Below are 113,561 nucleotides of genomic sequence, written 5' to 3'. Positions count from 1 at the left end.
CCCCTCGGGATGGGGGCGGGGCTGGGGCCGCTTGGCCCTTCCCTTCCTCTTCGCCTGTCTGGAACCCCAGCGGTTCGCGACTTCCCGCCCGTCAGAAGGCTGCGGGGGGGAGGGTATTGGGAGGACTTCTAAGAGGAAAGCATGATGGGGGGGTCGGCGGGCAGCGGGAGGGGCGCTCGGATGGAGACACACACGACACGGGAAATCTGAGCGCACAACCACACAGCACAGATCCCAAGGGGCCAGCAATCCACCCACTCGCGGAGGCACACACACTAGTGCACAAAGCCTGACGCGGCGTCACTTGGCCCACCACAGCCGCCGCGGACGCACCACCACGGCTGCAGAGCCAGGGGCGGTTGCCCGGACAGCGACGCGGTTCCTGCCAATTCCCCACGCACAACGACGCACACGTGCACTCAGACAGGAACCGCGTGTTTACACACACACACACACACACACACACACACACACACACCCGCGGTCGTATACGGCAAACAGAATACCTATGGCAAACAATCATAAAAGCATCCAGACCTAGAGTCACAACTGGACCGCCTCCCCTACTCGGCCCACACACAGCCAGCGCACACGGCACACGGGTGGCCAGGCACACAGGACTCCATCCCTCCCAGGTGCCCCTGCCCTGCGGGAGTCCTTGCCTCAGTGTTGGCCCCCACCTCCTCTGCACACCCCTTAGGGGGAGAAGAAGGGCTCCAGGTGGGAGAAGGAGGCACTCCCTGCACCCGACTCCTGTAGGGGGGTAATTAAAGGTGGAATGCATCCCTTTTACAGCTGGCAACTGTAGGCTGAGAGGCGGAGCCAGCGGGAGTGACCCAGTCAGTAAACAATAGTCACCTAGCACTTACTATTGACACGAGGTGTGACTGTGGGGCAGTGCAGAGTGGCTCCCAGGGTGTGGTCTGGGTACCCCAGGAGCTTTTGGTCTGTGCAGTCTTTGTGTTGCATGTGACTCTGTGACACTGAGTCATCTGTGGTTCGGTGAGACCCCAGGTCCCTGTGAGGAGCCCTCCGGAGTTTGCGACCGTGTGCCCAGGGTGACCGCTAGCAGCTTCGTGGGCTCTTCCCACAGCTGTTGGAAGCTGTGGCACAGCCGTGCCGATGCATGTCTTTTGCGGCTGTGTGCCTACATGAATGTAGTCTGTTTTCAATATTCTGTAACAACCATTATTTGAGCTCTGTTTATCTACGTGTATGACAGTGTGTCCCTGGGCGGGTGTGTGTGTGTGTGTGTGTGTGCGTGTGTGTGCTGGGTGTAGGTAGCTCTGCGGGGTGATACACCAAGTGTGACTGCCTGTAGCTTTATGGGGCTATCAGTAGTTGTTCCAGTAACTGTGAGGATTTATGTGTGTAAAGTCATGTGTCGGAGTGTGTAGCCGCAACTAAGTGTGGCTGCGTTCTTGGGTGTACAATGTGGGTGGCTTCTTCTGTCTGGATAGAGTGTGTGTCTAGCCGTGATCAGCTGAGCCCTGCTGTGTACCCCCGGGTGGCTGTCCCCACTAGTGCCCCACGCCTCCTCCCTCCGCGGCGGGCACTGCGCGTGCGCGCCCGGCCCACGGTCCCGGCGGCGGGACCCACCCGCGCTCCAGCCATCGCCCCTTTAAGAGCGGCGCCCGCGGGCGACGGGGAGGCGGCGGGCGGGGGCGCGCGCGGCGGGAGGAGGGGGCGCGCGCTTCCCGGAACAGCTCGCGCTGAACGAAGAGAGGAAGAAAATAAAACCCGCAGCCAGAGCCAAAGCTGGAGCTGCCGCCGCCGCCGTCTCGGCCGTCTGGAGCTCCCCCGCGCGGACGAAGCCCGCGATGCCCGTGCGGGGCTCGGGGCCGTGAGGCCCCGGGCGCCGGGTAGCTATGGCGACCGGGAGCGCAGCCCGCGGTGCCGCCTGACAGGTGTGGGCCCCGGCGGCGGCGGCGGCTTGGAGCAGCATGTACGCCAAGGGGGGCAAGGGCTCGGCTGTGCCCTCCGATAGCCAGGCACGCGAGAAGTGAGTCGGCGGACCGGGACCGCGGGAGCCGGGGGCGGGGCTGGGGGATCGCGCCGCTTCCGTGGGCCCCGGCACCGCTCGGGGCACGTGGGTACGGGGTGCAGGGCTTTCGGGGCCGGAGCGCGTTCAGGGGGTCGCGAGGTTTGAGGGGGCGCGCGGGACCCAAGGGGCGCGAGGGGTCTCGAGATACGTAGGGGTGCGTACGACCCAAGAGGTGTGAGGGGCTTAAAAGGGACGCGAGATTTGAGGGGACGCGCGAGATTCAAGAGGTCGTGAGAGTTGAAAGGACACAGGAGACCCGACGGGCGCGAGATTCGCGGGCGCGCGCGAGATCCGATCGGGACTAGAGGGTAGTGAGACCTCCTCGAGGGTGGAGAATTGGATCCCTGTGCGCGCGGGGTCTGGATTCCTACTGCTTTCCCCCATTCTCCAGGGAAGTTTCCGGGGCAGTCGAGACTGGTCGCTCTGAGACCCCCACTCTTCGGGAAGAGCTTGAGAGACTAGGGTAGGGCTTGAGGGGCGCCCCCACCCAACAAGGCCACCTGTCCAGCCTGGGCTGGGACAGGTGGGTGAAGCCCCTGGGAAAGCTGCAAGGCTTACAAACCCGAAGCCCCCATTTGTTCTTGGCGTGACCCTGGGCCGTGGGTGGCAGGTGCTCTCAGGCTGGTAGAGGGACAGGTACCTCCCAGACTCTGCGCTGAGGGGCTGAGGGGGATCAGAGCTTTTGGAGGTGGGGAGGCGGCCTTAAGCTGGGCTGCTGTGCTTGCCTTTGATACTGCCAGTTACCTGCTCTGTGGCTTTGGTGAGGGAGCGTCCCCTCCCCCAAGCTCACTTTCCTTTCCTGAGAAGTGCAGACATAATATAATAGTGCTATCTCTTAGGTTTGGGGGGGCATTTGAAAGGTGCTAGGAGCTGTGACTGTCTCACAGCAAGGGCACTCAAAGGTTTGCAGTATTGTTACAGTGCCAGAGAGAACGGAAGGCTTGCCATGGCTGATGGCCAATGGCTGAGTCGCAAGATCCTAGTAGTCGCGTCACCTAGGGTGGCCTAGGGTGGGAACCCAGCTTCTGGAGCAGCGAGGAGGCTGGGTCATAAAGGAGAGGTCCCATGATGAGTCTCCTTGAGGACCAGAGCAGGAGGAAGGAGCTGAACATCTGGGCAGTGAAGAGGATCTCTGGACATGGGCGTCAGCCCCCTTCTCCTGTCCTGCCTTTTCTGCCTGGGCTGATATTGGGAGCCCCCTCTACACAAGGATAAGTGTCCATCTTCTACTCAGCCTTGGGGTAATTTTGGCGAAGAAGTTCTTGTGGCCGGAAGACGCTAGACAGATGACTGCGCCTCCAGGCCTCTCTTGTCTGTCTGCACAGTTATGAGGTTGGACTCCATTTCCAAGCACCATGAAGCAGGAAGACTTTTTGAAGCTGACACTTGCCTCCTGCCAGGTTGGAAGCAGGGGGTGTCTGGCATGGCCACCCCACTCCTGGGGATCCTTGCCTGTCCCCGACCATCCTTGTACTCTGGCTGCTGGGGTTTTGGGTCTACCACTCCCCCAGTGGGAATTGTTCACTTGGTCAGATATATGCTGGGCTGTGTTCTGGGTTGGGAAGCCAGGCCCTGGCCCTCAAGAAGCCCACATCCTAGCAGGGAGGCAAGGGAGTTATGCAGCAAGCCAATGGAAAGATCTTGAGATGTGCTATGAAGAAGGGAAAGGGTGTCAGTGAGGTGTGAGGAAGATGTCAGTTGTGCAGAGACCTGGAGGAAAAGCAGGTGGCTGAGGGCACAGCAAGTGCAAAGGCCCTGGGGTAAGGCCAGGCCAAAGAGCTGGGGCTGGTTCCCCAGGTCAGGGCACGACCTGTGGGCTAGAGAAGCTTGTGTTCAAAAGTGTCCTCCACCTCCTTTGTGGAGTGGGGCTTACTGGGGGTCGGGCGGGGGTAGAGGGCCAGGGGACCTGGGTAGGGGGTGTGCAGGCACAGCTATCTGGGAGAGAGCTAAAGATGGCAGCTTAAGTGGTGGCTGTGAAGATAAGGGAGGGACTAACAGGTTTGAGCTGGGATGGTGGGGTTTGGAGTTGGGTTTCAATCCCACTGGACAATCCAGGAGAGATTTTGATCTTTTGAACCTGGCCTCGTCTCTCAGCCAGGGCTATAAGAGGGGGTTATTTGAATTCCTGGCCCCCTTACGCCATCATACCCTTACTCCCTAGCCTGCCCAGCAGAGATTCTTGGAGGTCGCTGGGATCTACAGAAGTACCGCACATGGAGGCTTAAGGTCCCATTATATCACCTGTTCTCCAGTCCCATCTTTGGTCAGAGCCATCATACACTTATCCATTTCTTATAGAGGGTCCCATTTAAGCACTGATTTGGAGGTGAAGTTCTGCTGCTAAAGAAAGTTGGGAAACACCAGATGGTAACATCCATTTCCCTGATGGGGATGCTGGGCCCCAGGAGAAGGGGCCTGCTGAAGTCTCAGGCTCTAGGGCACAGGAAAGCTCTCAGAAGCTTGGGGCTGATCCACGGGAGAGGTGGGCTGCTTGCTTTGCGCCTCAGCTTCCTCATCTGAAGTGTGGACAACTGGCATGGCAGGATTCTCACAAGGACTGGCTGAGAGGACTGCAGGTAGCACACCCCTCACAGGCAGCCACCAACGGAGCCACTTTCTGTCTCTGGGCCTTGGTTTCCTCCTCTGTGAAACGGGGTGAAGGGGGTTCCACTACTTGGGTCCTCGACTCTTGAACTGCTTGTCCTCCCCAATCTCACCCTGCTGCCTTCTGCCCTTCCCCTCCTTCCTTCTTGGGCCCCTGTCCTGTGCCCCGTCGTGGGGGTTCCCCATCTCAACACTAGTCTGTTCCAGAAATGGACTGAGTGCCTGCTGGGTGCACGGATAATGGGTCCCTTCCCTCGGGGGGGCTCACAGCAAGCAGTGGTGAGTGCAGAGTCCAGGGAGCACAATGCAGGTGTGACAGAGTGGTTGAGGGGGATGCTGGGGTCTGAGGGGGCTGCCTGCAGGATGATACAGCTTCTCCCCCTGTAAATAATGCAACACTCCAACCTACGGGGAAGCCGTGAGAGCACTTCCCACTCAGAACTAACTAGCACGTGCATTTGGTCATTGGTTTCAGGTCTTTTTAAATAAGGGGATGAAAGTGACAGGGACAGTTGAAGGCCCTTTTTTCCCCTTTGCATCTCTTCCCCCTTCAGCCCCAGAGGCTCCGAAATCGGGGGGGGGGGGGGATCTAAACATTTGCTTTGTGTGTGTGTATATCCTTGAACACTTTAAGTGGTGCCATTTGGGTTTAGAATAGTTCTAGAAATGACAATCATGGTCAGTGTCACTGGGCACCTTGTGTTTATCCCCCCGAGATTAGTTCTGATTTGGGTACATCACCTCAGGGGTTTATTCATTAGCCTGGCAGGCAAGGGAATCACCCTGTGTCGGTCCCATCCCTGTCTGGGCTTTCAGATGTGGCCATGGGCATCCTTGTTGCGGGAGTTGGTGTGGGTAAGAGGTTCTTAAGGGGTCCCTGAACTGAGTCCTGGAGGCTGAGCAGAGCCAGCAGACATAGGGGAGCCTCCTGGCAAGGTCTCCAGGAAGCTTCTGGGGAGGGAGCGGGAGGAGCAGGAAGGCTGGGGTGGAATTTGTGAGTAGGGGTCGTTACTTTGGCTGCTGGGTGGGAGAAGGGCTGTAAGGAGACTGCCAGGAAGCCAGTGATGAGGGTGGCCACCACCCTGTCTCTTAAGAGCTGAAGGCCTGGCCATGAGGGTGGCAGAGGGGAGGGAGGACATGTGTGGGCTGGGGAGTCCCTTTGGGGGCATCGGTGTGACCTGGTGATGGATTAAGACGGGGTGGAGGGGGTGAGGGGGTGACACAAGGCCTTGAATAGAGGGCATCTCCCAGCCCCTAGCAGCATGTGCCTCCAGGGGCTTTAAGAGGGAGGGGGGAGCTGGGAGGGGAGCACCTGATACTGTAATTCTTGATAATGATTTTTGATACGATAGTGCTGCATTTTAGCCCAGGAGACTTCAGCACCCCATTAAGTCGCTGCTTCCCTGTGCAGCTGCAGCCCCGTCTGCACCTCTTCCCCTTGAGCACTCCAGGTCTGGGCACAGCCCTATCCTCCAGGTCACCTTCTGGAGGGAGGGCCTCCCAGGGCCGCCCTATGCCCCCTTCCGTCTCCTGCCTTCTTGAAGCAGAAGCCTGCCCCTCTGATGGGTGGGCTCTTCATTCTGCAGGCCATTTGCTGACCAGGGCCCGGGGTGGGGCTAGGATTTGGATCCAGGGCCCAGGCCCTTCCCCATAACCCAGCTCAGGGTCTGGACAATGACCTCCAATCTAGATGCCCTCCCTCAGTGGGGGGCCCTGGAGGTCCCAAAACAACCTGATCAAATGTCCAGGCTTAGAAACTTTTCACCGAAAACAAACTGCTCACAATTCTCTGACACTCGATCCTAATAAAAATTTAAGTACCAAAATGTAAGAGAAAACAAGCAAAACTGAAAACCTACTCTGGCTTTTCTTTGCTTTTGGGTTACAACCCCAATCTTTAACATCAGGATAGTAAGTGCTGACTTCCCTCTGTGCTTCCTGGACATCCCAGGAGGGGGTCCAGGGTTGGTTGGTTCATCCTTCAGTGTGGCTGGGGGCCCAGGATGCCCAGCTCTGTGTAAGCTCAGGAGTTTGACGAAGTCCCCACCCTCCCAAAGCTACATCCAGAGGGCTGCAGGTGATAAGCAGAGACTTGTGTCAGATGGAGATAAATACGATGATGGGGGAGAATGGACTAGGGCTGGGGTTAGAAATGATAGGGACGCCTCTGACAGGTGACACTGGAGCCACGAGGGTCTCTAGCAGAAATGCCCTAGGTGGGGGAACCGCCTATGCAAAGGCCCTGGGGTGAAGGGGTAGAGAGTGGCTAAAGTGTGTGGAGGGGCACTGGAGGGTCTTGAGTGAGGAGTGCACGGTGGGGGTAGGGAGCCCAAGGGAGTATAGACTCCAGGGGTGGGAGAGGAAGCAGCTCCTGGAGGGGCCCTGTGGGAATCCAGGTAAGTGACGGTGGTGGCCTGGAACAGGGGTGTGGTGAGGAAGGCAGGGAGAAGGCTCAGAATCAGAGAGAGTGCTTTTTCCTTATGTTCCCCCCCCCCCCTAAATTCAGTAAATGCAGTGATCTCAGGGGAACAGCTGGGTGGATCTTCACACATGCCCTGCACCTGTGTGAGTCCAGACCACCCAGGCTGGGGCGCAGGACGGGCAGGACAGGAAGAAGCTGGGGTGGGGCTGGGCCTTTAAGATATCAAGTGGACGGTGGATCCTAAGATCCTGGGTCCAGGAGCACCCTGTGGGCAGCTGTACAGTGTCAGTCATCAAAGTGGGAGGGGAGGCCACCCAGGGAGAGGGGAGGAGAGGGAGCAGGGCTAGAGGCGGTGGAGGGAAGAGAACGGGCAGGGGTGGGCTCCTGGACCTGCCTGTGGGTCTGAAGCCCGACAGTGGGACAGTCAAGGGTGAGAGGTGATGATGGAGAAGGACACGACGGCCTGGCAGCATAGAGCCTTTGGTGGACATAGTGGGATTCAATGTGTTCTTCAGGAGGCTCCCTGAGCCTTGAGAGCTTTCTGCCTGCCTTTGGAGTGGGAGCTGTCCAGAGTGCAGCCCCCTCATCCTCCCCCCACCCCATGCTCCTGCCCTTCCCTCTTGGGGCAGCATACCTGGATCCCCCCAGCTCAGTCTCCCTCCCTCTCTCCAGGCATCTCATCCCCTCAGCCTTTCCTGCTCCCTGCACTGTCCCCCCAGGTGGGCAGAGGCCAGCTGGACCTCTCTTAGCCTCTCTCTTTGCCTGAGGATAAGGTGGTGAGCAGGCTGGGCTGGTCAGGTAATTTTTGATAATGATCCTCTGGCCCTATTGGCTTTTCATGTTCATTGCTTCATACTTGCAAGGCACTTGTGAAGCCTCCAGAAAGGGAGGATTGGTTGCAGGAGTAAGCTGGACAGATGATTGTGGATGCTGGAGGTCAAGGAAGGCAACTGGGCTGGAAAGGGGAATGCTGGAGACCTCTGGGGTGCACTGTTGGGATCTGGGGGGGCCTGGGTTGGAGGCGCTGCTGAGAGGTGTGATGATGAGGTGGGAACCTTGGCCAGTCTTGGGGGGGGAACACTCAAAACTACGTGATCCCATGTATCCTACTCCTCTGCCCCATTTCTGTCCCTCCAGTGGCTGTCACAGCCCATGTGGTACAGTGTGAGCCATGGACGTACCTTGCCCTGGGATGGCTGTCCATGCTGACCCCCAGCCTCCCCCCTTGTCCTTCTGTAACAGCCACCACCTTCCAACCCACCACCACGCAACTTACCTTCTCCTTTGTATTGTTGCTTCTGTCTCTCCCTGTGAGAGGACCTCCAGGACAGGGTCTGTTATGCTCACTATTCAAGGAGGTGCTGGGTGAATGTTTGTTGAATGAATGAATGACTGGAGAGACAGATGAATGAAGGGAGGAAGAGGATCCAGGGCAAGGGCAGAACCCGTGGAAGGGGAGTGGCGGGGTTGGGGGAAGCGGGAGAAAAGGACTGGAACAGCCTGGGTGAGGTCTGACCTGGGGGTGGGGGTGGTCTGCTGAGGGGGGGCTGGGATGTGAGGGTTGAGCAGCTGAGCTGGGAAGGGCGGGGTGGGAAGGGCGGGAGAAAAGCAGGAGCGTGAGTCAAAGCAAGGTTATTTTAGGATGGAACCAGAGGCCAGCTGAGTGGGAAGGCATCTGGAAGGGCCTCCAGCTTTCACCAGAGTAGCCTCAGGCCAGACCTTGGGGGACCCCCAGTCTTGGATCCAGAACCCTCCAGCCCACCTGAGGCCTGGCTGGACAGTAGAAGGACCCTGGGATGCCTGGAGGGGCTGGTGGAGTGGGTGGATGGGGAATGGATGACCCCCCAGGGGCGGGAGTTGTCCCTTTGCTGGCTGGTATAGAAGACAGATGGGGAGGGGGTGGAGTGGAGTCTAAGGATGAAAAGGCCTGGAAAGCTGTGTGGATGGTCTAGCCTCCTTGTGTGGCCTGAGGATGGTGCTGCTGGTTGGAGGGTGGCTTGTGTTCTTCGGGTGGGCAGCAGCCAAGTTGGTGTGTCCGGTGGTACCAAGCACTGTGGGCATTTGGTCCACGGGGTGCCATAGCAGCTGAGTGGCACTGCTGGCCCTACCTCCACTTCCCCCAACTTCTCCTGGGGACCTGGTATGAGTAAGTCATAGCCTCACTGGTGGATGGGAACTGATCCTAAGGAAGAGGATGAGGTCTGGGGACACCTGGAGGACGAAGACCTTGGGTCAGAGGGACCCTTTCCTTTCTCGGCAGGGAGGCTGACAGTGTGCTGGGCCTGGCCACATGGCCCAGGGTGCCTGCTGGGAGACCCCACCCAGAGCACAATCTAGAGTGACACTCAGGGGCCCTTTCTCTAAGCAGAGGACCTCCCTGGGATCAAGGCTGCTCTGGGGTCTCAGCATTGGCAGGATGAAGTCAGGACTTGGTCCTTTGGGGGATGTTGAACTGAGCAGAATTTGGCCTGGAAATGGGGGATTGGGCACTGCTAGGAGTGCTGTCTAGAGCAGGGGCCTGCAGGCTGGGCGTTGATGGATGTGTAGGTGTTGACTGGGCTGAGCAACTGGTGAGGAGGCCATCTTTTCTGAGGGGCAAATGGGGGAAACTGGGGAATCAGGAGACCAATAGGGGGAAGCATGTGAGGCTGGAGGTAGGTCTGGAGAGCAGGTGCCTCCCTGGAAAGCCCCTCCCAAGGACCCTCAGAGAGGGGCTCTGGGGCTGCCCCAGGCCTCCTGAGAGCCTGAGCCAGCCCCCCTCCCCTGCCTGCAGGTTGGCGCTGTACGTATATGAGTACCTGCTGCACGTCGGTGCCCAGAAGTCAGCCCAGACTTTTCTGTCCGAGGTAAGCTGGCCTGGCCAGGAAGGTCCCCCTCCCCACCAGCCAGCCTCTCCTCACCACCCACACCCTGGGATCCTCCCTACTCCATTTTTGTCAGGTCTCCAATGGTGGGGTCGGATTGTGCCCTGGAAACTGAGGGCTGGGGCGGGTCAGGGCCCGCAGGCTGGTGTTCTGGCATCTGTTCATCCATCCGAGGATCTGCCAGCCGCTTCTCTGCCCCTGGACTCCCCAAGTTGCTCCTGTCCTGGCTCCCTTGCTCTGACCTGCTGGTTTCCTGCCCCATTATTCCCTGGGCACCGAGCTGGGCTGAGGCTGCCTCTTGGGAGGGGAAGGGGTCAGACAGGGCCAGGCAGCGAGCCCCTCACCTTCCTTCCCTCTCCCCTGCAGATCCGATGGGAGAAGAACATTACGCTGGGGGAGCCTCCGGGCTTCCTGCATTCCTGGTGGTGGTGCGTGTGAGGCTGGTGCGGGCGGGCCACGGAGTGGGGCTGGGTGGGGGCGAGTGGGGAAACCATCGTCCCCCCCTGCCGCCCACAGCGTGTTCTGGGACTTGTACTGTGCAGCGCCCGACCGCAGAGAGGCATGCGAGCACTCGAGTGAAGCCAAGGCCTTCCAGGACTATGTGAGTCCCCACCCCAGGGACTGGGACCAGGGCTCCTAGGCCTGGGTGGGGGGCCTGTGGCCTTGGGAGGCTGCCTGGCCTGAAGCTGGCTTGGGCGGGCAGGTCAGCCTGGCTGTGGGGTCCCTCTGCTCCTCATTTGGTCCAGGGTTACTCACAGAGTGGGGGCATCTCCTTCTAGTGCATCCAGCTCCTGAGGGTCCCCAGAAACCTCAAGCCCTCCTGAGGTCAGCCCCTCCTTTGCTCCTCCTCACTGAACCCCATGTGGAACCGGGAAGACAGAACCCCAGCTCCTGCCTCCCTGTCTGCCCAGCTGTGTGTATGTGGGACCCAGCTGGGTGGCCACTACTGCTTGTCCCCTCCCACCCCAGCCTTTCTGAGCCTTCTGAGGTGGGAGCCTAGGCAGGGCTGGTGGGGGTTAGCTAACTGCCCATGCACCCGGGAGCACTTGGCAAACCTCCCAACCTTGCTTGGTGACTGGGGCTGCCGGCTTCACCTCTTTCCCTGCAGGCTGAGAGGGAGTCAGAGGCCTGTCTGGAGAGGAGGGTGGGTAACATGAGGGGGCAGGCAGCACCTAGTTGTCACGGGGGAGCAGATGGCAGGCCCCTGCCTTTATCCTCTTCGCCCTGGCCTGGGGGTTTTGGCCACCTGGCCCCAGAGAGGTCTCCAGCAGATGAGGGAGGGCTCGGGAGCCCTGGGCTGTGGGCCTGAGGGGGAAGCAGTGGCTCAGCTGGCTTCCGGGGGAGACCCCTCTGCCCTGCCCCCTCCTCCCTGTGCACCCACTCTCCTGCAGCTGGCGCCTTCACATCCTGAGTCATCCGCCCTGCTGTGCCCCTCTGGGCCTCCCAGGTCTCCGCTGTCCCCACCTCTCTCTCTCTGCAGTTGGCCAGGGTCCCACACCACTCACTGCCTCCCAGCAGAGAGGTCCCCCTGTGCAGGGGTGCACACCTCTACAGGGCCAGGGTGCAGCCGGATAAGTCTGGGGGTTCACCATGTCCCTGAAGACGCCCCATGCATGCTGTATGCTCGTTTATGGGAGCCGCCGAGGTCACTGCTGTTCGTCCCCATCGGGTCCCATTCTTCACGTTGCAGTCCCGCCAGAACTGGGGCCATAGATATGTCCGGAGCTGTGTCCGTGCGTGACTCCGCGTGGGCCCGGCTCTCCCCAGTCTAGCCCCAGCTCCTCGCTGCCCGTCTCCAGGGTCCCCTGGGCTCTGTTCCCTCTTCCGGGCTGCTGCAGTCCCCCCTTCCATCTCCGCCGCTGGCTTCGCCCCTCCCCTGCCCCAGCCAACTCCTCCAGGGAGCACAAACCGCGTCGTCTCCTTTGCTTTGCGGTCTCGCGCCGGAGTGAGCGCGCTTCCCGGGGGCGCGCGCTGGTTACCAGGGCTGCGGCGCAGCGTTAGGGGAAGGGGAGTGGCGCCCAGGCCCTGGGGTGGCAGGGTCTCTGTGTCCTCAGGCTGCAGCCGCTGCACGTTCTGCCCCGCCTCTGTGCTAACTGGGACTGGCAGGCGGGGTGAGGGGCGTCCTCCTCCCGCCCATGGTGGCGGGCTCCATCAGCGCCTCTGGGCTGGGGGCCGACCTCGGCGTCTCCAGGAAACTAAAGCGCACCCAGCCCGTTGTCTTGGCAACGCGGGGCCGGGCTGGCGCCTCTGGGTAGATGATTGACTTGGGGGGTCCAGCTTGGGCCACTTGCCCGGGAGGGTGGGCTGGCCTGCCCTGGATTAACCCTTCAAGGGTTGGGGAGCCGCAGGGGTGAGGGGTGCCTTATCTTCTCCCCGCCTCCACACCTCATGGTCGGGAGCCGGGCGCAGCTGCCCCCACCTCCGCCCTCCCTGACCAGGAAATGCTCTGGCGCCTGCTGTGGCTCAAAAAGGGGGGCTGCCCTCCTGCCCCCACCATGAGGCATGAGGTGGAGGAGGCTGGACAGGCCCAGAGCTCAGAGCTGATCCCCCTCCAGTCACTGAGGCAGACGCAGAACTGCTCTAGGCCGTCGGGCTGTGTTTGTGGGACAAGGTGAGGTGGAGGCCCGGCTCGGGTAACCCAGCAGTTTGGAGAGGGGCTGAGAGCTTTGTCCCTCCACACACAGGGTCACTTGGGCTTTCAAATGATTTGTGCTGGGCCCTGGGAGTGCTCCCACTGATACCCTCCCAGCTTGGGGCCAGGGCAGAAATCCTTTAGAGGCTGACCTTTGAGAAGGAGCAGGAAGGAAGGAGGGCAGGCTACGGCCCCCAAAGGGAGGGGTGTGTCTCCAGGGGCCCTGCTCTGACCCAGCCAAGGGGCCCCTTTCCTGTTCCTGTAGGGCAAGATGTGCTGTGTAACCATGGGAAAAGTGCCTAACCCCTCTGAGCCCAAGTGCCTGCAGTCCCACAAATTCCTGAGTGTCCCTGTGTGACACAGACAGGGGCAGTGACCCAGACAGACCATCCCCTTCCTCTTGGGGTCTGGCCTCGGAGGGGAAGGGGGGATGATGCACAGACAAGAGTCAAGGGACCCCAAGAAAAGTGCTCTCTCCACAGTGCCTGCAGTGTCTTCCCCTTCCCTATCCTTGGATGTGTCCCCTCTGCCCTGCAGACTAGATTCCCACCCACCCCCTTCCCCCTGCTCTGTGGGCCCCACAGGCAGATAAGCCTGGGACTTGGAACTGACCAGAGGAAGTGGCCTGTCAGCTGTCCCCATGCCAACTCTGGGCCTGCCACCAGCATCTCTGCCCTGGCAGATACAGGAACTCCCCTCTCAAGCACCCAGTTCTCCACTTTCATCTGAAAAGAGGTTGGGGGCTTGGAGACCCCACTCCAGAATTCTGTTTCCTTCCCTTCCCTACTGGAGGAGGAGGGGGAAGTGGTCTGCACAGTAGCTCCAAGGAAGAGCCCTCTGAGAGGGAGGTTCATCTTGAAGCTGCCTGTTGATTTTTTTTTTTTTTTGTCGGTTTATTTGAGGTGTCTTGGGGGCCCAGCTAAGCTGCCTCGCTAGCCAGGAGGACTTGGCTGGTTGGGATGGGCAGGGAATGGGGGACTGTGCCTCCACCCATCTGCAGTTAGATTCAGACCAAAAGAACAAGCCTGTGTTAGAAGGATGAGGCACACGCTGGAGTCCTGGGTGGATGGCATTTTCAGACCCCCAGAGTCCTCCGGCTGGGGACTTACTGGGGGCTGGTATCCCTGGCCTCCTCCCCGGGCTGTGGGCTCAGCAGTTCTGGGCTCTGACCACCTCCAGGGTCTCAGGTGCCACAGGAGGCAGAGCCCTTGCTGAAGGCCACCCAGCACATCTGGTTGCTAAACCTGGGTGGGGACAGGGGCAGAGGCTCTTCCCTCACCTAGAGCTCCTGCCACCCACCGCGCCCCTGGGACCCAGACATCCTCCCATAAGTAGAGATGGCTCGGGTTCCTCATTCCTTGGGGCCAGACTGCTTGGGGAGAGGAGACACAGGCAGGGAGTGACCTGACTTGGCTCTTGCCATCTCCCCAACCCCTGCAGAGTGCTGCAGCGGCTCCCAGCCCAGTGATGGGGAGCATGGCCCCCAATGATGCAATGGCATCAGGCCCCATGGCACCCGGCTTCTTCCAGGTACAACCAGAGCTGGGGTCCCTGTCCCCGACCTGGGTGGGCTTGTGTCCGTAGGGTGACAGGTGGGGGCTCTGCCAGGGTGAGTGGGTGTGCACATGCCAGCCTTGGTAGAACCAGCAAGGGAGGGGCTGCATGGCTGGGCCCTAGCGCAGGAGAGGGCAGGGTCTTTGTGCACTTGACCTGTGTGTGTCAGGGTGCCAGCAGCCGCAGAACGTGGCTCTCTGAGCCATGGGTCCTGCCCATGACCCTTCCCGACTCTGCCCTTAGGGCTGACCACACTTCCCACTCCAGCAGGGCTAGTTGGCCTACTCTCCTGCCTCCACGGTCTCCTGACCCCTCAGGCTCAGCAGAGCCACAGCAAACTGTGGAGCTTCGGGTGACCTCACTCTTCCCAACCCACGTGGTTCTGTCCTCCTAGGGCCCCCTGGGCTCCCAGCCTTCCCCCCACAACCCCAACACCCCTATGATAGGGCCTCACATTCAGGTAAGGACCTGTGATGTCCCTCCCCCTTGAACAGTCACTGCCCCACCCAGTCCCATTGCTGTCCCATGCTCCCACACACCCAGGTGCCAGCTGGCTGAGGTTTGCTGGCTGGCCCTGGAGCAAGGGGTATCCAGGCTAAGGGACTGGGCATAGCAGGAACTGGGTAGCTTTGGAGGGTGAGCAGGTGGGGGGAGGCGCTGATCCCTGGCCCACCTCTTCCAGCCCTTCATGTCGCCGCGGTTCCCAGGGGGCCCCCGGCCCACCCTGCGGATGCCAAGTCAGGTGAGAGAGGGATGAGGGGAGGGTGGGCAGGAGTTGGGCCGGAGTAGGGGCACCCACACTTAATGCTGCCACGTCCCCTCTGCAGCCTCCCGTGGGCCTCCCTGGCTCCCAGCCCCTCCTCCCTGGCGCCATGGACCCCTCCCCGCGTGCTCAGGGTGAGTAGGGAAGCTCTAGATGCTGTCCCCCCAAACCCATCAGGACCCCAGTTCCAGTTTCCTGCTGCCTCACTGCACAGGAACACCCCCCACCACCACAGTGCACGTTCACATGGGAATGGGCCCAGCCTGAGCCCTCCTTCTGTCCTCAGGGCACTCAAGCATGGGCCCACTGCAGAGGGTGACACCTCCACGGGGCATGACCAGCGTTGGGCCCCAGGTAAGAGCAGGGTCCAGGGGGAAGGGGAGCTTGAGGGGCTGCCCTCTCTTGGCCGTCACTCACGGCCCTTGTGCCTTCACAGAGCTACGGAGGTGGCATGCGGCCCCCACCCAACTCTCTTGCTGGCCCGGGTTTGCCCACCATGAGCATGTAAGGCCCTCAGGGACCCTTGGGGGTGTACCTACGTGAGCCATCACTCAGCTTCCTGGGCTGGGTATGCTGGGGCAGACCCAAAAGCCACCAACAGCCCCGGATATTGTTTACTCCACTCTTGGAAGGGGGGACTAAGGCTCAGAGGCCAGTGAGTGATGGGTTGGGATTTGAAGGCTGGCCTGGAATCCCTACGTGGTTACTTCTCAGCCAACATCTGCCCTAGGGGCATGGGGTTGGGGGGTGTACTGCCTGGCTTAAGACCCAGGGTCTACCACTGTCTCTTCCAGGGGACCCGGGGTGCGTGGCCCGTGGGCCAGCCCCAGTGGCAACTCGGTGAGTGTCGGGATGGGGTGGGTGGTTAGGAGAATGTGCTGTGGTATGGGGCAACTGCTCACAGCTGCTCCTCTCCCCAGATCCCCTACTCCTCCTCCTCCCCTGGCAGCTACTCGGTGAGTGAGGCCAACAGTGGGCAACTTGACCTGGGGGCAGGGATTGTGGGGTGGCAGATGGGGAGCCTTTCTCACCTTCTCTGTCTCCTTCTGTGTGCAGGGACCCCCAGGAGGAGGTGGGCCTCCTGGCACACCCATCATGCCCAGCCCTGGAGGTACGATGGTCTGGCCGGGCATAGGGAGGGGTGTTCTCTAATGAGGCCCCTTCACACCCCACCCCCTTCATGTGCCGCCCCAGACTCCACCAACTCCAGTGAGAACATGTACACCATCATGAACCCCATCGGGCCGGGGGCCGGCAGGGCTAATGTAAGTGGGGGCTTTCTGGGTGGGAGGCGATGACCCCTAGGGTGAGGGATGGGAGATGGTGGCCCTAGTCCCACGCTGCCCCTATGCCTACAGTTCCCTCTCGGCCCTGGTCCGGAGGGCCCCATGGCCGCCATGAGTGCGATGGAGCCTCACCATGTCAACGGATCCCTGGGTGAGTGGGTGTCCCTAGACGGACACCCCCCCCACCCCCACCCCCCACCCGCTGCTTCGCGAGCCGCGTGCGCCCCCTGGCGGCTTCCAGCCCCTCCGCCTGTGTGCCGTGCAGGCACTGGGGGCGCACCCTGAGCTCCCTGGGCATCCCAGTGACTTGGGCTGCGCTGGGAGGAGGAGGGTCCAGTAACGAAATAGTGGGGAGGCCAGACTGCCTGCACTGACCACCCCCCACCCTCAATCTGGGCCCTCCGCCCGGAACCCTCAGCGGCGTCCCAGTGGACTGGGCCAAGGGAGGGTGCGCGGCCTCGGGAAGGGGGTTGGTGTAGCCGGCTCCGTGGCGCCGGCGCGTCTGAGCCGCGTGTCCGCTTTCTGTCGGTCCGCAGGCTCGGGCGATCTGGACGGGTTGCCGAAGGTGAGGGGGCCGCCCTCCGGCGCGGGGCGGGGGGCGGGCCCGCGTGGAGAGGTCTAGTCCGGGTTGGGCGGCGGGGCGCTCCGCGCTCACGGCGGCCGCCCCCAGAGCTCCCCCGGCGCCGTGGCCGGCCTGAGCAACACCCCGGGCACCCCGCGGGACGACAGCGAGATGGCGGCCGCCGGGACCTTCCTGCACCCGTTCCCGAGCGAAAGCGTAAGCGACTGCGTCGACTCCCCCCCCGCGGCGGCGTCGGGCCGGAGGGGCCTGGCGGGCAGACCCCGGCGGGGCGGCCGGGGGGCCAGAGCAAGACCGTGACCGCGGCGGGCCAGGTGGGGGGGCGGCCGCGGCATCCTTCCCTTCCCCCTCTCTCCTCCTCGCGCCCACCCTATCTCACCGCCCCGCCCCTATCCCATCCCCAACCCTGGGACCCGCGGCCTCCCCACGCATTGCATTGCCACCCAATGCCACCCGACCCCTTTCCTTTCCATATCCACACTGCCCTGTTCCCCATTCCACCCCGGGGGGGCGGGTCCCAGCCTAGGCCGGAACTGAGCCGGCTCCGGGGCGCCACCCCCTCGTCTTTCCGCAGTACTCCCCCGGGATGACCATGAGCGTGTGATGGGGCCGCAGCCCCTTGCCCACTGCTGCCCTGGCTTCTGCCCAGCGCCTCTGCCCGGGGCTAAGGTCCAGGGGCTCGGGTAGTCCACAGGGTGAGGGTCTGAGGTCGCACCTCGGGCAACTGGACTCCTGGTCAAAGCTTGGATGGCTGGGAGGCCCCGCAAGAAGGACTCATTCATTTTATAAAAAACTCAAGGACCTCAGAGATGTTCTTTCCTGTATGGGCCCTTCCGGTTATTTCTGTTTTGTCCAGGGGGGCTCCTTGGGGACCTCCTTTCCTTTGGACAGCAGGGGTGGGCCCCATCAATAAACGTAACTTGATTTTGGTTTTTGGTATCTGGTCTTGGACTTCTTCACTTTGGCTTGCAGCGACAACCTGCACCTTGGGGTCTCAGCCACACCTTCAAGGGCTGAGGTTAGGCAGAGGCCCCACGGGGTTCTGGAAACTGTTGAGGGTTGGGACGAGTTTTTAGGGTAGGTAGGTGTCTACCTGGTGAAAAACAGATGGGGCTAGAGTTGTGGGGGTAGGGTTAGGTCGCAGGCGCTAAGAATCCACAGGCATGGCTGATAGTGGCACTGACTTTATTGTCTTTGGGAGGCCTGGAAGGGTCGGGTCCTGAGGAGCAAAGGGGGCAGGAGATATGGGGAAGTTGTATGGCCTTGGCCTTAGGTGGTGGGCATCTGGGGTGCCTCAGCCTGCGAGTGCCCATTGGCGTCACCAGTACAGCCGTTGGGGGCGGTTGGTGCTGATCCTTTCTTGCAAGGAACAGGGCAGGCAGTGGCCACAAGCCCAACTCGCTTGAGGCCAGGGCGCTCCATCTTGTGCTCCAGAAGCATGTGGTTCTGTGGCGGGAGCCCCACGCAGGCCCTGGGGGAGGGTCAGGGCTCAGCAGGGCCAGACCCCAAGACTAGTGCCCTGCGCAGCCCTGCCAGTGGACATCTGGGCCATGGATGGGGATCCCCAAGGCCGGGGCACACCTGAGGATGTTCTCAATGCAGCTGCGCTGGCGGAAGAGCGCGTTGACCACAGGGCTGCCCGGCGGCACAAGCGGCGCCTTGAAGAGGAAGCCCAGTAGTGACAGCACCGGGTGGAAGCTCTGCGGCTCTGGGTCGACGTCGGTGCAGAAGGTCACCCGCTGGCATAGTTCAGTCAGCAGAGCCAGGTCCAGCATGATGGGCGCGGCCAGGAGTGAGTCCTGCAGGGCCAACGAGTCAGGAGCTGGGCCAGGCTGGTGGGCAGCCCCACTCCTGTCCCTTCTTGCCCCGCACCTCGCACGTGTTGTGCAGCACCAGTGTGTTGGTACCGCCTAGCATCAGCTCCGATGTGTACTCATCCAGTGCGCGCTTGCTGTCACCCACGTATGGCACGTACTTGATGACCACCTGGGGGACAGCATGAAGTCACACAGGTCCCTGCCTTTCTGTGTTGGGGACGCCTCCCACCCCTCCTGCCGCGCCTGCGCCCCACGCACGCAGTGGTCTGGCTCCTCGCAGGGCGCGTAGAGCACTGGGTTGCTCTGCACCATGTCGTCCACCACACTGCTCTTGGACACCTCCTTAGACCGGAATTGTGGCGGCGCCGACAGGTTCTGCCCGTCGTTGTTGCCCAAATGGTTATAGCTCACGATGGACATGGTCTGGGGGGACAAGAGGACCTGTAGCAGCTGCAGACTCTGCAATGCACAAGCCCAGCCCTCGTGGCCCAGGACCCCCATCCTGAGCTGAGCAGCCCCCCAAGTCCACGCACCTTGAGGCCGGAGCCGATAAGGAAATCAACGAGCACAGACTTGACTTTGGTCTGGCCTGACTTAAAGTCGTCTCCACCCACAAAGACGCGGCGCTGCCACGCCAGCTCGAGAGCACCAGGCACCAGCGTGTTCTGTGGGGACCCATTGAGGAAGGCACAGCCCTCCAAGATGCTGGCCACGGCAAAGAGCGTGGAGGGCGACACCTCCAGACCCAGCTGCAGGAACAGGCGGGCAGTCAGCGCAGCTTGGGGGCTGGCCCTGACCCCACCCAACCCCATCACTGGGCGCACCCACCTGGATAGTGCGCAGCAGGTTCTCAGCAGTGTCATTAAGGCCCGGGACCACTTCACAGAAGCGCTCCGTGTTTGCTGTCCACAGCACGATGACTTTGTCCAGCCCGGCGCTGGACCGGAAGTCACGGATGTCACTACGGATCTGCTCCAGCTGGGGGTTGGGGGAAGAGGACAGAAGAGGGAGGTTGTACAGGCTCCCCCGACCTGTGAAAGCCTGGGCTATTCAGTTGCCTAAGTGCAAAGTAGGGCCTGAACCCACGGGATGGGAGCATGGGGACAAAGACGGGAGAACAGGTGGCCGGGGGGACAAAAATGGCGGGGGAGAACAAGTGGCAGGGGATAAAAGGGGTGTAGGGAGGGGCAGCACCTGCTGTGCGCGCGTGCCCTGAATGAGGTTGTCGGCGCGCGCACTCTGGTTAGCTGCGATGAACTCCGGGATGTAGACAGAAGGCCGTGGGTGCAGGGCCTCCATGTGCGGCCACAGCTGCTCCTGCAGCCCCCAGTCCAGTACCTGCGCGCGCCGCATAGCCTCCGCCAGGTTCAGCGACGATATGTCCCAGCCTAGAGGGGACCCTCAAGCTCGGCCCGGCCCGCTGCCTGGGCCCCTCCATGCCCCGCCTCCCACCCTACCCCCGGCCCAGGGCCCCGCCCACCGTCGAACACCAGGTCGTCGGGCGCCACCATTGGCAGCAGCGCGTTGAAGGGCACGAACACCTCCTGGCCCTCGGCGTCCAGGCCCAAGCTAACGGTGCCCGCCTGCGTCAGCGAGCCGTAGTAGTTGGCTTCCTGGGGAGCGGTGCGGAAGATGGGGCCAAGTGAAGGGTGGGTGTGACATGGGGAGGGCTACGAGCCGGCAAGGGCCCCGGCCCGGCACCCTCAAACTCCGCCTTACTGTTAAAGGCTCTTCAGCAGAGTGCTCCAAGCCAGGACAGGAAGCAGCTCCTCCATAGGTCCCATCTAGAAGTTCCCCCACACCTTAGGCTCCGCCCCCGTAAGACCCCTAAGGAGTCCCCGCCTCCCCATGGAAGCCCCTCCCAGGAGCCCGCCCGCAGACAGGAGCCCCGCCCCCTGCGGACCCTCTCCTCCGTTGAGCCCCTCCCCGCGTGGATTCCTGCGAGGCCCTCTCTTCCACCGAGCCCCGCCGGACCTCCCACCTTGCGGCCGGTGCGCGTGGGCCAGGACAGGCGCAGTCGGTTGGCCAGCACGGCAGCGGTCAGCGTGGAGCCGTTGTTCCCGCCCCAGCCGACGAGCATGACCCCGAGTCGGGGCACTTGCCGGGAGGTCCGGAAGGTGAAGCGCGTGGACGTGGGGTGCACCTGGGGGCAGGCGCCGCGGTGAGCTGGGGACCACAGGCCCCTCCCCCCTCTCTGCAGGGAGGGCGTCGCAGACGTTGGGCAATTGCCGCTCCCTCCCGCCTCCCTGGTTCCCCCAGCCCCACGGTCCACTTGGTCCCTCGCCTACCTTGAGGACGCCGCCCTCGCGGCTGACGCACGTCGTCCTGTACTCGTATTGCGCCTCGATGGCCTCGGGGCTGTAGACTACGTCGGGGCTCTCGACCACGAACTCGGCTGCGGCCTCCATCGCGGCGAGCTGGAGGCACGAGGTTGCCAAGAGGTCAGCGGGGACCTGAGGGCTGGCCGGGCCAAGCCGACTTCGGTCGGTCCCCGGGAAGACTGCACCTCTCCCAGGCGGCACTCACCAGCGCGGAGTCGGCTGAGACAGCGGCGGACGGCTAGGGCTCCGGGCGCGCGAACTCCAGAGAAAAGAGCCGCGGCCCCACCCCCGCCCCGCCCCTCGCCCCGCCCGCGCCCGGGAGGAGGGGCGGTCCCCGGAGCAGGGGGGAGGGCGCTCACCGGTCTTGGGCTTGGGTTCGAGGCCCTGCTGTCCTGAGCCTTCGCGGATATCTGGCCCCCGCCCGGTCTCTTGCGGCCAGGCAATCACGTGGGTTGCAGACCCCCGGCCCGAGCTCGGCGCGCGTGATTCACTTCGCACCACAGGCGGTTAGGGCCCTCGGCAGCGTATCCCCGTTTGCGAAAGAGGACTTGAAGGCTGCAAGTGAGCGCCAGGCCCCAGCCTCAAGGCAGGAAGTGGAGCTAGGAAAGGAGGCTGGGCCTTTGAGGAGTGGGGGGTCTCTGGAGAAACTGAGGCACGGGACGCTGAAGCAGAAGACTAAGCCAGGATTCGTATTTCAACGCTAGACACTCCTCCAGCCCAGGCTGCCTCCCCCTCCCCCTTTCAGTGCAGCAGCGCCCTCCGGGCACACCCCCACTCCCGACAGGGCTCACTCAGGGATTAGGGGGCTGCGAGGCCTAGGTTTCCCCACTTGTAGCAGGAGGGCTTGATAGGGCCAGGCTGGAGTTGGGGTGGAGGAGGCTGTTCGCTGGGGAAGGGAGGGAAGGGGGTGGGCAGGGCAGAGGCAGCCAGCTGGGGAGGAGCTAAGCCTGCACAGCACTGAGCCCCTCTAAGCGCCAGTGATAAAGGAGCGTGGGAACCCGGCAGGCGGGCGGGGGCGGCTCCCCCAGGAACTTTCCAAAACAAGCGGCCTCCTCCGGCTGGAAAGTTTCCACCACTGGAGCTGACCCAAAAGGTGAATAGTTGGGATCATTCGCAGGAAACATGGTCAGGGCCTGGCCTTGGGGGGTGGGGGCTTCTGGTCTAGGCTTTGCCCTCAAGGGGCTCTAGAGTGGGGAAGTCAAAAGTGGACTGGGGACCTAAGAGGCAGGGTTGGGCAGGGCAGACTGCCTGGAGGAGGTGGGTGCTGGAAGGGGTCTTGAGATATGAAGACATCTCTTATCAAAGATATGAAGAGCTGCCTGGGAAAAAACCTAGGGGAGTGGTTTCTAGGGCATATGAAAAGGGGATGGGTGTGAGGGGGAGGGAGGCAGTTTGGGGACCAGGGCAGAACTTCAGGGCTGGGGATGGGGATTATGGTATAATAAATATTTGAGTTTTGTCCCCAGTTCCTGGCTTGAGATTGAGTTTATTCATAGGGGCCAGTGATTTACTCAATCCTGTCTATGTGCTGAAACCTCTGCTAAAAACCCCTAAACAATGGGGTTTGGGTGAACACATGGAGGTGCTGGGAGGGTGGCATACCTGGAGTCGTCCTGGCAGCCTCGTGCCATCCCCTACACCCTGGCCTCTGCATTGCCTCCATTTGGTGATTGAAGTGTTTTCCTAAGCACTGAGGGCCATTCTAGCAAATTACCAAACCTCCAAGGGGGTAAAGGAACTCCCAATTTATAGCTGAATGGTCAGAAGTATGGGTGGCCAGAGACTTTGTGGTTGGTGTCTGAAATGGGGCCCTGAGCCCCATAACATGTGGGGTCTGATGCCAGACCTGGGAAGTGAACTGTTGGATGTCCAATTGGTGTTGGAGAATCTGAGGGAGCTGGCGCCTCCAGGCCACATGTGACATCACAGGAATGTGTACAGAAAAATCTCCAAAGACCCAGCCCTGGGGAACCCCAGCATTCACAGGGCAGCCTGTGAGAGGTACTGGCAGGAAGGTGGTGTGGGGCAGAGACAGAGCGGGCCCAGGCAGGCTCCCTGGAGGGGCAGTGCTGGGGCAGCGGGGAGAGACATGGCTTCTGCTTGCTTCTATGCCAAGCAGTCAGTTGGAGCTGTAAGGGGACAGTAGGGACTGTCTGGGGGTGTGACACAGCGTGAGTGTGCTGCCTGCAGGTGGTCCATGAGTGACCAGGGACCCCCATACCCATGAGACTGCAGGCTCCCAAGGGCAGGGGCAGAGCTTTCTCAGTCACTGCTGAGTGCCAGTGCCCAGACTGAGCCTGGTGCACAGAGGGCTGGTGGGACCCAGGTGGTGGCAGGAGGACATTGTCCAGCAAATGGCAGGGGCTGGTGGGCAACACAGAGCCCCTTGGCCACGGTGCAGGTCATGAGGGCGAGAAGACCCTTCTGGGCCCCCTGGGGGCTAGACTTTTGGTGTCCTCAGCTCAGGAAGGATGGTCAGGGAACGGCCTGTGGCCATGGTGCACTAAGGGCCCAATGACGAGGGTGCTGCGGGCAAGCCTGGCAGGGGGCTGGTGGGCAAGGCAAGGCTGAGGCGTGACGAGGCTGAAGGAGGCAGGTGTCGGCCCTAGGCCCCAGGGTGTAGGGACAGAGATGTTATCCCGTTAGAACGGCGTGGCCAGGCCGCCCAGGGAGCAGGGTACATTCTGGCCCGCAGGGCCTGGCTGACCTCACCTCCCGCGCCCCTCAGATTCCTGGGCCGCCTCAGAACTCAGGCCAAGGCCGCTGGCCAGCAGGGCCACTGGAGAGGCTAAGACCCACTGTCCCTGACCCCTGGACCCCTTTAATCCTGGTCTTATTCTTTGTCTGTTTTTCCTTCCTAAAATAAACATCCCCCTACCATGTCCTTGGAGGGTAGAACCTGCCCCCTGCCTTCGGAACAAGGGGCAAGGACAGGCATCCCAACTGGTGTCCTGGGTCTGTGGGGCTCCACTGGGCCTCAGTGTTCCTGTCCCCACGGGGGCCACAGGGACCCTTACCCCCAGCATTCCAGCCTGGGAGGAATTACCTAATAGTGCCGTTACTCACCATTTTCATCAGTCAGTCACAGCTCAGTTACCCAAAATAAGGGCACTCCCTTGGTCCCATGTGGCCCCACTACTGGGGGCTTTGGTGCTGCCAGGGACCCGGGGATCTCCCTGCCTGGCTCAGCCTACCCTATTCATGAGGTGGGGAGGGCCTACCCTGCTCACACACCAGTCATGGCTCCCCGCTGTCCCCACCATCTCAGACATTTCCTCCCTATGACCTGGCGGTCTGGCCTCCTGCTCTGGCACCTGCAGGGCCCTCGACCTCAGGTTAGCCCTCCACCTGCTGGACTCACTCCTGGGCAGTGGCTCTGGCAGCCTGCCCAGGACGCCTTCTCTGCCCAGTACCAGCCTATGCACCCCCCTCCACTCGTTACTGTGGTCGCCCCAGGGCCAGGTTGCCTCCGGACTCCTGCCCACCCCCACACAGAACCAACCCCCACCTCTGGGGACTGACATACGCACACCCAGCTTGGGCTGATAGGTTCAGTTCAGTGAAATTTATTGTAGGTTGAAAAAAATCAGCATTCACCTGTTAAGTGTACAAAAAGGACACTAGATCTTTTAAGAAAATACTAGGAAACCAAAGATGCAGATGCCTTTCAATTGTAACATTTTGGCAAAAGTGAAAAGTTCTTGTAAACACCAACTCCATGGCTCAAAACAGTTTTTCTCCACAGTACAATATTAAAAGAAAAAAAAAACACAGTATCAATAAGTTAGACCATATTTAATCAGCTAGAACTTTTGTCCATCAACCCCCAAAGCACAAAACATTTCTTAGCTTCAAAATTCCTTAAAAGGAGAAAAACAACAACAAAAAAACAAGAAGAAGAAGGAAATTCAACTGAGAGTCCCTTGAACTGGATCCGGGGGCAGAGGGCAGGCAGGTCGGCCTCCACGGTGTGGCCTCCGACAACCATCCCGTTTCACCAAGTCTGCAGGTCCAGCCGGGTACAAGATGGCTGTCTGCAGAACTCGGCTTCCAGGGTCTGCTCAGCCCTTCCCCAGATGAAAAACAACACAACAGCTATTGAAACATAAAGGATGAGCTTCCTTGGCACTCCAGGCACCCCAGGGGTCCCGTGGAGACTCTGGGGTGGGTGGGCACACTGCAGGCGCGCCTGCTCTTTGGGAAGCAATTAGGAGACACCCCCACAGCTTAGAAAAAGACGTGTCTGAGTGAGCAGTTCTGCTCTCCCTGCCTCACTACAGTTGGTGGAAGCAACCCCCCTCCCCATCTGTGACTCCTGGGCTGTGGGTCGCAACCACCTCTACCACCTTCCCCAGTCGTGGCTTCGCTGAACGTGGCCCTGAATTCACATGAACGCATGCCTCAGACCCCAGTACACCCTGGCGGGGCCCCTCACACACACACACAAACACACGCACCTCCCCCCGACACTTTGGGGGACATCAGACTAGGCACAGTGACTAAGCAGCAATTGGGGTGTCTGCAGGCCTGCGTCCCCAGGGTGGATAGATCAGGCGCCTTTTCTGAGCTCACTCTTGGGGGTCCCCCTGGCTCCACCAACCCCTAGCCCCTCCCTGAGTGCAAACCCTGCAGTGGCTCTGCAAAGACGACCCCAGGACCCATGAGTGGGCTGAGGGGCGGAGCGAGGTCAACAGCATGGAGACCACTGGGTCTCAACAGTGCGAAATGAAGAGCAGCAGCAAAGGGGAAAATTGAGAAGACGATCAAAAAAAAAAAAACATCTGACACTGTTGCTGCAGAGCATGAGCTACAAGCACAGAAAACTCCCCGTGACCCCCGGACAGCTGAGGGCCTGAAATAGCAGGGGGGCCTGGTGGCTCCCAGCAGCTGCTCCCAGGCCAACTGGAGTTTTCGAAATAGAGCTATAGGGGTCGCGTCGCCTTGCCCGCCCCCTTAGAGCAGAGCCTCTGCTTGGGAGGGAGAGGCGGTGTCCGCGGGAGACCAGCCAGGGAGAGGCTCCCCCACCCCACCATGGGTTCTCCTCAGAGCTTGCAGGAACGACGCCGAACTTTCTGAGGGCGTCTGTTAATACTGTAGAAAGGACACAGGGCAGTGTCTAGACCCTGGACATCCAAGGAGGGGAGGCACAGGTTTAGAAAAAAGATGCTTTCTCTTTTGTACAAAAATAGACTCAAGTCTCATAAGCAGTAGCTAAAAGTGGCTGTCTTTGTATAAAACTAGAAAAGGCCAGGCAGGCTGGCCTCGGAGTCTTTCACTGACAGGAAGTTGATGCCCCTTGGGCTGGCGAGGAGGTGGGCTCCTTGGGGAGCCCGTCCTAGGCCGGGGGGCTGCTCAGGAGGTGTGGGGCCTGGGGGAGCCAGATACCCCACCTGGATCTGTGTGACCTGTGGGCACCAGGGCGGCAGGGGCTCCCCGGAAAGCCGGCGCTTCTGGCTCAGATGAATGTGTCTTCCTCATGTTTATTTTTTTAAATAAATCTCTTTTTTCCTCATCTTCAGCTCCCCCTCGCCCCCAGCTCCCCCACCATTCAGAACAGTCAGCCGGGTGAGGCCAGCTGGCCTGGCTGGCCGATGGGACCTCCTGCCCGGTGGCCTCGGGCTAAGGCCAGGCCTGCAGCTGCCGCTGGTCGTACTCGGCGATGAGCCTCTTTATGTGGGCCAGCTTGCTGTGCAGGTACTCACAGCGGTGCTTCTCCTGGCTGTAGTTGGTGTTGGTCTGTAAGAGAGTGGTGGACACGGCTCAGAGCCCAAACTGAACCTCAAGCCCCACTTGGCTGCCCCAGGTTCCCACTCCCCCTGCTTGCAGGCCAGAGCCCTCCATGCCAGGACAGGGACCCCTGCTCTGACCCTGGGCTCCACCCTAGGAAGCAGGTCAGGGCCAGGGTGAGAGCCAGAGGCAAGATAGGTCATGAAGCTTCAGGATGGGCTGGGGCCTGGCTGGCAGGGAACCGCCCCAGTGCACAGGAGCGCACACGTGGCCAACCACATGGCCTTCAGGAACAAGAGCTGATGTCCTGGAACCACATCACAGGAGATGGTAGGGAAGCCTGAGGCTGGGGGCTCGGTGCCCCTAAAGAGACAGCCTGAGCCCAGGAGGCTGGGCATTCCTCCCAGACTAGCAGCTAAAGACTCAGATAGGGCCAGGCTGGGGGTGGGGAATTTTGGTTCCTCCCCTGGAGCCTTTGAGGGAGTTGGAAAGGGCCTGGGCTGCACCCACCAAGCAATGGGAGAGCTGGAGGGGTGCAGGGGTGTCTGGTGAGGGGCTGTGCCAAAGCTCACGGGACAACCCAGCTCCTCAGCTGTAAATACAGGCAGGGGCTACTCTGAGGGCCTGAGACCAGCCGGGTTAGGCCCTTCCTCCCTCTCTCCCTCCTCTCCCAGACTCTGGTGTTACTTACCTTGAAACAGCTTCTTCTGACCACCCCCAACCTACCCCCCACAATGGGATGGAGACTCACCTTTTTGATTTTTCTATATTCCTGCAAAATCTGCCCACGAGTAGTCTGGAGAAAAACAAAAGAGAAAGCGAACAATACTTTACCTGCAAGACACCCCAAATGAGTGGCCCCTTCTCCCTGATAACCTGTGACCTGTGCCTGCTCAGGGACAATGGCCTCAGCATGGCGTGATGGTGCGAGGCAGTACAGGGGAGGGGCAGCTGGGGGATGAACAGGGCAGGGGGAGGAAGCTGGACCCGGGGAGCGAGGGGCAGGGCCCAGCCTCAGGGACAAGCACGAGGCCACACAGTGGGAGGGATAGGCTGGTCAGAGCCACGGAAGGAGGCAAAGAGCAGGCAGGATGGCCTCCTTCCCTCCCACCCAGCTGGCCTGTCCAAAGTTCAAGGGCAAGCACAGAGGCCCCCTGACCACCTCAGGGCACAGGGGAATGCTGGGGAGTGTCTGGGGGCTTGCCTTAGACCCTTCGAAACCCATTACGCCTCCAATCACAAGCCATCTCCTCTGGAAATCAAAGTAGCCTCCATCAGGGGAGACAGACCCTGATACCCTGACTACTCAGGGCTGGCCCTGCAGGCAGATAATCAGCTCTGAAGGGTGGCACAAGGAGGAGGCCGGTGTCCCAGGGATAGTGACTAAACCCCCTGCAGTGAGTTCCCACATGGGATGGCTTGAGGAGCCCATGTGCCCAAGGCCAGAGGAAAGGGTTGGGGGTGGGGGGACCACAGGGACCATCTATTCCCTCCCACATTCCCCTATGGCTGTAACAGCACTGATGGGCCAGGGGACGCGGCCTGGCCCTGTTCTTCCTCCTGGGAGCCAAGGATTCTCCTGTGATGCAGGTTAGCAGGCTGCAGAGAGGACCCCAGGTGCTCTTGGAGGTGGACCCATACACCTCAGCCTACTGTTCCCCGGCCATCTCTGCTGCTTGGAACACCACCCCTGCCCCCACAGGTCATCTCCCCCTGGGGAGTCGGTCATGACCCGCCTCACTGCTGGGGAGGTTGAGTCCAAGGGACAGGCCACAATCACACAGAGTGGGAAACAGGGGCTACAACGTAATGTGTCCAAGGATGCCAGCATCCGGCAGAGCCATCTGATGGCAGGGGCAGAGGGCCATGAGCAGGGGTTCCACCGCTACCTCGTACTCCTCGGAGCCCTGGGAGAGCTGCCGGAGCTGGGCGTCGAGCTGTGTGAAGCGCCGCGTGATCTGCTCGATGCGGGCGTGCAGGTCTCGGTACTCGCTATACTCGGCGTTGAAGTCGTTCTTGTAGCTCTGGCGCTGCTCCGAGGAGGAGATGGTGGCATATTTTCTGGGGGGGGGGGGACAGGAGAGAGGGGCTGGCAGGGCTCAGGGGTACTGCTGCAGAGACCCTGGAAATACCCATGGCCAGGTGGCCGGCCCCACCCAGGAAAACGGCCCTGACCTGGCACAGACCAGGCAGTTGGGAACTCACACAGGGACACAGGTCAGCTGTGCCTCTAACCTGCAGTGCAGGGGTGGGGAGGGGCTGAAGCCTCTGGTGAGAACAGCGGCAAGGGAAGTACTCACAGCAAGTAGTCGGGCGTCTCCGAGGTGGACGTGGGGACACTTGAGCTGCTACAGGTCCCGTTTAAACCTACAAAGAGCAAACACAGCTCTTGAGTCCACGGCGAGATTTGCAGGTTTCCTGCCCTGCTGTCTGCAGGCCATGGAGAGGGATTGCTGAGGCCACACAGCGGAAGCCAGGAGGTGTGAGCGCTGCCAAGGGCCGTCTGGCCACCTCAGGAGGTCCCGCCGGAGCCGGCAGTACCTTCAGCCCAAGGGAGAGGTGGTGAGCCGGCATGGCATGTCTCCAAAGCACAGCCGTGTAGAGCGCAGAGGGCCAGACAGCACCGTGGGCACTTTTTCAGCAAGGACCCAAAAGGATGGGTTAATCTTAGGGCCAAAGCCTTGTCCAGAGCTTGACCCATCCAGAGCCTTGGCTGCCTCCACTAACATCATGGAAAAGGTCACTAAGCTGAAAACCAGTGACCCCTGGCCGAGTCCCTAGGACATCCCAGTCTCCAGCTCTATATGACAAAGACAAGTAGCTGCAGGGAAAGCCCTGGCTCCTGCCCATGCCTCTCTCTGCTGATGGGAGTCGAAGGCCCTGTGGGCTCTGGTCCCGGGTCTGAGCCACACGTGCTCCTGCCCCAGCACTGGCTACAGGAGGCCATCACATCACTCTGTCATCCCTGCAGCAGCTGAGCTGATTCCTGCCCCACTTTGTCCCCTCCACTGGCTTCTCCTGTGCCTCCCCAGGGCAGGGGGCGCAAGAACATGCCTGAGAGTTCACCCTGCAGGGCCCAAGTCTGGGTGCCTGTCTCCACACAGGGGTCAGTGGGCCTGAGCTCGGTCTGGCTGAGCCCAAGTCCCCCACCCAGCATGCCAGCCTGCCCAGGAAGGCACCCTTCGGCCATCAGAGGGGTCCATGGCCTGAGCAAGAGTCGCGGGCAGGTACAAGGGTGGGCATAAAACCCAGGAGTGGGCCTGCAGCACAGAGGGATGAGGATGGCCAGAGGGGGCCCTTGAGAGGCTCGAGTGGGGGCCATGGATAGGCTGAGCAAAGCCACCTGCCCGACAGGTGAAGGCTGCTGCATCTGTCAAGGTCAAGGTGATCACAAGGCAGGGCTGGGACAGCAGGGCCAGACTAGGGGGACAGTGCCATGCAAAAGGGTGGGTTAAACTGATGCCTGTCCCTCTGCCCCACGGGACACAGGGCTAGGAAGCCCCCTCAGGTACTGACCTAGACCCCTCTCCAGGAGTCCGGGGGAGTGCGCAGAGAACACTGTCGCTGTTAAAGGGAGGTGGGTGGCTCCTTCCTGCGCATATCCCCCACCCAGGAAGAGGCCTCAGTGGCAGTGGTGGGGTCAGGTGGGTGCCTGGAGGGGGGAGGGGCTCTACGCCCACCTGTTATCATTGCCAGTCGAGCTGCCCGAGTGACATGGGTTAAGATGGATCACCTGGCACCAGACTCGGCTGCTAGTGCCTCAGTTGTCCTTTTCCTTTTTCTTGGGGCATCTACTTCCTGGTCTGCCTGACCCTAAACCTTACTTTCTCACTTCAGCCTGGGGCCGATGCACACGGGACAGGATCTGAAGCCAACCGAGACCTGTGCGTGGGGCCGGCCAAGGTGGCATCTTCCTGGTTCCATCTGATGCCCAGCCCCACAGGCCTCCTTCTCAGAACCCTGCCTGGAGCACGTGGGATCTTCCGCTGTTTGGGATAGAATGTGCTGCCCGGATGCTCAGGGCCTACCTCCCTGGGCGGGACCTGGAGGACGGGGCATTTGCTCACGGGACCAGGCAGCCTTCTCCTTGTCAGCCCATCCACAGGCACTGGGAAGCCTAGTGCGCAGCAGGGCTGAGGGAACCCAGGGGACTGAAGAAACAGAAATGTCTGTCTCCACCCGAACAACCCCACAGTTCCAGGACCACAAAAGGAGGTGCTGGCATAGCCTTTCTGGAGGACAGCTGAGTGACAAACTAAAAAGCCTTAAGGAGAAAGTGGCTCCACCCTTGATCCAGGAATGCCCCCTGCTGGGGACCCTCCTGAAGAAACCAACTAAAAGCTGTAGCAGGTGACATGGCCCGGGCTGCCCCAGGACTGAAGCTACAGCCGCCACCCCACATAGCTGGTGTGGCTGCATACCTGTTGACAGGTTGATTAGATTAAATCACACGAACAGAAAATCAAAATGGAGTCAGTATTCCTAAGAGGACTCTCTAAAGTGGAGCCAGGAAACCATTAAGGAAATGTGACTTAAGTACGTCTCCGCCTGGATGGAATCTTGACCTTCTGACCTGATGAAGTGATATTCCAGAAACTCGTGACACCCCGCCGACTTCTCAGATCCCTAACCTGAAAGAATATTTTCCGACTTGTGACAGAGTCGATCACCATTCTCACCAGGTGACATTTAACAAACTTGTGGCTTTTTATCTTTATAAGCCTGACTCTCTTCCTTGAAACACTCTTTCAGGGCTACCTGAATGTATGTCGCCCAAATCATAATTCTTAAGACTCCAAATAAACTATTCTCTTATTTGAAGCCTCATAAATTATTTTTTGGGTTGACAGCAGCCACAAAGGGTGCTCAGCTCAGGTGCCTGCGGCTATAAACTCAGCGGCACTGGCTCTGGGGTAATGACCCTGCCTCCACCACCATCCCTGCCCATCCATGTGCCTCCCTAGTGCCCTAGGCCCCCCCGAGATTTCCCTGCTCAGCACACGGCCCCCGCCAGCCTTGCACCCCTCATCTCACTGCTGTGATCCCAGGTCTCTCAACTGCCAGAAGCTTTCCCACAGGCTACAAGACCTTGTTCTGGCTCTTACCGCCTGCTGTTCTATGGACAGTCTCCCCCACTCCTTGTGGTCCCACCTCCCAAACCCTTTCTCCACTGGTTAAAATGTTTGCTTAGCAGGTCCATGGTGATCCAGGGACTGCCCGCCCTCCTCCCTGCCAGGCCCTGTTCCCCACCGCCTTCCCTGAGTCCCAGCCCTGTCTGGCTCCCTCTCAGTGTCTGAGATCTCCCTGCAGCTAGAACTGCGGCCTGGAGCTTGTTCCTCTCCCTGGGTGTTGTCCCCTCGCATGAGCCATCTGTCAGGCTCTGAGCCCCTGGCCCTGAGAACTGGCCTGGCACACAGCAGGACTGCAGGAGGCTCCGGGAACAACAACGCCAGGGCATTCAGACGAGCCAGTGTGAGGACACTGGGTGCAAAGGGGCCTAATGTGCAGGATGAGCCAAAGTGGGGACTCATGGTGTGGCCCCTCAGCACTCTGTGGAGTAAGAGTGGGCATAGGGCCAGCACTTAGGCTCCCAGTGACACCCTTTGGCAGAGCTCCCTGCCCATAGGCCTGCCTCTCAACACCTACCTGGGGCAACTGGTGGGGCTCCAAGGGGACCTGGCATATGGTCTGGGGTCCGGACCCGGTGCCTGTCCTCAGCCGCCCTCTCCTTGTCTTTGTGCTTCTTGCTCTTCTTCTTGGACTTGCCGTGCAAGGAGCTGCCGTGGGGCCTGCTGGGCTGGGCACAGTCCGTCAGCAGGGGCAGGCTGAGGCGTGCAGTATGGGCTGAGGTGGCTGCTTCCCCACGCTCACAGTCCCGGCCACTGTGGCCCAGGTCGTTGCTGACGTCGGCCAGGGGGTCGTGGGCCCGTGGGGGCTCCAGCCGCAGGGGCAGGTGGGCGTCCGTGCCAGCCAGTGGGCCCGGGGTGGGCAGCAGGGCCTCACGGCTGTGGGGTGCACTCAGCTTTCCGTTGACTGCAGGCTGAGGTCTCTGGGTGAAGTGTGATACCCTGGGTTTCTTGTTAGCCAGAGGGTCGATGAAATCAGGAGGCTGCGGACGTTTCTGAAAAAGAAGAGACCATTTCAAAGGAGCGCCTGTGCCCAGAATTTCTGGTGTTTCCAGGGGAGAGGCTGGGCAGCTAGAGGCTAATCCTGAGCCTAGCAAGGCCACAGGCTCCGAGGAAACCCAGGGACCGCATGCAAGGCCCTTGGCGACCACACGGGGGCGCACAAATACCAGCCAGGCCCACCAGGCCCAGGATGCCCAGCACTCGGCAACATGGGCCTGCAGGAGGCTCAGCTGGGCCCAAAGGCCACGAGAACAGAGGAAGGGTGGCCAGGTCATCAGTGGACCTGGTTCCAGCCCATAAGGGCCACCTCTGGGAACTAGTCTAAAACATCACTGTGCTCAGCATCTTCCTCACACGATGGGAAACAGTGACAGAACCAAGTCTGAGTGAAACAGGGCAGCTCCACAGGCCAGGACCATCACCTCCAGGGCCCTGACTACCTGGATCCCCATGGCAACCCTGTTACACGGTGTGGGCCTCATCCCCATTTCACAGATGAGAGGAGTGAAGCCTGTGAAGCAAGGCCAGACCACAGGAACAGAGGCAAGGTTGGAGCAGGTGGCCCAGGCCGAGGGTAGCAGGGGGGACACGAGTGAAATGAGGCCTTCCGTCCTCCATGATGTCCCCACAGCCACAGCATGCACAGGAAGGCTTCAGGGCCATGGACCTGGCCTGGGTGCCTCCAGGGCAGAAGAGAAGAGAAGAGAGGGCAGGCTAAGTAAGGGCCAGAGACGTGGGACTCACAAGTCAGAGCACGCAGGTGAGTGGGGACAGGTTTCACCAAAAAGCTCAAGAAACAGTGAGGGGAGGGTTTGCTGAAGATCAAGCCCCCACCAATGAGAACCCCCTGAATGCCCTTCCCGACTACTGACTAACATGGCAGTGACTACTGCTCACGGGGCTCCACTGGACACCAGCCGGCTACAGCCATACACTTGACTTTACAAGAGCCCTGGGAGGCAGGAGTGCCCACCCTACAGAGAAAGCACAAAGCTCTGTGCTGCAGTGGCAGGCCCTCCCTCGGCCACACTACGCACAGGTATCCCAGCCTAGGGGAAGCCAGCCGCTCACTCATTCAAGAAAACTTGTCAGCTCTGAGCTGAAGCCCAACAGGCTCCCCAAGCATCAAGGTCAGGTCAGGTCTATGGACTCGGGGTGAGACCCGCCGCCCTCCCCACCATTGTGCCGTCACAGCCACGCCTGCCGCTCCTACCTGAGGGGGTGAGGCTGAGCTCCCATGCTCGCCTGGAGGGCTGCTGGCAGCAAGGTCTCCAGGGAGGCTGCCTGTGCTCTGTGGCTGGCACAGCTTCCTGCAAAGGAGAAGGAAGGTAGGTTGGGGGGCTCCATGGGACACACTGAGGCCCACCTGTCTCTGCATCGACACCATGCTGTCCCACTCAGGCCCAGCAATTCGGGGAGAGCCTGCTCCCTGCTGAACCAGGGCAGGGTTGAGTGTGACAGGTACACCAGGGCCTGGCAGGCAGAGAGCAGTCTGAGCACTGGGATCATTCACAGCCACTCTACAGTCAAGGCCTCAGCCTCACTTCCAGACTCTCCCACTGGGTGTCCTATGCCGAGAGAAGGGTCAGATGATCATCCACTCATCTAGACTCTCATTACCATGGAGACCAGGGACCCACGTAGAATTGGGCAGACACTCAAGATCCGTGCTGTGTCCCCAGGGGAACTGGGGGTACTGGGGTGCAGGTCCTGACGCTTAAAAACAACTGTTCATCCAAATAATGCTCACTGCAGAAACAGAGAAGGCGTAAGAGACTAGATGACTTGGCCTGCAGTAGGAGGAACTCCCAGATTCAGCACCCATCTTCCTGGGAGCCCAGGCCATGGCACCTCTTTGAGGATGGCAGGGGTGGCCACCAGCCCACAGGGACCTGAGCACAACAATGTAGCCAGAGACAAGGGAAGAGACACCCCCAATGCTTGACGGGCAAACGGAGGCCCGGACAGTCACCCTGGCTCGGGGGCCCTCTCCGATCCACTTCTTGCACTCCCAGCACCCAGGCTGCGAGTCTTCCAGGAGCCCAGGCAGATGCGCATGGTGCTGAGGGCCCTCCTTGCCCTGTAGGGAAGCTGAGATGAGGTCTGGGGCTATGTCTGCGCTGTTTTAACCAGTGACAAGCAGAGCCCACCTCCCTGATCAACAGCCGCACCCCAGACTACTACTGCTGTCCCCTCCACAGTGGCCTGAAATTTAAGAATAGCCACAGGAAAAGTGCCTGATCCACGAGGCCGAGGGCAGGCAGGGCAAGTCTGCCATCCAGCCACTGGAAACACCCAGAGCTTACGGTTAAAGACAAAAGGCCAAGGACAGTTGTTTAAGGCCACTCTCTTTCAAGCCCCCACTAAAAAGGCATAAAAGACAAAGGGGAAGCAATGACATTCAACAATGAAAGCAGAAGTGCTAGTGGTGACCGGCCTATAGGATCCAAGAAATCCAAGTCCCGAGCAGCAGAGCCCAGGGGCCTGGGGTAGGAGCCTCAGGGCCCTCAGCGAAGGAGTTCCTGCCAGGCCATCTCCGCCCAGCCCTGCTCTGCTGTAGGGCAGCGGGGAAGGGAGCCCACAGTATGTTCAGAAGTGAAGGAGCCCAGGCCTTCTCCAGATGGCCAGGAGGCTGCTCAGGCCACACCTAGACAATGAGATGGACAGAGATGTGGCCTCAGGAGAAGAAGAAACAGAGGGGCCCATGGGAGATTCAGACACCTCAGTGGTCCTCCTGAGCAGGCTGAGCTGCCTACAGCAAAGTCATGAAAAGGCTGCACCTGGGTTTCCAGGCAACAAGTGTCAGACCCCAAAATAGACAGGAAAATGCATTTGAAAGGAAAGAGAGACTCTGTAAGGGGATGAAAACTTCAAATCCACAAGAAAAACACCAGCCTTAATAGTCTCAGAAAGACAAAGAACTTAAATACCCACTTCTTCAATACAGATAAATGAATAGCCAATAAGCGCATAAAAAGATGCTCAATGTCATTATTCATCCAAGGAAACACAAATCAAAACCACAATAAGCTACCAGTTCACACCTGCTGGGATGGACAGAATTTAAAAAAAAAATGGAAAGTAAGTGTTGGCGAGGATGTGGAGACACTGAAACATTTGTGCATTGCTGGTGGGAATGTAAAATGGTGCAGCCACTGAGGGAAAGAGTTTGGCAGCTCCTCAAAAAGTTAAACACAGAATTACCATTTGGCTTAGCAATTCCACTCCTCAGTATATATTTGAGGGAACTGAGAAAACCTGTGTCGGTTATATGTGTGTCCTCGTCCACAAGTGGTCGTGGCAGCACTATTCATAATCACAAAAAGTTTGGGAACAATCCAATTGTCTACTAACAGATAAATGAATGAACAAAACGTGGTACACCCACACACAACAGAACACTACCCGGCCATGAGAAGGAATGAAGCTCTGACAAGTGCTACAACATGGATGAAACTTGGAAGCATAGTATCGAATGAAAAAAGCCAGACACAGAAGGTCACATAGTGCGTGATCCTATTTATATGAAATGTCCAAAACAGGCAAATCCATCGAGACAGGAAGCAGATTAGTCATTGCCAGAGGCTAGGAGAGGGGGATGGGGAGTGATGGCTAATGCGGGGTTTCATTTCTGGGTGAATGCTTTAGAACTAGATAGAGGTGGTGGCTGCACCCTGGGAACTAGAAATAATTGCAAAAGAAGAGATGGATGGGAGAAGCTGAAGAAATCTCCCAAAAGTAGAAGGAAAAAAAAAACAACAATGGGGAAGACAATGGTGAACAGTGTCGGAGCACGGCCCCCAAGGGCAGAACCAGAGGAAGCGGGAGGGAGGACAGTGAGGCCTTTTCATGACCACACCCGAGACGGGAAGATGAGGTGAGTTTCAGACTGCAAGGGCTGCCGCGCCCGCCCAAGAGCACCGGCCAGGCTGTCCTGTGACCACTCAGATGCGCACAGAGCCAAGAAGGGACTTCCCCAGGGCCAGGCCTTCAAAGTGGAGGGAAAGTTCCTTCCGATCTATAAGTCCAGACTTGGCCAACTGCCAATTCAGTGTCACTGCCAGGTGTGAAGATCTGGCAACTGAACCTCCCAAAGCCCTCTCCTCAGAGAGACACTCCAAAGAGCTGTCATCTGTTCAGCACCAGGGCAGAATTACAGACCCAGGAACAAAAGGACCTTTGAGGGAGGGGGGCAGCTCCAGGTGGAACCTGCAGGACTCTTGGACCCTTGAAAGTGACAACAGGCCATGGGACAACCGGGGGGAGCTTGGGGTTGGACATGAAGGACAGAGAATGCTGGGTAGAGAAAGTAATAATGCAGCCAAGCAGGTTATAACTCCAGGGAAAGCAAGACATGTGTGAGATGGACTGAGGCTTGGACTATAGAGGCCATGCCCTAGGGAAGCTGAGGCCGGGACTCGGCCAATCGGGGGCACTGATTACAGGGCTAGGTGGGATGTGAGGCCTCATCCTGTACTGGGACGTCCATGGACTCCGCCTGGGACAACCAGGCTGGAACAGCTACAGACATGGAGACTCGAAGCACAGAGGAAGCATCCAAATAAACAGCCGAGACGCTGAGGTGGGTTTGTGCAGAGCAAAGCCAAGGGGGCTCACGCAGACCCTGGAAGCATGAGTGTGCTTAACTCAGGTATGAGTTCAGATGGAGGAAAAGGACACACTGTAGCCCATGGGGTGACACTGGTCCTCATGCTCTGCCTCTAACAACAGAAACACCCCAAGGTCCTGTTTTTCCTTACTGCCACGTGGCCATGGCTTCAAGAACTGCGATCAATGGGGCTTTCTTCAGAGAGGGAGTAACCTAAACAAGAAAAAAAGCCATACAGTCAGGTGCTTAGGGTAAACCAGGTGGTTGTGGGCATCCGCGGTGTTGACCCTGACCTCTGCCTACCAGTCAGTTCAAGCTACCCAGGGCAACAGGTGCTGTCAGCGTCCTGCGTGGCTTCCGGCAAGGCCGTTCCCCAGCCCACGCAGACAGACAAGAGCGCTTAGATGGCCCAGACCAAAAACTGCAGGAGGAAACACGGGCCTGGAACTGCACTGAGCACCAGAGTACGCATCCCCGGGGACCTCCCATCTGACACCCTGCAAGACTCAGCCCAGGTGCTGTTTCCTACAGGCCACACGCACACAGGCTGCTTGCTCTCGGCCACGCCCCTGCCCAGGAGCTCAGGGAGGCCAAGGCCCTAGGGGGCACCTAGTGGGAGGCTCTGAAAGAAGGAAAGCGGGGAGCAGCCTCACAGTGCCCCACCACATGTCCCTCAGCACCTCAAAAGCACTCATGTAGGCCTAGTCTACTACTTAATACTAGACCCTCTGCCAAAAAAAATGTGACAAATGGAAACACCTGTAGGAGGTGGCCGTGCCTACCCGGAATGTGTTCTGCTGGGGCCACAAAGGACCCCCAGAGAGGGGACTTGGGAGAGAGGGAAGCGTCTCCTGCCGAGGCTATCTCCTCTCAGCCTCCCTGAGCACACAGAGATGTCCAGACAGCCAGAGCAGTGACCCTGAGACAGCAGGTGAGGACCCTGCAGGGCCAAAGAGGAACTCAGGATTCACCTAGGGTGGCCCCAACTCGGCTCTGCTTTCCAGATGCAATTACTGCTTCAAACAGCTAAACTTAAAAACACCACCACCACCACTTCACAAATAGCTCCAAGTCCCTGAGAAATCACTTAAGGGCTAATTAGCGTGTCAAGCTGCTCTGAACGGCGCTTCACAGCCCATGCTCCCAAGCCAGGAATCAACTGAGAAGGAAATCATTAACTGCCTGCCTGAGCCGGGGGCCTACTTAACCACTTCTCCCCAGAGCCACCGTGGCCACTCCTGACCTCGGGCCCCAATTAATCTGAGAGGGGACGTGTTTAATTAATGCTGCTTAATCATGTCTACAGGGAGTTTTGTTTTGCTGTTTCTCCCTGTTTCACGTTCTTGAGAGGTTCTTTTTAAGAAGGGGACCACCTGCAGCAGAGCTTCTGAGGATGCTCAGGTTTTAGAAAGCAGCTTGATAGAAAGGGGGCAGCAGGAATGGTTGCTCCACTGAGGCCTTCTGTCCGGGCATTTTGGTGCTCAAGATGGTGACTCGTGGGGGTCAGAGGTGTAGCTCAGTGGTAGAGTGCACGCTTAGCATGCATGAGGTCATAAGGTCCTGGGTTCAATCCCCAGTACCTCCATTAAACTTTTAAACAAACAAAAAAAAGATGGTGACTCATGCCCTCCAAGCAGGAGGCTGTGGTGGGGCACTCAGGTGGGCTCCACAAAGAGTCTCTACAGACCCCTGCAGGCCCCAAGGACCAGGTGAGGCCACCCCAGCATCCTCAGAACAAGATGTGCCCCAGGCCCAGGGGGTGGGGACCCGCCCAGAAATGGGGAGGCAGCATTACCGGATGAGCAACCGCTTCAGCAACTGCTGGTCCCCCTCTGAGTAGCCAGGCCAGTCCTTCTGCACATCCTTGTACACACAGTCCTTCAGTGTGCACGTGCCATCCTTGGCATTCACATTAGCCACCTGCAAGACAGAGCCAGCATCACCTTGTGTGAAGCCCAAAAGAGATGTTCTTGAAAGCATCTGATGGGGGGCGGGGTGCTGAGACAGACAGATGTGATGGGAAACAGGGCACCTCCCTGCCCAGTTCCCGTGCATGCCGGGTCCAAGTGCAGCAGGTCCAGATGCACATGTCTTACACCTGCTGGAAGCCTGGCTGGCTCCAAACAATGGGGCTGCCACCTACACTCCCAAGACTTCATCGCCGGCCCATCCCTCTGCTGTGGACTAACACACCCACACATCAACACTCCTACCATGAAAGTGGAATGATGCCTTTTTGTCCTCCCAAAATCCATGTTAAATCTTAACCTCCTTAATCTAACGTGATGGTATTAGGAAGTGGGGCCTTTGGGAGGTGATCAGGTCATGAGGGTGGGGCCATCATGATGGGATTAGTGTCTTTATAGAAGAGGCTCCAGAGAGTTCTCTCACCCCTTCTACCCTGTGAGGACACAGTGAGAAGGTCTATGAACCAGGAAGCAGGCTCTCACCAGACACCCAAACTGCCAGCAACTTCATCTTGGACTTTCCAGACTCCAAAGCTGTGACCAGTAAGTGTCTGTGGTGTGTAAGCTACCAGGTCTACAGCAGCCCAAATGGACAACGCCACCCCCTCTTGGACTTGCAGCTCCTGCAGCAGAGCCAGCCAAGACTGGGAGTGCTGGGTGAAGCGTGCTTCCAGGGGCCAGCCTGAGCTCACCCTTCCTGCAACCAGCAAACCCTGCTGCTGGTTAACAAAAGCTTGCCTCCAAGACCCTTTGCAGAGGATTTAAAACATTTGCCTTAAGGTGCTTGATGGAGTTCAGGTTCCTGACCCGAAATGGGCACTTCCCTGAGTGTCTTTCAGGGCACCCTAGTCCCCAGAGCTTGTGGGTGTAGCTGTGCGGCTGGCATGGCAGCTGCGGTTTTCACTATTACTGGGCCTACACGGACTTCACGTCACAGAGGTTTCCACAAGGAGCATTTTTTAATGGTTGAGTAATATTCCACCAAATGGCTGCACTATGATTTACTCGTTTCTCCTTTGCTGGACACTGACGCCCTTTCCCGTTTCTCTGTAGTATAAACAGATGTCACTTGTGCAGGTTTTTCCATGCTGGCGATGGTTTTCTTCGGCCAGCTTCCCAGAAGCGGGATTAATGGGTCAAAGGCTCTGAACATTTTTATGGCTCTTGATACTTTTTGCTAAAATACTCTCCAGAACAGCCACCCACCAGTCAACACTCCCACCATGAAGGTGAAACGCCTTAAATCTTTCCTTTGGATTTTCACAGAAGGAAGAGAGAAGGGGCCTTTGAGCAGCGCGGCTCCATCAGAGTCCCCAGTCACTTGAGGGTGCTGGGAGTGAGCATCCTGGGAGAGGTGCAGCCTGCGGTACCCTGGTACCTTCCCACCCCCAAGCTGGCCGGCCCTGCCATCCCCCACAATCGTTGGGGAGAACGAGTTGGGGAGTAAACACAGAAGCACTAGGCAGATGGAGCCATTTAGGAGAAATCAGAGACTCTGCCCCAAGACACCAGATGGGCTGCCCCCTAGAAGCTGCCAAACCCAAGTCAACCACAGAAGCCAGAGCCCAGCACGGTGCCTCTCTGGTCCCAGGAAAGGGTCAGGAGCAACGAGAATATCCCAGGAGTTAAAAATGAGGCAAGTGCCCCAGGCAGAACCAAGTCAGCACCACCAGACTCCCGTCTCCAGAGAACGGAGCCCAGCATCCCTGCCACATCTGAGGGCTGCTCAGTGGATAAATCTCAGGTATAACCAAGTGCTCAGTCAACTAAGGTTCACACTCCACATCTGAGGGAATCATATGCTTCTTTATCCCAGGCACATGAAGAACAAGAGAGGAGGGCAGGAGCGAGGGCATTTCTAAAAACCCTACACTAGGGGCTGAGGCCCGGCTGGATAGCAATGCAGGTTACACACAGCCAAGGGCAGGCATGGCTCCCACCCTTGTCTTCAGTCCCGGCTCATGTCCAATGACTCTGTCAGGCCCCTCGCAGCCCTGCCTCAGTCATCCTGTGCTGCAGGAGGAGGCTCTAGGTGGCCCCCAGCCCAGGGAAAGGGCCTTCCATGTGCTTCTCCCGAATGCCCAAGGACAAGGACAGCACATGTGACTTTTCCAAGGAAACGAGCACCCTGGGAATGTAGTTTCTGGTTCTGGAGCTGTCTGGATGCTTTGGCAAGCCCCTTTGCCAAAGAAAATTTCTGGGCTACAGAGCCATGTATCTATCTTCTAATAGGCCCTGGGCCAACTCCTAAGCTTGAAGGAGAAACACTGCTGCTCAGTCCTTGCCAGCACGACCTCCACATGAGGGACAGTGGCTTAGGAGGCCAAATCCACACAGAGGCACCCAGGGAGTAGACAATGGAGCCCCCAACGGCAATGTGAGGCTCAGCCCTCAGGACACAGGAGGATTCTCTGTAGGTGGGGGATGAGGAAGGCACCTGCTCTGTGGATAGGGCTGGGGCTGGGCAGCAGTCCAGACCTGCATCAGGCTCAGAGTGCAGCTCTGTCCTTCCTGCAGGGGAGACTCACAGAGGCGGCTTTTCCCTCTTCACCCCTGCCCTGTGCCCCAAACTCTCTAGGGGGGTAGGTAATGGGTAACCTGAGGACCCCAGTCAGAGCACAGGGAAACAAGAGCCACACTGACATCCTAACAGACGTGCTGTGGGGTCACACCAGTCTTGGACTGCACTGGGGGTGGGGAAGAGGAGCACCAAGAGGCCTGCTGAAGAACCTGGTAAGTTGGAAGTTCATCCTCAGACATGGCTACTGATGGTCATGCCATGCACTTTCTGCAACAGGAGGCACCATCTGTGTGCCCAGAGTATCTCAGGTGGGGAGCAGGAGGGCATGGCCTGGGCCACACTGCCTCCTCAGGATGCTGGCGGGACCATCTGCTACCAGCTGTGTGATCCTCACAGCAGCGCTCTAAGGCAGCCCATCCCTACTTCAAGGCCAAGCAGCTTTCACATGGCCCAGGAGATGTGGTAAAGCCAGGGTGAGCCACTCACCTTCCCAGGGGCCCACCTTCCCCGGGGTCCTCAAGCTGTCTCCTCCAGGGTAGGGTATCAAGAAGGCAGCGGGAGCCACCGCTCTTACTCCAAAGCCCTGGCTAACAGCAGGCTCCACCTGTTGGCGTTCCCGCCCACTTAGCCCTTGACCCCAAGAGAGGTGCTGTAGTCACGTTCCAGCTGCATACAGAAGCCTGAGGGTCTGGACTCGAAGCCCCTGGCACGAAGCCACAACTGGTGAGCAACAGGAGGCCCCCTGACTGTGAAGCCCAAGCTCTTGCTAACTCACACTTGTAGGTTCCCCAGGCTTTATTGGATTCTAAAAACTTTGTGCATTGAAGTCTTGGATCCCCACGCTCTGCCTGCTGCCTGTGTGTCAGCAGTTGGTGAGGAGGACCCTAGACAGTGAACGCCATGCTCCCATCCCAGCCTGGCCCGACCCCAGGCAAGCACGCACCTGCTGGAGGAGGCCATCCAACGCGTCCTTGTCCGCCTGCACCAGGCCGTCCTTCTGCAGCCTCAGTAGCAGCTCAGCCTTCCGATAGGGCCTCAGCGCCAGGAGGTGCAGAACCCGGTCACGAAAGGGCCTCTGAGATACCCCACCGCCTCCACTAATGCTGCTGACACCGGTCTTCTTGATGGCACTTGCCAAGTTGATAGGGGTTGCCCGCTTCCGGGAGGGCACAGCATCCACTGCCCCTGGGGCTGGTTTCCGAAATTGAACCTTCTTGCCTGCAATAAAACCAGGGCGTTAGGGATTGGAGGATGTGAAGGGGTGGTCGCCATGTCCCACTCACTGCCTGAGGCTGACGACAAGTTCCCCAGCGAGCATATGGATGCCTGTAGATGGTGGATGGCTGACAGCCTCAAGCTCTCACCAAGTCCAAGGGGAAGGCAATTTGAGCCTCATCCAGCCCGGCCCACATAGTGGGGACCTTGGGCAGCTGAGAGTGCCACCTGCTAACCACACACAGCTCAATGGGCACTTGCAGGGGCCCCAGTCTCAGAAGTGGGAGCTATAGGAAACAAGTGTGTTTAGAGCCTAATGACTTCACCATGGGCAGCTTAAATCCTGGGGACCCAAAACACCTGACCCCTACAGGAAGAGGGGGCTGATGTTAAAAAGGGAGTCCGCAGAACCGCCAGACATAAACACCTTCAGAGTCTGCATTTCACAGCACTACACTGGTCCCATGGGATCGCCAGTTCTCTTTTGTGAAAGAGGAGGGGTGAGTAAAGGTGTCAGAGCCGCCTGGGCATCTGCCCTGGAGACCCCACGATGGCAGCAGCTCCCAGCTGTGGCCCTGCCAAGCACTCTCCGGACAGACGTGGCTCTGCTTGGAGCCTAGGGGGCAGCAGGGTAAAGCGAAGATGTATGAGACACTCCTCCACAGAGCCTCCAGTACGGCTTTCCAGTGAGGGGCGCGTCCATTCGTAAGTCATTAATTCCACCATGGACAGCATCCTTGCCAGCACAGGAACGAGGATGGCTGAGAAAAGTCAGCGCACATCTTGAATCCTTGGGCCAGAAAGCTCTCCAAGATGACTTTCCTTTTGCACTTATCCCTCAAATCTGATTTGTTAAATTAACACAGGAAGAAGTGCTTTTAGAATCCTCAGGGCCAGACTTCGTCCCCAGAGAAGCCAGGTGATGGCCAACGTGGGGTGAGGGAGAGGCCTGACACAGCCGGGATGGGGACATCTGCAGCTCCAGAGGCCAGGACGAGTGTTTCCACTGGAACGTAAACCATTGCAAAAACCTTCATTGTGCCCAAAGTGGCTGGGTACAATTTTTTACCACAGTAAAAAATTCTGGACCAAGCTATTGGCTGAAAGAACCAGAAATTTATTAAAATGTGTACAAATGTCCACATTTCCATCCTGAGGCAAGAGCAGGCAGTTGAAGCCCTTTTAGACCCTGGCTGGCACCTGTTGGGCAGCTTATAGCCCAGGCTCCCCGGGCACTCATGGTCTTGCCCACCAGGGCCCAGTGCTGACAGGCAGGACGGACTCCTGCTCCAGCATCTGGGGTTTAACTCAGAGCCAAACCCACTGCCAAGCAAGGGAAATCGCATGCTCTCTGAAGCAATATGAAATGTTCTTGCCTTTTCTTAAAGAAGAAAAAACCCCCAAAGCCATCAAGGGTCTTTGCTGTAAGCCGTTTCACGCCTCCCTCAGGCCCTTCTTGCCTGGCAATGACTTCCAATGACTCTTTAACTCCGTCTGGGTCCAGGAGGTAGGAAGACTGCAGCAGGATGATGAAATTTTCTAAATAAACAGTACTTTTCTCCCTACTTGGAATGTCGGGGTCTCAACTTCGCCAAAGCTATTTCCAAGCTGATGCTGGGCTGCCAGAGCCTTGCAGGCATCAACACGTTTCCTTCCTGGTGGTGACCCTAGGGTCCTTTGCTGGCCCCAACACAGCAGCAGGCAGCCCACTGTGGACTGCATCTCACCATGTGCACCTTGTCCAGGCCACGTCAGCCTTGGGAAGGAGACGTCTGGGCAGGTGAGGGCAGTGGTGGCAGCCGAAGGACAGACCAAAGCCCTGCCTTTGTGTAGGCTGAGTCTCCATGACAGACAGAAGCCCCTGAGGCTGCGGCCTGGGAGAAGGGCCCTAGGAACTGGAATCCCAGGAGTTCTAGGGCCCCTTAGACCACCTTGGGGTTCTGAAGGCAGCAGACACCACCCAGGAAGGATCTTGCTTCCTGTCCCAACACTGACCCAGCTCATCCTGCCTGCAGCCACACCTCTGTCAACCCATCACTCCAGCTCCTAGTGGGGATGGGCCCTGAGTCTCTCTTGCTCCCCCAACAGCTGCCCAGCAGGCACAAACCCTGCACAGGTGGAGCCCCTGGCCCCTGATCCTCACCCAGGTAACGGCCTCCAGCCTTGATGACGATGGCGCCTCGACTCCGTGTCTCCTCCTCAGCCTGTGCCAGGCTCTGCCGTGCTTTCTGGTAGGAGTCGTCGGTGGCACACACTGTGATTTTGTCCTGGATGCTGCCCAGGCAGTCCAAGTGGACATCCCCATGGCTGCAAGACAAGGGGCCAGAAGCCGAGATTAACACCTGGGACGACTGGGAGAGATGGTCTCAGGGCCTGCACCACCCCCATCCCCAGCCAGGAAATAGTCCCTAGTGCTGACTTGAGTAACAGGGTTTCTTCAGGGCACATCTTGACCCGAAAGGAACAAGGGGGCCAGGGTCCCTGGGCAGGAGGTGGCATGCCAGGATCTGTGCCTATGCCCTGGAAACACTGAAAGGAGCCAAGGCAACTCATCTGATGGGGGGGAAGAGGGGCACTGGGGCTGGAGATGGTGGGTGAACATGTGCACAGCAGGCTAGGGTAGGGGGACACCACGGCAGAAGAAGGGGAAGGCGGGTCTGTCCATCAGGTGACCTGGGGCAGCTAGGGCAAGGCCTCACCTGGAGACGTACTGCTGGATGCAGTCGAAGCTGCCCTGGGGGCTGTCACGGCCGATGTTGGAGAGGTAGAAGGAGAATGTCCGTGCCTCCGTGGGGCAGTCAGGCTGGGGGATGGAGATGTGCTGCATGGAGAGTGTGGGATGTTACCAGTAGGTCCACAGCACAGAGGGGACCAAATGGTGGGCCAGCACAGGACCTGGCCCATCCCTGCAGCATGTTCCTTTGAAACGCACTTTTGTTTCCCTGACAGTGACAAGACTAGCAGCTTGTCCATGTCACCCACCCTCAGGCAACGCTCAGGGTCCTTGGTTCCCATGCAAGCGCAGGGGGAGGGGGTGGTGGGCCTGTGTCTGGTTTCTAAGCAGCGATGGCATCACAGTCTGAGGAGCACAGAGCACTCAGCACACACCCAGAGGCAGGGACCTCATCCCGATCTGGGCAGTGACTCAGTTTCCCCACCAGACAGGGCAGATCTAGTCTGGGACAACTGTGTAGGTGAGATGAGAGAAGACAGGTGTCAGCAGTAGGCAGGCCATGCTGAGCGGTTGAGATACCCTGACCCACACTCCTGCTGAGCAACGCCCTCTCCACCTCCTCCATGCTGGACACAGCCTCCACCTGGGTGTCTGTGAACAAGGCAGGCACAGGCCCTAAGGGGCTCACAGATGGGCAGGACTTGCCTCCAATAAACTGTGACATAGGATGCGTGTATCATGATTTTCGTGACCCTGACTTCAGACAGCGCTGCTCCAGCCTAGCTAGGCAAAGCCACAGCCCCCGTGGGAGAACAGAAAGATGACCTGGCTGGCAGACAGACATACATCACTAGTCCTGGACAAGGTGCAGGGCTCAGTGCAGGCAGGACACCCAGAGGCCACTTTACTCCAGGCCGACCCTCTGCCCCCTGCCCACACTGGGTGAGTGAACCACACGGGGTGAGCAGTTGCTGAAAAACACAAATAGGAAAATGTCACACTCTGGCTGCCAGGCCAAGTGGGCACAGGAAGGGCCTCCAGAACCCCGTCACCAGAGGTGACCCATCATAAAGTAATCCCTGGGCTTGAACACAGGAGTTCATCACAGCTAGACTGACACATAAGGTGGGGGTGGTTAACAAGCAGGGGCAGCACTGGGACAGGGGTGGGCAGCAGGCTTCATTCAGGCCTTGCTCCCAGGCTGCCGCACCACCTCAGCACACTGAGCACATTTCCTCTTTGATGATGTGAGGACACTAACACACCTCATCAGTGGTGGACAGAGTGTGGCTCAGGGCTGAAACCGCCCCAACGCCCCATGCCCAGCTGTCACATGTGAATGCAGGCAGCTCTGCCTATCTGAGCCTCGTCTGTGAGACCAAGGATGCAGCAGCTTGGGTCACAGGGAGGGATGATACTCCCATTCCCCGACCCTCAGGGACCCACGAGAGAAGCTGAGGGAGCACCTCGCCCAGGGTTAGCTCAAAATGCCGCATGACACCCTCAAAGCACAGCCAGTCCCTGCTCCAAGGAGAGGCCCGCGACGTGAACAGTGAGAGCCAAGGCGTTGCCGAGCAGCTCCCAGGCATAGCTGCTTAGGGCAGGAAAAGCCCAGCCTTGGGGAGGCAGACAATCTGCACCAGCTGTCCTGGGACTGCAGATGACCTTGGGCTGATAACCATCCCTGTCCTCCACCTCCCTACCCCAGGCTGAATGCTGCCCATGAGAAAGGTCGCCCCAATGGCCCAGCCCCACTCAGCCACAGGGTCTGTCCAGCACTCCCTCCTGACCCTCAGGCTGTTCCTGCAGGGCAAGTGCCCTCATCCGTGCTGATGCAGCTGGGGGCAGCGCCCGCCCATGACACATGCCCAGTGGCAGGTGAGGCCAGCAGGGTGGCAATGCCAGGCTGGCCCTGGCCAGCAGTGCAGGCTCTAATCTCAACACAAACAGATTTTTTGATTAAGGTCAAAAAGGGATGGAGCAGCTCACACTCAGCATCTAAAAAGTCAAATCCTGACTATCTGCTATGACTTACCTCGGGCAGGAAAACACACACACAAACACAATCCACAGCCTCTGCTGGAGCCCTGTGGCTGGGGATGGCTCTGGACAGTTAAGCTCAGTCCTGCCCACAGGTGGCATCTCCTGGTCCAGCACTAGTAGCCACCCCGTGCTATCTGCACATTTCTTTACAGATGTAACTTTTGTTCTCCATCAGAGAAGTAACTGGAAACCCAGCACTCAGATGCTTCTGAGGGTCACAGTAGGGGATGCATCCACAGTCAGGTGCACACTGACACAGTCGCCTAGAATGCGACAGGAAGCCTGTGCACCACAAAGTCAGCAAAATCAAAAGGCGCTGCCAACGTAGCTAAACCCCAGCATGGGAGGCTTTTCCTCCATCTACCTTAATCCTTTCCCTAATCAAGTCCTGCCTCTGGCGGAGACCCATCCTCCCTAGGTGGCATTTTTTCCATCTCAGTCTGCTCAGAGGGCACTGGCTGCCAAGACTGCCACAGCCCCCACTGGGCTGTTGTCCCCAGGACAAAAGAAGAGGGCATGGCCTGAGTTCTGACACAACGGTGCTCCTCTCTGGGCAAGGGTGCGGCGACCCTTCACTGCGATCCTTTTACCCCGTGAGGACGTTTTCCACATGGGCATGTCTGGCCACTTTCAGAATCTTGGAGGGGTCATGGCACAGAGCCCAGAGGACAGTTTGTGCAGCTACTGGGGCCCCAGGATGGTGCAGGGGATGGGGGGCTTGCTTGGAGCCTGGTATGGCAGGTTCTCGCAGCCCCAGCCCCTCCCCAGGTCCATGGCACCACCACTCACGGAATCCTCTTGTTAACAGGCTGTTTTGCTGCTGGTTAATGACGCTGGTTAATGGCTACCAGTCACTGGAAACCAGCAGGAAAACCAGCCCGCTGGGCATGGACAGCCCAGGAACGCGCTGCTTTCTCTGTGACAGCAGAGGGCTCGGCATATGTTCCAAAACATGGCCTGAAACACAGCCCCTACTCGGCAGTACATGTGCCTTCTGGACCAAGTCTTGGCTGCCCCATGTGCCCTCAGCTGGCCTGAAAGTGGCAGGTTTGGGTGTGCCTGATGTCAGCATCAACTCCTAGTTACAGGAAGGCAGAGGGAGCTGCCATCAACTGAAGCATGTGCCTGTGTGCACAGATGCACAGACGGACCTGGAGCAGCAAACAGGCTTGTCCCATCCGGGATGGTGATGAGCACTGGAGGGGCCGACATCTGCCTCTGAGGCCTGATGCCCAAGAGGGGGTGTTGGTTCTGCTACGAGTGGGTCAGTTCTAGGGCCAGAGCTCTTAAATCAACCCCCTTTGAAATCTGTCCCAAGTTGGCCTGCAGCCCTCCCCCAGATCTGTGCTGCAGGTGGGAGCTTTGATTAGACAAATCAAGTCCCAGATTGGGGTGAAACGGGGGGGAAGCACTAGATATTGCATTCAGATAAAAACAAGACAATACAGGCACACACAGGAACCAAACTCCAAACAGCCAGGCTCTCTGGCCAGAGAGGTTTTCAGAACATTTGTTTCATTTTCTTTGTTATTTCTATTTCCCAGGGAACCCTCAGAATAACATATACTTGAGGTAAAGAGTTACTGCTGAATGGCTGAACATGACTTCCCAGAGCAAAGCAGCCTCTTCTGCCCACTGGGAGGCCCTCACTTACTCAACTCCAAACCCGGGGTGCTTTCTAAGCACCTACTTCCTTTCCAGGAGCTGCTCTGGAAGAGACTGCACAACCCCGGCCTGCCTGCCACATTCCGGGCTTTCCAAATTGCCCCTGTGACACAGCAACAAGCACCCCTGTGGCTCAATCTTATGTGTGCCCCTAATGACTCCTACAGAGGTGGTTCCTAGATCACAGACAGATGCCAGTCAAGGCCTTTGACAAGTGCCACCCAACCTCGTTCTAAAAACTGCAGGTTGGGCTCCTGCTGAAGCAAATGGAAATGCTGAGACCCTGAACAGCCTTGGATGCCAACTCTCTTTTTTTATCAACTAAAGATGCTGGGGTAGGGCCGGCCAGGTGGGGGTTTCTTTTCCCCTCTGAAGGCTGACGCTTCACCAGCTGTCAGGGGTTAACAACTCAGAAGTGACCCCTGATGGCGGAGGGGCCCATGTCAGCCAGCTCAGTATCTATGAGAGGGCAGGGAACACAAACGCACACATGTACACGGCAAACGAAACACAGGTGAGGCTTTGCTCCACAGACGACACCCTTGAGGCTGGACATGCTACAGGTGGGGGCAGGCTCTCCAGGGAACCTGGCAAATGCCATGCAGTCACTCCAGGGCACCAGCCAACACCAGGGCCCAGCTGCACACCACCAAGGCCCAGCCCTCATGGCACTCACAGCACAGGTGGGGAGGTGGCTGGGCCGAATGCGGCGCCCACCCAGGAGCTGAGCGACACGGAGATCCTACGCCAGCTGTACTGAGCTCCCATCAGATGGGGAGGCACGCCCAGGAACTAAGTGAGCACCTTCTGGACTACAGAGAGGGGACTGGTTCTCCTAAGGCCATGCTAACCCACACAACCCTTGAGGGGGACGGCCCATCTCCTGAGCGGGGAGGCCAAAGGACAGAGGGAGATGAACTGGCCAAGGTCCTCGAGCCAAGGAGCATACAAATAGAGTCTCAATCTTCAGTCGGTCAGCTTCAGGAGCCTCTGGGAAGTGGGTCCCTGCCATCCTACATGGAGTCCAGAACATCAAATCAGCCCAAGCACCACGAATGCTAAATGAGCCTTGGCCCAGCCCCACTGCACCAGTCTCCTGCTTCCCTGTCTGCCCTATTTCACTGGCCTCCTGCTCTATTCCCACTTGTAGGCGGAGTGCACAGACCAAAACACCCTTCCTCACTTCTCGGGAACACACAGGCCAAGCTGTGGGCACACAGCAGAGCAACTAGGAGAAGTGGGAGTGGAGAGCAAGGCGCCCTGCCTCCTCCCCAATACGGACCTGAGTGACTGTGCAGACGTGGCCTGGCCAGGACAGCGTCTGTGGTACACCTGGAACCAGGCCAGGCCTCTCATATCTGGCAGGGAGGCAGGGTCACGTTCCATCAATGTCCAGGAGGAGAAGGACAAGGTCCAAAGGTCCTAAGGGGCAAACTTAGCCCATGATCCTTCACAGCAAGCTCGCCACATGGCCCCCTCCAGTCCTCACACAGGTTGATACAGGGAATTGCCTCTTAGTGGAGACTCACAGCCTGGCTTGCCTGGAGCTGCAGCACAGGGCCTCCACACCCTCAGAACTTTTTAGGAACTCCATTACATATGAGAACGCTCTGAAGGAAAAATGTAGGCAAAACTCTAAAACTAAGATGTTGGGACCCCTAACTTCAATGGATGTGGCTCTCAGGTTTTACACAGGAATTTGAGTGACACAGGGTATAGCCCTGGAAAACCTCACGGTGCTTCTGTGACGTCTTGCTGACCAGAAAGCATCGCTCACTGGGTAAATGAACGCACTGGCTTCCCCATCTTCCCATGACTGCTGAGGGCATGGTGTGATCATGGGCCACAAGAGGGCACCACTGGGCCAGCCTGACAGCAAAGCCAGGCCAGCCCCGCCTCCAACACTGACTTCCAAACCGAGGGGGAAATGTGTCAGGGAAGATAAGCTGGAGGCTGCAAAGGGTGACCACAAGAAGACCCTGATGGAGCCAGTGAAAGTGCAGATGCCCTAAAGGAGGCACCAGGGGGTGGGGGTCTGGGGCCTTTAAGGGCATCTCACTGACCTTGACTGGTCGTGGTGTCATGGTCTGCTCATGTGTCCACCTGGCCAGACCACACCCCTTGTGACTCTATGAACTCTATTCTGAGAGGCACTCTGCAGATGCGGTAACATCCACAACCAGCTGATTTTAAGTAAACAAGATAACCCTCGATGGTCTCAGTGGGCCTCGTCCAATCAGCTAAAGGCCTTTAGAAGGAAACAGGCTTCCCTGAGGAGGAAGAAGCTCACCAATGGGCTTGGATGCCGGCTCCTGCCTGCCCTATGGATTTCAGACTCATTAGCCCCACAACTGCATAAGCCAATGTCTTGCAATAAATCTCTTAGTATCAATGTATCTGTGCACACAGACATGTATCTCCTAGAGGCTCTGTGTCTCTGGAGTGTCCTGGCTGGAATGAAACCCACAGATCTCCCTGGTTCTTTAAGGAGCCAGCAGGCTGTCAGGTGGAAACTGACTTAGACATATGAGACAACTCCTTAAAAAAAAAAAAAAAAGACTTGCAATAAAGACTAGAAGGAAAAACTAAAGTGTTCCAAAGCACCTTTGGTGGGTGGAGGACACAGGAGTCCTTAGACTTGGGGGGCAATGACTGTGGACAACCTGCCCTTTTGTTTATTCTCCAATTTTTTTGCAAGATGATCATTTAGAATGAAGTACCTTTCAGGAAAAAAATGAGAGTGCTGAGTTCCTATACCCCTCTGGCCTAGTACCAAAAGCCAAACACCCATGGTCCTGGGTCCACTGATGGAGACAAGTGCCCCACCCTGCGGAGGCCACAGCTCCAGCCCACCTTGGGTTCTGAGGACACCATTTCGAATCAGCACAGAGATCAGGTCAGAACAGGGGTTTGGCGGCTACAGGAAGCAAGTGGGAGACTCAGGGGCTGCTGGAAAGGAAAGCTGCCTTCAGCAACAGATGGCCTGTTTGGTGTGGCCCCGGCCATGGGACCGACCTGGAGACAACTGGAGGCAGACTTTGGCTCAGAACAGGGCCTGGCCTGGCACAGAGGTGGATGGGGCTAATACACTGCTTCCAGCCTGCTGCTGTGCCCAGGGACACAGGGCAGGGAGCACACCAGTTCCAGAATTCTAAACATGATTAAGACAAGAAAGACTTACCCCTTGACTTCCTTGAAATCGGATTGAAGGTCTCAGAGAAACAGAATCCTGCAAAAAAGCAAGATGGGAAATGTCAGTAAAGCTATCTGGAAATGCAAAGACTCACTTCCCAGTCATACAAGGAGCAGGATAAAGACTGTCTTCAGAAGGGGTGAGAAAAAAACACATATATGTTGAAAATTACAGAGAGGTCACTGGACCAGGGTTTTGAAGGATCAACAGGAGTTCCTCAGATGGCACAGGGGCCAGGGCTGGAGGTACACAAGAGGCAAGAATGAAGACACAACAACGGGCAGCTCCTCACCCTTCTCCCCAAACCAACACCAGCCCAGGCTGTCCTGCCTCAGAGACAACCTCTCGGGAACAGAACTGGGATGGATGAGCACCACTGGCTGTGAAACAGGCTGATGGGGTGACACTCCCTCCACCAACACCTTGGCAGGATAGAGCCCAATGCCTGCTCAGCTCTCCCACCACAGCTTCAGAGCAGCTTGCCACTGCACTTGGGGTGGCGGAATTTCCAAATGTCACAAGAAAAAATACATTAAAAAACTCAAAATAAGTTAAGCTTTAGCTATTCGGAGATCAGCCTTCTGGTGGAATTTTAGAAAGAACATGGATCCAGATGGAGGGTTGCACCTCTCTTTCTCATCTATCTTGGGGCCCTGAGTACCCACCTTCTGTGTAGCAGACATCACCCCACAGCGTGGTGCTAGTTTGTCACCACAAACCCCTCCTCCAGCTCCCAAACCCACATGGCTCAAACCCACCTCTGCACCTGTTATCTTCCCCAGTTTCCTTCACCCAGCAGCCGAGGTCTTGGGCTCTCCCACCTCCATCAGAGTCCACCTCTTGGGCCACCGCCCCAGCCCCAGCCTGAGTGAGGGGAGGCTCTCCTACATGGTCCACATATGCCTCTCTCAGTGTCTGGAGTGGGTACCTATCTGTTCCCCACAAAGAACGTCAGGTCCCACCGCAGGCCCTCGCTGGGTGGGGTAGCTTCATACACACGGAGAGAACCAACCAATGGGCAGGCTGGCCTCTCAGTGCCCATGGCTCCATCAGCCACTGGGCCGAGGGATGCAGGCGTGTGAGGGAGACAGGGCTCAGTCAGCTTGGACCATGTGGGTCACATGCTCACCCCACTTCATTTACCAGGAGCCCCCTGCCTTTTACCAAGAATCTCCAAGGACTCTGCCATCTAGAGCAGACCTGAGAGGTCACACTGAGCTCCAGCACTTACCTCCATGGGATCTGACAACCCAGAAACCACCCCACACTTCCAAAGCACATCACCCTTCACGACCAGCTGGGCAGACACGGGATGCCCTCCAATCCCTTGTGCTGCTCCAGGACTTGGAACCAGCCCTTGCAGGCAAGGGCCACTGTGCTGCTGAGACAGGGGCCAGGCTCCCATGAAAGCAGGATCAGGATGACCTGCCCCACCACCACAAGGAGACCACTGCCTGGGCTGCTTTCAGAGAATAACAGGAGCAGCATCCATGGGGGCTCCGCCTAGCTGGGCCTTTGGAGATGCAACATTTAAGTCACCTCTGCTTGGAACTGAGTTAATGACAGAGATTAAAACGAAGACCTGCAGATGGCCAATGAGCATGTGAGAAGCTACCACTCATCAGTGAGGTACAGAACGCGCAGGGTGATACCACAAACCTATCGGAAAAGCTAAAGGAAAAAAGACAACAGCCCAGAGCCGCCGTACCTTGCTGGTGGGAGCATACAAGGTGCAGCCTCTGTAGAAAAGAGTGTGGCAGTTTCTTAAAAGGCTAAACACAGAGTTACCACATGACCCAGCAATTCTACTCTTAGGGATATACCCAAGAGAAATGGAAATACATGTCTGCACAAAAACTTATACATAAATGTGCAGAGAAGAATTATTCTTACTATCCAAAAAGTAGCAACAGCCCAAACGTCCATCAGAAAAAAAGCAACAGAATATTACCCAGAAATAAAAAAGGACAAACTCCTGCTGGACACAACATGCACAAACTTCAAAGCCGTCAGCTCAGTGAAAGTAGCCCAACATATGACACCAAGCGTTGTATGATTCCATCTATATAAATTTCCAGAAAACGCAAAACTAAAGACAGATCAGTGAGTGCCTGGGAATGGGGAGTGGCTGCAAACAGGCTGGAGGAAACTGCTTGGGTGGAATATTAACACAGACTATATACCTAAGACAGGTAAGTTCTATGGGCTGTAAACGTCACCTGCAGAATGCCCTGCCCTCAGGCGCAGAAGGGTCTTTCTCTGAAGCCTCCCGTGGACTTTGAGCACCATCACCTGAACATACGGAGAACTCCGGAACCAGCAGGGGAGAGACTCCCACCTGTTAACTATGTTCAGTGCAAGGTGATGTAAAGTGGCTGGAAGGGAAACCGAAGACAAGTACACAGCAAAGACAATGCTGAGGCAAAGCCACCCTGCCCGGCATCAGCATAGGGCAGCCAGCATCCTACCAGTTCGCAGGTGTTTACTGTGAAGCAGATACATTTCATCTGAATGACCCACAGTGCTTTCAGCCCTGTCACCTCTTAGAACCTACTGGAACAAAGTTGGCTGCAGGATAACTCACCGGCTCTCTCCCTTCCCTGAGTCAGGTTCTGAGTGAGACAGGCAGGCTGAGGGGAACCTTGAGTGCTGTGGGCCCCTCTGGAAACCCTGATGCATGGGTAGGTCACATCGACAGAAGTGGCTCTCAGCACCTGGGGACATGGCCCCACTTCCTTCCTCTGCTGTTGAACAAGGCAGGGCAGGACCACCTGGGCTTCTTTCTGCTCTGACCAGCAAGCTGTGGTGGGCGCCAATGGGGACCCTCACTTGGGGGTTGCCGGGTGTCCACTGGGTGCATTCAGGACACAAGCCCCACCCATCAGAGGCCTGCGCCTGACTCTGGTGGGTGGCCAGTGGGTTGGTGGGAGGAGTGGCTGCGGGGCTGTCTGTAGCAGCAGCACTGCGTGCCGGGCAGCACAGGAAGGCCTGCTTGTCTGATGCTGGCTGTCCACAAAGGCTCTAGGGAAACTTGGGCAGGGCAGCCTCAAGGCCCCAGGCCAGCAACTTCTAAACTCCTGCAGGCAGCGCACATCGAAAGCCAAACATCCAGAATCCCCGGGAAAGAGCACACCTGCATTTCCCTTGATAGCTTCCATGGTTGATGAAGGCTCGGGACCCAGAGCCATCCTGAGGAGGATGGAGGGGACACCACGGGACCAGGGAACACAGCATCTAGGAACACACCATGCAGGCCATGGGCTGAGAGCTTCATCTTAGGCTTATTATCGCTAAACTCCACCACAAGCCTCAAGTATCACAGAGGATCAAGTGACTCACCCAAACCCACAAGGAGCCAGGATTTAACCCCACCTGTCACCTCAAAGGTGCAGGTTCTCTGCTCTGGGTGGTACACACACTGGTAGCCTCCTTTCTCTGAGCCCTTCAGGGACTTGTAGGCTGACCCCAGGAGGACACAGCCAGATCTGCTGCAGTCACCTCCAGCCTTCTGTCTGGAGATTTTGATGTTCAGGCCGGTGATTCATGTCCCCCACTCCACTTAGAAGGGGCTGGCCTTGCCACCACTGGAAGGCCACCCGAGCCAAGGCTAGATGGATGGAAAGGTGAATGGACAGATAGACAGCTGTCCCATAGAATCCTCTTGGTTCCTTCACAAGCAAGTGCCTACATCAGGGCCAGACAGACTACCTGGAACCAGACAAGTGCTCACTGGCGACAACTAGGGTGCTGGACAAAACACTCAACAATGCTTTCAAAGTGAATGCAGGCAGCACTGGTCAGAGATGCCTGAAAGAACGGATAATGGCCAAGGGAGCCTCTGACTGCCTGGATCACTGCCTGGAGGAACCTCTGGACCCTGGGCCGGGGAGGCTGAAGGAACTGGTCATGTGGGCAGAAGCCCATGAAGGTAGGGGCAGTGCAGAGGGACTGCTCCTGGGGCCTGCACAGAACCTCAAGCTGCTGCCCAGGAAGACTCTAGGACTCTCCCCAAGGTGGGGCCCCAAGTCCAGGAACATGGGCTGGAAGATGCCATACGCAGCCAGCCCAGAGGCATCCTTTCTGTACCCCACTCAACAGTGGAGCTAAACTAGTCCTCAGGTAAAGGCTTCTCTTCTATTCCCCTTAATAAGAAATCTCAAAAATAAGCTTCTGATCCACTGTTAACCAAACTGCCTGCCAGCAGCCAGCAGAACTAACATGCTTCAAGAAGAGACAACAAAATCCAGCACACAATCCCATGGAATCTACAACACTCAGCATACAAAACCCCAAACCTCCAGACATGTGAAAGATGCAGGAAAATGTGACCCTTAACCCAGGAGAAAAATCAGTCAATGGAAACAAACTCAGAAAGGACAGACATGATGGAATTACCAGACAAAGGATCCACTTTAGAGCAACTATTCTAAATATTTAAAGCAACTATTTAAAATATTCAAGGGCTTAAAGGGAAACTTGAACTGATGAGAAGAGGAATATGTAGTAACAAAGGAGAGCCACATGGAACTTCTTAAGCTGCGAAATGAAGTATCTGGATGAAAAACTCACTGGGCAGGATTAAAATTAGACACTGTGGAAGAAAAGATCAGTGAATCTGATGACAAGCCTTGGTGAAATGTGGACGAGTACTAAGAAATCCAATACATGTATAATTGGAATCCCAAAGAAATAATGTCCCCAAATTCCTAAATGTGATGAATACTATAAATCCACAGATCTAAGAAGCTCCAGCAGGAAACAAAGAACCACGCTGGAGCACAATGTAAGCAAATCAGTGCAGCTGCTGATTGAGGCACCACAAACCGAGAAGCAAAGATAAGACTCAAGAGGCCAAGTGTTAGAAACAAGATCAGAGATCATGGAAGGACATCTTTAAAATATTGAGGAAAGAACACTGTCAACCTAGGATTTCACATTCAGTGAAAAGAGAAGGTGACAAAGACTTGTTCAAAGGCTGAGAGAATCTGTTAGTAACAGATCTGTATTACATGGAAGGTTCTAGAAGTTCCTTAGGAGGGAAAGTAACACGAGATGGACAGGTAGATCTGCATAAAGGACGAAGAGCAACGAGTTAAGGTGAACATGTATGAATATGAAACCTTTTTCTCATTATGTTTCTCTAAAAGATAACTGACAGTTTAAGGCATAAATAACAATAATGAAACACAGGGTTTGGATGTGCAGCACTAAATGGGTGGCAGCTAGGTGCAAGGATGAGGAGAGGGAGAGGGGAGCAGACTGTCCTAGGGTCTCAACACCGTCTGACCCACCGCAGGAGGTTAACTGGGAGGGCGTGGCCTTCTAGTGCCAGAGCTGACCCTGACCTCCCCACACCTCAGCTCTAAGGGCATGGAACAGATAGACATTTGCCTGCTGGATGTGATGAATGTGCATCCCTGTCCTGGTTGGACTGTACTCGGGGGACACTTTCTGAGCCCCGAGGGTCCCAGGCCATGCCTCACAGAACACGGCATGCAGAGTGAGACAGCGGGACACAGGACACCACGTAGCCGTGACTGCACATGAAAAGGAATAAGTAAGGGGCACAGTGCGAGTGGTGAGGCACATGAAGCAGAGACCTGAGCTGGACTGCAGGCAGCGAGGACTGCCCTCTAGACCCACCTGGCCTGGCCTGGCCCCCGGCAACTGGGGTGCCCTGGCAGTGCGTGGGCTCACCATGCACACGGTCCTTCTCTGCCTTCTGGCTGGCTGCTCCCTGCAGGGGCTGTCTGCTCACAGGGTCAGGGATACACCACTTGTTAGGGGTACCCCGCCACCCTGTTACCTCGTCTACCTGTCTGGGGACCAGGAGGGCCTAATAGATCAGCGAGGGCACTGTCCACTTCTCTGTATCCTTGGTGGCTTTTGGGTCGGTCCCCAACTGTGACTAGCAAGTCACCGGGTAATGTAACTTCCCAGGACGCTCCCCAGGCACAACACAACTCTCCATGCTCGTCACACTTGGTACTTGTGTGGGCTACACTTCAGGCAGGCAACATCACACACGATGTGCTTAGTCTCCTCAGACCCTCTTGAGGGCTCGTGTTGCTCACAATGCAGGCTCACAGGGCACCCCTTCCTCCGAGGCCAAGCTGCGCAGGGCAGTGCCTCCTGAGCTGCAGGCACCAACCCCACGCTGGCCCTGTCAGGCCCCTGCGTAGCAGAATGGCATCTCCTGTTAGCGGTGCACTGAAGATGAGACCAGGAGCCTCTTGAGACAAGTGTCACTGCTGGTGCCGTGCTTTAGCTGAGAGCCCAGGGCTGAGCTGGGAGGCCTGGCAGAGGTGGGCAGCAGGGAGGCCTCAAACAGAGCCGGGCCTGGGCGTCCACGCCCTGCAGTCACTCGGCCCCCAGGTAGCCCCTCAACAGGAGGACATAACTTGGATGAGGAAATCCGTGTAATGAAGATGTTGATATCTGTAAGAAAAAAATGGGGCGGGCACAGGACAGATGCGGTCAGGGGAACAGGCGTTCCTGAGGGAGAAGGAGTGAACACTGGCCTGAGACCCGTCTTCCCTAAGATGGGATGAGGACAAGGAGGAACCTCGCAGTGGCTGAAATCCCCTTATCTCTCCCCATAGAGAAGAGCACAGTCGAGGATGAAACAACAGGAAGTGGCTTATGAAATCCACCTCTAGGTCTAGCAACCAGTTTATAGGAAGTGCAGTGGGTAAGGCATCGAGTTACACTTGTGGTTCTCAACTGGGTGATTCTGCCTCAGAGGACACTGGCGATGTCCGGACACATTTTTGGATGTTGTGGCTTGGTCGCCAGGGGTGGAGGCCAGGGACTCTGCCCAACACACCACGGTGCACAGGATGGTCCCACCACAGAGTGACGCCAGAGGAGCCAAGGCCGAGAAGCCCTGAGCTAAACGCTGCCGGGCAGAAAGCAATGAGGACAATAATTGTCAGAGCAGAAAGTGGGAAATTCCACAGGACCAATGAACTGGTTTCTTCAACAGATGAATGGCTCAAGGGGAAGACGAGCGGAGTGCTATAAATGACCACAGACTTGACATGAATGTCGCGCATGGCTCTGTGTGGCCGTCACTGGTCCTACTCACAGTGAGGAACCTGCAGAGACAGCCAGCAAGGGGGCTGGGGCCGGGTCTTGAGCACTCTCACGGAGCTGCACAGAGGCTACGTCTAAAAAACACAAGTCTGCATCTGCTAACATTCAACACAGTCATTGAAAAAGCCTCGGGTGAAATGAAAAGATAGCTGGGGTTGTTCTAAAAATGCTCCAGCAAAACCAAGCAAACAAAAACGGGGATGACGGGGGCACAAGGAAGAGTGGAGGCAAGACGGGTCAAAGCTCACAGGGTGAGACTGAGTGACAGAAAGGGGACAATCGTTACTCTCATCTCTGTCCCATCCACCCATGAACATTCCCATGTGAAAGGTTTAAAATAAAATGTGGACAAGTACAAGACACCCCTAACCCTGGGCACACAGATGGACAGGGGGTGAGGATGGTGAGCGCAGAGCCGGTGCATCATCTGGGGAGAGGGATGGAGCCAGGAGAGGTGGAAGGACCACTGAGAATAGGGCAGACCTGGACACAGACCCGGGATGCCTGCCACTAGCTGAGCCTGGGGAGCATCCTAAAGTGCCCACTGTGTACAGTATTATCTGCGCCTGGGCAGCACGCTCCCTGTGGCCTGAAACCCCCATAACGCAGAGGTGCCTGTGGAAAATGACAGAAGGGAAGGCTTCTGTTCCTCCGTAAAGAGTTTGTCTTTCTGATTCTACAAAGCATAAATGAAGCCTATGAGCCGATCTTGCAGAGCTGGGATCCATCCTCTCCAGAGCAGTGTGTGGCCAGCAAAGGGAGAGGTTAAGTCCTGAGAAAAGGCCTGGCTGCCGACCTCCTGGCAACTGTCCCCCAATTTCCAGTAAAGCACAGACGATTGGGAAACGCCTTTCAGGAATTCTCCTTGCAACTTCCTGGCAGGTTCCAAGTGGGATGCTGAGGCCGTGGAGAGTTTAGACAGTTTCTGGGACCATGAGGGGCGATTTCTGTGAACCACAGGCAGGGAGAAAGGCCTAGGCCACAACCCCAGATTAGTTTAGTGGGCATGGCCAGCCCAGGGCTGAGCTGGGAAACCCAGGCAGACACACAGAGGTTCTACACTTACTTGATGAGGTCACAGCAGAGCAAGGGCGTGGCGGGCCAGCAGCCCCTCCCCTTGGCCAGGAGGAGGATGGCAGCACTATTCATTATTATGTGAAGGGACACGTAAAGGCCATGAGCCAGGTGTAAATGAGGACCCACGTGGTGGCCAGCACAGCAAGTATTTCTATCTAAAGCTGTGGACGTGCACAGAAAGCTTAGGGAAAAATTTTAAATAAATCTTGAGGATTAGAAAAACAGATACAAATCAGCTAAAACTGGCCCTGACACCTTTCTTGTTTGCTCTTCTTGGGTTAGCAAATTAACACAGCTAGAGCTAGACAGGTCACCCTCCTTTCTGCTGGAATTCCCACGTGCCTGCCTGTACTCCAATTTTCCCCTCAACCCTAGGGATTTCCAATCTGTGTTCTGTCCCCACAGATGCACCTTTTCTCAAAGGTCACATAAATGGAATCATACTGTTTGTTAGTTTCCTGTCTCTGTGCAACAAATCACCACAAACTTGGTAGCTTAAAACAACAGAAATGTATCCTCTGGGTCCTGGAGCCCAGAAGTCTGCAATCAGTATCTTTAGGCCGAAAATCAAGCTGTTGGCAGGGCTGTGCTCCCTCTGGAGGCTCTTGGGGAGGACCATTCCTTGCCTCTTCCAGCTTCTGGGAGCTCCAGGTGTTCCTTGGCTTGTGGCCACATCACTCCAACCTCTGCCTCCGTAGTCACATCGCCTTCTCTTCTTCTGTCTGTGTTAAATCTCTCTCTGCCTCTCTCCTATAAGGTCACTTGTGATCACTTTTAGGGCCCATCCAGATAATCCAGGATAATTCCATATCAACTTCCTTAACTTAATCCCATTTGCAAAGTCCTTTTCTCCATATAAGGTCACATTCACAGGCTCCAGGGGTTAAGACCTGGACATGTATTGAGGGCCCCAATTCAGATGATCACATAATACTTAGCATAATGTCTTTGAGATTCATCCATGTTGCTGTCACCAAAGTTCATTCCTTTTTACTGCTGAGTTATTAAACCACCATACTATATAATCTGCTCAACCATTTGCAGACTGAAGGACACTGGGGTCATTTCCAGTGAAAGCGAATGAATCAACTGCTATAAACATTCACATGCAGGTTTTTGTGTGGACATGAGTTTTCATTTCTGATAAACTCCCAGGAGTAAGACTGCTGGGTCCTACAGTAAATGTATGCTTCACTTCACGAGAAACAGCCAGACTGTATTCCAGAGTGGCTGCACAATTTTGCATTTCCACCAACAATGAAGGAGAGTTCTAGCTGCTCCCCATCCATGTCAGGATTTAGTGTTGTCAGGTTTTTTATTTTAGCCATTCTCATAGGCGTGAAGTGGTATCTCATGATTTCAACTTGCATTTCCCTAATGACTAATGACGTGAAGAATCTTCTCATGGACTAATCTGCCATCCTTATATATTTGGGGTGAAGTTATACAAATTTTGGATGTATTTTTAAAAACTGGGTCATCTTCTTAATACTGTGTTTTGAGAGTTCTTCATATATTCCAAATACAAGAACTTTATCAGATGAGTTTTGCAAAGATTCTCTCCCAGTCCATGGCTTGTCTTTTCATTCTCTTAACAGCATCCTTCAAAAAGTAGTTCTTAATTCTGGTGAGGTGGAACATCAATTTTTTTTATCTTATGGGGCTTGCTCTTTGGTGTCACAGCTATCTCCCCCTATCTTTTTAAAAATAGTTCTATTTTATGAAAATCTCAATTCTTACCAACTTCCCTCTCCTCTCCCCAAAAAGAAGCTTTAGGAAACTGTCAAGTCCAGCATCAGCCCAACCCCTGTCCCAATGAAGGGTCTCTCAGATTCCTACATCTGCCTGCTCTCTGGACACGAATATGGACACTCCCTGGGTGTTGACCACCCAGATGCTGCAGGGTTTGCAGACATTGTCGGGTTCCAGCTTCACAACCCCTGTGGGGTGGGTAGGTAGTGTCCTCCTGGCCCCTGACACCTGCGCCTCACCCTGAGCTGCAGCACATGCTGCTTGACAGCTCACACACTGATAAAGCTAAAGTTGGGCCTGGGCTATGTGGAACCAAGACCACACCCCTGCTTAGTCCCCTGTGTCCCCTGTGTGTCAGCAGATATGACCACTCCAGGTGCCCAAAGCAGTACATCTACAGACGGGGCACTGGGCAAGTCAGAGGACAAGGGACATCAGTGTATAGGCAGAGAAAAAGGACTTGCAGGGCAGGGTCTGGCATGTGCTACGCTCAGATGGGGGGGGGGGGGGCATCTGAGCCCTGACTGGATGGGGGCTGTATGGACTTAACTGGGCACTGGCTCTCCATGGAAATCACAGTCAAATTGAACTTGTGTTCAAGATGACTTGTATTATTGAGGACAGCCAGCCTCTCATCACAAAATCCACTCCCATCTTCAACGACTCAGATATCAGGGTTCCCGTTGTTACAACTGAGAAAAAATGAGGTACAGAGATGGGACAAGGCTGCTGGAGGTCCCAGGGCAGGGCTTGGGACCCCACTCCACCAGCAGAACTGATCCCAACCTCACAGAAGGACCAGCCCTGGGGTCCCCACATAGCTCATGCTCGGTCACTGACCCATTAGATCATATACCAATTTCACAATTTATCCAAACTCTTTATGAAACGCACATGACCCCACGGTAATAGGATGAGATAAACATTTGCTAAACAATTCTTCACGTTAAAGTGCTTCTATTCTGCTGAGCTCTGTTCCATCCACAGCTGCCAGCAGCACATCCCAGGCTTGCCTCCAGGGAAGCATGGCTGTTGTGAGCCACCAACCCCTGCCACCTCTCTGAGCTGTGCAACCCACGCCTGCACCGGGCCCTTTTTTCAACACCTTTGCTTCATTATTATTTCATCTTTTCCATCTGCCTTTCCTCAAATAGAAAAATTAAGAAGCAGCCCCATGTCAGTACCTGATGCACGCCCCCAGTGCACACAGCCTGCAGCACTGAGCACAGCCTGCAGAGGGGCCAGGTCCACATGCTGGACTCAGCCCCCTGTCCCCATGGCAAGAAAGCACATGGGCATCCTGCACCAATGCTCTTTTGACGTGCCTCACCAGGAGTATGAGCCTTAGGTGGGGTGTTTTGTTTTTCTTTTTAATTGCTCGCTAAAACTCACAACAGGCACTGAACTTCACTCTGCCGAAACCTATCCTCCACCCATGGCCGGGGGGCAACATGACAACCCCCCGACCCCTGAGACAGCAGTGCTGAGGAGAGACTCTTCCCATGGAGGAAGCTAAGGGCATGACCTAGATTGCCTGGGTCATCCAGGGAACAGCCCAGGATGCTGGCTGCCCAGATGCTCTGCATCTCAGCACCAGGCTCAGCTCACATTTCTACCTCATCACCTGTTCCTGCAAAGCACCACAAACCTGTCCCAGGAGATGCAGATACAAATCACAGGCAAATAAAAGCAATGGCTAAGAACTTGGCTTTCTCTTCCCTTTGGGGTGATTCCTCCACCCCATCCCGTGGCCTCCAGCTAGTACCCATGGCAGGGTCACTCTCCTGCACCTCCTTCTCACACAGACAAGTGACCTGCAACCTAGGAGCTGCCAGGTCAGGGACCACCTTCCCTAGCCTAGCTCACCTGGTATTCATCCCACTGTGTCACCTCAGGCACTCCAAGTCCAGGCACCTCTCCACTCCACTAGCCTTTGACCAACCTCAGGGGTCAGCTCCAGGCCATGCTCAAACCCTCTTCCACTTTCACTGTTGCACTGGAATAAATCCTAAATGCCCAGGAATACAGAGTAGGCCCCACCATGCAGATCCTGCCACAAACACCTCACCACTCATTAGCTGGGGTCCCAGGGAAGAACAACTGCCTCTGAGAGAACCAGCTCTCGGGCAGCTGGGTGGTGAAGGCTGCCTCTACCACAATGTCAGTTCAGAGACGTGGCCTTGGACAACTGGGCGATGGCCCCCCAGGGATATCCCTCCAGAGAGCTCCAGAGACATCCTGGAGGCTTGGAGAAACGTCTGGACAAACCAACCTCCCCAAAGAGCTGGGTAACCTCTCTCATTCTAGCAGCTCTGAGATTTTGAGCTAGAAAACTTTAAAAGTCTCAAAGAAGCATCAAAATCTGAGAAAAGACTGCCTAGGGCTTGGGACCCATCCACAGGTCCCTTGGTCACTGGCAATATGCCACTGCTGACACCAGGGGGTGGGCACTGATGAGGCCCAGGGCTCGGCCTGCCCTCTAATGTAGGGGGCAGGAGAAGAGCAGAATAAATGTGACAAACACGTGTGAGGTGAGTGTGCTGGGCAGCAAGGCCTCAGAAAGCCAACCCGGCAGAGTTCAGCCCATGGTCTTCCTTTCCCTGGAGGCACAGGTGGGCGATGAGCATGGAGCTGGGCTTGGGGGCAGCCTGCAGTTTGGGGACAGAGCCTGGAGTAGCCAGGTGGCTGGCTCAGATACGGGCCCCTAGTCACTAGCTGCATGTCCCAAGGAAGTCCTCACCCTCACTGGGTCTGACACGGAGCAGGCTGTATGAAATCAGCACATTTTTAACTTTTGAGAAACAGAACCTGACCTGGCTGAGGCCGAGCTGTGCTAGACCCACAGGGAGGCCCTGGGACCAAACATTGCCCTGAGTCCTGCACCCAAAGAGCATCTCCACAATGAGGACCCATGTGGCTGTCAGGCGCTCAGGTTTCATCACTTAACAGAGCCAGGAACGGATCGGTCTGGTCCCTTCCAATCCTCACTTGGCCTCCAATAGGTGTCAGTCTTCGGGAACAAGATCCTCTATCACCCAGACAAACAGAATAGACCTTCTTGGGAACAACTTGGACTTTCAGACTCTGGACACTAAAGAGCCACTGGAGCACAGGGGGGCAGGGCCCAGCAGACCATCCAGCTGTAATCCCAGCCATTGGCTTCAGGCCTACCCCTCGATGGGCACTCTGTCTGCTGCGCCTGCTAGGTGGTGAGCACGGTCCCTTCTGAGCACTGTTGAGCCAACTGGAGAGGATCTACAGGCTGGGTAGCCTTAACCACCCTCTGCCTTCCATGGAGTTCTGAGAAATGTGCCTGAGAGCCCCCGGCAGGTGAGCAGTGAGTGAAGTTCAGCCCAGGCTGCCTCTCCATGCACATCAGCTGCCACCTGGCTCTCATCACACAGAAAGATTAGCCCTATTCTTGGGTTACGTCATGCACAGGTGTCCCCCAAGATCCACCAACTGACTGTTCCCCAGAAAGATGCCCTCCCCTCAGAGCAAACAGCCCAAAGAGAAATGTCACCAAACTGGGTTTCTCCTGCAGAGCAGGCAGGGCAGCAATGCTGGTCTCTCTCAGGGTGAGAGGCGTATGTGTTCTGCCAGGGGCTTGGCACTCACTGGCCCTCAAGAGCCTGACTGTGAGGACCTCCTGTGGACAAAGCCACACATTTTAAAGACCACCTTCAAGAGGATGAGGAAACTGGGGCCCAGGGGAGCCAGCAGCTTTGCCCAAAGTCACCAGCTCAGAAAGCAGCAGAGCACATACCCGAACCCAGAACTGACCCCCAAATAAGGAGGCAGTGCGCCCTCTACTGCTTAAGGATGTCTCATTTCCCCTCACTGTCTTTCCTTCAGCATCAATGGAGTCATGCTGCTCTGGACGCTCCTGTCACCATCCTCAACGGGCTGGCCAGCATCCTGAGCCAGAGCTGCACAGGTCACTCCTGTCTCTGCAGATCTGCTTTCATTAACCAGTCTGCTGGAGGAGAGCCTCGCCCTGAAAGTGCCAATGAGCCAGAAGTCTGAAACCATCAGCCACCTTTCTACAGAACATCTTGTCACCTGCCTAAAAACAAAAGCGACTGATTTCAGCTCAAAGTGACAAGATAAGCACTGTATATTTGCCTAAAGGTGATGTGTCCCAGAAACCAGGAGGCAGCTGAAGTTCTGCTGAACCAACTGTGAATCCAGGTAAGAAGAGAGTACAGATGTAAGCGAGAAGAGTCCCTCCAGGACTCTTACAAGCATCGTCAAGTCGTACCCTGAAGCCCTGGGGGCCCTCAGTGACAGTCTTTATGATACTCAGACCAAGCACTTGCGACCCCTGTGCTACTGTCCAAGGCATTCCTCCTTGGACCCACACGGCTGACTCCTCAACCGAGGTTTCCTCAGAAGGGCTTCTGGCAGGGCACACTCACTCAGACCCCTGCCACCAGATGAGGGCATCTTCCTGACTGAAGTGCTGGGCTGGTCTCTCCCCACCTGAAGGTGAGTCTCAGGAGGAGGGAGGATGTCTCATCACTGCTGGTCTCTAGGGCTGATGGTCTGGTACTAGGTCACCCAAGTCAGGGTTCAGACACCTGCAGAGAGGAGACGCGAGCTGGCCCTGACCACACTATGTGGCAGGTGAGAGCAGGGAATAAATGCCCCCCTGAATGGACATCTCTCCTAGACATGATCTGGAAATAATTCCAAACTCAAAGAAAAGTTGCAACAGCACGAACACCTGAATACCTTTAAACCCCACGCTGACTTGCTGTTAAATTTTTCCCACCAATCCCCAAGTGTGTGGGTTCTCTCTGCCCCACACACACCACTACATACAAAGTTAGGTGCACACACTTGCTTCCCTGAACCATTAGAAAGAAAGCTGCAGACATCATTGCATTTTACCCCTGAATGCTCAGTGTGTTTCCTGGGAGTAAGGCACATGACAGCCACCAGCTTTACTATGTTCATTATCAACGGGACACTTTGCACTACTGTCTACCCTCCGCATTGCCCCCGGCTTGGTGGTGACCTCATACTGCTCTCCCCATAGGGGGGAGAACAGCACACAGCACTGAGCTACCCCGTCTCATCAACCACCTTTAATCTGGAGGCCTCTCGGCTGTTCTTTGACATTTAGGACACTGGCATGTTTGGATGATACAGCCCCCTCCTATCTTTACTAGAGCACGCTACATTTTGGGTCTGCCTGGTGTGATGAACCACACTGTGCTCCAGTTGCATGCCTGGAGATATCTGTTGTCCTCTGCGGCACATTCCCCCCACCTCCAAGGGGTCTGTCTGCCCTCATGGGACTGTAACTCTGATCACCCAGGCAGGGCCAACCTGCTCAGTCTACCTTCTCTCAGCGCAGCTCACAGCAGATGCCTGCTCCGTATTCACAGGTTCAGCCAGGCCCACCATCCACAGCTTCACAGTGGTGACTGTAAAACGCAGTTCCTATCCAGCCTCAGCATTCCACTATGCTCAGGAGCCCTCTCTTTTCCCACTAATTTATTTACATGCTTCCATCAGTAGTGTGATGGTTAATTTTATGTGTCAACTTGGCTAGGCCATGAAACCCAGTTGTTTGTCAAATATCAGCCTAGATTTTGCAGTGAAGACATTTTTTAGATGAGATTAACATTTAAATCGGTAGACTGAGTAAAGCAGATTATCCTCCATAATGTCGGTGGGCCCTGTCCAATCAGTTGAAGGCTGTAAAGGGGAAAAAAAAAAAAAAAAAAAGACCAAGATCCTCCGGAAAAAGGAGGAATTCTGCCTTCACACAGATACAACACCAGCTCTTCCCTGGGTCTCCAGCCTGCCAGCCTGCCCTGCAGACTTTGGACTTGCCAGTCCCTACGACTACATTGGCCAATTCTTTAAAGTAAGTCTCTCACGCTCACTCCTGTCGATTCTGTTTCTCTGGAGAACCCTAATATAGACAGACTCATGGGCTGTCTTTTGCAATGGTCTCAAATGTATTACAGTCCTTAATTATCCTGATACTCAGATTGTCCCAGGCTGGCCCTGGGGCCCTTGGTGCTAGCTCGTGATTGTCCCCACCTCCCCAAGCCCTCTCTGATGTTCTAGCACCACAAGAGGCTCTGGCCAGAGCCATGGGGCCACACACCTCTCCAAAAAGCCCCAGTCCTGAGACCGAGCCCAGGAAGCTTCCTCATCTATCACAGCAGATTACAGAGGTTAATGCCCAGGACAGGTGCTGAGGGCCCCACGTCAGAGGAAACACATGGGACCAGGCTCGAATTTGGGGTCTTATAACTTAGCATTTCCCTCAGTTACAAAGGTAGGCAACAAACTACAGCATCATGAGCAGTATCAACTCTCTGACATGCTTTAGCTCGGCAAATGATAGTTTGTTGCTGTCTTCAAACGCCATTTTTGCTTACCACTATTGCAAAATACAGCAGTTAGATCCACTGCTAGGCCTCATCACTTAACACATTAACATCATAAATTTGTTCCTAGGTCCCACACTTCTTTTTAATATTTTATTCACTCTCTCAGTGGCACATTTCTTTGGTAATGCCACAATTTTAGGTGTCTGAGAGGGATCCACGCCCAGAAAGGGCCAACGCCCCTGTCCGTGACTCACTGGTTCACCAGGAGCTGCCCCAAATGGGGCATAGCCATGACAGTCCGACTGGGAAGGGGCTTATAAAATCGGCTATGGTTCAAAAAAAATCACCCCGACTAATCTACTATTTCTGAAACACCATTTACCCCTGGCCTCAGAAAGTGGAGGTGAGGACTCTCCACCTAAGCCATGCAGAGTACTAACTCAGGCATGGAATGTCAGTGCCCATCACACCAGTGCTGCTGGGGCACTGACGCCCCTGGTGCTCACAGGAGGGGGGGTCTGCATGCAGTAGGGAACACACGGCTGAGATCTGGAGCACGTGGTTCCAGTTATCTGAAATGTTATTATTATGTCATGAACACAGCAGCATGCAGGCGCCAGAAGGTGTCACATAACTGAGGACACACTTGGAAATGAATGGCTCTCTCTGAAGCTTCCCCTTTCTCACTCAGGGTGCCCTTCTCCAGCATCAGGCTGCCCCCCACCAAGCCCGCAAACTGTTCCCTGGAGCAGCTGTCCCTCCTGCCCCTTCTCCCCAAACCCCCAGTAGGAAGTGCCTGTGTGCTGGCCTCAGCTGGGCTTCCATCAGCCGGGAAAGGCTACAATAAGTACATGCTCCCCCCCACACCCAGCAGTTCCTCCTAAGACCCCTTCCCACCCACAAAATGAAAAGCGCAGCTGCCAACACCTCCGAACAGAGCAGGCTGGCCCACACTGCTGCTTCTGATCCGGTGTGGTTTCTAAAGCCGACATGGACAAGCAGAGGTGAGTGCAGGCTGCCTTCATCTTGCGCATCAAAACCAGACTGTGAGGGTAACTGAGAAGGAAGGGGATAGGGTGGGGGTGCCTGTACCAATTAAGACAAACCATTTCTATAACCTCAGGGATTTGTGTAAGAAATAAAAAAGGAAAGAAGCAAGAGACTGTCACATGCAGGTCAGAGCCCAGGAAGATGAGAAGGGGACACTGTCAGCAGACCTGCCCACCAGGCCGTGATGGGAAGATCTGCCCAGCACCTTCCAGAAAACACCCTCTCTGTACTGTAGCTCTGCAGAGCTCGCTTGGGCTCTGGGCAGCATAATGATCCCTTTGTCCCCTCCGAGGCTGCTGGCCAGAGCAGAGATGGCTGGGCTCCCCTGAACGCAGAGCGTGGGGCTTCATCTTGGGCAAAAATACAGAGACCGTTAAATGGGAGCAAGACGCCCCACTCAGAAGGATGAAATGAAGAGAACGTGGCATATATTTCCATCTCTAACCTACCCAGGTGACCCAGTGGGCAGGCAGGATGGCCATGGCTGAACAGCCCTGCAGATACAGGGAGGGGGCCCACTAGCTACCCAGTGCCTGGGAAACAATGTCCTTCACCCTGCAGCCTGGGAAAGGCCTGCTGGGTCACTGATCACTCTTCCCAGTGCTTTGTCTGCCCTGGTCCCAGCATACAGGTGCCTTCTGGTGGGGAGAGTCCCAGAGACCCCAGGAGGTGACCTGTCCTATGAGATCACAGTAAAGCCTCTCTCCCCACACAGAAATCTATTTCAGGGCAGGAGGATCCCCAAAGACCTCCCCCAAAACAACCCCCAGGTCTTTCTGCCTTACTGTGGCCTCATCCCTCCTCTCTGCTGCCTGGCACTAAAGGTCACAAAAAATTTCCAACTCCCTATCTCTGCCCAGATCGACCCCTCCTGCCACCACACACTCATCTGCCAGTATTCTGGGCACCAGAGCAGGTAACTGCATCCTCTGGCATCTTCTTTGCCTTCAGAGCTGGATCAGCTCTGCTCAGGCCAAGCTGGAATCCTCTCCCTCCACCACTTCCTGAGCCAGCAGCACCTGAACACCGGACACCTTTAGGCAGGTGTGATCTCAGAACAACAGTGCCTAGGATTTAACAGTCAGAAAAAACGGTAGCAGAAGGACTAAAGCAAGCCAGAAGGACCGAGGCAGGAGGTGGGGACCCAGCAGCCAACAAGACACATGCTTCCCTGTCCACTCAAGGTCCTTTGGCACAGTTTCAAAGTGGACAACAGAGTGACACTGGGAGAGGCTGTTCTGACAGGGAGGGAGAAGGGGAACTGAGCCAAGACCAGAAGGACGGGAGGCGTACAGACCTCAAGAGAAGCCAGGCTAGGAAAAGGGGGCAGGGAGAGAAGGGTCTGAGCATTCAGAGGGGAGGTGCATGGCCTCACATGCATGTCAACCAGTGCTCTGGGCAGCTGGGGCACAGAACAGGAAGCGGTGAGGAGCAGCAAGAGACCCCAGATGGGAGAGGGTGGGTTCTGCCATTCCTGCTCACTCATGTCCCCATTAGCTCCCACTGCAGCTGAGAGGGGAGGGCAGGGTCCCTAAACAGAGAGGCCAGCCTTTAGGATGCTGAGACAGGCTGTGCAGAGTGACAGGGGAGGGGAAGAGGGACCCTCAGATCCTGGCTGAGCCGGCAGAAGCCAGGCCCTCTGCACAGCCACTTCGGGGGAGTCTGCACTAGGGTCAGAGATGGGCAGGCTGGCCCCGCATTCCTCAGCCCAGGCTGTTGGGAAGATTCCGCAGCACACAGAGCCTTTGCTGACCTTCCGACCTGAGTGTGGGGCAGCGGGGCTCGGGGAGGAGGGCCAAGGAGCACAGTTCCCTACAGGCACCTGGAGGGGCCCCTCCTCAGCACACCTGCTCCCTGACCTGATGGCGGGGATTTGGACACCACAAAAGACGATGTCCAGGGTTTGGATGGGGGTGGAGACGTGGCTGAGTGAACCCTCTCTTCAGCATGATAGCCATGAGCAGATGACACCCCTTCACATGGCCCTTCATTTGTCGTTCCAATCAGTCCCTCATAACCTCCAGGGCAGGTACGAGCGCTACCTCCTTACAGAGAGAGAAACTGAGGCTCGGGCCATGCCTGAGCCCCACCATGAGGGAAGGAGGACTCAACCCAGACTGGCCAGGAGACACTCAGGTGCCTTTCAGCACCGCCAATCCAAACATCAGATCATGACAGCCACGAGCCGAGACAGCCGTGCCTGAGCGTGTGACATGCGGCATGTCTGAGGGGAGGAGAGGCACATGCAAGCCCCAGGGGCGGTGCAGACCCTGCCTCATCCAGAAGCATCCTCTGCCTGCAGAAGGCCCTCAAGTGCTGGCTCTGTGATGACACTGGCTGAGATTCTGAATAAGGCAGGAGCCTCCAGCAGCGTTTTGCAGTCTCAGAGAGAATGGTGCCAGAACAACCACCAGCAGTGCCTCCTGAGGGGTGACCTGGCAAAGTGCTGCTTCAACCACTCAGCTGCTCACCAGGCTAGACCCGAGGAGACCCAGCCATGCGCCAAACCTGGAGTGTTTCCTCTATTTCCTGTGGGTGACAGAGCACGTCTTCCTGGGCTTGAAAATAAATAAAACCAGGTCAGATACAAAAAACAACTTTTTAAAAATTTACTAGAAGGGTGGTCTGTGTAGGAGAAACAGTGAGCCTGGCCTCAGACATCGGAGGAACACAGTGGCCTCTCTCTGAGGCCATAATGCCAAGTCTTCCAAGTGAGCAAGCATCACTCTGGCAACATAAAACACCTAGAAGGAAAGGTCAAGTCTCTCGCCTTCCTACTCATCAATCCCCAGTTAAAGAAACCATTTTATTATCTCAGGCCTGAAATTAGATTTCAGAGCAGCTTACAATCTGCGCCATCACAGAAGCAAAACCTGGCAGGACTCCAGGCCAGTTGCCTCAGCGGAAGGAGGACCAGAAGGTCTATTTAGAAGAGGAAAACAAAACTGCCTTGCTGGTGCGGGACAGTCTCATGAATCAGCAGTGAGGCTGCACGGTACAATCCAGACCCTTTCTGGACTTCTAGGCTAGGAACCCAGAACCAATCAAGCTAAGAGGTCAGGTTAACTTTGGGGGCTCTCAGCTGGATCAGCCTCCCAACACCAGCATGCTGCCCCAGGGCCTGGTTAAAGAGGATACAAGGTGCAAGTCACAGCCTTAACACAGGAATGACAAGGCAAAAGGTGCTAACACCTCCCCCAAACCCCTATCCCGTGTCCTCTCCTCCACATCACCCCAAGTCATTCAAACCCAACCCAGAGCTGGGGAGAAGGGCTGGGCCTGAAGGTGTCCCATCCTTTCCTTACAGGAGATCGGAACAGTGCACCTCCCCAGCTCCCACATCAATCAACCAGTCCCAGAAGAGACAGGGAACCAAGGGCTTAAGAACAGGAATCATACACTGGGCCTATCAGCAGCTGCTAGGAATCGAAAGCAAAACTTCTGTTTCAGGGCCCAGAGCTGAGCTCGGAAGATTCACTTCAACCTCAGGATTTGCCATTTAAAAGCTGTGTGACCTAAGTAAGACACCTGGCCCTCTCTGGCTTGGTCACACTGAGCTGGCAATTAGGCATTAGGCTGCCAAAACAACATACAGAACAGCACAAACAGGCTCTGCCACACACATGACCTCCAGCTCCTGCCTCTAAGTTTCTGAATGCTGGGAAATAAAGCATTGCAACATTCTTTTTAAAAACAAACAAACAAAATCTTGACACCAGAAGAAGGCAAGGTCAAGAGGTAGCCAAGGACCTCGAGGGTGAGGAAGACCACCCTCTAACCAGTCATGTGGCCTTGGGTGACAGACTTCATGCCTGAGCTGGTCAGTTTTCTTATCTGTGAAATGGGAATGACTTTGTTCCTGCCTTTCAAGGCAGAAAGGTTACATCCTCAACCCCATGGACACTGGCAGGGGTAGCCAGGGCCATGCAACCTCACTGTGTCTGCTCTCCTGCCAAGGTAAAAGACTGGCAGAAAGGATGCCTAGAGCTCTGGGCACTCCAGGAGGCCCCACCAGGGATGGCTGACAGGACAGACCTGGACAAAGGCAGCACCCCCATCCTGCAAACCAAGGGAACCATCAGAGCCACAAAACCTTTCCCAAAACTATCGATCACCCTAAATAATATTCTGCAAAGTGGTAACAAGCCAATAATAGTAATAATAAGTGCTCGTTTAAGTAAAACGTGACTACTAGCCACACCCATGTTTCCGCATCTGTCCTGTATGTGGAGGGTATCACCATAAGTACCTTGGGTTTGCCTAAACCCCCTCAGACGGAACTTGCCAAGCACTCACCACACAGATGGCTGTCGTGGATTCCTTTAACAGCTGCCCCATTATCCCTCCAGTCATGACATTTGCAGACCAGTCATGGACTGCATGTCAAGTCCAGTTTTCTCGAAGCAGGATCTGTCAGCAGATTCCTCCTTGAGGGATCAACACTGACAAAGGTAGAAACAGGAACTACCCTTGCAGGACAGAGGGATGATGGGGGTTTCCTTTAAGGAAGCAGATGTGTGTTGAGGCTGCTGGATGGCACATCTTCATCCCAGCAAAGGCCAGTACAGTACAGGTGCCTGGACCTCTCACTGAGCTCCCGTTCTGCCCCAGGGACAGGCAGTGCCTACTATGGCCTGGCACAGTGGCCCTAACTGACCACCCCTGCTCCCTGAAGTTGGCACAGGCTCAAACGCCATTATGTAAATGGAATAACTTTGGGAACCAAGAGTGGCCATAGAGAATGTCGTATTTTCCAATCCACAAGCATGTTTTTTTCACTACTATGTCACTGAGATAAACTGAAGCAAATCCAAGACCCTGGAAAATAGCCTAACAAGTCATCGGCCAGCTGGGTCCATGGTCACACTCAAGAAAGTGACAAATGGCCAGCTGGTTGCCAACTACACACATTTGACTCCCCAGAGCAGAGCCTATGTATGAATAAGCGTTACACACAGGGACAACCAGGACAACTTCCAGCCACCAACTCAGGCCAAAACTCACAGCAGGTGAGGCAATCTTGTTCTGTCAGGAGTGCAGTGGGTCATGCTTGGGAGAAGGAATGACCACACTGCGATGCTGTCCTCACCAGCTCGGCCAGCAGACAGCACTCAGGTGGTACCCAGTGAGAGAGCCACTGGAGTCAGTCGGTGCTGGAGTGAGCCCCATTAAAAGACACACAAACCAACAGGAAAGGAGGACAAATAAGTCACAGACTGAGAAGACAGTACAAGTGGCTAAAACACATAAGAAGCCACCAAGAAAACACAAATGAGAGATACCACTTTTGCCCAGCACCACCACAAACTTAGGAAGAGTAAGATAATATGGTGTGCAAAAGGAAGTGGGAAACACCCTGGGACAGGCTCACAGAAGTGGCATGAAAGGTCAGTCATCGTGGAGGAGAACAAGACACAACCCACAGAATAGCAGAGCCGGGCCCTCCCTCAGGTCTGTGGTCAGGCTGGCCGAGTATCTTGGGCCAGGTGCCAGTTGCTCAGGGGAGCAGACAAGGATGGACAGGAGTCACGGGGCAGGACATGAGGGGCCTCAGCCTTCAGCAGGACGTGCTCTGGGGGAGCAAGATCCCAGGCTCTCCCTGGTCTGTCTGACACGCCTGGCTGGTGCCCAAGAGCTGGCTGTACCACGTAAAAGCAAAACAAAGTCAGAAACCACTGATCCAGAAAGGGAAGGTCCAATCAAATGCACAGGCTCATGGCAAAGGCCCGGTAAGTGCCAGGCTGTCTCATACATGCTCCTTGGGGAGCATTCTGAGCTCCAGGAGTGTGCCCCTTGGTGGGCAGGAAGGAGGGGAGGCAGTAAGGGCATCGATACCAGAGAAGAGACTTTCAAAGAAAGGCCTTTGGCAGTCGAGGAGAGGACACTGGGGCCTGGGCAGTGGGGTCCCCAGAGCCCTGTGAATCACGCATCACCATCCTTAAGTGTCCCCTAGCAGCAATGAGCAGCACTATTGCCCAGGTGGCCGAGACAAGGGGTTTATAAAGGTGGCAGAAACTCCACGTTAGGCCACAAATGTCCCAGAGCTCTGTAAGACAGGAAGGTCCTGGGATTGGCCCCTATCACTGTGGCTGGGTATTCCATTAAGGACCCACACTCCCAAGCCAGTGAGATGAGAGAGATGAATGAAGTATCCAGGAAAGCAGCAGACCCAGGGAACAGACACAGCCACCCTGCGGGGATGGGCCACGAGAACACACGGCAGGCCCCGTGTCTGCAGGTGCAGAGAGGCTTCCGGGAGCCATGACCACAGAGCTATCTATGCTGACAGAGCGCTTTCCATGGGTTGTGGGTGCAACAGCAGTGAGTCAGGAGGGGACAGAGGGCATCCCAGGTGAGGGGGGGCAAGGGGCGCAGACCCCCGGGGAGGCGGAGGCACTGGCAAGTAGTGGGCCTCACTTCATGGTGTGCTAGTGACAGTGGTGCTGCAGACAGGGCAGCAAGAATCCAGAGTGAGCCAACCTTAGTCAACTCTGCAAATGGGGACCACCGCCCCTATACCACCACGGAAAACCCAGCAACCAGCCAAACTGGGAGCAAACCTTTAGAGTTGAAAGGTCAACTATTTCTGCCAAGGACATGCCGGCACCCCAAACATAGGGCTTCCCAAAACCCCATCCATGAAGGAAGATAAACAGTGGCGACACCATCTGCCACTTGTCACATCCCAGATCTCCAGGACACAGAAGCAAGAACACAGGGCATGCAGCATGGTCAGTGTTCTCTGAGGAAACTCAATGACCTTCCTCTTTTTGCTTCTGAGCCAACTTTTTTCCTAAGTTGGGCCCATAAACACAGAATCCAAAAACCCCTGCCTGGGAAAGCACTCAGCAGCCCAGCAAGGTTTGCCAATGCCCAGGAAGGAGCCTAGTCACTGGTCCTGACTCAGGCCAGGGGACCAAGAAAGCACCCCAATGCTGCCATCAGGGTGCTCCCACCATGGGCAGGCTGCAGGGGCTGGGAGTACCCTGGGAGTGGGGGAACACTGCCCAGGACCCCAAGGGCCACCAGCTCCTGGGCAGAGCCAGGCCCAACCCCCACGGCATGGGCCATCCAGTATGACTTCCTGGCCTGCACCAGAGTGGCCCGTCAGCTGCTTTAGGAAGTGGTGCTTTAAAGCTGATTTTACTTGGAAAAAAGGGAACCCAGTTCAAAAAGAAAAATGTTAAAATCAGCATAACACACCAGGCCCAGGCCCATGACAGGGAAGGTGCTGTGAACAGCTGGTCTGGAGAGCATTCCAGCTGTGCCATCCACCCTTGGGCCTGCACCGCTGGCATTCTGGGAAGAAACACCACCACCCTGGGGTGAGAACTGGGATAAAGCGGGTGAGAAGGAGGCCAAGAACTTTTATTTTTGGGAAAGGAATCTGGCAGAGCTGGAGAACAGAGCAGGGAGCGAATCACACATGTGTAACTGAGAAGAGTCCCCTGTCGAGAGTCACAGCCTCCAGGGCAGGGCTCTGCTGAGGGAGCTGAGCTGATGGCACCCTGAATCCGAAGCAGGACTCTCGCCCTCAGAGCAACAGAACAGAATGTGCAGAGCAAGCTGGACAAGGGAACCACCCAGGACCTGTATCCCTCCTCAACATGGTCCCACTGCATGTTCATATGATAAGGGTGCACCACACTCCTACAGCATGCTGCTGCGGCCCCAGACCCTGGGATAGGAGCACACACACTTCAGGGGACATGCTGAGTGCTGGGGGCACATGGAGAAGGAGTCCTCTGAGCAGAGACTGCAAGGATGGGGGAGGGAGAGGCCCATGAAGACCTAAAGGAAGAGCGTTTGAGTCACAGGCACAACACGATGCACAACACAGTTTCCTGAAGCTAATGCCCTGTGGTGCTGTGTGCTGGCCTCCCTCCTCGACCCTCCGACCTGTCCTGTCACTCTTGGGAGAGAACTGGGCTTCTCCCTCAGCACAGCCTCCTGGGGTGCAGGCTCTTCCCCACCACCCAACCTGGGCTCAGGAACTCCACTCTTCCTATGGGTCCCAGGAAACACACCTTCTCTAGCAGGCCCTCCTGGACTGTAGGTGGGATTAGAACCCAGGAGACTGTCACTCTTCACTCAGGACCCACACTGCCCAACCGGGGCCAGACACTCCAGACCTGGGATGCATGTTTGACTACACGGCTGTCACACCTGGGGCCTGGCTGCAGCCTGGCCAAGGTTAAGGACAGGTGCTCTGGGCCAGATCCCTGGGGCTGACAGGGACCCACAGGTCAACATCCCACTTGCCTATTACTCCCTGCTACCAGGGCCTCGCCTGGGCCACAGAGTCTGGGGAGGACTGGTCAGGTGGCCGCAGTGTGCAGAGGACACACACACACTACTTCACTTCAGTTCCTGGGCGATGGGTGCTCGGCCCCTGTGCAGACATGTTGGGGCAGTGCAGGGGGCTGACAACAGGCAGGCCAGCCGCCCTGTTGAGGGATCTGCCCATGTGGGAGGACTGACGCCACTCTTGTTCTGTTTTTTCAATGCAGTCTTGTGACTCCATGTTACCAAATTCTCCATGCACATCCTGAGTGAAAGTGATGACATATGAGGATTGCTTTTCTAAATTTCCCCTAAATTTTCCAGACTTCAGGACTCCTGCTGGACACCTATGTGAAACTGCCATGCACATCTGACTTCTGTCATGTTCTTCTATGACTGAGCCGGAAGGGGAAACAAGCTACACGCTCTAGAACCTTCAATCCCAGGACCGCTTTTCAGAGCAGCAACACTCTTCTGTTCAGCACTGGCCAGCTTGAAGAGCTCGGACTCTGGGCCTTCTGACCCCACCTGTCAGTCCTGAGGCTGGCTTGCACTGCCCACAGGGTTAATCAATAGGCTAATAAGTTACAACAAAAAACATGAGGCCCAACTTTAAATAAACAAAGCTTCCCAGGCTGCATCCTGCCTAAGGCTGGCAGTGTCTTCCCACAAGCTGTGTCCACATTCCCCACCTCTAACGTGCTCCAAGGGCTGTCACGGGAAATGCTCCTTACGCTGGAACCTGCCCGCTCTGCAAAGCCCTGTACAGCCACCACTGAGTCCTGCCACTAACCTGTCCAGTCAACAGGCTCCAAGGGTCCACACAAATCCTAAGCTTTGAGCACCAGAGGAGCTGGCTGCCCTGGGGTCTATGATGCCTGCACCCAGGAGACCCTGGGCCCATGGCTCCAATAGAGGAGTCAACACCTACCTTTCAGAGACACCTCAGGCCTCGACTATTCTACTAGACAGTTAGGGCTGCAGCATGAAAGGAAGGCACAGACCCCACAACATAACGATGACCGCCATCCTGCAGAGGAGTAAACTGAAGTCCAGAGGATGGTGCCACTGTACAGCCAGCCCCCTCTCCCCTGACTCTGTGTCCTGTCCTGCACTTTGCAGCCACCCAGCCTGCGTGTAGTCAATACAAGTGAGGGTTTAGAAACAATATGGCCTGCCTCCCTACTCTAGCCCTCAGCTATCTGAGAGACAGAGATAGGCCCATTGGGTGCCCACATGACCACAGGGCAGGGGACAGCCTCCCCAGGTCTGCAGGCTGGCTCAGAACCAGCCCCAGGTCAGCCAATGCAAACCTTCCTGCTGCACAGCCCCAGGCCTGGGCCCTGTGTCCTCCAGTGACCAGCCTGCAGCACCCCCAAGTTCACCCCCCCTAACCTGAGCTCTTCAGCAGAGGGACACCCACTCAGTGTGCTCACCCTCTCACGGCTGAGCCCCAGGAACAGCACTAGGAGCCTTGAGAAGAGGGCATGGAGGCAGGCACCACATCCACTCAGACCAGCCACTCGCCGAGGCTGAGCTGTGCCCAGCAGGTCACACACCTGGCAATTTCTGTCACGTGAAAGCATCCAGGCTTCAGTGAATTCACACATGAGAAACCAAAACCAGGAAGAGGAGAGGCAGGTGGCAGGGGCCGTGTGAAGGTGCAGGACGAAGTGTAATCAGAACCAAGGTTTTAGGGCACAGACCCTGAAGAGTCACCTCCAAACCCTGGGGAATAAAGGGGTCCAAAGCCTTGTGCCTCTATGGCATGGCATCAGCCCAACTTCCAGTGACAGCCTGTGAGCCTCACCCTGAACACCCGAGCACTGCAGACCCCATTCACTGGCGCAGAGTCAGGGCCCAGGCTCACATGGAGGGCCATTAACTTCATCCGCTCAATGACAAGAAAGAACTCTCCTCAAAGAGACACAGATGGCAGAGCTAAGAGCAGGGAGGGCCAAGGGCCACATACCATTAATGCATTAATCCTACATTCTAGGCCAGACGCCTCCCCAGAATCCTTAACACATCTCCACTTCCTCTCAGGAGCTAGCACAGATCATAGATGGGGTCATGTGGCTCTACACACAAGGCCCTTGACTGGGGGTACTCTGTGCAGAGATAAGAGAGCAAACATGGGCCTGGTGCCCTCCCCAGAGCAGGCTGGAGACCAGCTGGACACAGGCGACCAGTGCTGGTTGCCCTCGTCCCACTTGCCAGATCCACTGTAAGCTGCGCATATTTCACTGGAACAAGCAGACATCTGTGAGCGTCCAATACCAAAAATAGTACAACCAGGGGAGGAAGGAACACATTCTTCTAACTGTGGCCTGCCCCTGACTCAAACATCTCCCCAAAGTCTCTCTGCTCTGCGATGTCCTCAATATAATCCTCCCTTCGGACTTCCCCCTCCCTCGGACCTCCCCCTGCATGGTCCCACTGCCCAGCCTGCAGCAGTTCAACAGTCCCATCCAACTCTAAAAAGGAGAAAACACCAAAAGATAAGAACAGCAAAATCATGCTGTTTCTGCTGACAGAACCCAGAATCCACAGCCTGGTGACGGAGGCCTGCCCAAGACATGCCAAGTGGTCTTTCAGGCCGCTGGCGTCTAACTCAGAATCATCTACAGATGGCACTTGTCAGAATCTAACTACAGGTGGCACTCTTCAGAGCTGTGATGCTCTGAAGGTTCACCACGTGCTACGCCCCGCCCCAGCCCTGCCCTCGGAGTGCTCACTCCTAGAGAGCAGGAGATGCCTACTGCCCACTGTCTCCACAAAAAGAATCTGTCTGAAGCCACTGTCACCTGATTGTTCCTCATGCCATGAAGCACACATTCAAAAACACTGTGTGAATGACTGACTCCCTGGGCACAAACCCCCTCGTAAGATGACACCAGCCCTGCCATACAGCCAGGGAGCTGAGGCTGAGGGACCAGCGGTGGTTGGGGGAGGGGCACTTCAGTCACAGTGTGACTCGAATCAGAGGTAGTCACCCACGCTCCCAGCTCTACCAGGGACACTCACATAGCTCTTCCCACCCAGGCCCACAACTATGTTTCCAGAGTTTACCAGAAGGTCACAAATAAAAAAGCCAGACCCACTGGAAGCTGTACCAGGCTTGACACTGTGCCTGAGAAAAGCTGCTCCCGGGAAACCCAGGGACTCACATGAGGGGTAGAAAGCACTCAAAGTCTGCATGAAACTGGGAGGACAGGCATTCCCAGAGTGGATGCCCCTAGGTTTAAGGATCGATTTAATCTATGCTGATCATGAGATCCTGGGCCAGCCACCTTCTCCACACATTCCACCCATGATATGAAGGGGCCAGACCAAAAGGACCCTCCAAGGTCTCAGTCCAGCCCTGAGATACGATGGCAAGCTGTCTGCCAGGGCTCACAGGGCTGCACACAACAGCACAGGGACCAGGGGTCTGAGGCCTGAGCTTTGCCCAGGACAGCAAATTCTGCTAACACACCCATCCCAACACTCCAGACCAGCAACCACAGGCTTCATCTATAAAGTGCCAGAGAGTCAACACCCCAGGCTCTGAGGGCCAGAGAGTCTCTGTTGCAAAGACTCCGCTGCAGTCGTAGTGTGAAAGCAGCCATGGACAATGCTACTGCGTTCCAAGAAAACTTTACTAACACAGGTGGGGGCCAGATTTGGCCCTTAGGCCATGGTTTAGAGACTCACTTTAGATTCTAAAATTGACACTGAAAAAGGGAAGATGCCATAACAGTGCCCTTCATCAGCATCCTTATCTAATTCTGTTCACCTAACAAGCGGCACACTGCTGAGACCTTGGTTTGGGGGACCGGCAGCTGGGGCAGTAACTGGGCGCAGCAGACTTCAGCTTCTTCAGGGGCAAAAAGAGGTCCATGAGCTCCACCACTAACCCCACAGGTACAGGGAGCAGTGGGAAGGGGGACACGGCACAGGCTCACTGTCAGGACCTTGAGAACATAGCAGAGGAGCACCCACTGTCAAGGGTGAGACCAAACTGAGCTTGCCCCGGCTCTCAGCCCCTGTCCTGACTCAATTCAGTGGACGTTTCCTTTGTTGGAAGTGCTATGTTGGCACCCTTAAATCACTCCCTCCAGATGTGGGGAAAACCAAAAGGTCCACAGGAAGCTGAATTTCCCCAAAGAGTCACTTTATAAAAAGGGGGAAAGGAAAAGAAACCTCCCAGCCGACTTACCCTCCTCAGGGCAGTGGAAGAAGGCAAGGCCACCCTGAGCCCTCTGGGTCCCAGAGGCACCACCCTCATCACCAAGAAGGGCAGCATGAGGGGGTGGCCACCCCACCCTGGGCCCTCAGCCCCACTCAGATCAGCCTCCCCTGGACTGAGGGAACCAAAGGCAAAAATGCGGCCGAGAGCATGCGTGTACACACATACACACACAGATCCGTGTGCAGGAGGGGAGGTGGCAGCAGGATGGGGCAGGGGGCACGGCTTCCCAGGCTGGAGGCCCCCCAGGCAAGTGAGCTGCATTTGCCCACAGGATCCAGAGAAAACACTGCTCCTTCTCCCTCCCATCACCTTTCACAGGCCCTGAGGCCAGATCAAGAGCCGCAGAGGGGACCACGGTACTGGAGGTCCTGAAGGCTGAAGCTCAGCCCCCACCTGCCCAGCACCCCACAAAGGGCAGTGCCTGACCCTTGGGGCCTCCAGGCCGCTTCCCCCCTGGAAGAAAGCCCATTTTCTACAGCAGTCCCCTTGTGATTGAACATGGAACACAAACAGCTAAACTCACAAAAGTAAAAGAGATTCTGCCCTATCTGAGCTCATGACCAGGGAGGGGCTCAGCAGCCTTAGGACCCAGCCCCTCCTTGTCATGTGACCTCAGGGCCCCTGTTTGGTTTCAGTGGGACTGGAGAGCACTGGAGGGCCAGGAAGTGATGAGGGTGGCAGAAAGCTGAGCTACCTGGGCTGATCCCATGTCACACACACCCCCACCATTCCCTGGTCCTCAGTCCCCACTGTCTGAACTCTCCCCACAGGTTCTCTAGAACACTCAAGGTACTTAATAACTCCCAACCTAGAGACCTGAATCCTGACTGGGCTCAGGCTCCTGTACCATCATTGCCAACTCCATTCATCACTGTCATCCTCCACTTGTCACTGTCATCTCCACTTGGCCACAGCTTCTCATCCAGGGCGGGGTCACACCGGTTCTCCCAGCTCTTCCTGTCATCTGCTCCAAGGTGACCCTGCTGCTCAAGATCTTCCCTCAGGCAGAACCTGAAGTCCACCTCAAGTGTAGGCACCAACATGCCCCCAACTACTGGGGTCAGGTTTTCTGCCACCTGCAATCAGGGAACTCCTGAGCCTATCAATGGTCCAGTAAGTGTCAGAGGCCCTAAAGATCCTAACTCTTGCCAGAGAGTCACAGCATCTTAGTGTATTTTAAAGGCTCCAAGACCACTTATCCATCACAATAGTTACTATCAAAAAAGGAAAAAACGACAAGTGTTGGTGAGGATATGGAGAAACTGGAACCCTTGTGCACTGTTGGTGGGAATGTAAAATGGTGCAGTTGCTATGGAAAACAGTATAGCAGTTCCTCAAGAAGTTGAACAAAGAATATGATCCATATGATCCAGCAATCCCACTTCTAGGTATATATCCAAAAGAACTAAGGAGATAATTGTTTGCCCATGTTCACAGCAGCATCATTCACAGCAGCCAAGAGGTGGAAACAACCCAAATGTCCACTGACAGAAGAATGGATAAGCAAAAAAGTGGTATATCCACATCATGGAATATTACTCGGCCCTGAAAAGGAAGAAAATTCTGACATATGCTATAACTTGGATAAACCTTGAGGACATTATGCTAAGTGAAACAAGCCAGTCACAAAAGGACAAATACTGCATGATTCCACTTATAAGAAGTCCCTAGAACCATCAAATTCACAGAGACAGAAAAGAGAATTGTGGTTGCCAGAGGTTGGTTGAGGGGAATGGGCAGTTAGTGTATAATGAGGACAAAGTTTCAGTTTGGGACGATGAACAAGTTCTGGAGATGGATGATGAACAAGTTCTGGGCACAACAATGTGAATGTACTTACTACCACTGACCTGCACACTGAAAAATGGTTAAAATGGCAAATTTATGTTATGTGTATTTTATCACAATTAAAGATAAAAATAATAATAAAATTCTTTTAAAAAGGCTCTGAGAGGTCCCAAGTAAAGACTGGTGTTAATTGGTCTCAGCACTCCCAAGGCCTCCCTGACCAAAACCAGTCCTGTCTGTCACAGAAGGAAGCCCCCAAGGGAAAACATTCATCAAAGTATCAGGTGAAATCAGCCACGGGGTCAAGCCTCCCACAAGAAGCCCAAGAAGGGGCTGTAGCTGTCTACACCCGCACAGAGCAGAGTAGCCACAGCCACTTAGTCAGGGCTTCCCTGGATGATGAAATTAACCCAAACTTCCGGTTCAGGCACCCCTTACCCCTACCACTTCCAGCCTCCCTCCTTTGGCCACTCTCTCAGATCTCACATAGGCAATCTGGGCCTTTCCCAAGTGGTTTCACCTGCCCTGCTTCCCAAGGGCAACTCCGCCCATTGCCCAAGGCATTCCTCTCTCCCACCAGTCACCACCATGCCCTTGGCTGCCCCTCACAAGCCATAGGTCCAGGCCTGGCCACCAGTAAATGCCAAGTCAGTCAGTCTAATAATATGGAAGCCACATGGATATGTCCAGGTAGGGGGAGAGGTAGGCCAGGGACTCCTCAGGCCCCTCCTTCGGTGTCCTGCCACTCCTGTCCAGAAAGAGGCCAAGAAGTGTGGGAAAGGGCAGGGGTGGGCAGGGATGGCCCCTCATTACTCGGCCCTTACATATCTTTGCCAGAGCCACACTCACCCAAGCTGGATGATGGAGGCTACAGAAATTCCCCCAAATCCCTGGGGAATAGCATTCTCAAGTGAAGAGGGGTTTGGCTCCTTGAGGCTGCCCTTGGGTGACTCCCCAATACCCATAAACTTTGCTTGAAGGCACAGATAGAGCCACCGCACCCTGGACGCTGAGCTTGACCCCTCACATTCTGCTAGCAGCAGCCACCAGCCCAGTGGGCTCAGCAGTCACCCCCAGGCCCAGCTGGACATGTCTCCAGAAACGTGGCTACCACCTCCTCTCCCTCCTCAGCACATTGTCCACTCCACCATCACTGCCCATTGAGGCTACTCGAGGGATCAAAAAAGGGGATGCATGAAAGGGCTCAGCTCCCTCGGAAGCCGTGTGGTGAACTTCCCAGCAGGAAAGCTGCTAAAAAAAAATTGGGTAAAGCCATTCAACATAACCATTCTTTATTTTAAAAAGAAATCCTTAACAGCTGAGGCAAAGGAGATATTTTAAATGCTAAAGGGCCTCAGAATTTACTTGCAAGGTCACTTGCATGACATTAACACCCACCCACATACACGGGGAAGGAGGGGTTGGCATTGATACATCTCACCCACCTGTCCTGGGAGGCCACTAGAACTGCAGGTGTTGCTTCAATCCAGGAACTGAGGCTTGGGAGGGAGCCAGCAGCCCAGGGTCCCCAGGCGGTCAGCAGGAGCTGGCTGGAGCCAGGCTACCTGACCCCAATGTGTGGCATCCTTCGAAGGAGGAACCTCCTTGTTAGGACATCCAACCTGAGTATCTAAGATGGACACAGGGGCAGCCAGGCGAACAGTGAGGAGCTGACGCCCTCCCAACAGTCCTGGGGTAGGAATAGGGGTAGCTGGGAGAGCACACGCTCAGGAAAAGCATCCCTGTGTGGAGCCTCAGTCTCCCTTTCTGAAGGTCTACCAGGAGAACACCAACAATGAAATAATGTCATGACGGATTAACCACAGCCCTCAATCATCAGTGGCTCATTAATTTCTCAAAGGCAGAGCAGTCCAAGGCAGCTGAACTATTCTACGAATGCCCATTATGGAGTGTACCTGGGAGCACTGGGAAAGTGATAAGCAGGCGTTGGGCCCTCAACCCAAGGTTCTCCATACTTGGACGGCACAGCCTACTTGCTCACCTGCCCTGAGGCTGACTCGGGGTGAAACTGACCCCCAAACGCTGTCTCAGGGTACAGCCCCTCTGTTCAAGCCCAGCCTTGGCTCCCTCAGTGTCCAAAACACTCAATGTCCAGAAACTGGTCAACACCAGCACAGTAAGGGAAATCTGCCACCCAACTACCCTCAGCAAAGAACACAATCCATGAACCAGAAAAAGAAAGGCTGCTGGCTTCCAGAGCCACCACATCCGTTCAAAACCACTTCCAAATAGCAATTGTTAGGACATTGGCAAGAACCTTATGACATCCACGCCCTGAGACAAAGGCAGCAACCCAGAAAGACGTGGGCCCTAAAGCAGCAACACCATGGCCGCACACGCATGCTTCCACCCTGCCCCTCATTGACGATGATGATCTCCTCGTCCACCCACCACAGACCTGCAGCAGCTCTCTGACCAGCCATGGTCACCTTCCCTCCAGCTGAGAGTCACTTCAGAGGTGACCACCAGCATCTCTTCAAGACCCGCATGACCTGACTCTCACAAACGCAGCCCGATAAGCCAAGTGTGCAGACATTTCCGCCCTAAGGTCGGAATCAGGAAAGGTTAGATATGTCCACCTCCCCCAGCCAGGCACAGGTGGCAGCCCAAATACTTTCTGCATCTGTCCCCGCCCCCAGTGCCACCCCAGCTCAGGCCCTCAAATGTCTCCACCCCCAGCCTCCCCACCTCCAAGCCTGTCCTCCCTGACCATCCAACACCATGGGCCAGACCACATCCCTCCTGGGCCTCGATTTCAACATACAGTAGTTGTAGCACTCAGCACCTACAATCTCCCACAACACTCACCAACACATGGATACACCAGGGGCACCGCTCCCCGCACTCAGCCTCTCTGCACAGCCCTCAGCAAGGACAGCAGATAATCCCCAGGAATCCCCAGGATCAGCATGGGGCTGGAGGAGTACCGACCTGTTAGAGTCCACATTGCATGGAAAATGCAGCCACTAAAAAGCAAAGCTTACCACTGCAATTAAAAAAAAAAACAGCTTATACAGTGTCGGGGAAGAATTGAGACCTAAGATTATATGAGAACAGCACTGTGATAACATGATACCTGGATGCAAGGCAGAGGAAGGTGCTGAGGTGCCAACAGCCTCCCATGGGAACAGAGAATTGCTACTTTTAGGAAGTCTGCAAGTGCTCTACACTGAGCTTTTAATGTAAAAAGAAATAAACTTTTCACACATGTCGCTTTTAAACAAGAGTTTGGTGACTCCACAAACTTCACAAACATATGAGGCTCCCTCTCCTCTGGAGGGGTTGTAGCAAGTCACCAATGCACCCTGGTGACCTGGTGACTCAGCCAGGAGCCACATCTCAACTCTCAAAGTGGCCAGGGAGGGACCCGGCTGGGAGGATATAATTAGCGTCAAACTCCAGTGTGGCCACTTCGTGTGGGGACAGGAGGTCTCCCATGGATGGTTTACTTTGACATCAGCTTCTTTATTAAAAAGCAAAATGACAAAACCGCACACTGTGGCTGTTTGTGTCACTTACTGCACTACAGGTCAGAGGTTGTTTGGGAGGACTGTTCTCAAAAGCATCCCTTTGGGACCTGGGTGACGGCGGAGTGGCCAGGTTATCGCTAGAGTTCAGCTCTCAGACAATTCCAGGCTAGGAGGGTCACAGACCAAGGGGAAAGTCTTCATGACTTTCTTCTCCAGAGAAAAGGCAGAGAGCAGGGGAGCAAGGCCCTACAAATGAAGCACCTAGGGAATGCAAAACCCAAAAACCCAGAATAGATTGCCAGCCTCGGCCCCATGAGATATGTCAAGCAGGGCTGCTGCCATGGAGAAGTGATTTCCCAAAACCAGGGTCTGCTCTGGGCCCATAGCTGCAAAGAACAGAAGAAGCAGGTTTGTTTTTCAAGGACTCCCTAGAGATGTCACAATCCGGGTGTGATGTCAAAACTGCTTCAAGGGTGATGAACTCTGGCCTTGCCAATGAGTCAACAGAGGGTGGGTTTCCAAGAGCTGCCAGCTATTTACACACAATCACCATGGCAAATGGCTACCAGAAACCTAGTCAAGGGTCACACATAGCCTCACTGGCCATCTGCAAAAATGGTCAGCACTTACTCCATGCCCCAGGTTACTCGCCCTCCCTCAGTACCTAAGAGGGACTCACCCCACCCAGAACTATCAAGCACCCACCTTGAAACACACAAGCAAACGGAACCCCTATGTCGTGCTCCTGACACCAGTGAGGACAGCCCACTCCATAAAGCCACTGCTCTTCAGAGGAGGCAGAACTCAGGGCCACACACTGCATTCCAGCCAGATGCCTGGTTCTCGGCTGCATTCCAACTGGGAAACTTCTTCTGGTGACTCAGCCTCCAGAGTTCCCACCAGTTTCCTCACCTGAGAAATGGGAACCACTCCCCACCACAGGGTTGATAGCCAGCAGACAAGATGAAGTAACCTGCACAGCTTAGGCCAACGCTGGCATGCGGAGCACGAGCCACAGGCACTGTTATCATTTGCAGACTGTCTCAGGGGAGGGGCACAGTTCAAAGCCAGCAACTTTAGGAATTTGCATGGCCACTCATGTCACCAACACTCCCAGGAGCCTAGAACACTGGCTCCACAGTGGGTCTCCCTTTCATAGCTGTGTCCCAGTGGCTCAAACTCTCTCCCAACTCAAGAGGCAGACTGGGCCAGTGAGGACAGTCCAAGTGACCTCAGGCAGGCAATGCTGTCCCTCAGAGACTCAATTGCTCTCAGTGCACAGTAGGAACAATGAGCTAGACTTCCTGCCAAGATTGTCAAGATGATGCATGTCTGGACAAAGGGTTTATGAGGGCCTAGCCTGTGGCCAGGAGGGGCAGTGCCACCTATTCCTAAAGACAGCCCGTCTGAAAAGTAGACACGGTTGGCAAGAAGCCCCCTGGCTGGGGCCAAGTGGGTACCCCCTGGACCCCAGGAAGGGAAGACAAACTCATCTCCTAGGACCTCACTTTGGGAGGGGAGCAGCAGCTAAACTGAGGCTCCTCCTGCCACCGGTGCCCAGGTTGACAGCCATAAAGCTAAGCAGCAGGCGAGCAGCCCCCAGTGCGGCTCAAGATCAGTCGTAGAGTATTTGCTGCAGACCTCCCGCCCATACACCCTTCCTGGGACAGAGCCCTGCAGCTGCCTCCACACCTTTACCTGGGCCTCATTCCCTGCCCAAACACCCTCCCCGGTCCCTTGTGTCTCAAAGCCTGTGCATGTTCCATGCCTGGAACCCACACCTCTTCCCCTAACAGGGCCCCTCACCTGGCATCTTCAAGGAGTACCTCCCAATCAGCATCTATTCACATCACCCCATTATATTTCCCTCCTGGCACTGACTGCTGACAAGCTCTTCATGCTGATTTCTGCGCCACCCTGTTCATTATCTGTCTTCTTCCTCTAGAACGTCAGCTCATGACACTGGGAGCCCATCTTGGTCACTTGTAAATGTCCAGTCCCTGAGCAGCGGCCCTGTACAGAACAGGCACTCAATCAGATTCAGGGAGATGTAGAAGCCCAGGCTCCCTGTCACCCACTATCTGTACTCAAACCTCCAGGAGGGAACAGGCCCTGGGTACCAGCACCAAGTGCTGAGAACACAGGAGGGGTCAGGGCTGCATTGAGGGCCACACACGTGCCAACAAAATCCTCACAGCCCCAAGAGAAGAGAAGCTCAGAGAGGGCGAGACATGGGGCCCTCAGAGTCCAGAGAGAAGAACCTGGAGCTGTGAGGAGTCAGGTACTAGGACCCTCAAAGCCCTGAGAGAAGAATCCAGAGCTCAGAGAGGGTTGGGCACTGCGACAGTCACAACCCTTAGGAAAAAAGGATCAGGAGCTGAGAGGGATCAGGTACTGGAATACTCATAAACTCAAAGAGAAGAAGGATTCAGAGCAGGTGCTGGGATCCTTATAGCTCTGAGGAGGAGCTGGACTGGGAGGGGTCAGGCACTGGCCCAAGGCCTCACACAGAGCTGAAATTCAAACCCAGATAGGCCCCAATCCCCAGGTTTACCGGGCCTCAATTTTTCCTGAACAACAATATGCTCCACTCCATCAGAAACTTACAGTCCAGGAGAGGAAAAGGTCACTCAGCAGCAGAGCCCATCAAATCCAACGATGAAATACCCAGGTGGTTGAGGCACGTGCCCCAGGGAAGGTCACTTCCTCCGAGTGTTCAGGGACACTTCTCTGATGCTATCTTGGACAGATGGGTTGTGTTCACACTTCCTCTCTTCTCTCTAGGAAGTAACCCATCACAGAGAAAAGGGAGATCTATGGGAGTAGCTGCCTTGGGATTTACTCGTTTTTATATTCAAGGAGAGACTATACGAAGCTCAAGTCTGGACGGTGGCAGCTGCATATATCGCTGCATCTCTACCCTCCACCACGTTCCAGGCTGCTCACTAGGTCTATACAAAGGCAGCTCAGGCTCCAGACCCCTCTAGAGAGGGAAATGGTAAGGGACTTCTACTTGAGTGACTTCAACAGCTAGGATTACAGGCACCTGGGAGCTACAGAGAAAGCTTTTAAGGAAGCTCCTCTCCGGTCCCCTGCCACATCTGAAATTGTAAAAACCTCCTTGCAATTATAGTTGACCCTTGAACAACATGGCGGTTAGGGACACCGACCACCAAGCAGTCAAAAATCCCGAATAAACTTTACAGTCTGCCCTCCACTTGCAGATGCAACCAATGTGGGTCCCACAGTACTGTGGTATGTTTTCAGTGAAAAAAAATCCACGTATAAATGGACCCGGGCAGTTCAAATCTGTGCTATTCAAGGGGCAACTATAAAAAGTAAAAAAACCCTCTCCACAAGTTGCCATTGGTAAACCATATAACCACGGAGCTAGAGAATAGGAAATCCTAGACACTACTACTGACTGTCGTACATAGGAGATTTTGTTCATATCAATACACTTCTCTGGTCACACAAACAAGTTCTTCAAGTCGTCTTCCCCATGTCTACCACCCAACAGCACTAAGGTGTGCTGAACTGCCCTGATTTCACCTCAGTCCACTACAGTGCCCGTCGGGTGAGATCAAATACGAAACTGCCAAGTAATTTCAATTACCAGCCAGCCTCTGAGAAAAATGAAAGTTTAAGCCCCCTTCCCCCACAAATTCAGTCCAGCCAGCCAAGCTAACAAGAATGGCTTGGAGAAGCTCTTCGAGGGAGCCGATTCCAGCTGATCAACACTGACTACACAGCTGGGCTCTGTGTGGGACGAACTTGCATGTGCAGTTATACCTTCACCCTCACGAGGAAGATCCAGCCTAGGGGATGTAACCAACACCCTACGTTAAAAATAGCAGCGTGACAGCATGAGGTGGACGCACAGGCGGACCTTCCAGACGACTAGATCAAGAAAGGGCAGGCGGCATGGCCAGGAAGGCGGAGCTCCTAACCTACAGTGACCAGGTACCAAGTTCACCTTATTTCCATGACTCATGAGCTCTCCCCCAGCTGTTTCTAGGAAAGCCTGCCTTCCTGTAGAACAAGTCGGAATTGCCCAGGGAAAGACTCCAGGCTGGAATTCCACAAGGCAGGGAGGTTCAAGCTGACCACTGTGCCCTCAACTCCTTCTCCTCCACACCTGCAGTGGCTGCCCAAGCCTCACCTTGGGGGAATCCTTTTGACAAGGTGAGAACTCGCTCTTCCAAACAAAGATGCAGTCCCCGTTCTATGAAGGGGAAACTGAGACACAAGGACAGAAAGAAAACTGCCCCCAAAAGTGGGAAGAAACGCGGGAAGGGTGGACACCGGCAACAAAACAGGGGAAGAAATTCCTGGCTAAGCTAATAGTGCCAAACAAGTCCAGGGCAGGAAGAAAGCCACATTCCTTCCTAGTTAGTCTCTCTCCTCACCCGCCCGAGGCCCCCCCATCCCCAGTATACACATACACACATACACACACAGGGCGTGGCCTCCCTGAACCTGACACCAGACCCCTCCCCCTAACCATCTTCTGACTATGAAGCCCCTACTTTCCAGGCAAGGAGGAAAAAGACTCCCAAACCACTTCCCCTCCAGACCTGACCACTGGGCACCTGCAATTTCTGTCAGAACACAGAAGGAGGGCACCATGACACAAAAGAAATGGGAAGAAGCAGTTTCTGACCATGGCCCCAGATGTGTCCCAAAGTCAGGTCTGAAAGAAGGTGCATAGAAGTGTCTCCCCAACACGCCCCCCGCCTGCCCCGGGGCCAGGTGGCAGAACTGAAACACTTCAAACTTCCCCAGATGGGTCGGCCCCTGAGAAGCTGGAAAGTCAACACTCAGGTGCGATGGCCAGAGCTCCCTTCCAGATGCCCACCAGAGGCTCCCAGCCTAGGAGAAGCACCATGCCAGCAATCCCCCCATACTCACAGCTTATTCCCCCCCAAAACACTCCCACTCCCCAAAGGTGTTCAGTGTCCAAAGGGTCCCCTGGGGAGTTGGGGACAAGCTGTCAGTCAGGTTCTGCCCAAACTCCTGTTCCCAAGAACCAAGAGTGAGCCCAACTCCAGGGACCTCATTGGAAAGCGTCAAAGACGGCCACCAAGGGTAGACACAACCTCCCCAAGAAGACGGAACAGGAGCCCACAGATGCCCCGACAGCGGTGACCCACTGACCCACCCTGCCAGTGACCTAGACGGAAAAGCTGTTCCCCAGGAGTGCAGTCAGTCATCCCTACCAGTCACCCTGCCAAGGAGCCAGACAGAGAAGCCACAAACTCCCCACCTCCAGTGCTAGGACGGCGCTGCTTCCACCCCCTCCCCTGGCCAGGTGAAAAGACCAGTTCCTTCTCAGGTGCCCCGTGGGCCGGGAAAGGCCCCGGACGCCTCCAAGCAACGACACAGACGCACCCTGGACCAGGCGCGCGAGTTCGGCCCCTCTGCCGCCCTGGGCTGCCCGCTAGGGTCGCCTCTTGGCGCCAAGGTTCCCGCCGGCCCAGAGACCCGCGAGCAGCACCTCGGAAGCCGGACCCCACGTCCCCAGGCCAGGTCGCCGCGGCGAGGGGCGCGCGAGGCCGACCTGCGCCCCGAGGTCCCCGACGTCCGCGCCGAGCCCCGCGCCGCTCACCTGGCTGGCGCGGTAGCTCTCGAAGGCCCTCAGGGCACTGTCGGTGAGCTTCACGTGGAACACGGACACCTTGCTGCCGTCGCTCACCCGCCCGCACGACAGCCCGTAGCTCCGATCCTCCTTCAGCGCCGCCATCTTGCGACCATCGCTTCCCCGCCCCCGCCTTCCCGGCTCCAGGGCCGGCGCCGCGCCGGCCACGCCCCACCCTGCCGCCCGCTGACGCGCTGCATTATTCATAAGACGCAGCTGGCCACGCCCTCTCCGGATCCAGCGAGAACCACAATCGCCACCGCACAGCCCGCCGACGTGTTGCATTATTCATGAGACGCGGCTGGCCACGCACCTTGCGGGCCTGATGAGGCCCCTAGTCACCTCCTGGATATCCTACATATTCATAAGGCGTGGATGGCCCCACCTCTCAAGACCCTAGAAGTGTCCACTTCCGCGCCGGACTCCGCCCCGACACGCGCACCCCGTTCAGGCCCCGCCTCAATGTGTATTATTCATGACCCTGACTCAGCCAGGCGCGTCGAAGCCCCGCCCTACCAGCCGCTGACGTGATGTATTATTTATGAGGTCTCTCCAACTCTTCCGTCTTTGGCTTCTGTTGGGCGCCGCAGCGAGGGCGTGGAGGGGACGGGGCCAGAGCAAAACACGTGGGGGGGCGGAACCAGCGGCTGGCTGGGTGAGTGGGCGTGACGATGCAAATAGAGCGCGCGTTGGACGCTGGGTTGTGCTGGCGGGGCTTCCTTAAGGTGGGCCCAGGGCTGTTGGAGGATTGTGGGGGCTGGCAAACTTTGCTCTTGATAAGAGTAGACTTTTAATAGAATAAAATCCTGTATCCCCACGGGCCCTGAGATATGGTGGTTGCCCAGCTCTCCCATCTGAAAAATCATTTCACATATTATAAAATTAACCTATTTAAAGTGTGCAATTCTGAGGCATTTAGTATAGTCACAATGCTGTGCAGCCAGTACTACTATTTAGATCCTAAGCATTTTCATCACTCTTAAAGGAAACTCCGTATCCACTAAGCACCTCAACCCCCCTCCCCTCAGCCCCTAGCGACCACTAGCCTACTTTCTGTATCTATGGATTTGCTTTTCTGGACATTTCATATTAATGGAATCATACAATATGCAACCTTTTGTGACTGGTTTCTTTCACTCAGCATGATCTTTTCAAGGTTAGTCCACATGGTAGCTTGTATCAATGCTTCATTCCTTTTGGCGACTGAATAATATTCCATTGTGTGGATAAACCACATTTTGTTTATCCATTCATCCATCGATGAACTTTTGGTTGTTTCCACTTCTTCACTATTATGAAAAGTGCTTCTGTGAACATTCATGTACATGTCTTTGTGTGGACAGATGTTTTCCCTTCTTTTGAATCTATACCTGGGGGTGAAATTGCTAGGTCATATGGTCATTCTATGTTTAACCTTTTGAGGAACTGCCAAATTGCTTTTCACTGCCATTTTATCAACCTCTTGTTTTACAGGTGGGGAAAATGAGGCTGAAGACCAGCTCTGGCTTGCCCAGACAAGCTCCTCCTGGGATCCTGGGTCTTCTGACCTACAGCAAGCTCTTGAGTTATTTTCTTTCTTGCTTCAATCTTATTGCATATGGTGGTCACAAGATGAAGATTTTGAGGCAAGAAAGGAAAGTGAAGTTCAGAGAACTTCTGTATATCTCTACTCAGGTATCTTGTTAGTTCTGCCCACCACTGCCAGGCCAGCACTACCATCTATTTACCCCCTGACCATGAATTGCTGACCCTAAAAGCAATGCTAAATTCCTTGCAACTTTTCCCCATACCTGTCATTAATATCTCCATTTGAGAAACTGAGGCTCAAAGGGGTGAGGAAGCACGTGGAGGTATTCACCCTGCCAGTGAACGAGCTGCCTGCAACTTTGAATTTGGATCTTTCTGACGTAGAGCCCTCCTGATTACTCGTCACCCTGACTCTGGTACCTAGATTCTATATTTCCTCATTGAACACCACCAGCACAGGATTTAGCATTGAGTAGGTGCTCAGGAAATATGTGTTGAATTAGTAAATGATGTCATTTAATCCTCACAACACAGCTATCAGTACGTTTCATGGATGAGGAGAACAAGACTCAGAGAGTCTGCAAGTTCTCACATGCTGCTGCAGGGATTCCAACTCCTGCCTGAGCATAGAGCCAAAGCTCTGGGATCCTCCACCTTTCACCTGGGGATCAGTTGATCCTACGGGGAAGATGCCAGCACTTGCTCAGAGACATTGACCCAACTACCCACTGTTGTGCCCAACTGTTTATCCAGGAGTTTGGGCCAGGTAAATATTGGAGCAGGCCAGGGCTACCTGCACCCAGAAGGGCCACAGGACAGGAATAGGGTAGCCAGGGAGCAGGTGGTCTAGAGTTAGAGGATGGGGAAGGAACAGCCAGCCAGACTGCTGAATGGAGTAGAACATGGGCAGAGCCAGCTCTGAGTGCTGACCAGCCTGCTGTGTGACATTGGGAAAGGCATTTCCCCTCGCTGAGCCTAAGTAGATTCATCCAAGAAACTGACAACAGTAATAACAACAGTCACCCCACCTTGAATGCTTAAAACACACCAGGCTCCGTACTCAGTGTTTGGTACCCATGACTGACTTTTGGGGTGGATACAGTGGTTTGGACCCATCTGCCAGATGAGGAAACTGAGGGCTTAAAGAAGTTAAGGGAATTAAGAACACTGAAATCATGGGCTACATTGCTTGGTAACAAGCATTTATCCCCTTTACACTTAATGCCCCAGTGGCTCCCAACAAGACCCCAGGAACAATAAAGGAGGAAATCATCAGGCATTGGCATGCCCTCCAAAAGTCTCTAAAAACTAGGTCACCCAAGAAACTGGAAGTCAGTTGATCATCTTGGGGTGGCCTCTCAACACTACTCCACCTAGCAAGCTCACTGCAGAAGTTCTAGCTCTATGACGGGAAGAGTGACCCTAGCTTGACCCTCATCCTGTGTAGCCTTGGATGTGTCTTGCCCTCTCTGTTCCTCACTTTGTTCATCCATTAAATAGGGATGATAACAGCATTTACTCTAGACCAAAGGCAAATGGCATCATTGTGCAAATCGTTATTATTAACGGGTTTACAAGTTTATCTACATAATCCCTTTCTATTAGACATTCATGTTGTTTGCTGTTTGTGGGGTTTTAACTTTTTAATTAATTTTTTAATGGAGGTACAGGGGATTGAACCCAGGACCTCGTGTATGCTAAGCATGTGCTCTACTATTGAGCTATTACCCTCCACCCCACCCCCAAGTTTAAGGGTTTTTAAACCACACTGGGATGACCAGCCACTATTCATTAGTTGGCTATCGCTAATAGCGATTGTTAATATATGTTGGCTTAATACAAGGAACATTTATTATGGCACAGTTTCTGTCAGTCCTAAGTCTGGTATGTTCTAATGGTCCTCTGCTCAGGGTCTCATGAGGCTGTAATAAAAGTGTTGGCTGGGATGTGTCCTCATTCAGAGGATCAAGTGAAGGATCTGTCTCCAAGCTCCTTTAGGTTGTTGGCAGAATTCATTTCTTGGTGGTTGTAGGACTAAGGTCCCCACTTCCTTGCTGTCAGCTGGGGGCCACTCTCAGGCACTGGTCATGTGGCCCCCTCCATCTCAGTAACAGAGACATCTCTCATGTTGAATCTTTTTCATAGTTTAAATCTGACTTTCTTTTCAATCAACCAACAGGGTCAGGCCCACCCAGATGATCCCCATATCTTAAGGTAAGCTGTGCCCAATAACAGCAATCACAGGAACGAGATCCACCCTATTCCCAGTCATGGTATGATGCAGGAGAAATCTCATAAACGCCTTAAAATTTCTGTAGCCCACGGCCCTCGGGGATGCATCTCTACACATCTGTCCCACAACTTCCTGAAAGTTGAGTTACTCGGTCAGGGCAAATGGGCCTTAGGGATTTTGAAGCATACAGTTTGGCAGCAGAGGGAACACGAGGATCTGTGAGAGCACTCAGTTTGGAACTGGTCCCTCTGCATGGCGGAGTGGCCAGCATGCAGCTCCAGGGTCCCATGCCTGTTCCACTGCTCCTTTAGCTGGGCACCTCAGAGCCAGAAAGTCCACCTTTTGGGGCCTCAGGCCTTACTTGTGCAATAGGAAGACTCACAGCCCTTCTCAAGCTTGGGGTAAAGACATCTGTTGTCAGGGAAGCCCCAGGACCACCCTTAGGTTTGATAACTCGCTAGAAGGACTCACAGAACTCAGAAAAGCTGTTACATTTGTGGCTATGGTTGATCACAGTGAAAGGATATGGTCTAAGATCAGCAAAGGGAAAGAGTGAATAAGGCAGAAACCAGGAGAAACCAGGCACAAGTCTCAGGTTGTAGACAGCAACTGGTTTTCCCAGCAACAACTGTAACACACATGGAATATTGCCAACCGGGGAAGCTTACCTAAGGCCTTGCCCAGGGTTTTTATTGGGGAGGAGGGGTCAGTCATGCACATATGGCGGACCACCCACATGACTGAACTCAGTCTCCAGCCCATCCAGAGTTTGAACTGATATCATGTGGCCAAAAGCCCCTACTCTAAATCATATTGTTAGCGTGGAATATCTGATGTGACCCATGGCCTCAGGTAAATAGACACTTATCAGTCAGGACATTCCAAGAACCTACAGGTGACCTCTCAGGTGCTGGTCAAGGGCCAGTCCTTTAAATGTACAGGGTTTGGACAACCCAGGCCTAATGAATTATTTCTTTACTGCTCTATAGGTGGGGGGGGGGGGGCTCCAAATGTCCTCAAGGCTCCAGCAGAAGTACCAGGGAAGGCTTTGACTGGTTGACTGTGGGTCACATGACCGTCTAGAAGCCAATCACTGTAGCCAAGGTGCTGGAATGCTGATTGGTCAGTCCTGGGTTGCAGGCGACTTCTGAAGGCTGGTGGGGAACCAGCCCCATTAGCATGGTAAAGGTGAGTTCCACCAGAAGGAGAAACAGAGGACAGGCATTCAGAGACACTGATGATCCCACACTGGGTGACTCCAGCCAGCACTCACCTCCAGGAAGTTGTCCTTTAAGGATGACATGAGGTGGAAGCATGCAAAGGTCATCCCGTTGAAGTGCTCAGGAGACATAAGTGCTCACATGTAAAGCTCATTCTGCTGTGTTCACTTCCAATTCACGGCCCACTGCAAGTTGCACTCCTTGAGGGAAAGCCCAGGCTGAGTCATCGTCCAAGATGGTACACAGAAGGCACTGGTATGTGCTTTGATATGAAAGAAAAATCTGAACTAGTTGTCCTCTGAACAAAAGATGCACTGTCCAGCCAGCACACCTTTATACATGTTACGCCTGTACCAGGAGCACCCTTTACTATCTGCTAAAGGCCTCCTGTGCCTTTAGGGAAACTTCAATGCCTCTTGTCCTGGATATCCTGGCTCCCCACCTCCACCCTGTTCAGACCATTGAGGATAGAATGTCCAAAAGAATGAACATACTGAAGTTCACGCTCCTGGCCTTGACATTCAAGGTCTTTCTCCTCATCTCCTGGCCTGAAGTTGCAGTGAGGTGCAGAACCAGCTGCCGGGTGGAGCATGGGCTCTGGAGGCAGGCTGACCTGGGCCAAATCCTGCCTATTGCTTCCAGGTAGTGGGACCCTGAGCAGAAGCTGTCTCCTCTCTGGGCCTCAGTTTGCTTAGCCAATAATGGGCACAACCAAAGCAACCTTGGAGAATAGGGGCCAAGGCGGGAGGCACATCCAGCCTGACTCCAGCATTACTAAAAAGCTAGCCTTCAGGGCAGCATGGGACCTGCCAAGGGGACATAGAGATCCTTAGCATGGGGTCAAGCATAGTCAAGAAAAGACTCACACCTGTGGTCAGCTGCCTTTTGACAAAGTTGCCATAGAGACTAACTAGGGAAAGGAAAGTCTTCCCCACAGATGTTTCTGGAACAACTGAATGGCCATATGGAAAAAAATGAACCTCAACCCCAACCTCACACCACACACGAACATTAACTCAAAGTGGATCATAGACCTCAAGGTAAAAGCTAAAGTCATAGGACATTTAAAAGAAAACCTAGAAAATCTCTACACACTGGGCTCAGCAAATATTGAAAAACAGCACATGGAATGGAAGAAAAAAACTGACAAATTGGACTGCATCAAAAAATTGTACACAACATTGTAAAATGACTATAACTCAATAAAAAAAAGTTAAAAAAAATTGTAAACTGGGGGGAAGGGTATAGGTCAAGTGGTAGAGTACATGCTTAGCATACACAAGGTCCCCAGTACCTCCTCCAAAAATAGGTAAACCTAATTACCTCCCCCAAATAAATAAACACATACATACATACATACATAAATGTAAATGTCTCTTTGAAAGACATTAAGAAAATGAAAAGTGAGTCACACCATCTTCACAGTGCCGTGGTGTACCGCGGGCAGCCGGGCCCCACAATGCAGGCCCTCTGGGGCTGCAGAATAATTAAAAAAAAAAAAAAAAAGTGAGTCACGGAGTGGAAAATATATTCACAATGTAACTATCTGACAAAAGATTTATCACCAGAAAATATGGAAAATGGGCACAGAATGAGGCTGCTGTGGGTACCCAGTGGACTAATGCCACTGCCAGCACACAATCAGCGCTGAGGAGTGACAAGAGCAGTGACTCACACCGGCACCGGGAATTTACCCTGCTGGTCACCACTCAGGTCAGCTTCCCAGCCTGAGACTATGAGACTGAGGAAAGGAGTCGTCCTGCCTGAAATGCAGTCCCTTCAAACCTGGCCAACCCACAGTCCCTGCCCCAGCACCTCCCATGGAGACCCCCTCCCATCTGAGGACAAAACAGAAACCCAAGGGGGCTGAACGGTGGAAAAGAGGAGCAGGCTCAAGCCACCTTTAGATCTGTGCCCTGAGAGTAATCCAGGTGGCCTGGAGCAGGCAGGGCAAAGATCCAGGTTCAAGGCCTGACCACCACCTTCTTCTGGGTGGTGGTAGTCAGTGGCTTCCCCTCCAGGACTGTAAGGGGATGGGGGCAGGTCAGACACTTGTGTGGTCTACTTCAGAGATCTCCTTTCCTGGGGGCAGGAGAAAGCAATGAGAAGGGCCTTGGTGCTGGTTGACAAAGGCCCAAACACTGGCTCTGTGTGTCCTGGCTGTGACGGTGGGCAGCATTTGGGGGAGAAGCTCCTACAGCCCCGGGCTATTGGGAAAAGGAGAGCAGATGGAGCTTCTGGAATCAACTCCAAACCCTCCCCACAGCCTGAGGCCCTGCAGAGTCTAGCTCTGCTAACCACTCACCTTTATCAACTTTGAACACACCAGGATCCATCCTGCTCCAGGGCCTGTGCACTGGCTATGCTGCTGCCCAGACATGGGGCTGTCTGCTTGCCCCTGTGGTCACTGCGGGCTCAGCACAGCCCCTAGTTAGGTCCCGTCAGGGTCCTCAATTTCAGATGAGGCAACAAGTCAGGAGAGGTGGGGTAAAGAGCACAGCTGGGTGTGAACTCCCGCAGAGTCTGACTGGGTACCCTGAGCTCATCACCCCACTTCTCCGGGTCTGTTTCCTCCTTGGTAATGAGGGTCTGCTGTGGCCCAAGAGGAGATACCCCTAGCCCTGCCTCAGCCACGTCCACTGTCCTGCGTGACCCTGGATGTGACACAGGCCATCTCCCATCTCTGGCTCAGCCCCAAGCGACGGTGGAAGAAGGCTCCGTAGCCGGCAGGGTGCGGGGTGGGAGGCTTTATTTCACTGTGTGGTGGGGGGACCTGGACAGAGGGCAGCAGGCGGGGCAGGAGGAGTTGGCGCTTGGACAGGGACTGGGTGGGAGAAGGGCTGCCCCCAGGCCTGTTGGGAAGGAGGAACTGAGGCTGGCCCCCAATGAGACCTAACCCAGGGGGGTGGGGGTAGGGGTGGGAATTGGGTCTGGAGGAATGAGGGGCCCCTCGCTCTGGGCTAGACATGGGGCTCGGGCCCTGCCTCACTTTCCCCCTATAGGACTTAGTTCCTCCTGCTCGCTGGGCCATGTGACCCCAAAACCTCACTGCCCCCGCCCCAGAGGAGGGGGATAAGCCAGTTAGGGCAGTGGACAGGGAGCCTGGGGGAGTTAGGGAGCGCAGGGTGGGGTCCACGGTGAGTGGAGGGGATGGCGGCCACCTGGGCAGTCAGTTCCTGGCAGCGATGACCACAGAGAGAGCCACACCCCCCAAGGCGACCGCAGTTGCCCCAAACAGCCACTTCCATGGGATGGACTGTGGATAAAGGAGAGGAAAGAGGCTGCTAGCCAGTAGTCAAGACTGATGTCTTGCGCCTCAGCTAGCAACACAGCCCAAACAGGCCTCCCAGGAAACCACTGACTCACAGTGCCTTGCCTTCTTCTTGGAAAACTCCTACTTGTGCATCAAAACTCAAGTCCCCTCCTCTGGAACACCTCCCCTTTCCCTCTGAAACAGCCATCATTTCCCCACCCTGAGTCCTTCAGATTATGTTTCACCTTCTGCTCTGGCCCTGGTCACTGGGGCTTCTCTGTGCCCCCAGCATGGTCCAGAATGGCCCGGTTCACTAAGACATCAACGTTTACAAAATGAAGAAATTCCCTCTGCCCATAGCCCCTGTCCCTCCTCTGGGAACCTCCCTGTGCCCACTGACCCCAGCTCACCCAGGCACCCTTGCCAGGACATTTGGCAGGCAGCCGGCTGGGGTTGCCTAACATCTTCCGGTACAGGGCGGTCTCCGTGCTCCGCTGGGCCGCATGCTTCTTCACCAGCTTCGAGAGCTCTGCGTGGATCGTCTGTGAGAGGGTAGTGTCTGTGAGAGCAGGTGGCAGCAAAAGCCAACCACCACTGCTAGCAGTCTGTTTTCTGGGGCCTTGGGGTCCTTTGGGGCTGGGACCAATGGGCCATGGGAGTCCTGTCTGCTACTCTCTGGGTATCAGCAAAGTGGGGGCTGCTGTCTCCATCCCCCAGGAAGCCAGCAGATGGGGTGGAAAAAGCAAAGGTGGAGCAAACCTATCCAGGAGAGATGAAGGTTCTGGGAGGAAAGCTGAGGATTCCAGCACTAGCCAGGCTGACGGTGCCCTTGGTCTCTGGGACCCCTGTAGGGGGGTGAACCCAGGCTGCCTATGCAGGAGTCATGAGGGTCTCAGCAAGCTGGCTGGGGCCCTTTAGCCCCCTGCCCAGGTAGAAACACCACAAGGAGAGCCACAGCAAGGATAAAGGGGCAGACCACAGGAGGAACTTCCCAGACAGGCCAGCAGGGCATGTCTCCAGGGTGCCCCCATTCGGCTCACCTTGTTGGAAGGTTCCAGCTTCAGGGCTGCCCTCAGGATGGGGATGGCCTCACTGTACTCGCCTTGCTGGGCCAGCACCTGCCAAAGGAAATGGATAGTTTATCACTCGGGACCCATGCTGGTCCATGTTCTCCTTCAAGAGACCCAGCCCTGCCAGCCCTAACTAGTCCCAAATCTATCTCTGGCAACTGCCCTGAGGGCCCAGTCATCCCGACACTGCTCCCCTGAGCCCTCAGACTACATGAGTGGCCCACCAGGCTCAGTGTCATCTCCCAACCTGCTCCTTCCCCTGAGTGTCTGTCTCATCCTGTTCAAGAGACCCAGGCGCCAATCTCTCCTCCCTCACCACCTTGGTTGGCTGGAGTAGCCAACTGGATGTTTCCAAAGCTCTGGCCACACTGAATGATTCAGAGCCAGGCATGTGACTCAAGCCAGCCAATGAGATCCAGCCTGAACTATGTTGGTACCACTGGGAGGCCAGTTGCTGAGTGGGAAGGATGGAAACCTGGAGCTTTTGGCAGAGCAGGAGGGAGCACCTTGGTCACCCTGAGAGAGAAGCTTGCCTAAGAAACACAAGGCAGACAGAAACGGCATCTGCACAACATTGCTAACACCTGGATCCAGCAGTGCCTGAAGCCAGCTACACTCAACTTGGCAGCTGTCAATTCCTTCTTTTGCTTGAATCTATTTGAGGTTTCCATCACCTTCAACCACCAGATTCAAACATGTCTGAGGTTACATGAGCAGAGTCTCACTCCCCTCAAGAGAATTATAAACCCTTGAAAATAAGAGACAGCATCTTTCTCCTCCTCACATTTTTATGCAGAACTCTATACACAGAAAGTACTTAAAAAATACTGACTGGAGAGAGGCCCTGCTCAGGCCTCTCACAAACACACTAGTGACCCAGCATTTGCTTGCACCTCAGTTTCCTCAGTTCACCGGTAAAAAATGCTGAAAGCACCACCTCTCCCAACAGTGTGATGATGAACAGAGATGGAGCAAAAGCAATTAAGGTCAAGTCCACTCAAGCCACTTACCTTCCACTAGCACCTACTTAGCACCTACTGTGTGCCGAGCCCCATTTGCAGTGAATGAGACATACAAAATCTCTACCTTCTGGAATGGGAGATAGATTGATAGCGACACAGGAAACATGAAGACAGGGCAGGGGGTCATGGTGGAGGTGACAAGGAAGGCTTCCTGAAGAGGCGATATCAGATCAAAGACCTGAAGGAAGTGAGGAAGGGACCCATCGGGGTACCTGGGGTACAGATGTCTCAGGCAGTGGGCACAGCCTATGCAAAAGCACTAGGGTGGGAGCAGACCTGGCCTGGGCAGCAAGCAGTGGGGAAGCTGAGCAGGATGGAAAGGAGCAAGAGTAGAATGGAGGGTGATGGCAGGAGGAAGACCAGATGGCTCAGAGCCTCAAAGGCTGCTGTGAGAACCCAGCTTTTACTATGAGGGAGATGGGAGCCACAGAGTATTATATGCAAGGAACAATTACCAACAGACCAGAGGGCACTGTAGGGGAGTAGAGGGAACCTAAGACCTGGAGATCAAATCTGGTCTCAAGACAATGAATTGCTGTGACCCAGGCCACACCCCTGCAATTGTCTGGGTCTCAGTTTCCCCATCTGTACCCCAGAGTGCTTGGCTGGCTGATGCCTATGCCCTTCTCAAATCTAGGGTTTGGGACCAGCCTCACTGCCCTGGGACGGGGGAGCCAGCCTGCCTGCCTGTTGCCTGTGAGCTGCAGCTACCTTGCCCTTGCGGAAGAGCGCCTTGATGTTGTCGGGCTGGTGCTCGAGCACAAGGCTGCAGGAGCGCAGTGCTGCACGGTAGTGATCCAGCTTCAGCTGTGAGGCTGCCAAGTTGTTCAGACACTTCACCTTCAGCTGCAGGAGCTGCTCCTCCTCCTCAAATGTCATGTCCACTATAGGGGGACAGCATTCAACTGTAGCCCCCATTACCATGCCACCAGCCCCCCACAACCACCCATCGGCAGAGGGACTGTGGGACCCAAGCCAAGGCCCACCCACCCCTCTGCACCTGGTGGTGGAGGAGACTGGGGGAGAGGGTCTCTGAGTGTCCCCGTCATAGGAGATGGGGAGATGGGGTCCAAGCTCCAGTGCTGGGGCCTCCACCACCTACTCTTGGGGAGACCTTAGGCCTCTCTGGCCTATTTCCCCATCTCTAACATGGGCCAAGACCAGCACCATCCTCAGGGCACTCCCAACGAATTTACAAAATGGAGCCCAAGTGAACAAGGGCTTGACAACAGGACACGTGGCTTGACAACAGGACACGTGGATTGACAATGTCTGCAGTCACCCACGTTCAGACACCTACCTCTACCACCTAACATTCCATTCATCTGAGATACACCATAAGGCTGGATATACCTAAAGGCTAGGCATAGATGAACATCTATCCATATTCTGGAATTTTCTGAATCTGGGGCCCTCTGTGGCTTGAGGTTTCTAGCATTAGTGGATGCCTTTGCAGGGGAGGTGGTGGGATTTGACCTGGCATTCACCTTTGGCGCTAGAGGTGATGGCCTTGATGGCGAGGTCGTAGGAGTTGGCAGCCAGCACAAAGTCGGCCCGCTGGTAGTGAGCATTGCCACACTCCCGCTTCCGGTTGGCCAGGGCCACACGCTCCTGCCCCGTGAGCATCTCTAGGTCAGGCCCATCCACGGCAGTCTTCAGGGTCACCTCCAGGCACAGGGCCGCGTGTGGGGGGATGTACGGGCTCCTGCTGGGGGATGAGGTAGGGATGGCACTCAGTGTCTGACTGAATCCCAGACACACTGGGCTGGCTCAGTAGCAGGCAGGAAAGTGCAGGAAAGGGCTATGACCTCTTCCGCAGTAAAATGCAAGTAACTCTTGTCACCCTTGAGGTATGTGACTTGGTGCAAGAGCCCCCCTCCCTGACCCTCAGTTTCCATTTCTATAAAATGTGCAGGCAGATGGGGTGAGATGTGGGAGCAACATGTCCTGCTCACTTCCACACCCCCACAGGGACCCCTGCCGGTAGCAGGTTCTCACCTGCCCTGGGGGCCATAGCAGTACTTGGAGTCAGCAGTGACCATAGCCGTCTCCCCCACGTCCATGAGCGGGACACTGAGATCCAGGGCCTGGGGGGAAGGGGAGGCATGAGAGTTGGGTGGGTCCAGGTGCAGCATTATAGTGCCCAACCCTCCCCAGCATCCTGCCCCCACCAGCCTCCCCTATATCTCACCTTGGCCACCGCCTCAGAACTGCCCAGCTCCCCACCACTCCTACCTGGATGACGTCACAGTCGCCCAGGGTGAACACCAGCTCTGGCTCCTCCTGTACCCGCGTGCCATTCTCCAGCGATGTCTGCAGCTGCACAGTGACCACCTGGCCCTTGGCCGGGCGGCTTGAGCCTGGTGGCCCTGGAACCAGCGTCTTCTTCCTCAATAGCCCGTTCCCTGCCAGGGAGCAGGGACAAGCAGCCTGTCACCGAGCAGTTCCATTAGGCACTTGCCCCCTGGGCACTCCCCCACCCAGCTCTGCCTAACCTGGGGGGGTGGCACAGCACCGGGGCACAAGCTTAGCTTTCAGTGGTCATCCTGCCACTTACTGGGCAGGTAACCACAGGCCTTGGGGCCTCAGTGTCCCTGGCTGGACACTGGGTAAGAAAGGATTGATCTGGGGGTTGACGATGCCGGCCCTGCAGACAGGATCCATGAGCACTGGCTGGACTATTATCTTAATAAGATCAAGGTTCAGCAAGGGCAAAGGGCTGAGAAAAGCCACCCTACCCACCACAATCAGGATGGCAGGGATGCCCAGAAGAGAGACTCTGGAGCTACCCTCTTCTCCCTCCCCTGGCTCCAATCTCAGCTCTGTGACATCTGGACTGATTTATCCAGCCAGGAAACGGGGTGATCAGGGGGTCTCCTGGTGACACCCATCTGCTTAGTTAGCAGAGCACCTGTGATGCCAGGAGTGTGTCCCAACCAAAGCACCACATCACCAAAGGGCCTATAAGCAAAAGTAGCCCCTGATGTTCCCACAGCTGCTGAGGAGATCATTATGTTCCCCTCCGTACCCTCAAGCAATCTTAGGAATGGCCAAATGGCCACAGCCAACAGCTACTGAGTACCAGGCACAAGGCCCCATGCCCTCACAATGCCATTCAAGGAGCCCCCACCACGATGACACCCACTGTCGTCCCATGACAACCACTGGGGCGATAGCTTACACCTGTGGAGAACGTCAGACTGACATCATCCAGCCACCCCTGTTCTGACAACTGCCTGTGTTCTGTAATATTCCACTGGTCTGGAAAATACCACCACAAGTCTGAGTAGACCCCAGTCTAAAGCTTAGGAGCAGGGAGGTATCTATTCATATTCTGGAATATTCTAGAGTGTTCCAAATTTCTGTAACACTCCCCAATTTATACAAGCCCCTGCATCCAGTCTGAGAATTAGTGATCCTAGCAGATGCCAAGGGACCCCTGTGTCTTGAGGTTTCTGGGCACGAATAGTGGATGTGCTGGGAGGAATTCAACCAGGCAGTACCCATCATCCAGCTGAACTCGGGGTAAACCACATCCCCTCTCAAGGCCTCAGCTTCCTTGTCTAGAAGCCTGAATTCTGACCTTAGAAAGTAGCCTGAGCATAACCAAAGAGAGCCAGACTCATGCTCAGGTGGCAGCTTTTAGTATCATTAGAGAAAAGCTTCCCCAACTTTAATATAGCCAAGGAGGCTGTGCAACATTGGGCAACTGCCTTCACCTCTCTGAGCCTCAGTCACTCCATCTGTAAAATGGGGATACGGTAAGAATTACATCATGGGGTTGTTGTGGGAATAAAATAAGATGATGCACAAATCTGGCACAAAACCAGTGCTCAGTAAATATTACCTGGTGTTACTTTTAGGAGTAGCAAAGTGTATATCTGGAGTGCAGGTAAAATCAGTACTAATTCTGTTTCAGTGGTGTCAATATTATCTGATACTACTGCTCCATTAGCATTAATAGTAGTAGTAATGAGGTTTTACTATTATTTGTGTGGACATTAGCATTACGTAGTATATTGGATATAAGAACTATTAGCACCATGTTTACCTTCTAGAGTTACTGTGATGGGGTACATGGTGGGGCATACGTGTAGGTTCTCCTAGTTTGTTGCAGGGCTTCTCTGAGCAATTAGCACCCTACTGAATATGGTGAACCAGACAGAGAGATGAACAAAACGTGGTGTTCCACAGATCCATATGACCTCAGGACACATTTTTCTGGGGGTGGGCACTTGTCAGACAAATGCCAAGAACAGGAGTGGATGCTGGGAGCTGCCAGCACCTGCTGTGCTGGCTGTGTGGCCCTGGGCAGGTGAGTAAACCTCTCTGAGCCCTGTTAGCAGCTTTGGGAAACAGGGAGGATATAGCAAGTCATGTGTGTGTGTGAGTGTGTATGTGTGTGTGTGTGTGTGTGAGAGGGAGAGGGAGGGGGGAGAGAGAGAGAGAAGAAAAGGGTTTATAAACATGAAGTGTCTCAAGTAGTTGCCTGTGGCTGGCAATCACTGTAGGTACCATGTGTTTTACTTCCAACCTACTTCACAACAGAGATGGGGAAATGAGGCTTAGGGGAGGATAGCACCTAGGCCAAGGTCACTCCTGAACCTGAGCTGTCTGGGCCCTGTGGATCAACCCAAGCCACCCCTGCTCCTTACCCAAGATGTCCAGCCACTCGTCCGGGGCCGGGGCCGGCTCAGGCTCAGGCTCCATGGAGGCCAGGAACTCTCGGGCCAAGGCCCCAGGCTGTTCGGCCTCCTCCACTGGGGGCTGCCCCACATCCTCAAGTGGCGGTAGCTCACTCAGGTCCTCCTCTTCCTCCTCCTCGCCCTCTGCGTCTTCCACCCCGTCCAGTACCTCGAAGTCCTCAAGTGGTGGGACCCCAGCAGGTGGCGGGGCAATGGGCTCAGGGCCCACAGCAGAGGGCTCAGCACAGGATGCCATGCTGCTAGGGGGGACGGGAATTGGCCCTGGTGGGGGGAATGGATAGGGTAAGACTCCCGCCAGACCCCTCAAATTCTCCTCTGAATCCCTTCCCCACACTGCCAATCATTTGCTGTGAGACTCAGGGCCTCCAGGCCTCAGTTTCCTCATCTATACAGTGTCGAACAACAATCCTGGTTTGTCCAAAGGAAGAACAACCCACTCATCAAGCTCTGGGTATCACACTCAAACAGTGTTACTGATTACTAGAGTTAATTATTATTTAATCTTTATAAACACTCTAGAAAGTAGGGAACATCCCCCTGCAGAAAAGGAAATTGAGGCCCAGAGGGGCAAAGTCATTTGCCCAAGGTCAAGAAGCAAGCCAACCACAGGGAGCAGGATATGAACCTAGAGTTTTATCTGGTTAAATACCCAGAGCAGGTGCTGGGATTTTTTTTCAGGGGGACAACCCCTGAGGTCTTGGGGAGGCTATTTTTAGAGCCCAAGGGATAAATAATTGAATCTTTACCATGTGTCCCCCACCTCCAGTTGTCCCTTCTCCTAAGGGGAGCCACCTAGAAACCCCAAGCCTTCCCTTCCATACACTGAACCTAATACCACCCCTTAATACCAGGGACCTTGACACAAACCATTCCCTGGGCCCTTTCTCCTCTCCTTAGACCTTCTTACCACCCTCTCAAAGTAGCCTTTGAAGTGGTCGAGACCCCCGCAGCTTCTTCCTTGGACCATTAAGAACTGTCCCCCACCCCTAGACCCCAAGCTCTGGAGGTCGTAGGGCCATCATTTCTAACCCACAGCATCCCCTCTCTAACTCTCACCTGCCCACTCCTTCCAGGCTCAGGTCCCATTTTCTGAGACCCTCCCAGCCCCCACCCCCACAATCCCCTGCGCCCGCGTAAATCGCCCTCCCCCCACCACAACCACCGCCCCCAGCTAGGGCCAGCTACCCCCACAGCCGTTCCGTCGCCCCTAAACACCCCGATGTCCCCAGACGCCCCCCTCCTGATCCCATAACACTTTACACTCTCCAGACGCCCCCTGCCCCGGCCTAGCAGTCCATCAATCTCCCACCCAAGTCCCCAACGCCCCACGCCTGTTTGACGCCACCAGTCTGGGGCTCCCGACCCCCCGCACCCCTCGGGCGCCCCTGGCCCTACAAGTCTCCGCTAGCAACCCCCCCCCACCCGCTGCCCTTGGCCCTCCGTGGCCCCCACCCCAGGCCGCCCCCACCCGCTCCGGCACTCCGACCCCCCGCGCCCCCCCAGCTCGCCTCCCCCGCGGCCCTTCACCCCGCCTGTCGGCCTCAGCCCCCGCCGCGCCGGCCCCCGGACCAGCCGAGGCCCGGGTAGCGCTCCAGGCCGGCGCGGCCCCGCCGGCGCCCCGGGACACGTGCCTCCAGCTCCGGGACCCCCGCTTGGGGTCCTGCGCCCCCCTCCCCGCCCCCAGCCGCGGCCGCCGCGCCTCGGGAACCAGACTCTGTCGCCCAGCCCCGCCCTCACAGCGCCCATTGGCCGCGACCTCCGTGATTGCAGCATTCATTGGTCCGCGCGCACGTCCGTCTCAGGCGCAGGTACCGCCCCCTTCCTGCTTGTATCCGTGGGGCGTTCTTAAAGGGGCAGAGGCCGCCGCGCCACCCCCGGGCGGGGGAGGGGCAGGGGCCTCTAGAGCCGAGCCAGTTCGCGGGTCAGCGCCGCGCATCTTGGCCAGACTCATGCTCCTGTCTGAGCTTCATTCTGTTCATCTGCGAAATGGGAATAGACACCGCTATCCACACACTCTCACCTTGGGGGCTGTTGGGAGGACAGCACTAAATGGTATTTCATTAAGGAGCTCAGGCTGGACGGTCAGGGCAGCTCTGGGACTACTGGATAACCCACCCTGAACCCCTAGTTACAGATGTAGACCCAAGGCCCCGAGGGGGAGAGATGTGCCCAAGGGCACACAGAATCTCCGCCCCCGCCCCTCCCCGCGTGGTCTGTCTAATCCCGGGAAGGTTGCCTACTGCATACAGGAGGAACTCAATAATGGCTAGGTGAGCTACTGAAAGAGCAGGGCCACTAGGAGGAGTGCCTCCTCCCTGCACCCTCTGCTAGAGTGTGATAAGGCGCCCAGGGCACTAGGAGAAGGTGGCAGCATTGATTAGAAGGGTTTTTATGGATCTTGGTTTGAAAGGGAAGGGAGCTTACACCTCCTTTACTCTATTTTGTTTCCTTCCCAGCAGTTACCCCTTTCCAGGATGATCTTGTTCATTCTTTTGCTCCCCTCTTCCCTCAACTCTGCTCCATCCTGGAAATAATGTTGCCTGTTTTGTCCCCACCACGTCCTTGAATGATGCCTAGGGCCTATAGGATGAATGAATAATTGGATTAATTAATGGATAAATGAGTGGGACATTGGCTTTTGGAGGTAGCTAACACTGGAAGAGGTAACTGGCTTTTGGAGGTAACTTGTCAGATAAGAAATCTGAAGTCACCTTCTACAGGAAGCCCTCTCTGACCTTCCCAAGGTAAGGCCAGGTGTCCTGATGGGCTGCACTCTTGGTATGATGAACCTCTACTTCCTAACTGATTTACTTGTGTCTGTGCCATCAGTTGACTTATCTTTGCCTCGCCCACTAGACTGGAAGACCCTCAAAGTCTAGAGAGGATATGTTGTTTCTCACTGTTTTAGCTCCAAGACCTGCATAGTGCCTGGAAGGAACGGGGTAGGGGGGAGGATTCAGGGTAATCATTGTGGAAGGAAGGAAGGAAGGGAGGAAGGGAGGCTGGCTAGCCAGCCAGAAGAGGTGAAAGGGCAATGGGAATATGTAAGAAATTGTCTGAGAAGGAAAATCACATAAACCTTGCACCAGTCCTGGTTCTATCCCCGTCCATCTCTGAACCTCAGTGTGTTTATCTGCACAGCGAAGTCACTTGCCTATCCAGCCCCACCTCTGTTAATAGGGGCAGGAGGAACTGTAGTCAACAACAGCAACAATACAAATAAACAACTAAAATAAACAAATATAAAGTAATTACACCAACAATTATGATAATAATAATGGATGACAAGTGTCACAAGTGCAGGCAAACACTTGACACGTACTTAATCCTCACATCAGCCTTATGAAACAAATACTCTGATCTTTGGAGGCCGTGTCATTGGCTGCATACAGGGTTGCATTTGTCCTGTCTTCCTGGTGAACTGAACTTTTTATTGTGATGACATGGCTGCTCTTTATCTCCATGCTTCTTGACTTAGAGTGGACTTTGGTATAAAGATCACACATCTGTTCTCTTTTGGGTCATGTCTCCAATGCTCCATTCTTTTCTACCCTTTACCTTCCACTGTTATGTATCCTTATGTTCTTCTCATATCCCTCTTCAGAAGCATAGAACTGGGTTTTACTTTTTGATTCATTCTGCCCATCTTTGCCTTTTAAAAAAATAATGCAACTCTTTTAATATGTATTTTTATTTTGGGGGGAGTAATTAGGTTTATTTATTTGTTTGTTTATTGGAGGTATTGGGGACTGAACCTTGTTCATGCTCAGCAGCTAGTCTACCACTCTAGGGGAGGAAGCTATACCCTCCCCCATGTTTGCCTTTTAACTGGAACGTTTGATCTGTTTACATTTAATGTAATAATGGATATATTTGGACTTAAATCTGCCTTCCTAAGTGTTTTTTCTCTGTCCCACATACTCTATGTTTCTTTTCTCTCTTTTGCTTTCTTTAGGATTGAATGTGTATGTTTTGGTAAGACTCTTATTATCTTCATTTTACAGATGGGGAAACTGAGGCACTGAGAAATTAATTACCTTGTTCAAGGTTACAGCAATGAAGGGCAAGATGGGCCAGGACTTTTTACCCATTGAGCTACTCTTCCAGCCAGGGAGCCAGATATGGCACAAACAATAATGCAGATAAGTATCTAATTGCAGCTTTGATGAGTGCTATGCAGGAAATAAAACTGAAAAAAAGTGGCAGAGAAAGGCTTCCTGTTCCCAGACTTAGGTTCCCTGCACAGCTCCCCCAACCAATGTCCACATCACTGGGCTGAGTGAGCATTCCCATCACTTCCCACCCTCTCCCTCAAGAACACAAAGGAGGAAAATATTTTCTTCTCTTCACTCCACTGTGCACAAAACATTTGGGGCCAGCCAAGTCCCTTTTGGCCTCAATGTGCAGCCCCCACCCCTCCCAGGACCCTTGTAAATGTTTACTGGCCTCCAACAGAGCCCAAGGGACCCACTGAAAAATTTGGTTTCTCCAGACTGGGCCTCTTCTGCTGCAGCCTGCAGACAGAGCCATAGTTCTGCTTTTCCCAGCAGCTCCCACCCAAGCTCTTCTCAGCACTGGCTGCCGTCTGGCTCACTGAGCTCCACAATTCTTACAAAGATTACATCCATACTATGTGCTTTCTCACCATCCTGTCTTTGCTCCATGATTCCCTCAGCCCTGAAGGATTGTCAGCACCTGGAAAACTCCTACTCCTACCTCAAAACCCTATCCAGAGGTACCTGCTTCCTTGCCCTCAGAATAAGTCTTCATACCCTACCCTTTAGTTTCCTCCAGCCTTGAGTCTCTCCTCCCTGTAGCCCAATACTGTTCCCCTCAGGGCTGGGAGTGTCTGTCTCCCTTCATCCTCCAAGGTTAGGCAGAGACTGGGTACTTTCCAGATCCTGAGAATATGGGCCAAACCCAGAGGTGGGTGGCTGGAGGGTTTACTGGACTATTTTTTAAACTGTTTGTTAAACTAAATATATAAGAATCCTGTTCATCATTAACTTTTCAAAGCATAGGGGTAATAATACAGTTTATCCTCAGTTTATTGAGGGTTTAGAGTGTGCCAAGACTTGTTGTAAAGAATTAACCTGCATGATTGCATAAGATTGAGCCACTTGCCTGAGGCAACCCAGCT

The 113,561-nt window shown here is 55.4% G+C and overlaps 4 protein-coding genes across 13 annotated transcripts; 1 reads left to right on the top strand and 3 right to left on the bottom strand.

Moving 5' to 3' along the window:
* Nucleotides 1–1,643: 1,643 nt before the first annotated feature.
* Nucleotides 1,644–17,688, top strand: SSBP4 (single stranded DNA binding protein 4). 7 transcript variants are annotated; one of them, XM_032465260.1, is made up of 17 exons: nt 1,704–2,002; nt 9,844–9,916; nt 10,301–10,362; nt 10,451–10,535; nt 14,007–14,096; nt 14,803–14,862; nt 14,948–15,017; nt 15,170–15,237; nt 15,320–15,387; nt 15,678–15,723; nt 15,804–15,839; nt 15,940–15,994; nt 16,078–16,148; nt 16,242–16,320; nt 16,706–16,734; nt 16,840–16,947; nt 17,324–17,679. In XM_032465260.1, the coding sequence occupies exons 1-17, from the start codon at nt 1,944–1,946 to the stop codon at nt 17,351–17,353; spliced, it is 1,089 nt and encodes a 362-aa protein (XP_032321151.1). In that variant the 5' UTR covers nt 1,704–1,943; the 3' UTR covers nt 17,354–17,679. The 7 variants fall into 7 exon arrangements, with proteins under 7 accessions (XP_032321155.1, XP_032321152.1, XP_032321154.1 ...); XM_032465259.1 differs by having other exon boundaries at nt 1,944–2,002; nt 16,840–17,063; nt 17,324–17,688; XM_032465263.1 differs by lacking the exon at nt 14,007–14,096 and having other exon boundaries at nt 1,647–2,002; nt 17,324–17,688.
* A 229-nt stretch (nt 17,689–17,917) lies between these two features.
* On the bottom strand, nt 17,918–21,200 carry ISYNA1 (inositol-3-phosphate synthase 1). 2 transcript variants are annotated; one of them, XM_032465237.1, is made up of 11 exons: nt 21,093–21,200; nt 20,855–20,983; nt 20,548–20,709; nt 20,047–20,179; nt 19,761–19,954; nt 19,395–19,544; nt 19,100–19,315; nt 18,825–18,989; nt 18,622–18,735; nt 18,331–18,548; nt 17,918–18,220 (listed from the first exon to the last, which is right to left on the bottom strand). In XM_032465237.1, the coding sequence occupies exons 2-11, from the start codon at nt 20,972–20,974 to the stop codon at nt 18,019–18,021; spliced, it is 1,674 nt and encodes a 557-aa protein (XP_032321128.1). In that variant the 5' UTR covers nt 20,975–20,983; nt 21,093–21,200; the 3' UTR covers nt 17,918–18,018. The 2 variants fall into 2 exon arrangements, with proteins under 2 accessions (XP_032321128.1, XP_032321129.1); XM_032465238.1 differs by lacking the exons at nt 20,855–20,983; nt 21,093–21,200 and having other exon boundaries at nt 20,047–20,350; nt 20,548–20,674.
* A 5,151-nt stretch (nt 21,201–26,351) lies between these two features.
* On the bottom strand, nt 26,352–93,528 carry ELL (elongation factor for RNA polymerase II). Its single transcript, XM_032465229.1, has 12 exons — nt 93,361–93,528; nt 52,618–52,665; nt 45,754–45,875; nt 45,198–45,361; nt 42,783–43,057; nt 39,147–39,271; nt 33,956–34,052; nt 32,261–32,735; nt 28,915–28,981; nt 28,504–28,675; nt 27,366–27,410; nt 26,352–26,623 (listed from the first exon to the last, which is right to left on the bottom strand). Exons 1-12 carry the CDS (start codon nt 93,493–93,495, stop codon nt 26,507–26,509), a joined length of 1,842 nt encoding a protein of 613 aa, XP_032321120.1. The 5' UTR covers nt 93,496–93,528; the 3' UTR covers nt 26,352–26,506.
* Nucleotides 93,529–101,102: 7,574 nt separating this feature from the next.
* Nucleotides 101,103–110,160, bottom strand: FKBP8 (FKBP prolyl isomerase 8). Of its 3 annotated transcripts, none has more exons than XM_032465232.1 (9): nt 110,053–110,160; nt 108,371–108,682; nt 105,951–106,120; nt 105,714–105,802; nt 105,203–105,423; nt 104,427–104,599; nt 102,664–102,741; nt 102,034–102,165; nt 101,103–101,626 (listed from the first exon to the last, which is right to left on the bottom strand). In XM_032465232.1, the coding sequence occupies exons 2-9, from the start codon at nt 108,654–108,656 to the stop codon at nt 101,540–101,542; spliced, it is 1,236 nt and encodes a 411-aa protein (XP_032321123.1). In that variant the 5' UTR covers nt 108,657–108,682; nt 110,053–110,160; the 3' UTR covers nt 101,103–101,539. The 3 variants fall into 3 exon arrangements, with proteins under 3 accessions (XP_032321123.1, XP_032321122.1, XP_032321121.1); XM_032465231.1 differs by lacking the exon at nt 110,053–110,160 and adding an exon at nt 109,949–109,971 and having other exon boundaries at nt 105,203–105,420; XM_032465230.1 differs by lacking the exon at nt 110,053–110,160 and adding an exon at nt 109,949–109,970.
* Nucleotides 110,161–113,561: the final 3,401 nt, after the last annotated feature.

The sequence above is a fragment of the Camelus ferus genome, chromosome 22, assembly GCF_009834535.1.
Source record: "Camelus ferus isolate YT-003-E chromosome 22, BCGSAC_Cfer_1.0, whole genome shotgun sequence".
NCBI lineage: Eukaryota > Metazoa > Chordata > Mammalia > Artiodactyla > Camelidae > Camelus > Camelus ferus.
Note: the sequence above shows the minus strand (reverse complement) of the source record. Positions and strands in the feature narration are given on the sequence as shown.

What these genes read in the sequence shown, in the direction of transcription:
- SSBP4 (XM_032465259.1), top strand. Translation starts at nt 1,944, where the DNA reads ATGTACGCCAAGGGGGGCAAGGGCTCGGCTGTGCCCTCCGATAGCCAG. An exon ending in TTCCTGCATTCCTGGTGGTG is followed by an intron (nt 10,363 to 10,450) that starts GTGCGTGTGAGG and finishes TGCCGCCCACAG; the next exon opens with CGTGTTCTGGGACTTGTACT. An exon ending in CGGGGGCCGGCAGGGCTAAT is followed by an intron (nt 16,149 to 16,241) that starts GTAAGTGGGGGC and finishes CTATGCCTACAG; the next exon opens with TTCCCTCTCGGCCCTGGTCC.
- ISYNA1 (XM_032465237.1), bottom strand. Translation starts at nt 20,974, where the DNA reads ATGGAGGCCGCAGCCGAGTTCGTGGTCGAGAGCCCCGACGTAGTCTAC. An exon ending in ACCTGCTGCGCACTATCCAG is followed by an intron (nt 19,316 to 19,394) that starts GTGGGTGCGCCC and finishes CTGTTCCTGCAG; the next exon opens with CTGGGTCTGGAGGTGTCGCC. An exon ending in TGCATTGAGAACATCCTCAG is followed by an intron (nt 18,221 to 18,330) that starts GTGTGCCCCGGC and finishes ACCCTCCCCCAG; the next exon opens with GGCCTGCGTGGGGCTCCCGC.
- ELL (XM_032465229.1), bottom strand. Translation starts at nt 93,495, where the DNA reads ATGGCGGCGCTGAAGGAGGATCGGAGCTACGGGCTGTCGTGCGGGCGG. An exon ending in GATTTCAAGGAAGTCAAGGG is followed by an intron (nt 45,876 to 52,617) that starts GTAAGTCTTTCT and finishes CTCTCCATGCAG; the next exon opens with CACATCTCCATCCCCCAGCC. An exon ending in TGGATGGCCTCCTCCAGCAG is followed by an intron (nt 39,272 to 42,782) that starts GTGCGTGCTTGC and finishes TCTGTCTTGCAG; the next exon opens with GTGGCTAATGTGAATGCCAA.
- FKBP8 (XM_032465232.1), bottom strand. Translation starts at nt 108,656, where the DNA reads ATGGCATCCTGTGCTGAGCCCTCTGCTGTGGGCCCTGAGCCCATTGCC. An exon ending in GCGACTGTGACGTCATCCAG is followed by an intron (nt 105,803 to 105,950) that starts GTAGGAGTGGTG and finishes CCTTCCCCCCAG; the next exon opens with GCCCTGGATCTCAGTGTCCC. An exon ending in CATCACCTCTAGCGCCAAAG is followed by an intron (nt 104,600 to 105,202) that starts GTGAATGCCAGG and finishes GTCCCCCTATAG; the next exon opens with TGGACATGACATTTGAGGAG.